The sequence below is a fragment of the Hemicordylus capensis genome, chromosome 1 (assembly GCF_027244095.1).
Source record: "Hemicordylus capensis ecotype Gifberg chromosome 1, rHemCap1.1.pri, whole genome shotgun sequence".
NCBI classification, from domain to species: Eukaryota; Metazoa; Chordata; class Lepidosauria; order Squamata; family Cordylidae; genus Hemicordylus; species Hemicordylus capensis.
The window spans coordinates 102,954,644-103,098,822 of NC_069657.1; positions in this window are offsets into that span (position 1 = coordinate 102,954,644).

The window sequence follows — 144,179 nt, forward strand, 5'->3', positions numbered from 1 at the left end:
GTCCCCACCCCACCCCCACCCCCAATTCTTTACAATGGGTGCAATAGCCTGCTGTTTGCAAGTATACAACATGATCCATTCAAAACTCTCTGGTAAATCTAGACATCTTTCTCCTTCCTTTACAGAATGTATGTAGGCTGCTAATCTGCCTGATCTGGTATCAGGTGAGAGTGGCAGATTCATCACCAAAAGTGCTATATGTATGGAAACCCAGTGCCTGAAAGAAATCACTGAAAGTATCAAAACTGCATTGGCAAAGGTTACGCAGGAAAAAAAACAAGATAGCTAGACTGAGCTTTACAAATGTGTAGATTTAGGAACTGCCAGTAAAATATTAGGGAAGTTCCCACAAGTGTAAATGAAAGGTGGATTTGAGGGGGGAACTTAATAAATGAGTTCCAAGTAGATATAGAGATATATCAAGGTTTTGTTTGGGCCAAACTCTGACATTTTTTTTACTCAGTCGAACTCTCAATGCAAGCGACAGCTCATCTGTCTATCAAGATGCTCTTGACAGTCCTTGACTTAACAGGGTTTGCTAAATTCCACTGGCTTTCTAACACTTTTTCCACAGGCAAGGAGAGGAATTGAATGATGAAAAAATAAATAAATAAGGTACTCCGGCTATCTCAGTTGTAGTATACTTGTCAGCCTTGTGAACAGTTATATTCCCCAAGGGTGGGAATAAACACGGGAAGAAAATATCTTAGCTGCCAGAATATGTTGCTGGAACAACAGAGAGAACCGCCAGAATTCTACTGCAGGTAAAATTTGGATTGGTGTCAACAATCTCCCTAGCTCACATGGGAGGTAGCAGTATAAGGAAAGGGATTAAGATGAAAGCATTCAATTCCCAGCAGCTTCTAGATGTGGCACTGAACTTAATTTGATTTCAAGGACAAATTGTAACAATTTTCATGAACTTCAGTAAAAATGGACAGGAAACAGTTGCCTCTGTTCAATGTTCTCTTCTTTGGACAAGAGAAAAACTCCTCCATCTTTATTGATCACCTGTCTTTATTGATTGTGACTTTTTTAAAATTTCTCCTCTCTTGATTAAACACACCCACACACCCCATTGTAACTGAAATTGTTCAATTTATCCAAAAGAATCTTTCTAAGCCAAGTGAATGGGAGACAAAATGGTAAATGCGGTTCAAGGTAAACAAGTGTAATGTGTTAATGAAACTGCTCTGGAGTGTTCGTTACACACTCCTGGCTAACTTTTTGGGTTTTTGTGGGGAATCAGCAAATCTAGAGGGAGCAGTTCATGAACTTCAGTTTCAAGAACTTCAGTGTTCAATTGTGCAAAGCTTTGATCTGGAAATAATGACAGAGATTGGGATATAATGCAATCAGATGTATTAAAGGTAATAAGGGTACAGGAATGCAGAACAATTGGTTAAGCAAGATAAGCATTACAACATTAACTAATAAGACTAATTTAAATTTCATGAAGAGGCGTTTTAGCTTGAATTTCAAATTAAAATCAACACAAGGCTGGCCAGAGAAAAAAGTCTTAGAGAGCACTTTTTAGACTTGAAAGAGAGTTTGGCACATAGGCTGGTTAGTATACTTGAATCCTTCCAGTGAGGTGTCTGTCACCATACATGGTCAGTGGGTGCTGGGGGAACTCCTCTCAAAGACCAGGCAGGAACACGAAATGCAGAGGCAAGCATGTCACTCACAAACCAGGAAGCTAGAAAATTTCTAAAGGTGGTCTGATCTCAAAATACCAGTTCCTTGAAGCAACCAAGCATGGTGCACAGGTTGGCGTATGCACAGAGGCCATTTGCATGACCTTCACACAAGCAGACCACATGATCATGCAAATGGCCTCCATGCATATGTGGAGACCAGAACTGGTAAGATGCCCTCTCACCACCACCTCAGCCCTTAGAACCCTTTTAGAGGCAGAGTCCCCCTTTGTTTATAAAGGGGAATCCTCACCAGAGTCTCCTTTACAAGCAGAGCCCCTCAAACTGGGTCAAACCGGGTTGAACTGATTTGACCTTGTTCGACCAAACGGACCGGACCAATGGCAGGTTTGACTGAACTAGCTGACAGTCTGGTGGTTCAGTTTAAATTCAGTTGGAATTTGAACTGAACCACTAAAACCAGTTCCTTGCACACCCCTACTATGGTGCGGCCACATTTGGAGTACTGCATACAGTTCTGGTAACCATATCATAAGAAGAACATTTTAGAACTGGGAAAGGTGCAGAAGAGGGCAACCAAGATGATTAGGGGCCTGGAGAACCTTCTTTATGAAGCAAGGCTACAGCATCTGCAGCTTTTTAGTTTTGAAAAGAGGTGCCTACAGGGAGACATGGTAGAGGTGTATAAAATTATGCATGGATTAGAGAGAATGGACAGAGATAAATTTTTATCCCTTTCTCACAACACTAGAACCAGGGGTCATCCCATGAAACAATGCCTTGAAATTTAGGACTGACAAAAGGAAGTACGTTTCCACACAGCACATAATTAATCTATGGAATTTTCTGCAACGGGATGTGGTGATGGCCCCTAGCTTGGATGGCTTTAAAAGGGGCTTAGACAAATTTATGGAAGACAGAGCTATCAATGGCTATAGGCCACTTCCAGCCTCACAGACAAGATCCCGCTGAATAACAGATGCAGGGAAGCAACAAGAGAGAGGGCATGCCTCACCTCTTGCCTCTGAGCTTATGAGAGGCATCTGGTGGGCCACTGTGTGAAACAGGATGCCAGCTAGGTCCTGGGCCTGATCCAGCAGGGCTGTTCTTATGTTCATATTCCTTTGCATTTTATATGGTATTACTGCCTGCTTGCATATTCTTCTCCACTTCACAGCACTGTGTCATTTGTTTTCCTGAGCAGTCCTTCATGCCCTCCTTTCCCATTCTCAGTATTTATTTATTTTATTTAGTACATTTAGTATCACACAAATTCAAAAAGGAGCATCATATACTGTATATACGAAGGAGAAAGAAGTGTAAAACAAGAGTACCAGTTATAAAAATAAGTGCTGTTCTTCAGTTGACACATGTGGGCTGTGATTGACAAATTTTATTTATTTATTTATTTATTTATTTACTTGCTTGCTTGCTTACTTACTTATTTAATTTTTACATTTATATACCGACTTTCATTAAAACAATCCCAAGGCAGTTTACAGCAAAATTTAAAAGCAAGATTGTAAAAAAGACAATTAAAATATTAAGCTTAAAACATAAAACAAATCTGATTAAAATTTTTAAAACACAAGCATAAAAACTGTACAAAATACAAAGAGCAACAGCAGAGACAATCATATAAAAGCCTGGGTAAAAAGCCAGGATTTAACATGCTTTCTAAAAGCTGTGATGGAAACCGAGGAGCGAATAACCACTGGGAGAGCATTCCAGTCTGGGAGCAGCAACAGAGAAGGCCCTGTCCCGCGTGCATGACAACCGAGCCTCCCTTATTGTCGGCACCCGGAGCAGAGCCCCCTCAGATGACCTTGTCAAGTGTAAAGCAGCCCTTGGGAGCAGGTGGTCCCTCAGGTAACCCGGGCCCAAACCGTTCAGGGCTTTAAAGGTCAAAACCAGCACCTTGAATCTTGGCTGAGTCATTGTTAAGGGTACTGCAGGGGAACATAGGAACCTAGGAAGCTGCCATATACTGAGTCAGACCATTGGTCTATCTAGCTCAGTATTGTCTTCACAGACTGGCAGCTGCTACTCCAAAGTTGCAGGCAGGAATCTCTCTCAGCCCTGTCTTGGAGATGCCAGGGATAGAATTTGAAGCCTTCTGCTCTTCCCAGAGCAGCTCCATCCCATGAGGGGAATATCTTGCAGTGCTCACACACTTCTAGTCTCTGTTTCAAATGCAACCAGGACAGACCCTGCTTAGCTAAGGGGACAAGTCATGCTTGCTACCACAAGACTAGTTCTCCTCTCCTAAAAAAGGAAAACAAGTTCAAAGTTTGGGTACTCAGACAAACTGCTCCTGCTGCTTTCTGCTCTACAATAAGTCATCACAGAAGTTGTGTCATCACAGAAAAACAAAACCTGCAGCTTCTGTCATGCTGTCAGCAATATTTGCCCAGTCACTGAATCTCTCTTCTGTCACAGGAATATATTCTAAAGTTGAGAGTGCTTTACGATGTTAAGCTTCAAACAGAAAATCAATGAGACTATACAAGGTTGCCACTCTGCATAGTTGCTGAGTATCTGACTTTTCATTTACTACCTTTAAAATAATTTTAATTTTTCCATAATTTTATATTAAGATAAATGTGTGACCTGAACATTTTGTACCCCGCTCCAGTTTATACCTGTAGAAGATTCCCATTCATAACAGCTTAGTTACACTATTCCTTCCTTTCCCTTTTCTTTCCCCCTTATTGATCTTTTAGATTGCAAACTGATTTGGGGGGGCACTATTTGTTTTATCTTTCATGAAGTACTTAGTCAGGTATTTTATATTTAGGAATTTAGAAATACACAGCAGTGCACATACAACATGCACATATGCATGCACTAGATTGGATTAATGGCAATGCTGATTATGATTGTTTTATTATTGTTTGTTTGTTTATTTAACATATTTTTATACTGCCTGAAACTTACATCTCTGGGTGGTTTACAACAAAATAAAAACAGAAAATAAAAACATTAGTTAAATGAAGAACAAAAAGTTTAAAACATTACAATTTAAAAATTTTAAAGCAATATTTTAAAACAGCATTAAAACCATTAAAACAATAATAATTAAAAGCCTGGGTGAATAGATGCGTCTTTAAAGACTTTTTTAAAGCTGTCAGAGATGGGGAGGCTCTTATTCTACACCAGCCAGCGTGGTGTAGTGGTTAGAGTGCTGGACTAGGACTGGGGAGATCCGAGTTCAAATCCCCATTCAGCCATGATACTTGCTGGGTGACTCTGGGCCAGTCACTTCTCTCTCAGCCTAGCCTACTTCACAGGGTTGTTGTGAGGAGAAACGTAAGTATGTAGTACACCGCTCTGGGCTCCTTGGAGGAAGAGCGGGATATAAAATGTAAATAATAATAATAATAATAATAAAATTGTTGGTGTTGCGCCCTACTTGCTGAGTCACGTTCCAGTACCTCAGTGGAAAAGTAAGAAGACTCCAACACATAGGCAAGGGTTCAAACTGAAGAATATATTGTAGAAAAGGCACTCACATGATGTTGCAGCTCAGTAAGTCCATTACATGTAAATAAGTATATACATCAGGCACATGGATACAGTGTTCACATAGTTCAGCCAGGTGGACCACAGTGTAGCAGCATCTGCCACTGTGGACACTTTGCTCTTCCCTGAGCCTCCTCTTAAACTGGCCTTGGCCAATCACTGCAGATCATTACTCAGCAGCTTGTAATCGGCCTCACATGTTGCCAGTCACTAATCACAGTCACTAATCACAGTGAATACAGTGACTTGCAGTTTTCACCTGAAGGCATGTTACTACAACACCTAACAGAGCTATATCCTGACACCCCTCCTATCTCTTTTAGGTGTTGTGCAGACCCAACTTTGCACATATTCCATTGTGCTTCACTGCACATAGGGGTTTGGTCATAATGTCTGCTAGATTATTCTCAGACATGCAATATTCCAATTTCACAAATGCATTATCAACAGCATGCTTCACGTTTTGAAACTTGATATCAATCAATATTTCACTAGGGAGTGGATTCCAAAGCTTTGGGGCAGCAACGGAGAAGGCCCATCCCTGAGTGGCCACCAGACGAGCCGGTGGCAAATGTAGACGGACCTCTCCGGATGATCTCCGTGGGCAGTGGGGTTCATTACGAAGAAGACATTCTCTTAAATACCCAGGGCCCAAGCTGTTTAGGGCCGTGTAGGTTATAACCAACGCCTTGTATTTTGCCCGGAGTTGCTGCTAGCATTAGCACAAAAGAAGAAGCGAACAATACTGTGAAGCCAAAGACCCCCACACAAAATACTATGCTTATTTTCAATGCAGAACCAGAGAAGATAAGTGGGGTTATTTTTCTCCTCGCAGTTACTTGTTACTTCTCTAGTGATGGGATATTTACTTTTGTTTATGAGAGAGTATTTGTGCTGTGCTGTCCTGAGCACTCCATGGGGAGGTGATGCTTTAATGCCAGCAAATGGAATTATGGATAGTAGTGTTCATTTAGGATTTGGCAGGTAGAAGATGTTGATCCAACTAATCTTACTTTAGGCTACTGAAATCCAGCATTACTTTGTGTCTCTCAATCTTTTCATCATCAGAAATAAATCTCAGAGATTGTGCACATGGCAACAAGCAACAGGATGTGGGCCTCTGAGCAAATCTAAGGAACTTATTTTGTGCAGTAAGGAGAGCATTAGGGATCATTTCAGCTGCTGTGTTATTTTCAGCACTGTAGGAAAGGCTGGAATGGAGAAACTGGCCTGGGAAGCAAGCTGTTACTCCCAATGTTTGTTAGCATCTGGCTGAAGAAGAAGATAATTCTATAGCTAATGGATATATATTGAAAAACTAGGCGGGAGAGATCAGATGAGACAGGGAGTTATGATAAATAAGAATAATGCCTGTGGTCTGTGGAATAAACCAGGAGAAAAAATGATGAGAGAAATTACAAAGAACAAACAACAACACACAAAAAAACCCCTGCTGACAACCATAATTATGCGGTGGATTTCTTCTATAATGAACTAAGCTGAACAAATAATTCATAGGAAATAATTTATTTGATTAATTGCTATTTGCTTTCCACTAGCTTGTAGTGGCTCCAGCCACTTAGCTGCTCGCACTGAAATAGGTTTCCCAATTTTCATCCCCCTATGAATCAATTTTCCATTGCTAGAATGTAAGAGTGGGATTTAAGCAGATGACCGATGTGAAGGCAATCTAGGACTTCACATGTAGCATATTAAAAGCAACCTGGGGCTTGACTAATAGAAGCCCCCTGCTAATAGAGCAAAGTGGCACCTTTTAAAAGTGATGATTCTCTTTATTTCGCAGGGGGAGAGCCACTGGCTCTATCCATCCCCCACAGTGGCTGTTGCTGGTTTCCACCTTATATTTCTTTTTTAGGTTTTGATCCCTTCGGGGAACAGGGAGCCATTTTATTTATTTATTTATATCTATGTAAACCGCTTTGGGAACTTTTGTTGAAAAGCAGAATATAAATAATCATTGTATTCGTAGTCACACATAGCATGTTAAAGGATTGTCCAAGTGGAGCTTCTCTCACTGTAAGAAGCTAAAAAGGCCTTTTCTTTTCTGAAGTGGATATAGTAGCAGTCAGAGAAGACCTCTTTGTCCTTTCTTAGGAGGAAGTGCCAGGGAGTTCTCTTTTGTTACTTGGCTCCCATACCACACAGTGAGCACAGCTTGCTCACTGCTTCTGACCCACTTTGTAGCCCGCTGGCACTACTTCCAATGGTGGGACTGCGCCATGGCTACTAAGGACTACATCATCACAGTGGAGATAGTACTCCCATTGGGAATGATGGGAGTACCCTCACAACCATCGTGACACACTTCTTAGTAGCCACCAAGCAGCTTCTCCATTGGAAGCAATGCCAGCTGTCTGCAGGGTGGCTCAGAAGCAGTGAGTGCATTGCTTGAATTTTGGGCTCACTGTGTCCAATGTGGACCAGTGTATCTTGGTTTCAGTAAAAAAATTGGCAAAGTCTCCCATTATATCCTTGTGGGCAATTTTGTAAAATGTGGGCTAGCTGATACTACTATTAGGTGGAGTCAAAGCTAGTTGCACTTCTGAACCCAACAGGTGCTCATTAATGACTCCACACCATCCTGTAGGGAGGTATTGAGTGGAATGCCACAGGGCTCTGTCCTGTGCCCTGTGTTGTTCAACTTTTTCATAAACGACTTGGATGAGGAAATAAAGGAGATACTTTTCACATTTGAAGATGAGATGAAGCTGGGGGTGGGGGTGGATAGCTAACATCTTAGAAGTCAGAATCAAGATTCAATCAAGAATCAAGGCAGGTTCAAATACTGTGCCCCCCCCAAAAGATGTTCAATGGAGACAATGAAAAGTCTTGCATTTGGGTGGTGGTGGGGAATCAAATATGCAACTGCAGGACAGGGAAGACCAGTCTTGGCAGCAGTACTTGTGAAAGAGACGTAGGTATCTATGTCAAAAAACAAGTTGAACATGAGCCAGCAGTGTGATGCAGCTGCTAAAAAAGCAAATGCAATCTTAGGCTTCATTAACACAGTCAGTGAGGTGAGTCTCATGATCAGTGAGATTTGCCGAAATGAGGTCTGCAGGTAGAGCGGGCTTAGCCCGCTCTCCCTGCAAACGATAGTCACGGAGTTGGTGGGGGCTGCAGGGACAGGGGGCCAGATGGCCCCCGGAAGTTTCAGGATGCTCCGTGCAAGTGCGCGGGGCATCCTGGACAGACCCCCGAGACTGGGAGGCTGCTTTCAGCCTCCCAGTTGGGGGTCTACTCATGTGTTGCCATGCCCCACGGCAACACATGATAAAAAAGACCAGGCTAACGGAGCGCTCACTCCGTTAACCTCAGCTAAGGGGAGAGGGACTTTGGGAGGTTTGCTTCCGGGAGCTGCGTGGCTCCCTTTGCAGCACACGATTGGCCAAACTCGGGCTAGGCTCCCTTAGCCTGATTTTGGCCAATCGTGAGAATAGCCTCACTGTGTACAGATCATGAGAAGTAATCATTCCACTCCGCTGGTCAGAACAAGTATTCCACAGTATTCCAGACCAGTACTCACTTGGAATACTGTGTCCCATTCTGGTGCCCATGTTTTAAGGATATTGATAAACTGGAACAAGTTCAAAGCAGAGCCACAAACTGATGAGAGGTCTGAAAAGCAAGTCCTAAAATAAACAGTTGAAGGAGGTGGGTATGTTTAGCCTAGAGAAGAGAAGACGAAGAAGGGCTATGATAGCCATCTTCCATTAGCTGAAGGGCTGTCACACAGAAGAAGGTGTGGACTTATTTTCTGTTGCTTCTGAAGGTAGGACTAGAACCAATGGGTTACAATGATAAGGAAGCAGATTTAGGCTAGACATTAGGGAGGAGGTCCTAGCTGTAACAGCTGTTTGATCTTGGAACAGTCTGCCTCATGCAGTAGTAAGTTATCTATCCCAGGGAGTTATTTGCTCATGGCTTCATGCTGTGGGGTAAATATTGAGCGAAGCCACTTCGAATCACACTTGCGACATTGAGGGAAGCAGCCCCTTCCTGCTGCTCTCGGGTTTTGTTTTGGTGCAAGTTCACATTGCATGCCTCCGTGTTTTCCTTCTAGCCAATTGGGAAGGGGAGAGATATATTTCTAAAGAGCTATATCTGCATTTCTAAAGAGAGTATCCCTCTTATCATGCTAATGATTCTCTGTCAGTGCCTCTCCCTATTTGCTCCGGTGTTTTCAGAAAAAAGCAACTTAAAACCAGCATTTAAAAAACCTGGAAATACATTGAGATAAGCTAGAATTCTGAAGAAAAAGCCTGATTTGTGTGTGGAGTGCTTCCAAGGATCCCGAAGGGACTTCGGGGTAAGTTTGGCTGGTGTGTAAATGCGCATACTCTCTTCCGAAGGAGATTCGGAGTAACAGCCCTGTCTGTAAAGCCTCCTGGAGATTTTCAGACTCTCTTTCTGAGAGTCTGGAAGGTCATCTGTTAGAGATGCTGTAGCAGTTTCTTGTCCTTAGCAAGGGATTGGGCTAGATGACCTCCAGGGTACCTTCTAGTTCCAAAATTTTATGATTCTTTGATTCATTTTTTCTAGGTTGTCTAGTCATATCATACACAGAAATCTGTATGCCATTTTCATTGAGAATGCCCTCTCTCCTGCTGTTCCTGCTGTTACTCCCCTGCAACTGGTACTCAGAGGCATCCTGCCTTTGAGGCTGGAGGTGGCCCACAGCCCTCTGACTAGTAGCCATTGATAGACCTCTCCTCCATGAAGTTGGGTTTAGATAACTTCATGGAGGAGAGGACATGCCCTCAACTCCTGTCTGTGGCTTCCAGCGGCATCTGGTGGGCCACTGTGCGAAACAGGATGCTGGACTAGATGGGCCTTGGGCCTGATCCAGCAGGGCTGTTCTTATGTCCTTATGAGAATAAGGGGTCAACATTAAAGCCTTCTGCCCATGAACCTACAAAGCAGCTGACATTGGATGCCTGGTAACTGACCATGATTGCACAGAATATTGCAAGCTAGAGAAGGAGTTATGGGGGAAATAGTGTTTGGTTAGTAATACAGCTGAGTGTTATAGGCTGGAGAAAGCTGTATATCAAACAAGGTAAGAATGGATTTCAGTGCCATTACTAATCAAAACCCATAAAGCTATAGTAAAATATATTTTTTCATTCTAGAGGACTTTGGAACCTTCTCTGAAGGCATCACAATTTCTTAAACATACAGATAGGAATGATGGAGCTGCGGCAGTGACACTAGCATTTTTCTTGTAGCACCTGTATGCACAGTATCGAGGAAGAGTATTTTATGTTTCTTAATGGTGACAAATCAGCCTGTCTTTAGCAGGTCTACTAGCTTTCTACCTGTCTAGCTATTATCAACTGGCAGAACATTGCAGACATTTAATCCATTTTTTATTCTTTGCATGAAATATTAGGAGAGATCCTTGGTTCTTCTAATGCCTCCAGACTTGCAACATTCTACGATGGTGTGTGTGTGTGTGTTTTTAAAGTGTGTGTGTGGGGGGGGGGGCTCTAGTAGAATTCCTATTTAGAACTGAGATTCCTTCCCTTCCTCTTCTGCAAGCAGACAACAGGAGACACATTGGTATAAGTGGTTATGAGTTAAGGGAATAAAGTATTACATCACATTTTAAACAGGAATGTTCTCCATATTTTATATGAGTGGACTCAGACCCCTTTACCAAAATATGCAGATAATTTGTGGTTTAATAATATCTATGGTAGCCTTGCAAATAAATCTGCAAAAGATCTTCCAAGAAGTCTCTACTTACCTACTGAAGCATTTGTTATTCATATGTGGCCCAGAAGATAATCAATTTTTGTCAAGCTTTCCTACATAGTCACTTAGAGGCAATTCATACAGTTTCTGATTTGGTATGACTACATTTACATCACATAGCCTGTTTCACCAATTAGGCCCTTCATGCATATTTGAGCCAATCTCCAGCTGCAGAAACAATTTCACTAATAAGAGTGCAGTAATTCTATTTTTCTTATTATTGTGAACCATCCTTGGGCTATTTATATTAAAGAATGACATAGAAATTGAATAACATAAAATAAAAGAGAGAAAGAAGCATTGAAATCTTACATTTTACCCAAAGACCCCAGCTCCTGGCTCGCTCCACTTACTTATCATCATGGAGAGCCTGCAGTCAGCTTTCAGGTCCAGGGTGGTGGGGGAAACATATTTCTTAGTCCTTATAAATGGCTTTATAAACCTTTGCTGTTGAAAAGTAGTATATACATATTCTTAAGAATAATATCCTAAGTACGAGAGCTAAACATTGTGCAGCTCAGCTTATGCATAAGTGGTCAAGAGTAAGTTCTAATAAGTAAGAGGGACTTGATTGATTGATTAAGTGCCATCAAGTCACTGTTGACTCCTAGCGACCACATAGATAGATTCTCTCCAGGATAATCTGTCTTCAGCTTGGCCTTTAAGGTCTCTCAGTGGTGCGTTCATTGCTGTCATGATCAAGTCCATCCACCTTGCTGCGGGTTGTCCCCTTCTTCTCTTTCCTTCAACTCTTCCCAGCATTATGGATTTCTCAAAGGAGCTGGGTTTTCTCATAATGTGTCTGAAGTATGATAGTTTGAGCCTGGTCATTTGTGCCTTGAGTGAAAATTCTGGATTGATTTGTTCTATGATCCATTTGTTTGTTTTCCTGGCTGTCCATGGTATCTTCAGAGGGACTTACTTCTAGATAAATGTGCAGAGCATTGGAGCCAGAAGGGAAAGACAGACATAAGATCTTTAGAGCAGGGGCACCGATCTGCAAGTGCCTTCACTATGTTTAATTCAAATGATCCTATTCCTCTCCTGGGTCTGGAAACAGTTCTGCAAGTTTGAAGCAGAAGCTGGCAGTGATCAGCTAAACCCTATGACATCACCAGGAAACTTTCCTCAGGTCTTTGGAGCAGTTCTGCCCTTAACTTCTTATACAGATGTTTCTTTTTTTGAACAAGGTGATGAATGAATGAAGTGGTGGTCCAAGATCATTTTGCACCTGAGACATGCCTCTCTCTCCCCACCCTCCTCCTTTCAAATGGCAATAGAGGCAATAGCTGCTACTGCTTGATTTAATGTACATTTCCTGCATGCACGCATGCGCCACACCCACCTCTGTTGCTTTCTCCTCCTCTGCAGCAGTAATGGCCAACAGCACACCTTCCTTCATCTCGTCCTTCATTCTGGCCTGTTGAGAAGGGGAGAAGAAGTGTAAGAGGAAATGAGAAAAGTGCATTGAGTATTGTAGACACTCTATAGTGCACAGAATTACTCTGAGGAAAAAGCATTGGAGTACTTTAGGCACTCTATGGAGTATCTACAGTACTTTATGCCCTTCCTTCATTTCCTTTTCTGCTTTCTCTCCTTTCTCATTATCAACCCAGAGGAAGCAAAAGGAGGAGATCAGGAGGAGAGAAATAGTTCTCCCACAGCCCTCAAATATCCCACAGGTGGTGGCTGCACCACCGGCTGGTGCTGCGCTGCACTGCCACCAGTGCCAGGCACCCCACAGCAGCCCACCCAACCAATAATTCAGTTGTGCAGCCAGCCAGCCCACCCATGCACACAGCCAGCCCACCTGCCTATCTCCCATTGTGGAGGTGGGGTGCTGAGAGCTGGGTGCAGCTGGGTCAGGTGCACCCGCCTGATCTCCTGTTGTGGGGGTGAGGGGGCCACTAAGGGCAGGGTGCAGCTGGGTCATGTGTGGCTGGATCAGGTCCACCTGCCTGGTGCCTGATCTTGTGACTGGGTTATGTCCGCCTGCCCACCCACCTGATCTCCTGTTACGGGGGGTGGGAGGAGCCAAGGACCTGGTGTGGCTGGGTCTACTCTACTTGCCTGTGCAGTGGCAGCTGGAGTGGGGGGAAGGCTTTTAGGTCCAGGCTCCAAAATTACCTAGGTGCACCTCTGGATGTGCTACGTTGAATGTGTCCATATGCATGGCTGTCCTTCCAGTTTTGGCTGAGAGGAAACTGGGCTGACACAGCTGAAATATTTGCTGTGAGTTATATTTTTATATTACACTTATCTTCACACTAAAATTATTTTGTAATCTAGCCATAAAGAGTAAAGAGGCTAGAAAAACTATAATTATAGGGTAGAGAGATTGTCCTTCTTTAGCAAAAGATACCCTTATGTAAATACATTACAATCCTAGTCTGAACCATGATTCACATGTAGCACAACATTAAAACAGAAACCAAAAGTGATCTCAAAAATAACTATATCAAGCAAGTGAGTTTGCTGGACTGCAAATTTGTTTATATACTTACCAAAGACCATTTAAGCATTGATCTTAAGTACCCTTAACAGGGGGTAATCTTCACTAAATACAGTGGGACTTACTTCTCAACATTAACAGGATTCAGCTGTAAGAAATTTAACCTCTTCTTCACTTGATCTCCTAGGCTAGCACAAAAAGTAATATGTGAAAATTTCAGCCTCCCTCCCACTCAACAAAGCCTCAACAAGATCATCCCAGAACAAGACTCCAGCCACTACTCTTTGCCACTACTCTCTTTGCTTCCTTCAGGAATTGGGTTATGTAGGCTAGGCTTGCCTAGCTTAGGTCCTTCCTGACATAAATGGCATTACCTTGCAGAAGTGACTTCATGTACAAACTGTTCAGTATAATGAAGGAAGTTTTGTTGGAGATGGAGTTCTAGTGCATCAAGCTTTTGCACCAACTATCCCAATGGCCACTAGGTGCCCGGGGAGCAAAGGCAGCTAGTGAGGGTCTCCTTACCTGTCCCTGCTTGCCTCTGCTCTATGACCCCTGTTTTTGACTCCTCAGGTACTTCCTGTAGTGAGTCAGTCCTCTTCCTTTCCTACAAGAGAGAAGATGGAAACATCTCTCCCCCTCCCTACCTATTCATTATGTAGCTGATAGATAGAATAGGTCTTTCCTATTTCAAATGTACTTCACCAATAAATCAATTTAGTTTAGACTCTACTGTGATCTCCATGCATGTTACTTAAATAGCTGCAATAACTAAACTCTGCACTCTGTAACAGGAGTGATAGCTTCCTTGGTGCTTTGCTAAACAATTACAAACCCCAACAAGTTTTCTGTGAGATTTTACACCAAGAAAGAAAGAAAGAAAGAAAGAAAGAAAGAAAGAAAGAAAGAAAGAAAGAAAATCTAGTCTGATATGTCTAAAAAAACCTGATATGGTTGCCACTGGGGAATAAGCAAGGCTTGAAGAACTTAGCATCAATGTCTATAGGTCATTGGAGCTGAGAAAATCATATGTGTGAGTGTCCTCAGTATAGCAAAGTAGTTTACTCATCTCAAACAACACAGAGGCAATACAGTGTGACAAGGAAGTCAAAAATCCACAACAGTAGACACAGGAAAGGACATTATCCAAAGTATTAACCAAAGAATTGTCCCCTGCTAACTGAGGAAGGAGGCACCTTTTTGAAGTGGTGGTTCTCTTTATTTAGGAGGGGTGGTTCTCTTTATTTAGGAGTTATTCTGTCTCTCACAGCTACAATAAACCTACCACTCCAATTATAGCCTGGTCATTTTATATATATATATAAACACACACACACACACACACACACACACACACACACACACACACACACACACTTATTTCCATATATATATATATGGAAATAAGTATTTGATCCCCTGCTGATTTTGTCCGTTTGCCCTCTGACACAGAAATGACCAGGCTATAATTGGAATGGTAGGTTTATTGTAGCTGTGAGAGACAGAATAACAACAAACAAACCCTCAAAAGCCCAGTGCCCAAAAGTCAGCGATGGATTTGCATTGTAGTGAGGGAAATAAGTATTCGATCCCCTATCAACCAGCAAGATTTCAGGCTCCCAGGTGTCTTTTCACTATATGCAGGTAACGAGCTGAGATGAGGAACACCCTCTGTAAGGGAGTGCTCCTAATCCCAGCTTGTTACAGTACCTGTATAAAAGACACCTGTCCATAGAAGCAAGCAATCACTCAGCTTCCAAACTCACCACCATGCCCAAGACCAAAGAGCTGTTGAAGGATGTCAGGGACAAGGTTGTAGACCTGCACAAGGCTCGACTGGGCAACAAGACTATCGCCAAGCAGCTTGGTGAGAAGGTGACTACAGTTGGCACGATAACTCGCAAATGGAAGAAACACAAAATAACTGTCAATCTCCCTCGGTCTGGGGCTCCATGCAAGATCTCACCTCGTGGAGTTGCAATGATCATGAGAATGGTGACAAAGCAGCCCAGAACTACACGGGGGGAACTTGTCAATGATCTCAGGGCAGCTGGAACCATAGTAACCAAGAAAACAATTGGTAACACACTACGCTGTGAAGGACTGAAATCTTGCAGTGCCCACAAGGTCCCCCTGCTCAAGGCAGCACATGTACAGGCCCGTCTGCAGCTTGCCAATGCACATCTGAATGATCCGGAGGAGAACTGGGCGAAAGTGTTGTGGTCAGATGAGACCAAAATCGAGCTCTTTGGCATCAACTCAATTCGCCGTGTGTGGAGGAGGAGGAATCCTGCCTATGAGCCCAAGAACACCATCCCCACCATCAAACATGGAGGTGGACACATTATGCTTTGGGGGTGTTTTTCTGCTAAGGGGACAGGACACCTTTACCGCATCGAAGGGACGATGGACGGGACCATGTACCATCAGATCTTGGGTGAGAACCTCCTTCCCTCAGCTAGGGCATTGAGAATGGGTCGTGGATGGGTATTCCAGCATGACAATGACCCAAAACACACAGCCAAGGCAACAAAGGAGTGGCTCAAGAAGAAGCACATGAAGGTCCTGGAGTGGCCCAGCCAGTCTCCAGACCTTAATCCCATAGAAAATCTGTGGAGGGAGCTGAAGGTTCGGGTTGCCAAACATCAGCCTTGAAACCTTTCTGACTTGGAGAGGATCTGCAATGAGGAGTGGGACAGCATCCCTCCTGGGTTGTGTGCAAACCTGGTGGCCAACTACAAGAAACGTCTGACCTCTGTGATTGCCAACAAGGGTTTTGCCACCAAGTACTAAGACATCTTTTGTGAAGGGATCGAATACTTAGTTCCCTCACTACAATGCAAATCCATCGCTGACTTTTGGGCACTGGGCTTTTGAGGGTTTGTTTGTTGTTATTCTGTCTCTCACAGCTACAATAAACCTACCATTCCAATTATAGCCTGGTCATTTCTGTGTCAGAGGGCAAACGGACAAAATCAGCAGGGGGTCAAATACTTATTTCCCTCACTGTATATATATATAGTGAGTATTTTTGGTCTATGACCGTAAATAAATTATCTAATCTAATCTTTGTAATTGCTATTTGACTTCTGAAAATATTAGTAATAGAAATGGGCTGAATTCATATGTAACGCCAAACTAGAGTTAAACAGGATAGAGGTTGGAACTCCATTATGTCTGAATTTGTGAAACCACCATTTCGTACCCAAAGCAACCTGCAGTCTGCCCTGCCAAACTCCACCTTGAACCATTGGTTTGTAGTAAGGTTAACTGCTGAGACCAGAGGTTTGGCTGCTGAAGCATTATGTCAGATTCTGGATGCTGCCATAACTGCAGTTCCATGCCTGTTTTAGAACCACAGTAATAGAGATGGTGGTGCAGATCTGCCTGGGATCCACTCCATGGCTGTGGTGGTCCTCACTGTCTACGTCTATGTGCACAAGCCTCTCCCTTCCTGTCACCTATCTAACTATGGGGTTGCCTGAAAACAGAGATGCCACCCATCCCAAGCTTGTCAGCCAGTCAAGCGGCACAGTAACACAGAGGCATTCCCTCTTCCCACTCTGACCCTTGCTCCCTGCACCTGGCAAGAAGATGGAAAGGGGATGGGATGACAGGATGAGCACTAAGTGCTTTGCTTTCCGAGATGAAGTGACAATGATGTATGACCACAGGCACGAACACTCCAGGTGGCAACAGAAGCAGGGCAACCCATCACAAAGCAAGGAGGGGAACAAATGGCTAGGGGAGGGGTACCTGTAGTTGGGTTTAAAAGGCGGCCCCAACCAAGGAGCCTATCCTTTATCTATTCAGGCAGAATAGATAATAATGTGTGATGATATAACAACGCCTTCTCCCATGGACTGCTCTCTCACTAGAGTGTCAGGCCACTGGGGCGCTATATTGAGCCAGGTTGCTCTATAGAGGAAGGCCACAGAGAGGCATACCCTGGTGACTGTCTTGGTGACTGCTGCCATATAGCTGTCAAAGTGTGTCCCCTGCCAGCCTGTCCACCCTTGTGGGCATGTGTGCCCTTGCTTGTAGGAGACCTTCTCATGGGGTCTCCCCATGCTGGCAGATTTGCATACAGTGCAACGCTGGACTGAACCTGGAAATTTTGAATGGGTTTAAAGATCTGTCCATGCAGCCAGTACGCAGCCAGGCTCTGACACATGGAGTGTCAAAATCTCCTTTGGGTACATGCAAGGCTTCATGGGGGTGGGGGCTTTGTAGCGCTTCTGTTCTATCTTTTACCATGGAGAGTTGGGGCCCTCCACACACAACAAATCCCTGGTTTGTTGGGTTAACTCATCACGTGAGTATGCTGTCTGACAGGAGACCTATGGCTTACAACCCCATGGTCCTCCCCAGTAGTCTGGCCCTCTCATGAGAACAATAGCCCACCGGCAGCAAGCTGACAGCAGAGCAGCAGTGTAGTTTGGTCTACATGAACTGCTTTGATGGGGTGATCCCTTGCAACTAGCATTCTAAGTCACAGAGGGGTAGATCTCCCAGCATCCTTTGCCTTCCCTCATATATGTATTCCCTCCTAGACAGTCTTCATGTTCCCTCCTCTTTCCTGAATAACAGGGAAGTAGTGCACACACACTCCCAACCACCCAGCCCAAAATTATCCTTATGCAGGACTATTTTGGTGCAGGGCTCTTGGGGTGGGTGAGAGGCAGTGTCATCACTGTCTGAAAATGTGCTGGCATGGCATAGCATTTAAAGGGATTAAAAATGCCCTTTCCATGCTGAGGGCGGGTGGACCACCCTAAAATGCACAATCATGCTCAGCACACCCCCTTCAAGACCATGTCCAATTGCAGTTGCTCCGCTGATATGCTGATGCTTTGCCCACAGCTTGGCTGTGGAGCTTGCTGGGATTGGCCTCAGAGGTTGAGGAGCAAGGAGGGGCTCCCCTCTCCTGGAACTGGAGGTTGACAGACCACAGTTGGACGAATGTTTGTGGTGCAATTTACAGTTTAAAATTGAAACGGTGGGTTCATCAACTTCTGGTTTTATGTTACATCTGAATTTGGCTATGGTCTCTTTTGAGTTATGGCACTAAAACATACATACATACATATTAATGCTGTTGTAAACTGTTGAATTGAAATCATACATAATGGCTGACATACTGCACAGCACCCAACAGACATTATGGACACCATGGGAAACTGTGTTCATGCTGTTGTGCAATATCACTCTTGTGCAGAGGCACAAAATTGCACAGAGTTGCACAATGGACAGCCATTATTTCCAGTGGCTGTCCACTGCACAACTACATTTGTGCAATTCTGTGCAACAAAATTTTTTGTCAACAAGAAGCAGCTTAAAAATTATTCATATGGCCTTCTCTAAGGATACCAAGTGAGTTCATGACAGATGTGAGATTTGAGCTGGGGACTTCCTGGTTCAAAGTGCAGCCTCTAAGCTGATGTAATACACTTTAATTCTGAGTTTAAAACATGTACAATCAAATAAGTAGGGGACAAACATTAGAAAGAAGCCTACCACTGTAATGTGCCCCCTGCCTGACAAACATGCATTCAACAGGTATCGGAAAGGGGCTTTTGTAATCACACAATCATTTAAGAAGTTTGCAGCCCAATCCTAAACCCAATCCTAAACTGAGAAAGTCACTTGCTTTAATGAAACATACTGAAATGTGTACAGAAGAGGGATGGGCATTATTTAAGCTTCTGGGAGCTAATTTGTTTGGGTTTTGCCAGAAACTTGGGTGCTAGCAGCATGAAATGGTTGCTTGAGGAGGAGGAGCCAGTCACCAAAAGGCAGCTTGGGAAGACAGAGTTTTTCTAGACCCAATATCTAGACCTATTTAAAATTGGCTTTTGGGCGGGATAGGGGGTTGAGACTGCCTTGGTTGGACTGTTGAATGATCTCCAATTAGGTAATGACAAAGGGAGTGTGACTTTGCTGATCCTTTTGGATCTCTTGGCAGCTTTCAACACCTTCAACCAATTATCATTTTAGGTCACCTGAGGAATGTGGGATTAGGTGGCACTGTTTTACAGTGGTTCCATTCCTACCTCTCAGGTAGATTCCAGATGGTGTCACTTGGAGACTGCTGCTCTGCAAAGTGAGAGTTACCGTAAGGAGTTCCACAAGGCTTCATACTGACTCCAATGCTCTTTAACACCTACATGAAACTTCTGGGAAAGATCATAAGGATATTTGATGCAGCGTGTTATCAATTTGCCTCTAAAACTGCCTGATCTTGCCTTGCCTCCAGCCTCTGACCTAGTCTCACTTCCAGCCTCTAGCCTTGCCTCATGCTTCTTGCCTCACCTCCAGCCTCCCACCTCACCTCACCATGCATCTCTCACCTAATCTTTGCTTTCCTCAAATGGAACCTTTTGTTTCACCTCGCCTGTAGCCTCCTGCCTCACCTCGATCCTCCTGCCTCATTTTGCTTCCAGTATACCACCTCCAGCCTAGCTTGCCTCACTTCCAACCTCACCTCACCTCTAGCCTCCCACTTCACCTCAGCTCCAGGCTCCTGCCTCACCTTCAGTCTCCCACCTCGCTGCGCCTTGCCTTGCATCCTACCTTGCATCACTTAAAGCTTCCCACCTTGCTTTGAGCTTCCCTCCTTGCCTCACCTTCACCCTCCTGGATCCCTCCTGGCTCCCACCCTGCCTCACCTGCAGCCTCTTGCTTCATCTCTTCTCTGGACTCACCCCCAGCCTCACCCCCAGCCTCCTGCTTCACCTCACTCCAGCCTTCTTTGCCATGCCTTGAGGCTTGTCTCACCTCACCTCCTGCCTCTATCCTTGCCCAGTTCCTCTTAAATTTGGGTGGTAGCTTCCACCTATTGGGCACTACCACTCCCACCCACTAGTTTTGCCCCAGGGTCATTTTTTTAAAATCTGAAACACCTCCATTTTTTTCTTTTTTTGAAATCAGCCAATCCGAAACACTCCAATTTTGTTCTTTGTTTGAAATTGCAAAATCTGAATCTGAAACATTTTAGATTTTTAAAAATGGCCCCGGGAGCAAAACTTGTAGGTGGGGATGGTAGTACCCAATGGGTGGAAGCTACCACCTAAATTTAAGAGGAATTGGGCAAAGGGCTGGTTTTTGGTGAATTTTTGAAGTTTGAGATTTTTCCCATAGGGAATAATGGAGGTTTCAGCAAAAGTATAGCTTCACGTCGGGGGGAAATGGGTGGCCCAGAGCAGAGTAGGGTGGGTGGTAGTGCCCAGTGGGGGCAAGGAAGCTGTCAGAATTATTTCAAAGGCAATTGGGCAGAGGGCTGATTTTTAAAGATTTAATGGAGTTTACACATCTTTAAAGTTTTCCCCCACAGGGAATGATGGAGGTTCCAGAAGCCCCATAACTGCACTTGGAGGGCATTGGGGTGGCCCAGAGAGAATGCTGCTGTAGAGCACATAGGGTGCCAACCACCCCCATGGGTTGCTAACCCATGGGGTACTGGGTTCTGTTGTTTCTGAGATGTTTTGAGTGCAGATCATATGAGAGCGGATTCATGTTGTTGGAAATCTCATATGCTACCAGAGAATCTACAGGCTGGCAACAAGGCAGGCATAAGCAATGGCATGGCATCTCTCAAGGGGGTGAAAAAAATTCTTCTGGAACAAAAAAGCAATGCAGCAGATAAATCCACTCCCAGGCTGGCATGCAGTAGCCATAGCCGGCTGGGCTCAGGCTGGCAACAAGGCAGGCAGACATAGGCAATGGCATGGCATCATCATGGCAACTTGAGGCATGCTATGCAATGCAAACTAGTTCTCTCTCTCTCTTTAATGAGGCAGAAAGGCAGAATGGCGAATGAGTAACTAATCTGTTGAATGAATTGAAAACCCCTCCTTGAATTCCCCCCACCCTTGCCCCTTCTTCGACCCTTCCCCTGGCCAATGTGGGGTCAGTAAAGAGTGGCAAGGCAAAAGAGCCAATGGGGAACAAGGAAGGAATCATCAGCAGGTCAGCCCATGCTTTAGGTCACCGATCTGAAGGCTGGAAGAGCGGGAAATTCAAAGAGATGTCAAACACAAAATGGAGACTGACTCAGAGATCACCACAAAATGGAGGTCCAAAACAACAAAACATTTTGTAGCTGAAACGGACATTTTGTTTTGTGTATAAAACTTTTGGATTTGAAAAATGGGTGTTTTGTTTTGTCTACAAAACACCTGATACGGCCCGTTTCAAGTACAAAATGTTTTGTATCCGAAACGTTTCGCACATCCCTAATCACCACTGCCCTAAATCTGGCAGTAAATCTGGCAGATGAGTCATTGCCCACCCATGCAGCAAGGACAGGCAATGACCTCTCTCACCACTGCTGAATGCTGGCTCCATCTCTCCATCTTCTGTCTCAGGAAGCTTTTGCCAGCCCAGTTGTTCCTCTCTGCTCCCTCACAGGGCTGTTACTGATCCCTCACGGTGGATCAGCATTGTGGACAAGTAAATGGTGGCGGTGGCAAGGATAAACAGCAATAATTGTTGCCCAGCAGCAATTTCAGGGATCCCAGTTGTGAGTCCCATTCCAGAGTGCAGGCCTCAGCCTATGGTGATGCTTATGCCAGGTGTGGTTGATATTCCCCAGCTCATGCTGATCCACTGGCTACCAGCCGCGAATGCTCAGCCTGTTGGCCTGGATCATAACACTAGCTAACATGAGATCTAAAAATATGTTTTCTTTCAAGATTTCATTCCATGCTGAATATTTATATCTGCCTGTGTTGGAGGCAGCCATATTGGTATTCTAATCCATAGTTATCGGTAATGCAATCAGGTGCCCTAACCTCTGAGTTCCACATCCAAATTTTGCAATTACCCTAGAATAAAAGTGGTTAGAAATTTATAATAGAGCTTTAAGAACTTAACATAAAGTTAAGAAAACAGGAAGGCTGATATTGCTAATTACAAATATTTGGGCTCTTGTTGTCAAAGAACATTAAGACAAGTTAAATGAACAAAGATAACTGTAGAATTTCTTCCTATTGAATTATATGGTCTCTGTGTATTAACTTATAATGAATATGAAAAGAGCCAGTATTCTCTTGTCTATGATCTCTAAATTAATAGTCTCTGTTCTCCCAGAGGAAAGGAGGCAGAATACAAAAGAGAAGAAAGAAATAGAATGTAGATGTAGACAATTTCAAATGTAGCTTATAGTGAATGAGGCTTTGACCATTGTCGGAATATGTGCTGATGCATGTGGTGTGCCTGACAACATGAGAGGGAAGAGATAATGCCGGGTGATGCCAAATAAAATCATGTATTAGGCAGAACATTGATAGATTCAGAGCACAGATTGGGTGGCTAAAAGTCCATGTGTGTCTGAGATGTGATTGAAAGGCCAAGAACAAGGTGTTTGAAACAGGATTAAGGAGCCTAAGTAGACAATTGATATGGCAGGCTTCCCTTCTTCCCTGGGAGCATGAATACTGTCTAATCGATTTCTAGTGATATTTCTAGCTTTCCAAGCTTTTTCTACCCATTTATTGTATGTGTGATATAAAAATCATAACTCTTTAAAATGTTGTGTGATATGTAAAATAAAATGTCAACACTTTTTGCCACAGATATGGTCTTGTATCCATAGCTACAGTTATACTTCAGAAGCTTTGCTGTGTTCCCTGGAACTTAGAAAATCTCTCTCTCTCTCTCTCTGTGCCGCATTAAGAGACACGGCTGTTGTGAGGAGAAAGTATGACCCTCTTTCATGGACAAGAATCCTACAGGATCCTCAATCTGTCTCCCCCCATACTGCGCAATTCACCCTACCAGCAATAGACCCATTATACAAGTCCTCTCTGTACACATGCTTATACACATATAGACACACAGAGAGACATAGACACACTACTGATTGTATTGACAAGCAATTTGCTCATGTCGTTTTCACATGCAAAGAGTATTGCTTATCTTTTACTCAGGGCCTGCAGACTATGGCTAGTTTGGTGTGACCAAACTAAATGTCCAAAGGTCCAAAGTGGATGGAAGGGTAGGGAACACTTTGCCCATCTCATTAGGAAACCAGTCACTGAGATTTTAGGCCATTGCCATTGAAATGGATCAAGAAAAGGATGGATTTCAGTTTCCGTGCTTTGTCAGTAGGGGGATAAGTAGGAAAGGACTTTTGCAACTATACAGCTCTTACACCTCCTATCACCATCACAGCTAGCCACACAATAAATCACATACAAGATAACCTCATGGGTTAATAGCTTTCTGTATTTCCCAAATGCTTTTATTACCTTTGCTAGCAAATGTAATATGGTTTATGATTCTAAAACATGTTGATCTTAGCAGCTATGGTGAAACGCTGCCACATGATACTTGTGGGTTTCCTTGGTCTAGTACTTTGTTTAGAATCCAGTCATAATGATCTATGTTCCTGCTGAAACTCAGGCCATATATATCACCCATGCATGCCAGTATTATGCCTTGGTTCCCAAATATCTTGCTTCATCTTATTTGGGGTGTAGCAGCAAACAGTGCAAGGCAACAGCTAGAGAATGGCTTCACTCTGATCAAACATCAGATATTGTGGTGAGGCTCTTCATCCTCTCTTAACCAGGCAGCACGTGGAGAGACTGGAATAAGGATGGTGCATGATGCACACACTGGCATTCAACATAAGTGATGTTATCACTCCATGACACCTGTAAGTAGCAGTGGGTGGTGATAGAGAGAAGAATGACAGTGATGCTGGATTTTCACAGGCTTTTCATTGCTCATGTTCACATGGAGATAGTAGCATTTGAATTGTAAGAATACACATCCCAGTTGAATTATTGTTTCTTATTTATTTTCTGTGCTTTTATTCCCCCATTCCTTCAAGAAGATACGGGTGGCAGACATGGGGGTTATCCCAATTTAGCCTCTCAACAACCCTGTACAATAACTTTAGTGAATTTTCTAATGATACCTACCAAGTTTCATCAGTCAGCTGACACTGACCTACAAGTGATTGCTGTGTTTGCCACTATCATAACTTTGCTCTTGGAGCTGCTATGATCTTGAAAATCATAGCACTCATGCATAACTAGATATACATGCTCATCAATGCATGTGCTATTTCATCTATCTGAATGTGGGCAGACATTTTTTTTAAAAATAGGACTGTTTTGAAATATATGCACACCAGCCCTTAAACTGGGGGTGTTAAACTGCTGCCCTCCAAATGTTGTTGCTCTCCAACTCCCAGCATATCTGGATTCTGTGACTGGGAATAGGTTGGGAGTTCACCCCTGCCTTAGACGGTTCCTCCCTACTTAGGCATCTCAGTATCTAGGCTCCTGAGGTCATTCACGCAATTAAAAACTGTGTTCTACCCAGGTTTGGGAGCTGTGTGTGCTCCCAATTTTCAGTTGATGGTAGCAAGGTAAGAGGAAAGTCTGGGTAGAAGTGATTATGTGGAAGCAAGGTGGGAGAAAAAGCTACCCAGGTTTTCCTCCTATCTTGCTTCCACACAACCGAAAACTGGGAGCATACATGTCTCCCAAAGCTGGGTCACAGTTTTTGATTGTGTGAATGCCCTCTGTTTGTGGGGACTGTGTGAATGACCTGTGTGTGTGTCCCTTGTATTCGTATTACTGCAGATAAAACATTTTGTGTAAAGAATGAGACAATCTAGATAGAATGTTCAAAAGTTAATTCTAATAAAGTTACAAATAATTTGTACTTTATTAGAGTTAACTTCCAAACTTTCCAACCATTAAGCCCCAGGACAACATTAACTTTGCAGCACTCATTTGGTATTGTTCTTCTTTTAATTAATATGCAGATTTCTTGCCCTGGTGGAGCAAACACATTTGTCTCACAGACAATTCCCAGGCTGGAATTCGGCACCCATCAATTCATTCATGTGTGAACTAAAACATCTTCCATACCTGGAAAAGTATAGGCAGGTTTTTCAATACAGGAGCACAGTGCCTTGGCTGCAAAAGGTATGCTGTTTCTAGGTACAAATGGCTGACACTCTTGTGAATATATTGTTTATTTAGACCTAGAGCCTTACATATGAAAGGAAAAAAATAATGTTTTCTAATCTAGTAAACATACATAATTTAAGAAGTAATTGACCAACAAGTGTTATGTGCAACCCTGCTTAACTCAATTACCCAAGTCATTTATAAAGCAAGAAGATAGCTACTGCCAGAAGAACTATAAATAGCAATTAAGAGGAGCTAAATGTTTGCATACTTTCATATCACCTCTGGCTCTTTGCTCATCAGTTCTAATAAGCTAAGCAATTTTAGGTCTGGTTAGCATTAAAGATTCTTGACACCAAAGTCATTTCAAAGGCAATGGGATCATACTTCTAAGGAGAGGCTATTTCAGAACATCACAGGTTATAGATGAGTAAAACTGTGGTGTTCTAGTCCCAGTCATTTTGCTAGTTTTTAGGAAGACTCAAAGAACACTCTTCTACGGAGTCAAACCAAAGAAAACTCAGACTTTCAGTAGGTCTTGAAATTAGTTCTCTAAGAATGTGGGCATTCATGCATTCATGCTCAGCATGGCTACCCAAGGCCTGTTGACTAGCCTTAGCGTGTGATTAAACTGCTACTCTTCATTGCCCAGACAACTACAGAGTTCATCTGCCTTTCCATTCCTCTGAAGCTCTGAACCAACAAAGCAGCTATCTGAAGCAAAAACAGTAGCAGTGATGGCAAGTGACTGACAGGGGTGGAGAAGGAGGCATGATACAAACAAGATATGGATGTCGTTCTCACAGCCAGCTCTACCCGTGCTACCACAGCCCTACCTGGATAGAACTTCTCGTGAGAACTGCTGGGATCAGTCCCAATCCTGGTGTTCCATGGCTAGGTAGGCCAGGTCTTTTAACCAGGCTAAAAGTGAGGTAGGAGGGCACACGTTCACCCTCTTCCCTTACTGCCCAGTTGTGTGGGTCTGTGGGCTTCTGGTAGCCATTAAAATGATATAGGTGGGAGAAAGGAGTGACCTGACCTCTAGAGTTTCCACAATTCACTGCGCTGCTCGCACGGTACATTGTGGGATTCTTGGAGGCCAGGCTTCTCTTCCTGAGCCTCCAGATTCGCCACACCACTCACCATAGCAGTGGTCATGTGGGCAGGAAGGTGTAGGTGGGCTGAGAAGAAGCAGGCAATCATGTGGGGGAAGGTGGGTGTGATCCAGCCTTCCTCCCACCCTCCCCATCCCCAGCCTCAGTGGTAGAGTGAACGACCCTATAGACTGGAATTAAGGGGGAGGGGAGTGAATGGAAGGAGGAAATTCAGACTAGCAGTAAAAGGGGCAGGATTGTAGTCCTCAAGGAAAGGGAATGCAGATTTGGATGGCCACGAACACAGCACCTTACCCTCCTACAAAAGGTACCTGTTTCATGACTGTCTTGTGCAATGACATTAGGAAAACCAATGCAATCTGAAAAACCATTTGGTGTGAACTTGGTTTATAGAAAAATGGTGTAGAAATATATTAAATACATAAATAAAATTGGGCCTTGGCATTCAGTTATTTATTCAGGAGCAATTTACAACACAGTATGCATGCATACAATTCAGTATCAGGGTTGCCAATTCCTGAAAAGGTTTCCTACAAGACATTAAAAGACTATGGACAACCACACTCCCTGGATGCCACACTCCATAGGATGCCAACCAGGGTTCTGTTGTTTCTGAGGTGTTCTGAGTGTAGATTCTCTGGTAGTGATACAAACCATGAATCCACTATCATTCACTACCAGAGAATCTACACTCAGAACACCACAGAAACCACAGAACCCTGTACCTCATGGCTTAGAAACCCATAGGGTTGGCACCCTATGTGCAAAACACCGCCACTTGCTCTGGGCCACCCCAGCACACCCCAAGTGCAATTATGGGGCTGTGGAAACCTCCATGATTCCCTATGGAGGAAAACCTTAAAGAGATGCGTAAACTTCAACAAATCACCAAAAATCAGCCCTCTGCCCAAATCCTTTGAAAAAATTCTGGTAGCTTCCTTGACCCCCTTGGGCACTACCATCAACCCCACACCACTCTAGGCCACCACCAACCCGATGTGAAGCGATACACCTCCATTATACCTTATGGGGGGAAACCTTAGACGTGTAAACTTCAACAATTCACCAAAAACAAGCCCTTTGCCCAATCCCTCTCCAATTTGGGTGGTAGCATCCACCCATTAGGCACTACCACCTTACTCAACTCTTCCACCCCAGATCCCACTTTATGCCCCCAATCTGCCCCAAAGACACTACAACAATTCACCAAAAATCGGCCCTTTGCCCAATTCCTCTACAATTTGGGTGGTAGCCTCCACCCATTAGGCACTACCACCCCACCCCACTCTTTTGGTCCTGGGACCCGAAATTCAAGTAGACATCAGATTGGACCTTTTTGCATTGAAGTCAATGGGAGGCAAAAAGGTGGGAAATTCTAGTAGACGTCAGAACTCAAAATGAAGGAGGAAGAAGAAGCACTTTATCAGCCACAAAATAGAGGGCCAAAATTACAAATTAATCGGAGCCAAAATGGGGGCAATTCGTTTTGGCTCCAAAACATTTCGGGAGGGCAAGAGGGTGATTTGTTTCGGCAATGAATCACCTGGAATGGGCAGTTTTAGGTACAGATCATTCTGTACCCAAAACGTTTCGCACATCCCTAATAAAAAACTGATGTAGGATAGCAGGGTTTTCTGTCCTACTTTGATTTAAGACTAGGGAAAAAAGCTTGGCTACCCAGTTAGGCAGGCGCTGGGTAGAAGACGTTTCCTATGGCTCCAGACAAGCCTCGGTTACTCAAGTTAACCCTCTCCTATCCGCAAAAGGCTGGTCATGAGAATGACCTCACTGACTGGTCCAAGGTTAGGGATGTGCTTGATGCAGCTCCGCTGCCCTGGCCCCTGCCACCCCAGAGTGACACTGTTTGTATGAACCAGCTGGGCTCTCTGTTTGCCAGCTGTATTTGCTTAGGAACAGGAAGTTCTGTGTTCCCAGCAGGAAATTGCATCTAAGCATGGTCAGCAACACTGAGCACTCAAGGTGGTGCCCGCACATACTCAGACACCATTTCCTGCTGGGAACAGAGAACTTCCTGTTCCTAAACAAATGCAGCCGGCAAACAAAGAGCCGGACTGGTTCATACAAAGAGAGCCTCTCTGGGGCAGCGGGGGGCGGCAGAGCTGCAGAGGAGGGAAAGGTAAGACCTGCCTTCCTCTTTTTAATGTGCTAGCTCTCTGCTGCCCTGTGCACATCCCTACCCAAGGTCACCTAGTGTATTTTGTGGCTAAGTGGGAAATTGAAGCCAAGTCTCCACTCCAGCATAGTCCAACACTACCTAATACACTGCACTGATGGTTGTCCTAAAATCTTCAGTTTTCAGAAACACACGTGCAAAATGTTTTAAAACCTCAGTCTGAAGACTTTTTAGAGGATTAGATTCCAGGCAAGTGCCTAAATCTTCAGCGGCAACTAGGAGGCACTTGAACCACACTTCAAGTTTTTCTGCACAGATATTATATCTGTGCAAGAGAAACAGAATTTATCATGCAGCACTTATTGGCTACTTTTCCTCTTGCTGTGACTTTGTTTTCCCCTCCTGTTTTGAATAATGGCTCCATTTGAGTAACAATTATATAGAAGCTTAACCTTGTTGTTTCAATTTATTTCAGTGTGTAGATGAGGCACAAGCTAGGTAAGTATCCGCTTGGTAGGTTTTGTTATATCTGCTTAATATTTTTGTTATAACCCCTGCTAACTTGGCAAAGAGGCACCTTTTAACGTGGTGATTTAGCAGGGGGAGAGTAACTGGCCTCATCCACCCCTAGCACAGTAGCTCCAGTGACTGTTGCTGGTGTCTATCTTATGTTGCTTTTTAGATTGTGAGCCCTTTGGGGACAGGCATCCATCGTATTTATTTATTATTTCTCTGTGTAAACCACCCTGAGCCATTGTTGGAAGGGCAGTATAGCAATCGAATAAATCACCATCATCATCAGGAGGACCTTAATTCAGAGTCATATTCTGTGAAGCAAGGACTACACACACACACACACACTTGTAGGCAGCCTGGGCAACCTATGCTCACGCATGCGGATTCATTACTTTCAGTACAACAGAGAGTCGGATGTCAGATTGATTTCTCCTTTCCCCCCCTCCCACTGAACCAAAACCAGCCCCCATTCCCTGGAACACATTTATAAATGTTGATCTATGAGAAACCTCTGCTCCTGCCATCTGCTCCTCCTTGCCTAACCCTCTCCTTTATTACAAAGGTGATTTATGCTGCCCTGAGAGAAAAATGGAGAGGACTTCAGATCAGGTGTAGAATTCTTCTGCCCCTGAGAATTCCTTCTTTTTTGCTCAGTGCCTCCTTCATATATGGGACTGGGGAGGGAAGGTTCACTTTCCCCCCACATGCCATTTTCCTGAGGAGCTATAAATGCCATTCAGGCAATGAGTAATGGGCAGCTGGAGTGGAGGATGTTCTTAGATCAATATGAAGACGTGGTCCACTGAGTGGGGGATGTGTGTGCTGCTGCCTCATTAGCTCACTGTGGCTATATTTGACACAAAAGAGAGAGGCACTTCTGATCGGAAGCTTGCTTCCATCGCAAATGTGTGTGTGTGTGTGTGTGTGTGTGTGTGTGTGTGTGTGCTCTTGGTTTCGCCCTTAAAGGCTGCTTCTAATCTCTGTTTGTAGATTCTCTGCTATTCAATATTTAATCAAACTGTGTCAATCCACAATGCTCTCTCACATGGTACATTTCATGGTATTAGTGCAGATATTCATTTGAATATTTCCTTTTAATCCAAGCAGCACTGCTCCCCTTTTAAACAAAGCATTAATGGATCAACAGCAATGCCCAAATGATAATATGATACAATCACATCTATTGATTGATTGATTTGATTTGATTTCTATACCAGCCTTCCAAAAATGGCTTAGGGTGATTTACATTAAAATAAAACTAAAATCAAGTAACTGTTAAAATCAGAAACTGTAAAAACAACATAACACCATTATTAAAACAATTAAAACAGTTTTTAAAACCCTGGAAAACCAGGCTAAACCTTCACAGTTTAAAAACAGTTTAAAAACCCTGGAAGGCCAGGTCAAACAGATAGGCCTTAAGGGCTCCCCTGAAGGCCAGTAATGAACTCAGATTATGGATTTCTGCAGGGAGTGCATTCCACAGCCCAGGAGCAGCTACAGAGAAGGCCCACCTCTGAGTCGCCACCAGACGTGTTGGTGGTAACTGGAGACGGACTTCCTCAAATGACCTTAACATGTGGTGGGGATCATGCACAAGAAGGAGCCAACCCGTTCAGGGCTTTAAAGTTAATAACCAGCACTTTGTATCTTGCCCAGAAACATATTGGCAGCTAGTGCAACTGTTTCAAAACAGGCATAATATGGTCTGTCTGTGTTACCCCAGAGATAAGTCTGGCTGCCATATTTTGAACTAACTGAAGTTTCTGAACTACGTACAAAGGCAGCCTCACACAGAGTGCATTGCAATAGTCAAGCTTGAAGGTTACCTGGTGATGCACCACAGTTTTGGGGTTCTCCTCTCCAAGGAATGGAGGATCCATTCAATGAAACAGCCAAAGCTGGTAGAAAGCACTCCTGGCCATAGCCTCCACCTGAGATACCAGGGTGAGGCCTGGGTCCAGGAGTAATCCCAAGTTGCGTACCTGCTCCTTCCAAGGGAGTGCAACCCTATGCAGCACAGCAGCCACGGAGCGAGGTTGGCGGCGGCCCATGTTGGGCTGCCATGGCCCCTGGCCCTGCATCTGGTGTCAGATGCGGGGGCCTGGCTAGCCCCACGTCTGACATCAGATGCGGGGTGTGGTCTCCCTCCCAAATGGGGCCATGTGGCTCCGTTTGGAAGGCAAACCGACCCGTGTTACATTGGGCAGCACGGGCTGGAGCCACTCTACCTGACTTTATAGGCAGGGAGAGCCATTCCAGCCGTGTTGTCAACACAGCATGGGCTGATTTCATTAGCTAGTTACACTCCTGCGTCTGACATCAGATGTGAGGGACATGGTCTCCCTTCCAAATGGGGCCATGCGGCCCCGTTTGGGAGGGAGATCGATTGACTCCACTGCATTGGCAATGAGACCAGGAGCGGTCCTCCCTGCCTTTAAGGCAGGGAGAGTTACTCCAGCCGCGCTGCGCAACACAAACTGATTTCAGCGCCAAACGGGGCCATGTGGCCCCATTTGGGACTGAAATAATGCTCCCCACGTCTGATGTCAGATGCAACGGGTGTGTCTGGGGCCACGCTCACAGCCCCTCATTGGTGGCAGCCCAGGTTCTTTGAACCCGTTCTCCCAATGGTGGCTCTGCCCCGGTTGCCCAACCAAGGAAGTTTGGAGACTGGCCTATAACTATCCATCGCTAAGGAGTCCAGAGAAGGCTTCTTAAGAAGTGTTCAAACCATTAGGGATGTGCATAAAACCGGTTCTCCCGGTTCGGTTCGGGTCCGAACCGGGTCCGGACCGGACCGGGGTGGTTCGGTTTTGGTTTTGCCAGACCACCCCCCCGGTCCGGTTCGGTTTCGAACCGGTTCGGATCCGAACCGAACCGGTTCGGATCACAAAAAGTGGCTGGTTTTGAAGGGGACATTGTGTTCTACCTGCCACCCAAATTTCAAGTCGATTGGACCTTCCTCTGATTTTTTACAAATTTTTTTCAAAAAATAATTTTTTGCCCATAACTCACAATGTGGAGCCCTTAGGGGCAAAAAAGCTGGGGTGGGTGGTAGCCACCCATGGGTGTCCTCCACCCCAAAAATCCCAAGGCAATTGGTGGCTCCTAGTATTATTGGTGAATTTCTGAAGAAAATTTTTTTTCCCATTGGCTAGAATGGGGGTTCGGGGCTGCCCCAGACCCACCTCTGTGGGGTGGCAGCACCCCCAAAGTGGGTCCGGGGCCATGGCAAAAATGCCCTCAGTCCCTCCCAGCAATCCCCGTAGAGATAGGAGTGATGGTTCTGTTGTTTTTCTGAGGTATTCTGAGTGTAGATTCTATGATAGCTTATGAGATTTCCAATGAGACACCATGAATCCACTCTCATTTGCTATCACAGAATCCACACTCACTCAGAACACCTCAGAAAAACAACAGAACCATCACTCCTATCTCTACGGGGATTGCTGGGAGGGACTGAGGGCATTTTTGCCATGGCCCCGGACCCACTTTGGCGGTGCTGCCACCCCACAGAGGCGGGTCTGGGGCAGCCCCGAACCCCCATTCTAGCCAATGGAAAAAAAATTTTCTTCAGAAATTCACCAATAATACTAGGAGCAACCCAACAATTGCCACCCCATCTTTTTGGCCCCTCTCTCTGGGCGCCCTAACACGTAACACCTAGTCAGTCCATCTTAATGCCTACCTACTACCACCACTCCTATCCAAGCAAGTAAGAGGAGGACACTCAGAGAGACAACACCCACTCTCTGATCTAACAAAAAGGCCACTGCTGTGCTGCCTGCCAGCACAGCAGCAGCAGCGGAGCAGCACACTAAGCACAAGAGCAGCACACACAGAGAAGAAGCAGGAGGCGGAGCAGCAGAGCAGCAGACCTGCCGCTCTGCATGATGGGTGACGTGATGCCCAAAGGAACCACCGCCTCACTCAGTGCCTGCCACTGACTAGGCCCGACAGACAGAAGCCAGCCAACCTGCTCTGCTCTGCTCTGATGCTCCCCATGGATGATGCACACACACCCTACATCTGCATCCCAATGACCAGACCAGACCAGACCAAGTGCGCAGAGTCAGCACAGGCCAGCAGCCACCAGCCCAGCAACAACAACAGCTACTACTGCTACCACCACAACCAGTGTTGCCGCTACAATAACATTCCCAGTCCAGTCACGCGCGCCACAGCCTGAGCCTAGCACACAGCCAACAGCTGCTGCCAGCCAGTGCCTGGCAAGCCCAGCCAACATGAGGAGGAGAGAGCTAACAAGTAGACGGCGCACGCACATCACCAACCCATCACGACGGCGCAACTGCAAGGGGAGAGGGCACAATTACAGGCAGGAGGAGGAGGAGGAGGAGGAGGAGGAGGAGGCGGGCGAGGCAATCCTAGCACAGATTTGAAAGTTTAAAATCCACCAGGACATCTTCTAGAATCTAGACTTCTGTTTTTTCTACCACCAGCTGTAGTGTCTAGTTAGTCAGTGTGCTGTGCAGCTGAGCTGAGCTGAGCTGAGCTGCATGTGAGGAAGGGTGATTGTAGCTAGTTCTTTAGTTTCAGCAGACTGAGCATTGAGCATGGGCAGTGGCCTTGGGAAGCAACACAATTACACGACACTCACCTGCTGCTGCTGGTTCTAGAAGTTGCCTCTTCTCGTCTTCACCTCTTCGTGTGTGTGTGTGTGTGTGTGTGTGTGTGCAGTGAGTGCATGCCTTTTGCCTTGCTGGAAAGAAATGCTTCTCTGGTCCACCACCACATATCTGCTCAAGGACACAGAGGCCCAAGGCAGAGGTGGTGGCACCAGTGTGAGTGCATGTGTGCTGGTGGTGTTTGCCACCACAGGTGTTTTGTGTGTGTATGTGTGCGCTGCTAGCTAGGAGGGGGGAGGGAGGCAGGGAGGGAGGCTGGGAGGCAGGGGGGAGGAAAGGGGAGGGGGAGAGGGATGTAGAGGGGATTGAAGGGGGGAGGGTCCGGCTCAGAGTTGGTCAGCCACATATTTGTGCACACACGTGCTCACGTGTGTGCTTCGGTGGGAGAGACCAGACTCTCATCATCTGCCAGACCGGGGTTGGGGGCAGGTGAGGCGGTGGTGGGCTGGAAGGGAGGGAGGATGGAAGGTGGTGAAGAGGAAGGGGAGAGGATGAGAGGGGAAGGATGGAGGGAGGCATGGGGGGGAGGAAAAAAAACATGTAGACAGACACACACCACACTACACACAGAAAGCATCCACACACAGAGACAGTGCTAGGCATCCATTCACACAGACAGACAGACAGACAGACACACAACAGGAAGAGACAGACTGAGCCTGCACCACACACACACACACAGACCCAATTCCCCCCCTGCACAGTTATCAATCAATATGTTGTGTTGGCAGCCAGTTCATTGCTATTCTGATGGTTTTGGGTTTTTTGCCATCAGCCAACATCAACAGTGACCACAATCAAGATGAACATAAGATGATAATAATTCATTCGTTTCATTTCAAAAAATCACCCAATCATCTTCTCCATGTAAACCAAGCCCCCCACACATGATTTCTGGTGACATTTTCAATAAAATCAATTCATTTGGCATTCATCATTTTGTTCTCCCTTTGTCACCTTTTTTTCTTTCTTTTGCATAATTTTGAGGCTTGATTGTGACATGGGGTTTTTAAAGAAAAAATTATTTACATGTTTATTTACATACAGTATTTACATATCTACACTGCATTTTTGAACGTATACCCGCCGCTGCTGCTAAGTCTAGTACTCCGTGGGCTGTGCTACTTTGGGGGGGTGTGCCGTGCCCACGCCAGGTCCCCAAATGCTGACAGGTGGATAGATAAAGGGCCTGTGCTGGTCAGCATTGGGTTTCTTTTTAGGTGGGCGTGGGCATTGTAAACATCTGGCCAGTCGCAGCACTACAACTACTACTACAACTGCATCTCTGTGTGGGCACACTACACGCTGCGACTGGCTGGCACGGCTCAGCATCTGTCACGTCAGCTCAGCTAGAGGTGGAAGGGGGGAGGGTAGGGATAAGCACAGAGTTCGAGCCAGGCAGGTGACCAACCATGGGGCAACCCACGGTAATCACTCGCCCGTCTCAAACTGCAGCTTGGGGTAGCCCAACAGGGGGAGGTTCACCTTAAGGAAGACCAGCTGCTCCACCAGACCAGGGTCCAAGCGGGAGCGAGAGGGTGTCACCACGTCCCCGGCACGTGAAAACACCCGCTCGCTCTGGACACTGGTTGGGGGGCAGGAGAGGAGGCGCACAGCCACCACCGCCAGGTCCGGCCAGACTTGGCGGCGGCTCGCCCAGAACTGTGCGCAGTCCACGCCGTCTCCCTCCACAGGCTCCTCCAAGTACTGCGCAACGCATTGCTCAGCACTGGAGGGGGGCCTGGCAGGTCGAGCCTCCCGCATACCAGGCATGGCGCCATAGCAGAACTGCTGAAACCACTGGGCGGATCTCGAGTCGGTAGCAAATGGCTGCTGCGATGGCGCCGCCTGGGATGCCGCGCTGCTGGACTGGGAAGAGGGAGGGGAAGGGGAAGCTGACGCCGGCTGGCCGCCCATGCTGCTGCTGGGTGCGGGTTGGGCCGCGAGGGCTACCCCCGCACCACTACCAACACCCTGGTCTCTGCGGGCCCTAGCGGCCTCCTCCTCCCTAACCTTCTCGACCAGGATGCCCTTCCACCTGGGCAAGTCGTCGGCACTCACGGCATTGCCCTTGAGGGCTGGGTGACAGAGACAAGCGAGGACATACTCCTCCCTGTCTCCCAGCACATCAACGAGCCGCTTGTCAACCCCAGACCTCAGCCTCCCAGCCAGAGCACGACCCTCTGGCGTGGTCAGAGAGATATGGAGTCCACCCATCAGCTTCTCGAGACCAACAGCTGTGGGCAGCGCCTGGCTCAAGGGAGTGGTGTCGCCACACAAGCCCTTCGTGGCAAGCTGGAAGGGCTCGAGTGCCGACACCGCCTCGGACATCTGCTTCCACTCTGCGTTCGAGAAGTCGCAGACATCCAAGGACTCGTCCCTCGCCAGGGCGACAAGGGCTCTCTCCTGCTCCAACAGGCGCTGGAACAGGAGGAAGGTGGAGTTCCACCGCGTCTCCACATCCGTAGGGATGAGATGGCGAGGAAGGCCAAGGTCATCCTGCTTCTGGCGAAGCAGTCTCCTGGACTTCTCGCTGCGGTGGAAGTGGGCGGCCAGCTTGCGGGACTTATCCACAAGCGTAGCCGTGGCAGCAACAGCACCTGCGATGGGGCGGGCCCCCTTCTCCTGGGACGCCCTCAGCTCCTTAAGGCCAAGGGCGTCCCTGACGGTCAGATGGAGCGTGTGTGCCATACACCGTATGTTCACACAGTCCATGACTGTCTCGACAGCGGCGGTAACGTTGGCTCCATTGTCGGTGACAATGAAGCCGCGGGAGAGGTGTGGACACCCGCCAATCCACTCCTCTATCTGGCGGTCGAGTACGGCCGCCACCTCCTCCGCGGTGTGCCTCGTGTTCATCGTCTCCACGTGCAGGACGGCCCACCTGTGCCGTAGTGCATCGGGAGCCGCGCCGGACCCGGAAGCATCGCCCGCGGAGGTCCCCTCACTCTCCGGTCCCCACCAGTGGGCAGTGAGGGCCAGGAAAGAAGCGTGCATCCCACTGACACTGGTCCAGAGGTCAGTCGTGAAATGCACGCTTGTCCCGGCCGGAGCTGCACGCAGCTCGGCCGACACGAGCTCCCTGCACCGGCGGTACAGGGAGGGGACCACGTTCCGGCTGAACGTCGTCCTTGAGGGGATGACGTATTCGGGAGCCAGGTATTGGAGAATACGGCGGAAGCCGTTGTTCTCGACCACCTGAAACGGCTGGTCATCGGTGGAAATCATCTCCCCTATGAGGCGGGTGAGGTGATGATGGTCCACGCGAACAATACGCTGGCTGCCCGAGGACTGCGTCCACCGCTGGCTGGCACACTGCCTGCTGGCTGGCACACTGCCGCTGCCCGCCCTAGTGGCAGATGCACAAGGCGCACTAGCGCTGCCAGCCTGTCCCCTGAGACCTCGGTGGTGACGCTCTAGGTGTCTCCACATAGGCGTCGTACCCAGGTGCGCAGGGTCCCTTCCACGGCTGACAAGCATCCTGCAGTGGACACAGCGGGCGTGGAATGGGGCATCTTGAGGGACCTCAAAATGCACCCATGCACCACTGCCCTTGGCCTCCTGCGCCCTGGGCGCCGTCCTAGGCCGTTTCTCGCAGGGTGGCTGCAGTCCTAGGGGGGGGGCGGCCGCCGCTGCCTGACCACTGCTGCCACCCAACCCGCCCCTTCCGCCCTCCACAGCGGAGGAAGGGCCCGGCTCAACTGGCATCGGAGAGGCAGGCCTCTCCTCCACCACCTCGCCAGACCGCTCCCCACCAGAGTGTCGGGCTTCACGAGGGGGGGCCCTACTGAGCGGCGAAAGGATAGGGGGAAGGGGCCCCAGAGGGAGGGAGAACCTGGCTGCATCGCTGCCAGCCGCACGGTCCTCACCGCCCTCTACCTGCTCTTCCAACTCCACAGTCTCCTCCACCTCAACAACTGGCGGTAGCTCAGCAGCACCTGGTGCCGCCGGCGAGGAGGGACCCGCCACAGCCCTAACAGTGCCTCTGCCTCTGCCGCGATTGGCGGCAGCAGGCGTGGGGAACTGAATCCTGCGCACCAAAGATGGGGCCGGAGCAAAGAATTCTCCAATGGGGAGAACTGGGGTGTCCTCAGGCTCCCCGCGTCCTCTCCCTCCCCGTGCCGCAGGCGCACCCCGCACCTGGCCTCTCCCACCTCTGCCTGCCAGCCTTGAGCGAGCCCTGCCCGCCACACGGCGCTCAGACATGCTGCTAGGTCAGAAGGAGGGAGACTTTAGGAGGAAGGCCAGACAGGGTCAAAAAAATAATTTGGAGGGGCTTAGGGGCCAAAAAAAAGGCAGCTGATTTGGAGGCGGCGGGGGGGAAGTTTGTTTTCAAAAAAGGAAGCCAATTGGGGGGAAAGGAAGACTTTTTGATATGGGGGGGGAAGCCAATCGAAGTGAGGGGGAGGGTGTCCTTTTTGAATTTGGGAGTCAACCACCAAGCCAATTGGGGAGATGGGTCTGGGAGGGGTTTTTTTTAGAAAAATAGGGGGTTAAAGGGTGGAACCCCGGTGTGGGAGGGTGGCACGGGCAGTTGGGTGGAGTAGTTGTGGTGTGGGTGGCAAGTTTTTAGCTTTTTGGGGGGGGGAGAGTGGATGGGGGGAGGGCACAGCACCTACCGGGGGTGGGGGAGGGATGCAGTCAACGCTTGGGAACCTGCAGATCAAAGGAGGAAACCCTTATTTAGTGAACTGGAACACAAAGTGTGGGTTCTGGGGGGTGGTTCTCAAGTAATGCTCCTGTGGGGGGAGCATCAAACTCAATGCAGCCTATTTAGTGACTCTAAATTGCACACAACCAAAACCAGAACCCAGTCACACCAACACAGAGGTTGAACCCACCCACTCTGTGACTCTGCCTGCCCAATGCCATGGCAAGCAAGCAGCAGCAAACACTTGATGGCAGCCTCATGGATTGAACATCATGATCATCATCATACGTGTGTATTGGCCCAGCATGTAGTGGCAGCATCAGAGCCCAGCCAGGACCCCACTCAGACTGCCCCAGAGGCAAGGAAGCACTCTGGCATGGCATGGGCCCAGCATGTAGTGGCAGCATCAGAGCCCAGCCAGGACCCCACTCAGACTGCCCCAGAGGCAAGGAAGCACTCTGGCATGGCATGGGCCCAGCATGTAGTGGCAGCATCGCATCAGAACCCTGGACCCCACTCAGACTGCCCCAGAGGCAAGGAAGCACTCTGGAAGGCACCTGTTCAAAAACCACCTGCAAGACGCATGCAATGCAACGCAACACACAGCAGCAATTTCTTTACTGGGCATGGGCATGAAGACACAAGTTTTACAACAGTACATCTCCTCTCCAAGGTTCCCTCCCTCCTCCCCACACCCAAATGCATTTCAGAATAGGGGTGTCCCTATTTAAAACCGCCAGCTAGGGAGAGAAAGGGGCAACAAAAGGTGCACAATCGCACACGCACTAACCCCTCTTCTTCCGGTCCTTCTCCTGCCACTCACTGCTGGTCACGGATTCGCCGCCGCCAGCCAGCCACCCTGGGCTGAGACACAGCAGGGCGGCCACACGAGGCACACAGGCAACCGGGGTAGTTCAACAACGATGGAGGGGCAGAAGTGAGGAGACAACACTATTTGTGTCGCTCAACTCACCCCCAAGCAGAGACAAAATCAACCAAAAACTATAAAAAGAAAAAAAAAAACCGATGGCAGCCGCCAGGTGGGTAGGCTACTGTGTGCGGCTGCAGCTGTGGGAGAGGAGGTGGAAAGTGAAGGGGAGCAGAGAGAGAAAAGACTAAGAGAGAGAGAAAAGAGAGGGGGGGCAGGGACAAAGAGAAAGAGAGGAGAGAGAGAGAAAAGAAAGAGAGAGAGAGGAGAAAGAGAGATGATAGAGAGAAAGAGGAGAGAGGAGAAGCGCAGCGCAGCAGGGAGGGGGGATTCAGGTGTGGGGGGAGGACACAGCAGTAGCAGCGGTCCAAAGAGGTGGGGGGAGCAGAGAGGGTGTGTGTGGTTGGGGGCTAGTGTGTGGCAGGGGGCCTGGGGTAAGTGGAGAGAGTCGGGGGCAAGGAGGAAAAGAGGTGGGGTGGGGGGAGCAGAGAGGGTGTGTGTGGTTGGGGGCTAGTGTGTGGCAGGGGGCCTGGGGTAAGTGGAGAGAGTCGGGGGCAAGGAGAAAAAGAGGTGGGGTGGGGGGAGCAGAGAGGGTGTGTGTGGTTGGGGGCTAGTGTGTGGCAGGGGGCCTGGGGTAAGTGGAGAGAGTCGGGGGCAAGGAGAAAAAGAGGTGGGGTGGGGGGAGCAGAGAGGGTGTGTGTGGTTGGGGCTAGTGTGTGGCAGGGGGCCTGGGGTAAGTGGAGAGAGTCGGGGGCAAGGAGGAAAAGAGGTGGGGTGGGGGGAGCAGAGAGGCTGTGTGTGGTTGGGGGCTAGTGTGTGGCAGGGGGCCTGGGGTAAGTGGAGAGAGTCGGGGGCAAGGAGAAAAAGAGGTGGGGTGGGGGGAGCAGAGAGGGTGTGTGTGGTTGGGGGCTAGTGTGTGGCAGGGGGCCTGGGGTAAGTGGAGAGAGTCGGGGGCAAGGAGAAAAAGAGGTGGGGTGGGGGGAGCAGAGAGGCTGTGTGTGGTTGGGGGCTAGTGTGTGGCAGGGGGCCTGGGGTAAGTGGAGAGAGTCGGGGGCAAGGAGAAAAAGAGGTGGGGTGGGGGGAGCAGAGAGGGTGTGTGTGGTTGGGGGCTAGTGTGTGGCAGGGGGGCTGGGGTAAGTGGAGAGAGTCGGGGGCAAGGAGAAAAAGAGGTGGGGTGGGGGGAGCAGAGAGGGTGTGTGTGGTTGGGGCTAGTGTGTGGCAGGGGGCCTGGGGTAAGTGGAGAGAGTCAGGGGCAAGGAGGAAAAGAGGTGGGGTGGGGGGAGCAGAGAGGCTGTGTGTGGTTGGGGGCTAGTGTGTGGCAGGGGGCCTGGGGTAAGTGGAGAGAGTCGGGGGCAAGGAGAAAAAGAGGTGGGGTGGGGGGAGCAGAGAGGGTGTGTGTGGTTGGGGCTAGTGTGTGGCAGGGGGCCTGGGGTAAGTGGAGAGAGTCAGGGGCAAGGAGGAAAAGAGGTGGGGTGGGGGGAGCAGAGAGGGTGTGTGTGGTTGGGGGCTAGTGTGTGGCAGAGGGGTGTTGGGGGGAAGGGGAGGGGGCAACAACAAACAGCAAAGGAGAAACTGGAACAACTCGGGCAGCAGCAGCGATTAGGCTGGATGGGGTGGTTGGGGGAGGAGCTGGGCCTGGGCTATGGTAGGGTCTGGGAGGAGGGAGGGTGGGGGGGGGCAGGCAGGGGGGGGAGGAGGAGGAGGAGGGTAGCAAAATATATAAAGCAATATATATCAAGAGAACACAAGCCAGAAGTTTAAAAAAAAAAATTAAAAGAAAGACTATAACCAGCAGAAAAAACTTGGGGGTGGGGGTGTGGGGAGGGGGAACCAAACACAGACTCTGAGGGGGGCCACTAAGTGAACAGAGACAATGAAACCACAATTGCTGCAAATTAATAATAGCAAATGAATAAGTGGAACCAAGCAAAGAAAACTGGACTCGGTTTGGCAGCAGCAAACTTGGGAGAAGGCTGGATGGGGTGGGGTTGGGGTGGGGTGTGGTTGGACTTGGAGGGGCAAGTTTGGAGCAGGGAACCAAAACTGATTATATGGGACAACAAGAAACAACAACAGAATCCTCTGGGGGTGGGGGGGAGGGATTCAGGGAACCAACTCGCAGGGCAGCAGCAGTCAGCAGAAACAAACAAAATGGTACAATTTAAGCAAAACCAGCAAGCAATATATAACTGAAACCAATGGAATGCAATGTGAAAATCAAAAAGTTGGACAACAACAAGGCAGGACAAAGAGCAATAATTAATGGAAGAAGATTTAAAGCAATGAGGATGCAGTGGGTGGGAGTGGGGGAGGGGGAGGGTAGGCCCAAAGGATGAGAAGGGAAAGGGGGGGGAGGGGGGGGAGAAAAGCAGACAGACAAGGAACAGGGAAAATTGGGGGAAATTAAGAAGAAAGTAAAGTGAAGTAACACACAGTATACAGACAAGAGACAGACAGAGAGAGGAGACACACAGAGAGTCACAAAGGGCAGGTGGACAAAGGATTAGACAGAGCACACACAGAGAGACACAGGACACAGTCAGGACTCACAGAGACACCAGAGCAGCCAGCAAAGGGCAAGCAGGTCTCAGAGATGATCCCACAACTGCAGCCAAGAGAAGTTTCCAGAGAAGAGGCTTGGGTTTATATAGGTTTGAAATTCCCTCCTTTGGGAGCCCCCACCTTTGCACTCCCCCCACGGCCAACAGGGTGCCAGCTCTCAACAGTGCAACAGCCAAGCAGCCTACCAGACCAAAGGACTCATTCTGGCCAATCAAGGATCAATAGCGCAGCCAATACAATGCCTGGAAATAGCATCACAAAATGGATGCAAGGAGGAGCAAAAGTTTCGGGAAGGAGACACAAAATGGAGGACACACTTTAAAGAGACACTGAGTGAGACTCAATTTCATTCCCGAACCGGTTCGGGAAACCCGAGCCGGTTCGGTACCGAACCGGCTCGAATTCGGTCCGGCTCGGTCCCCGGGAGGGCCCGATTCGGTCCGGGATCGAGCCGCCGGATCCGGACCGGTTCGGACGAACCGGTCCGGATCCGAACCGAACCGCACATCCCTACAAACCATTGCCTCCTTCGAATGAGGAGGCACCCTACCCCCCCTCAGTGAATATACCATTACTGTAGGATAGGATCAATGGGAGATTACACTGGCAAGCTAAAGGATGGACAGAATGCACCACCTCAAATCCTGTTATTCTCCAGGACATTCTTATTCTTATTTTGGTCTACATATCTACAAGGGGTGGAACCACTAGGTGCATCCGAATGGAGGCTTTCTGCCTAGTGACAGCATTGCAGTTGACAAGCACAGTGTCATCTGTAAATCGAACCCAGACATAATAGAACAGGGAAAGAATCTTTTAATTTGATTTATATTTATGAATAGTCTTACTATTTGCAGAAAATCCAAGCTATAGGGCATAGACAGGGAAAAATATCTGAGATGTCACAACACCGTCACTACCTAGCTAGCAGTTATTTTATTTTATTTTTTAAATGATAGGATTATTTAAAAAAAAAAACTGCTAGAAAGTAGCACTCATGGGCTAGACTAGAGGAATACACATCTTCCACCCCAACCCTTCAAAGTCACACTCAAAGATGAAACATTTCTTTTTGAAAATGGTAGCTAGGTAATGATGGTGTTGTGACATATCTGTCATTGATATCCTGAATAATTACAAAATAGAAGTTCATAAAATGTCTGGGCATGGTCAGTGGGTGGGTCAGTGCATGGCAGTGGGTGGTGGATCTGGTGTTACTCATTGCCACTGGTAGTGTCACCCAAATACCTGTGACGTACAAGCATATACCACAGCACTAGCAAAAGCAATAGATGCTCTAGCTGGTAGGGAAAGGCATTTTCCCAGTGCCAAAACATTAGTTTGCACAATAGGGAAATACAGTGGGCTCACAATCACAGTATTATCTTGAGACTTCATCTGGATCCTATGTAATGGATAAATAACTGTTTATTTTTTAAATCTCCAGGTACAAAATGAACTCTAAAGTGCATAGCTTTGTGACAGCTTGCAGTGTTTAGATGAAAATATGATCTCAGATCTGCAATTTTGAGTGGCATTTGTGAAGGTAAGCTATGTCATGTTTGATGTGACTGCTTTCCTGTAGCAGCAAATGTGATAGCTTTCCTGCAGCAGAGAAACTTTGTTCGTTTGAGCCTCGTGTGGTCCTTTATTAGCAGACTCTGTCAGTGGACTGAACACTCCTTAGGGGGCCATGGTGATTTACTTACTTTCACACAGAAAGAAAGCATTTGAATACCAAACCTGCAGTGCCAATTCATCTTTCTGTCCTTTCAACTACTATTATAAGAAATTTCTCCGGAACACGGATGCAATTATAACTTGGCCCATATCTAGAGTCTGTGTTGATTTAGGACCACATGCTATGAGCAAACCATGCCTTCAAAACCTTCAAAACCATGCCTTCAAAACAACGTACAGCATTCACACACACACACACACACACACACACACACACACACCTCTCTTAATGTAATTCTTTCTGACCTTTCTAGTGAAATATGTCAGTTCTTCTTATGCAGATGCTGGTTTCACAGAAACTGAGCTTCTGCTGTACATGTAAAAAACAAAGAGGGATTTTTTCAACTCTGTTTTGACTTATCACCTGTTCCAAAGGGAAGGTAGAAGTCAAGGCACTTGCCTGTGTTGATTCACAATTCTTTATCATATAAAGCATTTAATAATACCATACTAGAATCCCAAATGGCAATGCAGTAACAGACTCTGAACCATTAAATAATATCTTTTTTTTTTTAAGGATATCAACAGCAATTTCTTGGATCAGTCTTCACTTAAAATGATGGAGGTAAAAAAAAAGCACTCTTTTTTTTTGTAATCCACACTATCAATGTGATACATTTTTCTGATTTTACTTGTTTTTTCTGGTTCATTGTTCAGTATAGTGGTTGACATCCAGAACAAGGAATCCGCATGCGGGAGGAGATTGTGCTAGTGCAAAGTTGTTACACTAACTAGTTTTGTCTGGAGTTTGCATTCCACACTAGTGCTGCACAACCACAAAGCTGCCAGTTGCACAACTGTGGCATGTCTCATTTGTTTCAATTGGCACTTTTGTACAATAGTGCTATTGCACAAATCCCCAGTTTTCAGCACAACCATGCTCTTGCGCTAGTGGAACAATGCTCATTCTGCATGAGCTTCCTTGCTGTGAACTCGGCCACTGTTTGAGCTACATGCTTTCATTCCCTTCCTCATTTCAGTGCATTTTTGACAAGCACACCATGCTCCTATATCTTCAGCTACAGTTTGATCTGTGCACATTAGTACTTGATAACTCTGAACAGCATACCGTAGAAAAACATCAACTTGTCAATTTTTGCAGCACTGGCTAATCAAGGGAAATAAACAGGTCAGGCTTCTTTCTGGTCTGGATTGCTATCTTGAATTACTAGATTAATCTACTTAATGGCTAGTAGAGACTAATTTTAATCAGTAGGGCTGGAGGATGAGGACATATTTCTTTGGGGCCATTTTAGTTCTGGTGTGGCCCTATCACGTGTATGCCATATTCAGGCACTGTGCAGTGTCTCCTTAAGTACAACCCAGCCTATAGACTGCTCCCACTCTATTTCTTCCCTTGCACAAGGGGAAGCCTAGCTGCAGGCCTGGGTTTAGCCCTGCTAAGCTGTATAGAACCCTGTTAACAAAGCAATTAAATGTGGAGCTTAAATCCAGTAATCAATGTTCAACAGACCACACCATGGGGAAGGAAAAATGAAACATTAAAGACAGCTTTTTCTTCTAATAATGAGCGATAACTTCCAGAGGTTTTGTTTGTTTGTTTTACACTTTCTTCAGTAGTTCAAAAAGGGTACCAGTATTGAGGCTTTGGTAATATGCGGCATTATTTCAATATGGTATATAAATTTATTTAATTTAGTCAGCTAGTTGATTGATTGATGCAAATGCACCAATTACCAGTCGGCGAGGACCCTTGGTTTTGTTATGTATTTTAAAAGCCCAACCTCCTGTTTAAACTGGGCAGAATTATGAACAGAGGCCCAACCCTATGAAGTTATTCACTTGAGCAGCCCTACCTGGGTCTTCACAGCCCTACCCGGGTTGGGCTGCTCGTGTGGAGTGGCAGGATTGGCCCCAATCCCAGCAATCTTCACTGGGGTAACCCAGATCTTTTACTTGGGCTTATACTGTGGTGGGAGGGTGTGAATGTGCCCTTCTATCCCGGTCCGCAGTCATATGAATGTTTGGGCTGCCTGCAGCCCAAACATTCATAAAGCCAGGCAGCTAGGGTGTCCGGCAGTGGGCAAATCCCCCAATGTACCGTGGTCCTCAAAGTATGCTTTGTGGGATTTCTGGAGGCCAGGCTACGTTTCCCTGGCCTATGTTTACCTGGCCAGGCTATGTTTCCCTGGCCGTGTTGCTTGATGCAGTTTGGCTCATGTGGGAGCACAAGCAGTGCGGCCAAAAAGGACAGCCAGATTGTCTGGGGGTGGGAAGGTCTTTCCCCCTGCCCTCCCCAGTCCCACATAATTAGGTCTTGTGAATGACCTTTATATTTAACTAGAGGGAGGGTTTATGACAAGGGAGTCAACATTCCGTTTAGGATGGGAGTGGGACTGAATTATAATGAAAGGTAAAGAATGCCTTACTGACATTTTCCATCAAGGATAATACTCTTCAGTAGCAGTCTGCATATTCTGCACTTGTGTAATTAGTCATAGCACCATAGAATTATAAGGCTGCTTTGCATGAGAGTCTCCAGAACAAGGAGATGCCTCTCCAGAGGCATCTGGTGGGCCACTGTGTGAAGCAGGATGCTGGACTAGATAGGCCTTGGGTTGTTCTTACATTCTTATGTGATTATGAAGGGGATACACCATAAACACACATTTTGGGTCATCCTCTGCGGACATCCCTACACCCTCTCAGCATGTTCCTTATATCACGTGGAGGAGGGAATATTCATCTGAATGACCTCTTCATTTAAACAAGTTCTTGGAGTGTGTGTATAGGGCAGAGGTTTGTATAGGGACCATTTGGATAAATAGCGCCCCCAGGCAATAAAGGGAAGCACCAGGAGAGCAGAGGACATTCCAGTGGGCTGGCTGTCAGTGTGTCTCCTTTCTGATTGCATGGGGGATAAATTATCCAAACTGGACCATAGCTTCTGGGAGCCTTGAAAATCTTCTATTCCAACCTCGGGCTCAATGCAGAAAACTAGGGACATGTACAAAACCAGAAAAGCCGGTTCAGCTCAAATCCAAACCAGATTCGAGTCAACACAGCCTAGTCTAGTTCTGTACATCATCGAACCGAACCTGGTTTGGTTCAAGTGAGTTGGTTCAAAAAGGCTCAGAGGTGTAAAGGGGAACCCAATGAGGATTCCCCTTTACCAGTAAAGGGCAAGGGGGGGTGGGGGGCAGGAGGGTACACACTTAAATCCCACAATTTAAGGTTAAAAAGTACCTTAAAAGTGCTCCTGTTGGTGGCTGCAGAAGCAGTTATGGGGAGTGGGTGCGGGGTGGATCCCCTCCAGATTTGCCGGCCTCCCTGTCAGTATCTGGCCACCTGGCAGGGAAGTTCACAATACTAAACGGAGCTGCAAAAACAAGATACAGCTCGGAACAGTTCTTCTTTATCGGGCTTGGCTGCAAGCTGTTGACACGAAAGTTGACAAATGTTGCTTTCCAGCAGTGAATAGAAAGCTGGTGATGTAATTTATAGTACAAGCTGAGAGCTCCCAGCTGGCAGGAATTCAAGGCTTATCAGCCCTCTGCAAGAGGCATTTACTCCTCCTGATAGTTTCTAGCTGTGTTCTTCGTCTTGTAACACACCTCTGTTGTGGAGTCAGTGGCGGTTGCTTGCATAGTTCCTCTTCTGATTGGTCCGTCATGGTTTCTGCTGTCTCAGGATTGTTGTGGCTGCTCTGAATCATCAGCCGGATCTGCCTCAGCTGTTTCTTGGAAGCTGACAGCCGGGCGCTGCCCCTCAGACACCCCTGCATCGGCTGAAAAGTTGACAGCTTCCCCTTCCTCCTCGCTGTCTGAGATCGAGGGCGTGACACTCCCCCTGAGTAACCCAGGCCAGTTTGGGCCTGGTTCAAGCCTGTTTCAGCATCCCTGACAGATGGTTGTTCAGCCTTTGTTTGAAAACCTCCAGCAAAGGAAAATATATATAAGGCAGTCTATTCCACAGTCAAAGAGCTCTTACAATTCGGAAATTATTTAGCTTAAATCTGCTTCCTTGTAATTTCATTTCATTGGTTTAGTCCTGCTCCCAGAAGATAAAACATCTCCTGTTTCTTTATGGGTCAGCCCTTCAGATATTTGAAGATGGCTATAGTACCTCCCCTTCATTTTCTCTTCTCCAGGCTACATATATCCACCTCCTTAAAGTGTAGCTCATAGAACTCGGTTTCCAGACCCCTTGCTATCTTTGTTGCCCTTCTCTAAACCTGTTCCAGTTTATCAATATCCTTCTTAAAATATGGGACCCAGAACTCAACACAATATTCCAAGTGATGTCTGAGCAGCAGAGAATAAAATGGAATGATTGCTTCTTGTGAAGTGAATGTGGTTGCTTGCATATGTGCAACTAAAGAAGGCACATGGGCAGTACTAGCATCCCTAATTTGGAAGCACGGGGACTTGCACATTGGAAGCCCTCTGTATAACTTGGAAATAGGTACCTGAGGGGTACACAGTTCTCAGGGACCTCTTTCTGGATTGCACACAGTGCTTCCGAGTATGAGAATCAGCAAATGCCCCACCCCTCATGTGAGCCCCCATGCTTCAGGAGTGGGGATGTTAGCACTTCATGCATGGGTTTTTTGGTTGCATATGCACAGGTTTAATCAGGATGCCAACCCGTACCTCTGTTATTGCAGCCTAGTATTTGACCCTTCAAAAACACAAAGAGGCTCAGTGGCAAAAATTATTGTGATTCTATTGTTATGATTATTGAGAATATTTGCCTACTACTTTTCAACAAAAAGTTCACAAAGCAGTATATATAACAAAATGAATGACGAAATGCTTCCTTGTCCCAAAGGCACTCACAGTAAAATGAATAAATAAATAAATATAATAATAATAATAATAATAATAATAATAATAATAGGTATTATTATTATTGTTAATATTAATATTGTTGATAATATTGTTGATCTCCCATCAACAATATGGTGAGACGTAACTTTAATAAATCTATACCGGATCGGTCGTCGCCCGGGTCAACAAGGACAGCGCCAGGTGCTGGAGTCCCTGGACATCTGGTGGCAAGTGGGCAACAGGACTCAGGATCTTCAGTTGAGCAACCAGGGCTGAAGACAGCAAAGTTACTGGAAGAAACGTCGTTTAACTGAAAAAAATATACAAAAAATACCAACAAGGAAATAATGATCTGCTATTACAAGTCTAGTCCAACTAGAAGAGGTTATTTAAAAAGAATGTACCAAATTTGGAAAGAGAAGCATCCAGATACAGAAATCACAGAACAAAGGCTAGCAGACCAGAGAAGATTCATAATAAGAAATAAAGTATTCACAGGAGTTGAGCTGGAATAACTGCAAAGAGCAACACAGGCTCAAGATATGGAAGAAGAATTACCACCAACTGAAGCAGTTGCTCCGGCGCAGGTGGAGGAGGTGTTGGAAATAGAGGATACCACTGTTGCTGAACTGTTTCAAAATCAAAACCAGGCAACCTCCCCTTTGCCTTCACCTCAAAAACCCGAATGCCATTTAACAGAAAAACAACAAGAACTAAAGCAAAAAATAACTGAGCACATGAACCAAACAACTACCAGGGTTCGACTTCCAGCTCTAAAAACAGTTGCCAAAAAACAACTTGCTCAGACATTAAAAGATGTCAATGCTGCACTTGCAGAAATAACAACCAATAATTTACAAGAAACAAACCAACGAATGTACAGTGCAGCAACAATAACAACACAAGAGCTCGGATATAAGATCAGTGGACCTGTAAAAAAAAGAAAGCAGTACATCACCTAAATGGAAGATTAGATTAGAAAATAAAATCTCCAGGCTTAGATCAGATGCTAGTAAATTGAAAGATATGAAAGACAAGAAGCTGAAGAATGAAAACACCAAACAGTATCTGATCCAAAAATGCCACCTAGATTCAAGGAAAATTAGAGAAGTCCTGGAAATAATAAAGCAGCAAATAACAGCAATGTCAAAGAAGATTAGCAGATATGAAGACAGAACTACACAACACAGGCAGAATCTCCAATTCCAGTCGAATCAGAGACGTTTCTACCAAAGCATAGAAGGAGAAACTGCAAGAAACCTAGAAACGCCAAATAAAGAAGAAACAGTGCAATTCTGGGGGAAATTATGGGACAATCCAATAGATTATAATAAAAAAGCAGGCTGGATGAAAGAGGTCGAAAAATGTAACCAACAAATGCAAGATCTAATAATAACACCAGAATTAATAAGTGAAAGAGCAAAGAAAATTAAAAATTGGACTGCTCCAGGCGACGATGAACTGCATGGCTTTTGGCTTAAACACCTAACAAGCCTTCATAAACAACTATCAAAACAGTTCAATCACATTTTGCAAGGAGGTGATATTGAACAATGGCTAACAACTGGGAAAACTCATCTCATCATGAAAGACCCAGCAAAAGGTGCAGTTCCAAGTAATTATAGACCGATCACCTGCCTGCCAACCATGTTCAAATTATTAACTGGAATAATAGCAGATGAAGTGATGCAACACTTATTAACTAATAAGCAGCTTCCAGTTGAACAGAAAGGAAACTGCCCGAACACCAGAGGCACAAAAGACCAGCTGCTGATTGACAACATGATTTTAGAAAATTGCAAGAGAAGAAAAACCAATCTAAGTGTTGCATGGATTGACTACAAGAAAGCCTTCGACTCATTGCCTCACACATGGATACTAAAATGTTTAGAAACAACTGGTGTCAGCAAAAACATTCAGATATTTATTTTAAAAAGCAATGAGCATGTGGAGTACACAGTTAACAATCAATGGTGAGACACTTGGACAGGTTAGCATTAGAAGAGGTATTTTCCAAGGTGACTCACTATCCCCTCTGTTGTTTGTAATTGCCATGACCCCACTTTCACAAATACTAAACAAAACAGGCCTCGGATACCAAACATCTAAAACATCATGTAAAATCAATCATCTGCTGTACATAGACGATCTGAAGTTGTATGGAAAGTCCCAGTCAGAAATCTGTATATTCAGTAGCGATATAGCAATGGAGTTATCTATAACAACAGCAACAACATTGACAATAAAATTCTGGCATCCCAGGTCCTTGGGAAGGACTCGATGTCTGGATAAAACAAACCAGTCAATAACACCTGTCTGACTGTGTAAAATAATAATAATAATAATAATAATAATAATAATAATAATAATAATAATAATAATATCATCAGCCAATTACAAAAAGCAGCTTTACTGGGAACAGCCTATATTCTGCAACGATATCTATAACAATTGACAATAAAATTCTGGCATCCCAGGTCCTTGGGAAGGACTTGATGTTTGGATAAAACAAACCAGTCAATAACACCTGTCTGACTGTGTAAACAAGATATAATAATAATAATATTAGCGATACAGTAGCAATATAGCAATGGGGTTTGGTCAGTAGCGATATAGCAATGGAGTTTGGACTTGACAAGTGTGCTGCATGAATATTCAGTAGCGATATAGCAATGGAGTTATCTATAACAACAGCAACAACATTGACAATAAAATTCTGGCATCCCAGGTCCTTGGGAAGGACTCGATGTCTGGATAAAACAAACCAGTCAATAACACCTGTCTGACTGTGTAAAATAATAATAATAATAATAATAATAATAATAATAATAATAATAATAATATCATCAGCCAATTACAAAAAGCAGCTTTACTGGGAACAGCCTATATTCTGCAACGATATCTATAACAATTGACAATAAAATTCTGGCATCCCAGGTCCTTGGGAAGGACTTGATGTTTGGATAAAACAAACCAGTCAATAACACCTGTCTGACTGTGTAAACAAGATATAATAATAATAATATTAGCGATACAGTAGCAATATAGCAATGGGGTTTGGTCAGTAGCGATATAGCAATGGAGTTTGGACTTGACAAGTGTGCTGCATGAATAATGAACAGAGAAAAAATAAGAAAAACAGAAGGAATAGAACTGCCCAATGGAAGCAAGATCAAGAACCTGGAAGAGAAAGAACATCTGCTCTTTTTAACATTGCACACACTGAAGTTAAAAGAAAAATTGGAAGTGAATATATCAGAAAAATCCTCAAGTCCAAACTCAATGGCGGGAACACTATACAAGCCATAAACACCTGGGCTATACCTGTTATCAGATACACCGCAGGGATAATAGACTGGACCCAGGCAGAGCTAGGGACGCTGGATCGTAAGACCAGGAAAATCATGACCATCAATCATGCTCTGCACCCCCACAGTGATGTCGATAGGCTATACCTCCCTCTCAGCTCAGGTGGAAGAGGAATGCTGCAAGTCCATCAAACAGTAGAGGAGGAGAAAAGAGGCCTTGAAGAATATATAAAGGACAGTGAAGAAGATGCACTTCAAATGGTCAATAATGCGAAACTATTCAACACCAATGAAAGAAAGCAGGCCTACAAGAAAGAACAAGTCAAGAACAGAGCAGAAAAATGGAAAAATAAGCCCCTGCATGGTCAATATTTGCACAATATAAGTGGAAAATCAGACATCACCAAGACCTGCCAATGGCTTAAGAATGGCAACTTGAAGAAAGAAACAGAGGGTTTAATACTGGCTGCACAAGAACAGACACTAAGAACAAATGCAATAAGAGCAAAAGTTGAAAAATCAACCACAAACAGCAAGTGCCGCCTTTGTAAAGAAGCAGATGAAACCGTGGACCACCTAATCAGCTGTTGTAAAAAGATCGCACATACTGACTACAAACAAAGGCATGACAAGTTAGCAGGGATGATACACTGGAACATCTGCAAAAAATACAAGCTACCTGTAGCCAAACATTGGTGGGACCATCAAATTGAAAAAGTGGTAGAAAATGAAGATGTAAACATATTATGGGACTTCCAACTACAAACAGACAAACATCTGCCACACAATACACCAGATATAACTGTAGTCGAGAAGAAAGAAAAACAAGTGAAAATAATCGACATAGCAATACCAGGGGATAGCAGAATAGAAGAAAAAGAAATAGAAAACATCACCAAATACAAAGATCTACAAGAAATCACCATCAGCCACTTACAAAAAGCAGCTTTACTGGGAACAGTCTATATTCTGTGACAATATCTATAACAACAGCAACAACATTGACAATAAAATTCAGCCATCCCAGGTCCCTGAGAAGGACTTGATGTCTGGATAAAACAAACCAGTCAGTAATACCTGTCTGACTATGTAAACAACAACAATAATAAAATAATCCAATTGATCACATATTTGAAATTTTAGGATAAGATGGAAAAGCAATCTTCAGCAAGATTTTGTGTTTGCTAGCTTCTTCGGCATTTAAATAGTCTGAACTTATTTCTTTTATACTGCATTTTGCTGCTTTTTCCTTTGCTACAGAATATGATCCATATGGTGATCTCCCCTCCTTCTCCTGTGAGCTTTCAAATCAATTATTAGCCCCGATGAACTGGGCCTGAACCAGACACAGCCTGAATACAAGGCCAGGCACCTAAGATAAACGAACAGTTTGCTTCTATCGTACAAGGTTAGGCAAAGTAATTCCATTTGAAGAATTACTTTGTACTCAGCATGGTAGCGTGTGCTAACTTGATTCTGAAAACGTTATTTATCTTTCCTTTGTCCAAGAGACGTGAACAGTGCTCAGGCATTGCTGTTGTTTGCCAATGCATATCCCTCAGAGGGCAATATATTTTGCACAAGTCTTTGCTGAGATGGGAACAACAATTCAACTGCGAGGGGAAAAAAGTTTAAGTTGTCCTTTGAATAACTATGGTAACATTTAAAATGCAATTGGTTTTGCAAACTGACAACTCATTATTGAAAAGCAAAAAGGATGTTAGGCATTTAGATAATGAAGTGTCAATCAGCATAACAGATGTGTCACTTTGCTTAATGTATTTTAGCCTCTGAAATTGTTTTACCTTTCTTACTTATAGTTCTACGTAATATATATGTGCAGATAGCCAAGATCTGGCAAATCTAAGAGATGTTTAGGAATACTGATGACTTTCATAAGTATGAGTAACTGTGAGTCAAATTTATGGATGCTGCTTTGCATGTGCATTTTTACATTCTGTTGTTTCCAGTTCATGCCTTTGATTCAGGGCCTGTTGTTTTAACCACTCTGATGTAGCATTGTATATAAAATGGGATGGACTGACTGTGCTTTATATCAATTGTTCATTCTCCTGTCCTCCTCCTCCAATCAAGCAGGAGGACTATAGTTCAATTAAAACAGGTCAGAAGCAATGCTGCTGCATCCTATACAGGAGCCTAGAACCATGCAAAGTATGCTTATCATAAACATACAGTCACAGATTTGTGTATTAAGCAAAATGTGTGCATGTACTCAAGAAACCCTGCATATAAATGATCCGAGTCACCTGTTGATGTGAATTCAATGGATGTGCATCATGTAACACTGGGTCAATTTAATCCAAGTAGCTCTTTCCTTAGTTTTCCTATGCCAATACAACTGTATTTGGATGGGATGTATGGATAGCTATAATAGGCTCAGTATTATATGGTTTAATAGGTAAAGTGTTGGGTCAAATGACTGGAGTTCTGTGTTCATAAGCTACTCTGGGCTGATCTGTACATTCAGCACATAGCAAAATAATATAGCATATAGCAAAATAATGTATCCAGAAGAGGACTAGGCTTGAATGTTTCGGATGGTCAAGGTGTCTATAGAAAGACTGATAAGCATGAGGGACTAATGCATTCATTACTTCAGTCTGAAATGGTAGAGTCCATGAATGAGTGTACCATGAAAACCTGTTGAACATATAGGTGAAGAATGTTCCTTAATATTCTTAATAACTATCTAATAAATGGACAATAAGCTCCCTAAATACTGTAAACAGCCAACTAAAACAGTATGAAGATAGAAGGTCAGCAGGGGAAGGGGCACTTCCCAGTGTATTGCACTGAGTGCCACATGTATGACTATTTGCCCCATGGGCAGAAGTCATGGGTGTGTGCTTGGTGCAAGGAGCTCCTGGCTCTCAGGGAACAAATCTGTTCCCTTGAGACCAAGGTGGCGGATCTGGAGAAGCTCAGAGAGTAGGGATGTGCGGTTCGGTTCGGATCCGGACCGGTTCGTCCGAACCGGTCCGGATCCGGCGGCTCGATCCCGGACCGAATCGGGCCCTCCCGGGGACCGAGCCGGACCGAATTCGAGCCGGTTCGGTACCGAACCGGCTCGGGTTTCCCGAACCGGTTCGGGAATGAAATTGAGTCTCACTCAGTGTCTCTTTAAAGTGTGTCCTCCATTTTGTGTCTCCTTCCCGAAACTTTTGCTCCTCCTTGCATCCATTTTGTGATGCTATTTCCAGGCATTGTATTGGCTGCGCTATTGATCCTTGATTGGCCAGAATGAGTCCTTTGGTCTGGTAGGCTGCTTGGCTGTTGCACTGTTGAGAGCTGGCACCCTGTTGGCCGTGGGGGGAGTGCAAAGGTGGGGGCTCCCAAAGGAGGGAATTTCAAACCTATATAAACCCAAGCCTCTTCTCTGGAAACTTCTCTTGGCTGCAGTTGTGGGATCATCTCTGAGACCTGCTTGCCCTTTGCTGGCTGCTCTGGTGTCTCTGTGAGTCCTGACTGTGTCCTGTGTCTCTCTGTGTGTGCTCTGTCTAATCCTTTGTCCACCTGCCCTTTGTGACTCTCTGTGTGTCTCCTCTCTCTGTCTGTCTCTTGTCTGTATACTGTGTGTTACTTCACTTTACTTTCTTCTTAATTTCCCCCAATTTTCCCTGTTCCTTGTCTGTCTGCTTTTCTCCCCCCCTCCCCCCCTTTCCCTTCTCATCCTTTGGGCCTACCCTCCCCCTCCCCCACTCCCACCCACTTCATCCTCATTGCTTTAAATCTTCTTCCATTAATTATTGCTCTTTGTCCTGCCTTGTTGTTGTCCAACTTTTTGATTTTCACATTGCATTCCATTGGTTTCAGTTATATATTGCTTGCTGGTTTTGCTTAAATTGTACCATTTTGTTTGTTTCTGCTGACTGCTGCTGCCCTGCGAGTTGGTTCCCTGAATCCCTCCCCCCCACCCCCAGAGGATTCTGTTGTTGTTTCTTGTTGTCCCATATAATCAGTTTTGGTTCCCTGCTCCAAACTTGCCCCTCCAAGTCCAACCACACCCCACCCCAACCCCACCCCATCCAGCCTTCTCCCAAGTTTGCTGCTGCCAAACCGAGTCCAGTTTTCTTTGCTTGGTTCCACTTATTCATTTGCTATTATTAATTTGCAGCAATTGTGGTTTCATTGTCTCTGTTCACTTAGTGGCCCCCCTCAGAGTCTGTGTTTGGTTCCCCCTCCCCACACCCCCACCCCCAAGTTTTTTCTGCTGGTTATAGTCTTTCTTTTAATTTTTTTTTTAAACTTCTGGCTTGTGTTCTCTTGATATATATTGCTTTATATATTTTGCTACCCTCCTCCTCCTTCTCCCCCCCCCCTGCCTGCCCCCCCCACCCTCCCTCCTCCCAGACCCTACCCTAGCCCAGGCCCAGCTCCTCCCCCAACCACCCCATCCAGCCTAATCGCTGCTGCTGCCCGAGTTGTTCCAGTTTCTCCTTTGCTGTTTGTTGTTGCCCCCTCCCCTTCCCCCCAACACCCCTCTGCCACACACTAGCCCCCAACCACACACACCCTCTCTGCTCCCCCCACCCCACCTCTTTTTCTCCTTGCCCCTGACTCTCTCCACTCACCCCAGGCCCCCTGCCACACACTAGCCCCCAACCACACACACCCTCTCTGCTCCCCCCACCCCACCTCTTTTCCTCCTTGCCCCTGACTCTCTCCACTTACCCCAGGCCCCCTGCCACACACTAGCCCCAACCACACACACCCTCTCTGCTCCCCCCACCCCACCTCTTTTTCTCCTTGCCCCCGACTCTCTCCACTTACCCCAGGCCCCCTGCCACACACTAGCCCCCAACCACACACACCCTCTCTGCTCCCCCCACCCCACCTCTTTTCCTCCTTGCCCCCGACTCTCTCCACTTACCCCAGGCCCCCTGCCACACACTAGCCCCCAACCACACACAGCCTCTCTGCTCCCCCCACCCCACCTCTTTTCCTCCTTGCCCCCGACTCTCTCCACTTACCCCAGGCCCCCTGCCACACACTAGCCCCAACCACACACACCCTCTCTGCTCCCCCCACCCCACCTCTTTTTCTCCTTGCCCCCGACTCTCTCCACTTACCCCAGGCCCCCTGCCACACACTAGCCCCCAACCACACACACCCTCTCTGCTCCCCCCACCCCACCTCTTTTTCTCCTTGCCCCCGACTCTCTCCACTTACCCCAGGCCCCCTGCCACACACTAGCCCCCAACCACACACACCCTCTCTGCTCCCCCCACCCCACCTCTTTTCCTCCTTGCCCCCGACTCTCTCCACTTACCCCAGGCCCCCTGCCACACACTAGCCCCCAACCACACACACCCTCTCTGCTCCCCCCACCTCTTTGGACCGCTGCTACTGCTGTGTCCTCCCCCCACACCTGAATCCCCCCTCCCTGCTGCGCTGCGCTTCTCCTCTCTCCTCTTTCTCTCTATCATCTCTCTTTCTCCTCTCTCTCTCTTTCTTTTCTCTCTCTCTCCTCTCTTTCTCTTTGTCCCTGCCCCCCCCTCTTTTCTCTCTCTCTTAGTCTTTTCTCTCTCTGCTCCCCTTCACTTTCCACCTCCTCTCCCACAGCTGCAGCCGCACACAGTAGCCTACCCACCTGGCGGCTGCCATCGGTTTTTTTTTTCTTTTTATAGTTTTTGGTTGATTTTGTCTCTGCTTGGGGGTGAGTTGAGCGACACAAATAGTGTTGTCTCCTCACTTCTGCCCCTCCATCGTTGTTGAACTACCCCGGTTGCCTGTGTGCCTCGTGCGGCCGCCCTGCTGTGTCTCAGCCCAGGGTGGCTGGCTGGCGGCGGCGAATCCGTGACCAGCAGTGAGTGGCAGGAGAAGGACCGGAAGAAGAGGGGTTAGTGCGTGTGCGATTGTGCACCTTTTGTTGCCCCTTTCTCTCCCTAGCTGGCGGTTTTAAATAGGGACACCCCTATTCTGAAATGCATTTGGGTGTGGGGAGGAGGGAGGGAACCTTGGAGAGGAGATGTACTGTTGTAAAACTTGTGTCTTCATGCCCATGCCCAGTAAAGAAATTGCTGCTGTGTGTTGCGTTGCATTGCATGCGTCTTGCAGGTGGTTTTTGAACAGGTGCCTTCCAGAGTGCTTCCTTGCCTCTGGGGCAGTCTGAGTGGGGTCCAGGGTTCTGATGCGATGCTGCCACTACATGCTGGGCCCATGCCATGCCAGAGTGCTTCCTTGCCTCTGGGGCAGTCTGAGTGGGGTCCTGGCTGGGCTCTGATGCTGCCACTACATGCTGGGCCCATGCCATGCCAGAGTGCTTCCTTGCCTCTGGGGCAGTCTGAGTGGGGTCCTGGCTGGGCTCTGATGCTGCCACTACATGCTGGGCCAATACACACGTATGATGATGATCATGATGTTCAATCCATGAGGCTGCCATCAAGTGTTTGCTGCTGCTTGCTTGCCATGGCATTGGGCAGGCAGAGTCACAGAGTGGGTGGGTTCAACCTCTGTGTTGGTGTGACTGGGTTCTGGTTTTGGTTGTGTGCAATTTAGAGTCACTAAATAGGCTGCATTGAGTTTGATGCTCCCCCCACAGGAGCATTACTTGAGAACCACCCCCCAGAACCCACACTTTGTGTTCCAGTTCACTAAATAAGGGTTTCCTCCTTTGATCTGCAGGTTCCCAAGCGTTGACTGCATCCCTCCCCCACCCCCGGTAGGTGCTGTGCCCTCCCCCCATCCACTCTCCCCCCCCCAAAAAGCTAAAAACTTGCCACCCACACCACAACTACTCCACCCAACTGCCCGTGCCACCCTCCCACACCGGGGTTCCACCCTTTAACCCCCTATTTTTCTAAAAAAAACCCCTCCCAGACCCATCTCCCCAATTGGCTTGGTGGTTGACTCCCAAATTCAAAAAGGACACCCTCCCCCTCACTTCGATTGGCTTCCCCCCCCATATCAAAAAGTCTTCCTTTCCCCCCAATTGGCTTCCTTTTTTGAAAACAAACTTCCCCCCCGCCGCCTCCAAATCAGCTGCCTTTTTTTTGGCCCCTAAGCCCCTCCAAATTATTTTTTTGACCCTGTCTGGCCTTCCTCCTAAAGTCTCCCTCCTTCTGACCTAGCAGCATGTCTGAGCGCCGTGTGGCGGGCAGGGCTCGCTCAAGGCTGGCAGGCAGAGGTGGGAGAGGCCAGGTGCGGGGTGCGCCTGCGGCACGGGGAGGGAGAGGACGCGGGGAGCCGGAGGACACCCCAGTTCTCCCCATTGGAGAATTCTTTGCTCCGGCCCCATCTTTGGTGCGCAGGATTCAGTTCCCCACGCCTGCTGCCGCCAATCGCGGCAGAGGCAGAGGCACTGTTAGGGCTGTGGCGGGTCCCTCCTCGCCGGCGGCACCAGGTGCTGCTGAGCTACCGCCAGTTGTTGAGGTGGAGGAGACTGTGGAGTTGGAAGAGCAGGTAGAGGGCGGTGAGGACCGTGCGGCTGGCAGCGATGCAGCCAGGTTCTCCCTCCCTCTGGGGCCCCTTCCCCCTATCCTTTCGCCGCTCAGTGGGGCCCCCCCTCGTGAAGCCCGACACTCTGGTGGGGAGCGGTCTGGCGAGGTGGTGGAGGAGAGGCCTGCCTCTCCGATGCCAGTTGAGCCGGGCCCTTCCTCCACTGTGGAGGGCGGAAGGGGCGGGTTGGGTGGCAGCAGTGGTCAGGCAGCGGCGGCCGCCCCCCCCCAGGACTGCAGCCACCCTGCGAGAAACGGCCTAGGACGGCGCCCAGGGCGCAGGAGGCCAAGGGCAGTGGTGCATGGGTGCATTTTGAGGTCCCTCAAGATGCCCCATTCCACGCCCGCTGTGTCCACTGCAGGATGCTTGTCAGCCGTGGAAGGGACCCTGCGCACCTGGGTACGACGCCTATGTGGAGACACCTAGAGCGTCACCACCGAGGTCTCAGGGGACAGGCTGGCAGCGCTAGTGCGCCTTGTGCATCTGCCACTAGGGCGGGCAGCGGCAGTGTGCCAGCCAGCAGGCAGTGTGCCAGCCAGCGGTGGACGCAGTCCTCGGGCAGCCAGCGTATTGTTCGCGTGGACCATCATCACCTCACCCGCCTCATAGGGGAGATGATTTCCACCGATGACCAGCCGTTTCAGGTGGTCGAGAACAACGGCTTCCGCCGTATTCTCCAATACCTGGCTCCCGAATACGTCATCCCCTCAAGGACGACGTTCAGCCGGAACGTGGTCCCCTCCCTGTACCGCCGGTGCAGGGAGCTCGTGTCGGCCGAGCTGCGTGCAGCTCCGGCCGGGACAAGCGTGCATTTCACGACTGACCTCTGGACCAGTGTCAGTGGGATGCACGCTTCTTTCCTGGCCCTCACTGCCCACTGGTGGGGACCGGAGAGTGAGGGGACCTCCGCGGGCGATGCTTCCGGGTCCGGCGCGGCTCCCGATGCACTACGGCACAGGTGGGCCGTCCTGCACGTGGAGACGATGGACACGAGGCACACCGCGGAGGAGGTGGCGGCCGTACTCGACCGCCAGATAGAGGAGTGGATTGGCGGGTGTCCACACCTCTCCCGCGGCTTCATTGTCACCGACAATGGAGCCAACGTTACCGCCGCTGTCGAGACAGTCATGGACTGTGTGAACATACGGTGTATGGCACACACGCTCCATCTGACCGTCAGGGACGCCCTTGGCCTTAAGGAGCTGAGGGCGTCCCAGGAGAAGGGGGCCCGCCCCATCGCAGGTGCTGTTGCTGCCACGGCTACGCTTGTGGATAAGTCCCGCAAGCTGGCCGCCCACTTCCACCGCAGCGAGAAGTCCAGGAGACTGCTTCGCCAGAAGCAGGATGACCTTGGCCTTCCTCGCCATCTCATCCCTACGGATGTGGAGACGCGGTGGAACTCCACCTTCCTCCTGTTCCAGCGCCTGTTGGAGCAGGAGAGAGCCCTTGTCGCCCTGGCGAGGGACGAGTCCTTGGATGTCTGCGACTTCTCGAACGCAGAGTGGAAGCAGATGTCCGAGGCGGTGTCGGCACTCGAGCCCTTCCAGCTTGCCACGAAGGGCTTGTGTGGCGACACCACTCCCTTGAGCCAGGCGCTGCCCACAGCTGTTGGTCTCGAGAAGCTGATGGGTGGACTCCATATCTCTCTGACCACGCCAGAGGGTCGTGCTCTGGCTGGGAGGCTGAGGTCTGGGGTTGACAAGCGGCTCGTTGATGTGCTGGGAGACAGGGAGGAGTATGTCCTCGCTTGTCTCTGTCACCCAGCCCTCAAGGGCAATGCCGTGAGTGCCGACGACTTGCCCAGGTGGAAGGGCATCCTGGTCGAGAAGGTTAGGGAGGAGGAGGCCGCTAGGGCCCGCAGAGACCAGGGTGTTGGTAGTGGTGCGGGGGTAGCCCTCGCGGCCCAACCCGCACCCAGCAGCAGCATGGGCGGCCAGCCGGCGTCAGCTTCCCCTTCCCCTCCCTCTTCCCAGTCCAGCAGCGCGGCATCCCAGGCGGCGCCATCGCAGCAGCCATTTGCTACCGACTCGAGATCCGCCCAGTGGTTTCAGCAGTTCTGCTATGGCGCCATGCCTGGTATGCGGGAGGCTCGACCTGCCAGGCCCCCCTCCAGTGCTGAGCAATGCGTTGCGCAGTACTTGGAGGAGCCTGTGGAGGGAGACGGCGTGGACTGCGCACAGTTCTGGGCGAGCCGCCGCCAAGTCTGGCCGGACCTGGCGGTGGTGGCTGTGCGCCTCCTCTCCTGCCCCCCAACCAGTGTCCAGAGCGAGCGGGTGTTTTCACGTGCCGGGGACGTGGTGACACCCTCTCGCTCCCGCTTGGACCCTGGTCTGGTGGAGCAGCTGGTCTTCCTTAAGGTGAACCTCCCCCTGTTGGGCTACCCCAAGCTGCAGTTTGAGACGGGCGAGTGATTACCGTGGGTTGCCCCATGGTTGGTCACCTGCCTGGCTCAAACTCTGTGCTTATCCCTACCCTCCCCCCTTCCACCTCTAGCTGAGCTGACGTGACAGATGCTGAGCCGTGCCAGCCAGTCGCAGCGTGTAGTGTGCCCACACAGAGATGCAGTTGTAGTAGTAGTTGTAGTGCTGCGACTGGCCAGATGTTTACAATGCCCACGCCCACCTAAAAAGAAACCCAATGCTGACCAGCACAGGCCCTTTATCTATCCACCTGTCAGCATTTGGGGACCTGGCGTGGGCACGGCACACCCCCCCAAAGTAGCACAGCCCACGGAGTACTAGACTTAGCGGCAGCGGCGGGTATACGTTCAAAAATGCAGTGTAGATATGTAAATACTGTATGTAAATAAACATGTAAATAATTTTTTCTTTAAAAACCCCATGTCACAATCAAGCCTCAAAATTATGCAAAAGAAAGAAAAAAAGGTGACAAAGGGAGAACAAAATGATGAATGCCAAATGAATTGATTTTATTGAAAATGTCACCAGAAATCATGTGTGGGGGGCTTGGTTTACATGGAGAAGATGATTGGGTGATTTTTTGAAATGAAACGAATGAATTATTATCATCTTATGTTCATCTTGATTGTGGTCACTGTTGATGTTGGCTGATGGCAAAAAACCCAAAACCATCAGAATAGCAATGAACTGGCTGCCAACACAACATATTGATTGATAACTGTGCAGGGGGGGAATTGGGTCTGTGTGTGTGTGTGTGGTGCAGGCTCAGTCTGTCTCTTCCTGTTGTGTGTCTGTCTGTCTGTCTGTCTGTCTGTGTGAATGGATGCCTAGCACTGTCTCTGTGTGTGGATGCTTTCTGTGTGTAGTGTGGTGTGTGTCTGTCTACATGTTTTTTTTCCTCCCCCCCATGCCTCCCTCCATCCTTCCCCTCTCATCCTCTCCCCTTCCTCTTCACCACCTTCCATCCTCCCTCCCTTCCAGCCCACCACCGCCTCACCTGCCCCCAACCCCGGTCTGGCAGATGATGAGAGTCTGGTCTCTCCCACCGAAGCACACACGTGAGCACGTGTGTGCACAAATATGTGGCTGACCAACTCTGAGCCGGACCCTCCCCCCTTCAATCCCCTCTACATCCCTCTCCCCCTCCCCTTTCCTCCCCCCTGCCTCCCAGCCTCCCTCCCTGCCTCCCTCCCCCCTCCTAGCTAGCAGCGCACACATACACACACAAAACACCTGTGGTGGCAAACACCACCAGCACACATGCACTCACACTGGTGCCACTACCTCTGCCTTGGGCCTCTGTGTCCTTGAGCAGATATGTGGTGGTGGACCAGAGAAGCATTTCTTTCCAGCAAGGCAAAAGGCATGCACTCACTGCACACACACACACACACACACACACACACACACACACACACACAAAGAGGTGAAGACGAGAAGAGGCAACTTCTAGAACCAGCAGCAGCAGGTGAGTGTCGTGTAATTGTGTTGCTTCCCAAGGCCACTGCCCATGCTCAATGCTCAGTCTGCTGAAACTAAAGAACTAGCTACAATCACCCTTCCTCACATGCAGCTCAGCTCAGCTCAGCTCAGCTGCACAGCACACTGACTAACTAGACACTACAGCTGGTGGTAGAAAAAACAGAAGTCTAGATTCTAGAAGATGTCCTGGTGGATTTTAAACTTTCAAATCTGTGCTAGGATTGCCTCGCCCGCCTCCTCCTCCTCCTCCTCCTCCTCCTGCCTGTAATTGTGCCCTCTCCCCTTGCAGTTGCGCCGTCGTGATGGGTTGGTGATGTGCGTGCGCCGTCTACTTGTTAGCTCTCTCCTCCTCATGTTGGCTGGGCTTGCCAGGCACTGGCTGGCAGCAGCTGTTGGCTGTGTGCTAGGCTCAGGCTGTGGCGCGCGTGACTGGACTGGGAATGTTATTGTAGCGGCAACACTGGTTGTGGTGGTAGCAGTAGTAGCTGTTGTTGTTGCTGGGCTGGTGGCTGCTGGCCTGTGCTGACTCTGCGCACTTGGTCTGGTCTGGTCTGGTCATTGGGATGCAGATGTAGGGTGTGTGTGCATCATCCATGGGGAGCATCAGAGCAGAGCAGAGCAGGTTGGCTGGCTTCTGTCTGTCGGGCCTAGTCAGTGGCAGGCACTGAGTGAGGCGGTGGTTCCTTTGGGCATCACGTCACCCATCATGCAGAGCGGCAGGTCTGCTGCTCTGCTGCTCCACCTCCTGCTTCTTCTCTGTGTGTGCTGCTCTTGTGCTTAGTGTGCTGCTCCGCTGCTGCTGCTGTGCTGGCAGGCAGCACAGCAGTGGCCTTTTTGTTAGATCAGAGAGTGGGTGTTGTCTCTCTGAGTGTCCTCCTCTTACTTGCTTGGATAGGAGTGGTGGTAGTAGGTAGGCATTAAGATGGACTGACTAGGTGTTACGTGTTAGGGCGCCCAGAGAGAGGGGCCAAAAAGATGGGGTGGCAATTGTTGGGTTGCTCCTAGTATTATTGGTGAATTTCTGAAGAAAAATTTTTTTTCCATTGGCTAGAATGGGGGTTCGGGGCTGCCCCAGACCCGCCTCTGTGGGGTGGCAGCACCGCCAAAGTGGGTCCGGGGCCATGGCAAAAATGCCCTCAGTCCCTCCCAGCAATCCCCGTAGAGATAGGAGTGATGGTTCTGTTGTTTTTCTGAGGTGTTCTGAGTGAGTGTGGATTCTGTGATAGCAAATGAGAGTGGATTCATGGTGTCTCATTGGAAATCTCATAAGCTATCATAGAATCTACACTCAGAATACCTCAGAAAAACAACAGAACCATCACTCCTATCTCTACGGGGATTGCTGGGAGGGACTGAGGGCATTTTTGCCATGGCCCCGGACCCACTTTGGGGGTGCTGCCACCCCACAGAGGTGGGTCTGGGGCAGCCCCAAACCCCCATTCTAGCCAATGGGAAAAAAAATTTTCTTCAGAAATTCACCAATAATACTAGGAGCCACCAATTGCCTTGGGATTTTTGGGGTGGAGGACACCCATGGGTGGCTACCACCCACCCCAGCTTTTTTGCCCCTAAGGGCTCCACATTGTGAGTTATGGGCAAAAATTTATTTTTTGAAAAAAATTTGTAAAAAATCAGAGGAAGGTCCAATCGACTTGAAATTTGGGTGGCAGGTAGAACACAATGTCCCCTTCAAAACCAGCCACTTTTTGTGATCCGAACCGGTTCGGTTCGGATCCGAACCGGTTCGAAACCGAACTGGACCGGGGGGGTGGTCTGGCAAAACCAAAACCGAACAACCCCGGTCCGGTCCGGACCCGGTTCGGACCCGAACCGAACCGGGAGAACCGGTTTTATGCACATCCCTATCAGAGAGACAGAGAGGCATGTGGACAAGACCTTCAGGGATGTGATAGAGGCATCCCACTCCAGGGCTGGTAGCTCCTCTGCTGTCAGGGAGAATGAAGGTCTTGGGCAAGGAGGACATTGGTCTGAGGAAGAGGGAAATGCTCCATTAGAAGGGACCCCTTCCATGGATGATGAGCCCATATCCTCTCGCACAGGGGATACTCCTCTGGGAGGTGGGGGCCTACTTGTAGTGGGTGATTCGCTCATTAGAGGTATAGAGACGGGTTTGTGACCTGCGTGTTGACCGCACGGTGACTTGCCTGCCTGGTGTGAAGGTTGCGGACATTACGCAGTATCTAGACAGGCTCATAGGCAGTGCTGGGGAGAAGACAGCTGTCGTGGTGCACGTTGGCACCAACAATGTGGGGAAATGAAGTCGGGAGGTCCTGGAAGCCAAATTTAGGCTGATAGGTAGCATTTTGAAGTCCAGGACCCCCAAGGTAGCATTCTCAGAAATGCTACCTGTTCCACGCGCAAGTACAGTGAGACAGGCAGAGCTGAGGGGTTTCAATGTGTGGATGAGACGTTGGTGCCGGGAGGAGGGGTTTAGATTTGTTAGGCACTGGGACACATTTTGGGGCAAGCAAGGCCTGTACAAAAGGAACGGGCCGCACTTGAACCAAGATGGAACCAGACTGCTGGCGCTTAAAATAAAAAAAGTTGCAGAGCAGCTTTTAAAATGACACCTGGGGAACAGCCGATGGGAGCTGGGCAGTATCCCGTTTGGCAAAAGCCATCCTTTAAAGTGTGAGGCTGCAAAGAATTCAGATAAAACAGAAGGGGACAGAGCAGAACCACATAAAGAGCAGATGGGAGCCTGTGCCAGCAGGACAAAGAGTCAAAAGAATAGCATACATCAGGGGAGAGATTCAGTGTATAGGTGCTTATATGCCAGTGCCAGAAGCCTCCGAGCCAAGATGGGTGAGCTGGAGTGCTTGGCTGCTAACGCAGAAATAGATATAGTGGGCATAACAGAAACATGGTGGAACAGTGCCGGTGGGGCACTGTTATCCCTGGGTATAAACTCTATAGAAAGGACAGGGAGGGTCGCCTTGGAGGAGCGGTAGCACTGTATGTTAAAGAAGGGATAGAATCTAACAAGCTAGAAAAGCTAGGTGGACTGGAGACCTCCACAGAAACCCTGTGGGTGACTATACGAGGCCGGAAAGGGAACGTGCTACTGGGGACGTGCTATCGCCCTCCGAATCAAAATGCCGACAGGGAGTTGCAGGAGGAAATCAGGGAGGCATCAAGGAGAGGCAGGGCTGTAATTATGGGTGATTTCAACTACCCACTGGGTAAATTCACTAGAATTTAAATAGACTGGGTAAATTCACATTCAAGTCAGGACAAAGAGGTCAAATTTCTAGGTACACTAAATGACTGTGCACTGGAACAGTTGGTCATGGAACCGACCAGAGAGAAGGTGACCTTGGATCTAATTCTGAGTGACACCCAGGACCTGGTGCGTGATGTCAGTGTCATCGACCCTTTAGGGAACAGTGACCACAGTGCCATCAAATTCAGCATACATGCGGGGAGAGAATCACCAAGGATGTCTAACACAGACATTTTGAATTTCAGAAGAGGAAACTTCTCCAAAATGAGGAGTATGGTGAAAAGAAAGCTGAGGGGGGAAATCAGGAGAGTCACTTCGCTCCAGAGTGCATGGAGTTTACTCAAAACCACAATACTAGAAGCCCAGTTAGATTGTATACCCAAAAGGAGGAAAGGTACCACTAAGTCCAGGAGGATGCCAGCATGGCTAACGGGTACCGTCAAGGAAGCCATAAAAGGGAAGAAGACTTCCTTTCAAAATTGGAAGGCCTGTCCAGACGAAGAGAACAGAAAGGAAGACAAACTCTGGCAAAAGAAATGCAAGGTGACAATAAGGGAGGCAAAAAGAGAGTTTGAGGAACATTTAGCCAAAAGTAGCAAGGGGAATAACAAAAACTTCTTTAAGTACATCAGAAGCAGGAAACCTGCCAGGGAGGCAGTTGGACCATTAGACAATGAGGGAGTGAAAGGGATTACTAAGGAGGATACGGAGGTTGCAGAGAAGCTGAATGAGTTCTTTGCATCTGTCTTCACGGCAGAGGATACTGACCATACTGTATACCTGCTCCTGAACTAGGCTTTTTAGGGATAGAGGCTAGAGAGCTGAGTCAGATAGATGTGACAAGGGATGATGCTCTACACTGTCTGGAAAAACTGAAAGCTAACAAATCACCAGGCCGGATGGCATCCATCCAAGAGTCCTCAAAGAACTCAAATGTGAAATTGCCAACCTTCTTGCTAAAATATTTAACTTATCCCTGAAATCGGGCTCTGAAAGACAGGAAACAGAGGGTAGGTATAAATGGAGAGTTTTCACAATGAAGGGAAGTAAGAAGTGCTGTCTGCCAGGGATCTGTACTGGGACCGGTGCTTTTTAATTAATTCATAAATGATCTAGAAGCAGGGGTAAGCAGCGATGTGGCCAGATTTGCAGATGATACCAAACTCTTCTGGGTAGTGAAATCCAAAACGGATTGTGAGCAGCTCCAAAAGGATCTCTCCAAACTGGGGGAGTGGGCGACAAAATGGCAAATGCGGTTCAATGTTAGCAAGTGTAAAGTGATGCACATTGGGACGAAAAATCCCAACTTCAAGTATATGCTGATGGGATCCGAGCTGTCGGTGACGGACCAGGAGAGGGATCTTGGGGTTGTGGTGGACAGCTCGTTGAAAGTGTCGATTCAATGTGCAGCAGCAGCTGTGAAAAAGGCCAATTCCATGCTAGGGATCATTAGGAAGGGGATTGAAAATAAAACGGGTAACATTATAATGCCCTTATACAAAACTATGGTGCGACCACACTTGGAGTACTGCGTACAGTTCTGGTCACCACATCTTAAAAAGGACATTGTTGAACTGCAGAAGGTACAGAAGAGGGCAACCAAGATGTTCAGGGGCCTAGAGCACCTTTCTAATGAGTGAAGACTTCGACACCTGGGGCTTTTTAGTTTAGAAAAAAGATGACTGCGGGGAGACATGATAGAGGTCTATAAAATCATGCATGGTGTGGAGAAAGTGGAGAGAGAGAAATTATTTTCCCTCTCACACAACACTAGAACCAGGGGTCACTCCATGAAATTGATTGCCAGGAGGTCTAGGACCAACAAACAGAAGTACTTTTTCACACAATGCGTGATCCACTTGTGGAACTCTCTGCCACAGGATGTGGTGACAGCCAACAACCTGGACGGCTTTAAGAGGGCTTTGGATGACTTCATGGAGGAGAGGTCTATCAATGGCTACTAGTCGGAGGGCTGTGGGCCACCTCCAGCCTCAAAGGCAGGATGCCTCTGAGTACCAGTTACAGGGGAGTAATGGCAGGAGAGAGGGCGCGCCCTCAACTCCTGCCTGTGGCTTCCAGCGGCATCTGGTGGGCCACTGTGCGAAACAGGATGCTGGACTAGATGGGCCTTTGGCCTGATCCAGCAGGGCTGTTCTTATGTTCTTATTGTGATTCCCACTGAAATAGCCCATCCTTCGCTTGGCTTGTCTGGTCATCTAAGGCCAATAATACTGTAATTTTTGGTAGAAATGCTACATTGGTGTAAACGCCTCAGTAAGGGGAAAAGGCTCAAAAATTGTAGAAAGTCAGCAGAAATGCCGCATCGGCATAAACTGGTGTGGTTTACCCCTGCAGTTAGAGGGGGACACCATGCATTATTTTTTTGGTTGTGTTGAATGCTTAAAATTTTACTACTGTAAATTTTTACTACAGCTAAGTATTGTAACCCATATCCTCATCATTCTTAATGCAATGAAAGGAAATGAATGCAGTGAAAGGAAATTAAGACATAAATGCTGAACATTTTTTAAAAAAAAAATTTAACACATCACATTGCCGAAATAATTTCCCATTACACTTCATAGGAAACCTTCTTTTATTTATTCTTAAGCAAATCACATTATAAATTTCAAATTGCACTTCAGAGGAACCTTCGAAGTCCGAATTATCACTCTCCAAAATAAAAAGGTTTAACAAGGTCTCATCTAATTTTTCAGGATAGTCTGCATCCTCTTCATTTTCATCCTCTTGTCAAATGTCAGTTGCATAGCTTTCAACATTTTCAGATTGTATAATTCCAGCTTTGGTGAAACCAGAAATCACTGAAGAAGTTTTAACAGCTTTCCATGCTTCCGAAACCCATTTTGTGACATCGCTGTAGGTTGCTTTGTGCATTTCCCCGCCCTTTGTGAATGTATGCAGGCCTGTCCTCATCCAGTTTTCTCAATGCTTTCGCATCTCACATTTAAATGCCTTGTTCACACAGGATTTTGGTCAAACCACCAGGAATCATAGCTAGTGTAGCTGATACCGTTTTGCATTCATTTTTAACTGAATCCAGTAAGTGTGCATGCATGGAGTCCATTATTAAAATGCCACATGGTTGGAGAAAAGCTCATTTTCTTTTCTGCCAAATTTCATTAAGCCATTCTAACATTATGCCTTTCCACATCCACCCTTTCTCATTAGCACAAATAACAATATCTGAAGGAAATCCGCCTTTTGGGATAGATTTCAGTTAAAAATTAGCATTGGTTTTGTTTTTGGGTTTTGTCACCATTAGTTTTTGTCGCCATTTGCAGTGCAGGCTGCACGTGAAAAATGTCTTCTCATTTCCGGTTGTCACTATGGAAACTGTTTTTTCTCCTTTTTCATTCACAGTCCTATTCAGGGGACAGTCAAACATCAGTAGAACTTCATCCATATTTATTATTTGTGATTGCACAAATTTTTCCTGCTCAATAGCATTAGCAACACACGCTAAAAACACTAATTTTTGTTCCCACCAGACATTCAGCAGGTACTGACCCATTGTTGTTTTAGTGAGCACAGAAAAATTCTTTTGCCTCATAAATCTATAGCACGAAGACAGGCTACCTTTAAAGTCAGTTATTCTCACTTGTTCTGCCATTAATTTTGCTTGTAGGCAGATTTTCACAGAAGAGACTGGCAGTCCTTTTTCTCCTTGCTCTTTAATCCACTCCTTAAAGTTATTCTCTAGATTAGGCCAGGCTGCAACACCACTTCTCCTTGCACGTTTTGATTTTGGCATACTTGCCAGATCATCTTTTTCTGATTTCCACCTTCGAATGCAGCATTCATCCACTTCAAATTCATGGGCTGCAGCTCTATTTACGATCCGTCCTGCTCTTAGCACAACTGTCAGCTTGAAACTAGCAGTATAGCGCTTATGCTGTTTGGGCGCCATTTCCCCCCACGAAAATAGTGTGGAGAGCTGGTCTTGTGGAAGCAAGCATGACTTGTCCCCTTAGCTAAGTAGGGTCCACCCTGGCTGCATATGAATGGGAGACTTGACATGTGAGCACTGTAAGATATCCCCTTAGGGGATGGAGCTCCTCTGGGAAGAGCAGATGGTTCCATATTCCTTCCCAGGCATCTCCAAGACAGGGCTGAGAGAGATTCCTGCCTCTAACCTTGAATAAGCTGCTGCCAGTCTGTGTAAACAATACTGAGCTAGATGGACCTAAGGTCTGACTCATTATATGGCAGCTTCCTATGTTCCTACATTCCTAACTCTGCCAGAAATCCCACCCAGAAATCTCATCTAAACGCCGCATCAGCAGAAGTACATTTTGGGCTTGCCTCTGAATTCCAACATAAATGCTGCATCAACATAAATGCTGCAGTCGACGAAATACAACTTTTCAAAATATACATGCCAGAGCATTTCTACTGAAAATTACAGTGCATCTTGTAAGGCAGGTAACTTGCTTAAACTGGAAATGAATTGGTTCTCTTCTTGATCCCAACATGTCACTGTGCCTTATACAGGCAGATTGTTTTTTTTAAAAAATGGACTATTTGGGGAGACTATTTGCATAAAATTTTGTACTATATAGGTGGATTACTTAAAACAACTGTGGATATGCATGAAAGTTGTGGCCCACATCCAAACTAAACAGAGTGCTTGTGCAGGGATGCTATACTGCTGCTACACGGAGGGAAGGGTGTTTTCTGTCAACTTTCCCTTCCCTCTGAAGCCAACTGACTTCCAAATATATGTCCATGAGGGTTGCACAATCCTCAGGGATATATTTACGGAGTCATAGTGGGCTTTAGGAGGAAGGGGAGATGGGGAAATCACTCCTCCCCAGTGGCACTAACACAACATTACCATTTGTGACAGTGCAGGAAACTTGGAAGTTCTGCTTGTGCTACTACAGTGCTGGAGCTGCCTTAGGAGTCTGCAGCTGCCCTGAGACAGCTCTGTAATGTTGCATATCTTGCCAGCTAGTAATTTTTAAGAAACTGTTTGTTTTTTAAAGCTTTTTACAAGCAAAATACATACGAGAGAATAAAACAAAGAAAATATAACAATAATGCAGCTGGTTATCATTTTTTGTTTTTAGGTTCCAGACTGGTTCCAGACAGTCAAGAGATGTTACGTTCTATTTCTATGAAAAATCTCTCTGAATCAATTCTTGGGTTCAGATTCAGGTTTGTTTTGACTTCTGAGTATTCATACTATTATATACAAATGTAAATCCTATTCAGACATTGTGTTGAACACTCATATGAGTGTACTATGTACGCAGGTACAGGTTTGAATGCATGTTAAGTTCAAAAAAGGTACAGCAGTAGCCTGGGTTGTTCAGGGCCCAACGATGAGATTCAATTTTTAAAAAAATGTTTTGAATCCCGGACCAGCTTGAATTCGAGCTGGGACGGTTCAGGAGTGTGCAAGACCAAGCATGCCCAGTCTGATCAGACTTGAACCGAACCAGGCAAACCACTTTTGTGCACACCCCTAGCCCTGTATACAGGTTCACTTTTAAAATGAATGCCAGTTCACACAAAAACATGTACAAGTGTATAGATGTCTAAATAGGGCTCTATGCAGTACCAGAACTGCATTTTTTTTATTTATTTTTGCAAAATGATGAGACAACAGCTACTTTTCCTAAGCTATCAATAAGCTTTGCTCAAAGAAAGCTGCATTGCCCTTGATACTGAACAGTGCTAGAAACAGAGCTCTAAACCATCCAGCAAGGAATTAGTGTGTGCAAATAAAAGAGCTTTTCCTATGAATATTTATGTAAAACCATGTTCAATTTGAGCAAAAATGATAAGTATGCACCATTGCTAATATGGTTTGAATAGTATTCCTGCTGAGCATTTTGAAAATACTCCTGAACAACTAGAAAATGACCCAATTCAGGGTGAAAGCCACTAGTTTCTATAGCTTGGATCTGGATAGGGGGAGGGGCATATTTCCACTTATTTTATGTGTCCTTCTTAAAGAAAAATCAAAACTATTATGACCTCTTAGATTTGTGAACACCTTTATTCTGTCTGCAGCATGTTTAGATGCACAAGAGGTGTTTTCAGAGACTGACACACAGTTGTAGAACTATTAAAATGATTTTTGGATTGCACCCAGACCCCAAAGAAGACATGACACACAAGTATGGAATTAACTAGGGCTGTAGTTTATTAACGAAATACAAAACTTGCAACAGAGTAATACATAAACTTCCTAACATGAATACAGGGACTCCCCCTACAGTGGGGTGTAACCTCCTAAAAAGGTTTTCATTCCATGGCTAGGTGATTGACCAGATGTGGAGGGGAGGGGAAGAATGGCAGTTCAGTCCCCAAATAGCAAAGCAAAACCAATTTGGTAGAAAACAGAAAAGCAAGAGGTCTTGAGACAGTTCTTTAGTATTGAAGAACTACAAGGATTTATTTAAAGAAAGGGTTACAAAAAATGTGAAAAAGCCTGCAGCTTAATTTTAGCTGTAGCTCATGGCTGAAGAGAGGGACCAAAAGCAAACAGCCATCCCTGGAGAGACAAAACAGAGACTAACACGGGAAGAACAAAGAGGGGAGGAGTCCATCACTTTTATCCATGACCTTAACCACCCTCCGCCAGTGGTCTCTATGAGACATTGCAGCTGAGAGCTGATGCTGCCAGGGTCCTATCTCCAACATGGAGTTGGCCAGTAATCTGTTTCCTGGCGTCTACTACACCACACAGAGTCCTCTGTGGAGGAAGCCACAAAGCTCTGAGTGGGTGACTTGAGCAATTTTACAAAAGGGTCCCTTTACAAAAGGGTTCCTTCCCCAACATGCCCCCCTCCCCCACCGGGCCACTTCTAATGAAAAGCTCAGTGGGATGTAGGCACCCCCCAAAAAAAACCCCCACAAACCCAGCCAATCAATCAGATCAAGGGGGGGGAAACCTACTTGCCCCCCTCATGGCAACTGGCTATCCCCCACTGTGAGAAGAAGGCATGCGGGTGGGTACCATTCTGCAGGGCAAGTGAGGATTGGGAGGTGGGATTGGTCTATAAGCAACTGGCTTGCGCAACTCTCATTGGGAGAGTGTGATCATGTGCTCACTCAGCAAATGTGGTGGCAGGCAGTGTCTGTTTCACCTTCCCTACAGTGTGTGTCTCACCTTCCCTACAGACACACAACCTTGCCTGCCCCCCGCTCACAAACCATGCAGGCACAGAGGAGGGAAACAGCATTAAAGAGAAATTCAAAGCCTATCATATCTTTTAGAGCTTTGCAAAGACTTCTCTTCTGCTAAAACAATGAAGACTCTTGTGTCAACATGAAGGCACATTAAAATGTAATGGCATAAGCTTTTATGTGCCATAGCCCATTTAATCAGATGCAGTCAGATAACTGGGAATAGTATATGAGGAGGAAAACAATTATATGTAAAGGTCTTTTTTTCAAAGTGAGGCCCAAAGGTCAAGTAATGCAAGAGACAGATGTCGGAACTGTGTGTTGTATGCAGATTACATCCAAAATGAATGCAAGATCTCAGCATGAGTATGGCCCCCCTCAGATATTTCCACCACAGGGTACAGTTCATTACTCACTGGTGATGAATGGGCCTAGCAACATCATCAGGGTAAATCAGTTTACCCCTACTAACCAGGGAAGAGGCAACTTTTATATTGGTGATTCTTTTATTTTACAAGGGGAGAGCAATTTGATTACATATTTTGAAGAATTTATTTGTGTGAAATAAAGTCATACTTCCCAATGACCTTGAGATACCAAATTTTACATAAACAATCCTGCCACTGAAATTAGCTAAATGCACTACTTTTTTTTTTTTTTTTTGCATTGGAATATGTTGGGGAAAAGTTTTAAATATTTTTCCCTATTTTAAAAAATAAATTCTGAATCTAATAATCATATTTTAACTGTTATTGTTCTCAACATATTTTAACACGCAATAATCAGATCAATTTTTTAAAAAAATAAAAGAACATGCCCAAGAAAAGCAGAAAATCTTTCTCAGATCGTTTACTCAGATCGTTTGCTCAAGGTTGACTCAGCCTTCCATCCTTCCGAGGTCGGTAAAATGAGTACCCAGAATGTTGGGGGCAATATGCTAAATCATTGTAAACCGCTTAGAGAGCTCCGGCTATAAAGCGGTATATAAATGTAAGTGCTATGTAAGTGCTATTGCTACTATGAGTTTGCTCACAGAACCAAAAATGTCAGGGCTGTGGAGGGCTGCCGGTTGGTGGTGGGGAGGGCAGGATTATACCTACCTTCCCCCACATGAGCACAGCTCATCTCTATTTCACTGTGCTGCTCGCCCACACGATCACCACCGCAGTGAGTGGTGTAGTGATCTGGAGCTGGTGAGAACGAGGCAAGGCCTCCAGGAAGCCTACAATGTACTGCGCTGCTCGTGTGGTGCATTGGGGGTATGCCAACCAGGAAGCTCCTTCATCCTGGCTCTGTGGTTGAGATGGCTGATGGTGTCTGCCGGAAGCCCACTCAGCCACACGACTGGACCGTAGAGTGAGAGGCACACTTCCATCCTCTTATCTCACTTTTAGCCTGGGTTAAGAACCCAAGCTACTCAGTCAGGCAGCACTGATATGGGGACCAATCCCAGCTCTCCACACAATCAGCCCTACCTGGGTAGTGTTGTGAAAGCTTGGGTAGGGCTGGTTGTGCGAACAGCCTCATTGATTAACTTTTACCATATATGGTCATTATTCCATAAAATGAATAATGTTTGAAGTTGAAATCCTACACATTTCAAACTGTTATTTTACTCTTATAGCAAGAAAATTGTTTTCTTAATTAATAAAAAATTACATGTATTTAATTTCTTGAATTTTCACATCATTATAATCTACACAAAATGACTTTGTCTGGTCAACAACAGGCCTCACTTACCAGTTATTCCTATTTGCTTGCAGCAAAGTATTTCTTCAGTGGCTTTTGCTGGTGTTTTACCCTGTGTTTCATTTTATCTGGTGGTGGCAGTGGCACAGGACAGGTTTTAGCTAAACTTTAGCAGCTAAAGTTTACCTTTTCTTTGCGCTGCTCTTTACAAAGTGGTGCCTGGATACCAATGACAAACTGTTTCTTGATCAGATGCTATACTCTAGAAGGTATCTCGAAACAGATATGAGTAGCCATCTCTTAGTGACTGGCATGAGGTGGTGTTAGTGTGCTCCTCAGGTAGTTGAACCGTAATGTACAAAACATAGACCTGTTCCGTGTTTAAGTTAATGGTGGAAATAGCAGATGTTCTGCTATTAGTATTTCACATGAGCCTCTTCCCCATGTGTTAAATATACCATTGAACAGTTCAGAAAGAAATATTTTGCTTTCACTTTCCTGATGATCACTATACTAGTTGTAACTTCTACATAAAATCCTTCTGTTTTATACTAGAGCTGAGTTTGTAAGAAAGCAGCACTTGTTGTTTTAGAATCATGCAGGCTATAACTTGGTCCAGATGAGATGGATCTCTCAAGAAAACCAAGCAAGTAGTTTTTCGATGTAAGGTCCCGCATGGGACAAGAGCAAATCAGAAATGTATGTGAGGATGGGCCATTGGAAAGAATGCAAGCAATCCCTGCATATTTTGATGTCAATAATGTTCTGCTTCCCCCCACCCCCCTGTGATTCTTGTTTCATGATTGTAATGGAGGGTGCTCTGCTCAATAAGGTTTTCAGTCAGACCTATTTGGAGTTCACCACAACTGCCTTAATTTTAACTTGTCACTATTGTGTTATAAGCTGTCTGTTTTATTATGCTGAGTTTCCTTTTTTGTATGTAAGTATGTATGTTTTAACTATGCACTGGTCTATGACCACAATAAAGGACTGACTGACTGATTTGATGTCAAAAAGGTGAAACTAGAATCGTTTTCCTTGGTGACCAGTATTGTGAAGTGTGATAGTTTGTGGTGGAGGCACCTTACGAAGAGTCATCCCACCTATGGGTTTTTGTAAGTGGTGTAGGGGTGTGCATGGAACCAGCTGGCCTAGTTCAGTTCAAGTCAGTTCGGTCTGGCACACACACACACCCCAAACTTCCTCCCCCCAGTTTGGTTCGGTCTTGCGGAGAGTTTGCAATTTTTAAAAAACCATTTACTCCCTCTGGGGGACTTCCTCTAGGTGGCATGGGGTGGGGTCCATGGCGGCTCCCCCTCCTTCTGCTGGCCTCCTTGCCACCCTAACTGGCCATTTGGCCAGATCATCCCCTTCTGGCGCAGCAGCCATTTTGTATGCTGCCACACTTGCACAATGGGCCTCTGTGTGGCCTAAGCCTCCCAAATGGCCACTGCACCAGAGGGGGAAGGCCCAACTGAGTGAAGAGGATGGCAAGGAGGCTGGCAGGGGAGGGGACCCCCCACGGACCCCCCGCCACCTAGAGGAAGTCCCCTGGAGGGGATAAGTGATTAAAAAAAATTGTGAATCCCCAGTGGGTCTGAAGTCGGACCAAACAGGGGGTGGTTCGGTTCAACGCCAAATGGTAGAAGCAAAGTAGTTTGATGTTGAACACGTTCAATGTTGAACCTGTTTGCATAACACTACAGTCATGTGCATGAAAAACAATGTTTCTGTGTGAAAGAAGGGGCAACTCTGAGAAGGGGGACAAGGAGAGATGGAAGCCCCTATCCTCTGAAAGGTTTACTTAAAGGTAAGGGTCTAGGCTTGCTTCTCCCATCACTGGCATCAACAGAAATAAAACTCATACGCTATGACTTCAATTTGCTCTCTCTATAGTGCCCCAAAACCACCTAATGGTGCAGCGGGGAAATGACTTGACTAGCAAGCCAGAGGTTGCTGGTTCGAATCCCCACTGGTTTGTTTCTCAGACAATGGGAAACACCTATATCGGGCCACAGCAATATAGGAAGATACTGAACGGCATAATCTCATACTGCATGAGAGATGGTAATGGTAAACCACTCCTGCATTCCAACAAAGACAACCACAGGGCTCTGTGGTCACTAGGAGTCAACATTGACTCAACAACACACTTTGCCTATAGTCCCCAAAGAGGCTTTAGTATCCCAGTCAGTTAGCCAGTTCCTGACATAGTGCCTGTTTTAATAATCATCTACAGTTTGAAGCAATTTCCTCTGCTGGAATGATCAGATTGGGTTTTAAAGGACTTTTTTCCTTAGTCCCCAACAGTGTTGACTGGGAGTGGGGAAAGCAAGGAGAAAAGGAAAAGGTGCTTCATCCTCCTCCAGAGGTGAGAAACCAGATGTCTTGGCAATGTCTTTCTTTCCAGCTGCCAAAGTTCCTTCTCTATCCATTCCTCATCTGTTCTCCCCCTGCCTGGATTTTAAAGCTTCTGGGTCTGGGAGTGGATTTTTTATGTCCCATGCAGAGGTGCAAATCTCCTCACTGTGTATCTAATTGCAAGTGAGAAGCAAAGCTGGTAGAGTTTGCAGGCTTGTGGGATCCAACAGGCTTCCTGTAGGTTTGTGCTGATCCACTCTTAAACACTGTAAGTCCTTTCTGTCTGTCCTGGGCTAACAAGAAACAGGAGATGAGGCTGTAAAATATGCTTTATACTTTTGCTTAGTCTCATTTTTATTTGGATGGTTTATGTGATTAAAAAAAATAATTGTGACATAATTTGAGACATAATTTGAGAATCAATAACCAAGTCAATCAGTATTAAAGTTATGGGTATGCTTAAGCAGTTATAGTTAGGGTGACTTTATGGAAGCTATTGGTTATAAAACTTGCCATCATAAATATTTCACATTGTCATACCACTCCAAAGATAGATATGCCTTTTGGTCTGATGTTCCCTGTGATGCCCAAAGGTGTTCTTTAAAATTCATTTATTTATGGGAATGCAAATAGAACCAGAACATCAGAATTTGAGTATGTGAAAGTTGGTTGTTGTTGTTTTTTAAAAAAACCCCTCTATTATTTAAAAGTGATTGTTATTTTTGACAACAGCACTTTAATCAAAGTAAGAGGAACAGAAAACTGAAACTTATTAGGAAGACAGGACAAAAATCCCTATGCTGGAGCAGTTCATTTTTAGTTGAATAAACAATATTTGAAAATGGTTTATGTAGTTTGACTGAGCTGGTACTTTGTATTTGCTTCCTGTGGCTGCTGTCTCCATGATGCAAGTCAAGTCAAGGATAAAATGACTATTCTGTACAGGAAACATGCATATATAATATACTAACCATTTTCTGCATGGAGCAATGTAAAGAGAGCAACTGATAACTTCAAATATATATATATTTTTATTTTTTAAAAAATATACAACATAATGTCACAAATCATTATAAACATACAGCAAGTCAATCACAATAATATCAATTAGAATCAAAGTACAGAAGAGCAAAAACAGTTCAGCCATCCCCAAATACATAGCAAAACAGATGTACATAAGAACAGCCCTGCTGGATCAGGCCCAAGGCCAATCTAATCCAGCATCCCGTATCGCACAGTGGCCCACTAGATGCCGCTGGAAGCCACAGGCAGGAGTTGAGGGCATGCCCTCTCTCTTGCTGTTACTCCCCCGCAACTGGTACCCAGAGGCACCCCTCCCCTGAGGCTGGAGGTGGCCTACAGCCCTCTGACTAGTAGCCATCAATAGACCTCTCCTGCATGAAGTTATCCAAACCCCTCGTAAAGCCATCCAGCTTGTTGGCTGTCACCACATCTCGTGGCAGAGAATTCCACAAGTTGATTATGCGTTGTGTGAAAAAGTACTTCCGTTTGCTGGTCCTAGATTTTTTACAGCTGCTGCACATTGAGTCGACACTTTAAACGAACTGTCCACCAGGACCCCAAGATCCCTCTCTTGGTCAGTTACTGACAGCTCAGATCCCATCAGCATATACTCGAAGTTGGGGTTCTTCATCCCAATATGCATCACTTTACACTTGCCAACATTGGACAGCATTTGCCACTTTGTCGCCCACTCACCCAGTTTGGAGACATCCTTTTGGAGCTCTTCACAATCAGTTATGGATTTCACTACCCAAAAGAGTTTGGTATCATCTGCAGATTTGGCTACCTCACTGCTTACCCCTGCTTCTAGATCATTTATGAATAAATTAAAAAGCACTGGTCCCAGTATAGATCCCTGGGGGACACCACTTCTTACTTCCCTCCATTGCGAAAACTCTCCATTTATACCTACCCTCTGTTTCATGTCTTTCAACTAGTTAGCAATTCACACATGTACTTGTCCCCTTATCCGATGACTAAGTTTCCTCAGGAGTCGTTGATGAGGAACTTTGTCAAAAGCTTTTTGGAAGTCCAGGTATACTATGTCAACTGGATCACCTTGATCCACACACTTGTTGACACTCTCAAAGAACTCCAAAAGGTTGATCAGGCAAGATTTACCTTTGCGGAAGCCATGCTGGCTTACTCCCAGCAAGGCCTGTTCTTCTATGTGCTTTACAATTTTATCCTTGAGGATGCTTTCCATCAATTTGCCTGGAACAGACGTTAGGCTAACCGGCCTGTAATTTCCCAGATCACACCTGGATCCCTTTTTGAAAATTGGTGTTACATTTGCTACTCTCCAGTCCTCTGGTACAGAACCTGATTTCAGGGATAAATTATATATTTTAGCAAGGAGGTCAACAATTTCACATTTGAGTTCTTTGAGGACTCGTGGATGGATGCCATCCATCCCTGGTGATTTGTTAGTTTTCAGTTTTTCCAGACAGTTTAGAACATAATCTCTCGTCACTTCTCTCTGGCTCAGTTCTTTAGCCGCCATCCCCGAAAAGCCTGGTTCAGGAACAGGTATATGCTCAGTATCCTCTGTCATGAAGACGGATGCAAAGAACTCATTTAGCTTCTCTGCAACCTCCATATCCTCCTTAATAATCCCTTTCACTCCCTCATTGTCTAATGGTCCAACTGCCTCCCTGGCAGGTTTCCTGCTTCTCATGTATTTAAAGAAGTTTTTGTTATTCCCCTTGATGCTTTTAGCTAAATGTTCCTCAAACTCTCTTTTCGCCTCCCTTATTGTTGCCTTGCATTTATTTTGCCAGAGTTTTTGTTCGTTTCTGTTCTCTTCATTTGGACAGGCCTTCCAAAAACTGCCGCCCTGTAACCAGAAGGTTACAAGTTCGATCCTGACCAGGGGCTCAAGGTTGACTCAGCCTTCAATCCTTCCGAGGTCGGTAAAATGAGTACCCAGAATGTTGGGGGCAATATGCTAAATCATTGTAAACCGCTTAGAGAGCTTCGGCTATACAGCGGTATATAAATGTAAGTGCTATTGCTATTGCTAATTACGTTCACAATACAGTTTCCATGGTGTCCTGAGGGAGGGAATATGGTGTCATGAGGGAGGGAATTGCAGATTCTTGGCCCAGGAACTGGAAAGGCCCTGCCCACTGACACAGTCATGTTTGGTTTGAAGGCCTTTATTTTGTCTCTTTTTGGTTATCATCTCAGCCACAGCTGATAGCTTGAGCCAAAGAGGCTGACATTAGGAAGCTGCACACTCTAGCCCTATTCAGACATTAATAAAAAGAGATTCTGTGCTCATGTGCAAGATCTCAAATGGGGCCATAAATCCTCTCTCATCACTGTAGCCTGCCGCTCACTATTACAGTGGCATTCATCTGAAAAGGGAACATCACTTCCGTGATGACAGGCACTTCCATGATCAGGAATGAATGCATGGGAGAACATCCATGCATAAGCTTCTCCTCATGATTGGGTGGCCAGTACAGTCCAAATCGATCCAAAGCAAGAGATGAAATTATTTGGATTGTAGTTCTATTTTATATCCAAGCAACTTCTATAATGGAGAAAATATCTGAAAATAGGTTTGTGAATCTTGATTTGCTGAAGATTCTCAGGGGCAGGAAACAAGTTAACATTATTTGTATGCCAGTTTATTTTTCTGTGAGGGACTGGATGCGGTTTTTCAACATCCAAACCCCTTCACTGCTTTGTTATTGGCTTTTGTTATCCTGACCACTTGTGAAGCCTTGCTGCCTGTGTTCTCATTTATTATTTCATCCAATAGGAAAGGAAAGATCATTTCACAGGTCTGATGGAGGTATGGTAGTGCAACATCTCTAGATCATGTAACTGACATAAATCTCCAGCTTTTGCTTCCATCTGTGCATAATTTTCTTTTTCACTCCATTTTGCTTAGAATATCCTAGGTTTGAAGCTTTGCTTTTGCTTTTGCTCCATTACTCTAAAAACCCCTGCATTCTCCTGTGTGTAAAGGAAACAACCTTGAGGCTATTCCCACGATCAGCCCAAATTGGGCTGGGGGAGCCTAGCCCGCTTTCGGATGATTGTGAGAGCCACTGGGCTCACAGCCAAGCCCGGTTGCATCCCAGTGGTTAACCCGCCTAAGTACCCCTCCCCTTAAACCAGGTTTGCGGCGTGCCCTGCGTGCTTGCCTTGCGTGCTTGCACAGGGCATACTGGAGCTTTTGGGCGCCGCACGACCCCCAAACTCCCTAGCCCCCACCAGCAATCATGTTGGCGGCCGATCCGGCTGCCCAGGGCTCCCGTCCTGCTCGTTTATGGGGAGAGCGGGCTTAGCCCACTCTCCCTGCTTATCTCCCCAAACCGGGTCTCACTGATTGTGAGACTCGGCTCCTTGTCTTTTTCCTTCCCACCCCATTTTAGCAATAAATGAAGTGAAAATATCTGATCAAGTGAAACAGTAAGGAAAAAACCTAGCTTTAGATTTTTGTTGTCATTGTTTTGAAAAGTACAAGACAAACTCCATTGTACCATTGGGCAAGCCAAGTGAAACCTAGCAACATTATGGAGCTGCTGCACCCAAACTGCAAATGGCCTTGTTGCAACATGCTGGATGCTTCTGTTAATGTGTAGCAAGGCTTAGGTTGCCATTGTAATGCATACACATGCACTGTGTGCATACACATACATGCATACACATACAGTGGAACCCAACAGGATTGCTGAACATACATCCTTAGGACCATGATACACATTAATCTTCTCAGCTTGTTTGCTTGGATATGCTGGAAGCCTTCACATCACACTTGTGGACAAGGAACTTGCAAGAACGTGCATGTCGTTTCTGTTAAGTCCAAAGTCCTATTCACATATCAGGGCAGTTCACACAATCTGCTGAGTGGGAGAAGCCTCCTACCTTAATTCGGGAGCTGTGTGCACTCCCATTGGCCAATCTTGTGTCAGTTAGAAACAGGATTGGAGGGACTTGGAGTTTGCTATTGAGCTAAGCCCCAGTTGGATGGGATTGGCACACTCTATCCAGATTCCACTCCCAGCTTCAGAATGAGGAAAGAAGAAAAATCATCCTACCCAGCTGGGGCATTGCTCATGATCAAGCTCCCATACTTGATCAAGCTCCCAACTGATACATGACCAGCAGTGTGCGCAGCTCCCAAATTAGGGTAGGATGCTTCTCCTACCCCAATGTTGATCATGTGAACTGCCCTATTATGCTCAACACGCATACCATCTGTGTACAGTGTGTGCATGTACAGATCTGTAGGCATGCACAGTTATTCACATGCTGGCCAGCATACAAACATTGCACTTGTGCAATGAACAAAGGTGCGCTAGCACAAGAAGATGGTGTAGCTGTACTACATCATGGGGTCTTTTCTGTCTTAGAGTCAGGTGGAAAGAGAGGCCAAACAGAGCAGAACTACTGTAAAACTGAGGTCTGCCTCTCTGCTGTTTCTGAAATGCATTGTGATATAGATGGAGGAGACCAAGGTCCCGATTTTAGTTCTGGAGATCGTTGCAGTACCATTCGTGTGGGCATGCAAGCAGCAGAGCCCGGAGCAGACTCTGGTCATCTGAGGAGACAGGTAGCATCCTGCCTTCCTGCAAACTCCCCCCACCTCCCACCCCCATGAGAACAAGCTCAATGTCTGAATATGGCTTAAGGTTTACATACTATGCACATGTATTCCAAATACAACTTGGTCTGTAGACTGTCAGCAAGCAATAGTAAAACACACACAAAAATTAGAATTCTATAGGAACAAATCTAGTGGTTCAAACATTCATTTTTAATAGCTGCATTTTAATGCTAATAAACAAGAGGAAATAGGGAAAATAACCTGGTCTGCTTAAATATTCTACTCACACATAGTAAAACTGCTGAATTTTTTTTGGCACAGATAGCAAATTGCATCCTCAAAAGTCTGTGAACAAGAACATAAAGATCCCCTGGTGAGCATCTTCTTAAGCTAACCACCGCAAAGAAGTCATTGCTAGGTTTCATGAAAAAAATGCAACCATTGAACTTTCCTAATAGTTGAACTATCCACAGATCTCAGTGAATATAGTGCCCATGTAGTTCAGCTGATGAACTCTTAGGGTGTACAACAAAGAAAGTTAGAAAGAAAGAAGGAAAAAGCACATTGCTGGTTCACCACTGGAAATCTAGCAAAATGTTTGTGGTGAGTAACTCTAACCTTCCTTAAATTGGCCAGTTGCTGGGCTGACACAATTTGTTTCATGGCTGAGTTCCATTTCAATGTGGATTAAAAGCTGCCTTTGCTGCAGTTACCATTGACCTGAAAAAGTAGGAACTGGTCACTGTTCGTATTGTGGGTAAACGCTTCGAAGGCAGTCAGTCATTGTGTGATTCTCTTGTACTAAAAAAATATGCTTTGGGGGTGGAGGGGTGTTGCGAATGGAAGAGGTATAATAACCTTACCCATGGAAAGCTTCACTGATCTCTTCTTACTTATCCCCTTAAGGACTTGGAGCCTCAGGGCCTGAGAATCCAGCCTACCTAATGAGCCACTATAGGACTCAAGCCTCTGAGCCCTCCTCCAAGCCAGATGGGAATGAATGTGCAGCATTAGCCACTGCAGGCTGTATGAAGCCTATGGACTGGCCAGGCGTGTAAATAATAGGAGCCTGACAAATCTCTAGTCTAGTCACCTAAGCAGTATGTTCTCCTACCAATTTCCTAGCTTTGTGTTCAAACCAGAGACTCCCAAGGTAAAGAAGACAAATTCTTGGTCTAGATTGGGTACATCATCCCCATTCCAGGCTGGGCCACCTAGCCTTAACAAGCAAACAAATGTGTAAACATGAATAGAAATGTCATTCATTCAATGTATATACCACCCTTCCTAAAGTGACTCAGGTGGTTTACATAAAAATAAAACACACACAATAAAACGATTTTTAAAAAACTTTAAAAAAAATAACACAGGTCAGGTAGAGCAGAGCTGCTGTAAAACTGAGGGCTGCCTCTCTACTGCTTCTGCAATACATTGTGATATAGCTGGAGGAGACCTAGCTCCTGATTTTAGTATTAATGCACTTCTTCAACTCCTATTCTTGCCATTGTGATTAAATGTATTGCTTTTTTGCATGAACAACATGCCAGCCATTCTGCAGAATGTTAATAGTGGCATGGTCACTGCTTAAATGTTTCATAATCACAGTTAACCAGATGTGATTATCACGGGTTAAGAAAAAGTCATAGTGGCTATGGGGGAGAGGAGAATAAGGTGGCTGTGAAGATGTAGCTAAGGCTAGGAGGAATAGTAAAGAAGCACCGAAAGCCACTTTTCCAGATGGTATGTTTGTATGGCAGAAATTTTGTAGCTGTGATGGTAACAAAATTACCCCAGTGATGTAGCCACCAGGAAGTACTTCTGTCATCGGGTATCAGCATTCATAGTTATAATCCAAACTGCTTATTAATAATTTGTGATGCCCCCTGGAAGTAAAGTGTCCAGGCCTTTGTTGCAAAGAAGGTAGTTGTATTAGAATCATCAGCACCTAGGGATGCATGGAATTGTTGTGAACAGGCTGCAATACCCTCCCTGCAAGGGGGAGAAGGAACATACAGCGCCTCCTGACTTAGCCAACTGATGCTGTTCCTGGTTCGGCTCTGAGATCATGGAACAATCAGGAGGGAAAGAGACATCACACACAACTGTAGTTTTATACATTTTATTAAGGCAAATGATTATATCTAAGCAATTAAGCACACAAGCAAATCAATCAATTGTTTTTCTTCCCCAATGTAGTGTAGCAGTTAAAATCATTTTCTCTCTCACTAGCAATGAATAGCAATTAAAATCATTTTGTGTCACTAGCAATGAACTCTGTGTGTGTGATATCTCGCAGCTGTTCTTTAGCTAAGACACAACATTTACAGTTTCAGTTTTAAGCAGAGAGAAGGAGAAAAGAGACAAAGATCCAGGCATGGGAAAAAGGAGGGGGGAATGGGTGAAAAGAAAAGAGCAGAGAAGGGAGGAGGTGCCCATTCCAGCCTCAGGCCAACAATCCAGAGTGAATGAGATGAGAACAGAGAAAGGGGAGGAGGGACAGAGGAGAGCGGGCTGAAGTGAGTAAGCTGACTCACTGAAAGCTGACAGGCACAGGCTAAATAAGAGACGGATTTTTCTGGGAAGCAGAAGGGGGAGAGAAAGAGATCCATAGGATGGGTGGGGGAGGTTGGACAGGGATGTTAGTTTAGAAGATGCTGGGCTGAAGGCAATGTCTGCAAATATATTTACCAGATCCTGCAGGCCAATGTTGGCTGTGAGACTCAGGAACTGAGATCTTGAGTGCGCAGAGAGGCATCCACCTGTCCAGGTGGTTTGGCAGAGTAATTGAATATGCAGAAATGGAAGTCTCTCCAATCTTAGAGACAGGAGCAACTTCAGCAATCTGTTAAGCACAAGTTGCCTTCACAGGATTGGAGCTACATGCTACTACTCCCAAGGAGTGAGAGCATGCCTTCCCTTGTTCTCCCTTACTGGGTGCTGGCGGGCAGGCTGAGTGGAGAGACCCCCCTACTTCATCTCTTCTTTCCTGCCCAACTGTGTGTGTGGCCTTTTTATACCTTTCCCCAGGCCCATTATCCATATCTCATATCAGAACAGTCATATCATTTCTCTCCGTTTCTCTAGTCTAATATCAGCAACTCTGGTTCCTCCCTGGAACTCTCTTACCATATTTGGTCAAGGAGTCTGCCATTTTTTTGAGGGGGGGGGGTTGTATCTGGCACTTGCTTACTGAATCAGATGGAGCTGTATCCCTTTTTGATGTTCTCAAAACATTCCTCTCTCTGCCTAGATTGACAGGTTTGTGGTCAGCCTGATGCAGACTTGGTGCCTTTTGGTCCCAAGAATAGTGTTAAAAGAAAACATGCACAGAGTTTCAGCAATTTATTGTGTGTATACATAATATACCCCTAAAATATGTAGGTACTGATATCTATGTGTTGCTTCCTAAGATCTAAATATTATTACTCTCAACATTTGCAAATTTCAATCTGGGTCCCATGATTACCCTTGGCACAGCACAAGCACAAAAAAGTTCCAGAGCAGGGAGAGGTGAGTCTTTCCCCCTCTTTTCAGGCCTTGAATATAGAATAAACAGTTCCCTTCAGTTACTTTGGCTCAGCAGAGCCAAAGTTCACACTCCTGTTTCTTGCAAAATGACAATCCCAGATACAGGCCGAAGCTAAGCCCCTTTGGGCCCTCAATGCTGGTCCCAATTCAACCAGGGTGTTCACCACAGAATCCCACTGCATCCCCAGTGAAAGTGCTTGATTCTTTGGATACATTCTAGGGATGTGCAAACCAGCTTGACCCCAAGCTGGTTCGATGTCAAATTTGGCTGGCTTGACGGCTTGCCCTCAATCCAAAGCTCTCCAGCTGGTCTAGGAGTTCTAACATTAGAAGATTTTTTTTAAAAGAGCTCGCCGCTTCCAAGGGGCACTGCTGCAACTGTGGGGAGGTCTCTGGTGGTTCCCCCTCCTCCATCAACCTCCCTCTAGTCTCAAAACAGTTCAAGCCATTGCAAGAGTGGAGGCCCAGAATGGCCCAAAACTGCCCAAACCAGGCGATTTTGAGACTGGGAGGAGGCTGGCAGGGGGAGGGGGAACCTCCGGAGATCCTCCCATGGCCATAGCAGTGCCCCCCCACAGGCAGTGAATTCTTTAAAGAAATATTTTCTTTTAATGTTACAAACCCTGGCCTGGCTCAAATTCAAGCCAAGCCAGCAGTTCTGGGAGTGGGGGGCAAAACCAAACATGCCTGGTTCAATCTGAGTCCAGTTTGGACTGAAACTGAACTGGGTACTGGTTTTGTGTACACCCATAATACATTCCAGTCATTGAGACATTGGGGGCATTCAATGCAGTCATGTGCAAAGCACTTACAAAATGCCCATCTAGGATGCCTCAGAACTTGGGATTGAATGAGGCAGCAACAGCAGGAACAAAGATAAATATAGCTTCATACTCCATGCTGGCTCTGTTATGGCTGCTACCCCTTTAACCTACTCTCAGAAGGCCCTTCAGAAGCTTGCTTAGGACAGGCAAATGCACTGGTGGCAACAGTGGATGCCGTAGTGGTGTTCCAGGCCCCAGTGGGGCATCGTTCCCTTCTGGACACTGGAATGGCATTTCAAGTCTCAGCATTTCTTGTGGAAAAATGGTACTTTGTGTGCCAGAAGACAGCCCTCAGGCTAAGGAGCACTGCACATGCACTCCGTCTTGCTTGCAGGCTCAATAAATCAAACTCATTTTTGTCAGGACTTCTACTCAAATGCTCATGTCGTCTCTAGTAGCAGAGTTGATTGGGGTTCCTACCTATGCAATATTCAGAGCTCACTAGTTTTGTGCCTGTACAAACAATAGTGTTAGAGTCTCTTCATTTGCAGAAGGTCATCCAGGGTAAGGCTGGCCTCATTGTCTCCATTTTTTGGTGACAAAAAATATGTCCTGAGCTACTACAGCAGTAGAGAGAGTTGCAGTTAACCTTGCAAGAGAGGGCTTTGGTCTGGATTTTTAGCCTACTTTCCAGTAGGCTTATGAGATCACCTTGTGTGTGTGTCCCCCCCCCCTTCTGTCAACTTCTCAATGCCTGGACCAATATGAACCAAATCAGGTACAGTTGTAGTGTCACATAGGGACACCTCAATGATGTCTTTTGTGATGATGTCATCCACCCTGATTCAAGATGGCAGATGCATAAACCTTTGAGGCACAAGTGGGCTAACTTGTGAACTTCCTAATCAGTTTGACCCGAATTAGCTAGAGCTGTAGTGGCACGTGGGGAAACCTCAATGCCAGTTTGTGAGGATGTCATCTACCTCAGTCGAAGACGCTGATTGCATGAATATTTGAGGCACAAGTGGGCTAACGTGGACTGTCTAACCGATTTGGACCAGATTAGGTATAGTTGTAGTGAGTGGCACACAGGGACAACTCAATAGCATAGTTTGTGATGATGTCATTCACCCTGATGCAAGATGGCAGATGTGTAAACTTTTGAGGCGCAAGTGGGCTAACTTGTGAACCACTTAACTGATTTGAACCAAATTTGCTACAGCTGTAGGGATACATAGGGATGCCCCAATGGCATAGTTTGTGATGATGTCATTTACCCTGATTCAAGATGGTGGACACATGAACATTTGAGATGCAAGTGGGCTAACTTGTGGACTTTCTAAGTGATTTGAACCAAATGAGGTGCAGCTGTAGTGAATGACACACAGAAACACTTCAATGGCATAGTCTGTGATGATGTCATCCACCCCATTTCAAGATGGCAGATGCGTAAACTTTTGAGGAGCAACTGGGCTAACTTGTGAACTGCCTAACTGATTTGAACAAATTTGCTACAGCTGTAGGGGCACATGGGGAAACCTCAGTGCTATAGTTTGTGATGATGTCATCCACCTCGATCCAAGATGGCAGATGTGTGAATTTTTGAGGTGCAAATGAACTAACTTGAGGACTGTCTAACCAATTTGGACAAAATTTGGTACAATTGTAGTAAGTGATACACAAAGATGTAGTTGGTGGTGTAATTTGTAATGATGTTATCCACTCCCATCCAAGACAGTGGATGCGTGAACATTTGAGGTGCAGGAGATCTTACTTGTGGACCTCAATTTGAACCAAATATAGTTGTAGAGATAGTGAAAGGAAAGTAGGCAGATTAGTTCTTACTAGAACAACTAGTAAGTAACAACTAGTACTAGAACAAGCAAACTTCCAAAAACTCTTTCTTAAAGATGTAGCATGAACATATGAAAAGGACCTTCTCCTACAGGGATTTGATAAAGCAGTATTCTTATACTTTCATTGCTGGACAATATTATATATAAAAAAACATTTTCCAATCAGAAAACCATTCCAGCAGGCTCAGCTCTTGTAATAACAGAACATGCAGGGCAAGGAGATTTATACTCTATGAAAGAATTCACTGTTCATTGATTTATTGGACTTGCTGAAGGGAGTTAGCCTACATAGATCCACATTTGTGCCTTACTTACATCTGCCTGGGAAAGCAAACTCAATAGGCCAAATTGTGCTTTCCATAATATTGACAACAATTTGAAATAACGCTATTCAGTGTTACAAAATTCCATCACTGTAAAGTCACTGCAAGATGCAAACCATCAATATTTTTCAGGGGTGAACTAAAGGAAGAATTCGATCCACACAGGCTTCTTTTAAAAAGTGGCATCTCCTGGGAAAGACAGTTCTGTGGGCCCTGCCATTAAGCGAAGCCACAGGGGCTCAGGTATAATTTGTGTGGGTAGTTATAGAACCCATAAGGAAGAGGAAAAACAACACCACACCAGGTAGGAAAATAAAATAAAATCATAAGTACCATGCTAACTTTTAAAGATGGTTTATCCTGTTTCTTTCATTGCCCCTGGTTTTAGTGGAGTTTTGGCTGACATTCATTTGCTCTCAGTGTTTTCAGGGCCCACATTACATGTTTCTTAAGCTTTTCAGCAGGATGCATGGTTATCTTAATTGTGAGAGATTATTTGTATGAGCCATGAAGGTCCTAATCAGAGCTGGCTTGGTACATACAAGGCAAATTGCAGCAAGTGAAGTACTGTAATTGCTAATTAGTTTCTGGACCTGATTTCATGATGCTGATGCTTATATTTGAAGTCCAGCATGAACTTGTACTGTACTCACATATCTTGAGAACATCATTCTTGATATGAGACCTTACTTAAATCTGATAGAGTGGCCAATCTGCATCATTTCTATTGAAGATCAATGGTGACTATCAACATGGCCTACTCAGTGCTGTCCCCAGATTATAGAACACCTCCCTTTTACAGATACAGAATAGATATGAAACACATATTTTTAATCTGTTTGCGTGCATATTGTATAATACTAGTTTTTCATTATAAAGAGCTTTGCTTGCTAGGTGTACAGTTGTCTTATTCTGCTTTTTGGACTGATGAATACAAGTTTAAATTGCTATGGTTTTTCCTTTATTTGTGATGAGTTTTTGTCACCACAAGTGGAGAACTGCAGTGGTGAAAGCATTATCTGAATATTCTACAGCTGTCCTAGATCCACATGTTTCCAGTTTATTTTAAAAGATTGTTTGTGCTACCATACTAAAATGGAAGGTATTGACTTCACAACCTCAACTTTTCTTCTGGCCAAAAATGGTCATTATTTTATTTAAAAATAATAATAAAAGAATTATAGATGGAAAACAGCCCCAAAATGAGTTGTGTGAATCTATTCTTCATTCATGACATTGCACTGTAGCAACTGAGTTAAACTCAGAGCCAACACAGTCATTTGCATGTTGAACCAGTGTGCTTATGGGGCAGGAAGCTAGGCAACGGCTGTGTCCACATCAGTGTTACTCCAGTTCTTGACAGTGTTACTCCAGTTCTCCCATGTGAACCCACCCAGACTCTTGATGCTACTGAGTTGTGTGAGAAGCAGCCATGCTCCCATGTTGCTAAGATAATGAGGGAGGCTGCCTGCAGATTTCAACAAGCCAGGCTCTCTCTTTGAAGCCGCAGGGAAGCAAGATCTGGGGAGACATCAATAGGTGTTTGTTCAAATCAATCCAGTATTCTCAACACACACACACACCTCAAACATTTCTTAAGATGAAGTATTTATTTATAAAATTGTGGGACTGGTTTGTGAGTAGATGTGCATCTTGGAATCTTATACATTCACCTCTGTCTTTTCATTGAGAGCTTTGTAAATGTTGCTCAAAAATACTCATAGTTTAAAGACTATGAATACAGGAAAAGTATTCTATAAATTATACCCTCTTGAATATTTGTCAAAAATGCGACCCTCTGCAGCACTGATAGCATAGCCCTAAGCATCCATCTATTGTGATACAGCTGACCTTGATTTTCACATAACCCTTAGCTGTCAACAGGGGCCTATTTCCGGATTGTTAATGAAAATGGACACCTTAGAGTAAAATATACTCTTGTGCTGTGGAGAGGGGATTAGTGCAGATGTCATGCCCAGCACTTCATTCTCACTTCCTATTTGAGATATCACCTGCTGGAAACTTAGGCAATATCTGTGTAAACATTTAAGAAATTTCCATTTTTGTAGTGTCCACCTCAAATCAAGGATGCTGAACTGGCTGGATTCGATTGTGCGAGAGAGATAGAAAGATAGAGCGGGGTCCTAATTTGTCTTTGGGATGGAGAGAGAAGCGCCTTCCCAGTCTTACTTTCCAAAGGGCCAAGTGTACTTTCCATCACCCCGGCCAAGTGTCGTGTGGCTGGAGAGTGCTCAATAATCCTCAGAAGAATCATAGCCCAAAGTTCTGCCTAAAGTTCTCCATCCCTCTCTCTAAAGAGGGAGGGATAACTTGGCAAAGAGGCACCTTTTAACGTGGTGAGTCTTTTTATTTAGCAGGGGGAGAGTAACTGGCCCTATCCACCCCCAGCACAGTACCCCCAGTTACTGTTGCTGGTGTCTATCTTATCTTTCTTTTAGACTGTGAGCCCTTTGGGGACAGGGATCCAGCTTACTTATTTATTATTTTTCTGTGTAAACCGTCCTGAGCCATTTTTGGGAGGGTGGTATAGAAATTGAGATGATGATGATGATGATGATGATGATGATGATGATAAAGCTGGCAGTGGTGGCAGAGGCTGCTCGGCTGTTGGCTCCACCTTTGGTGCCTGCTTTCCGCAGCTGGATGGGATGGGACCTGGGCACCGGCGCCAGTCGCCAGGCTCCCTGGCAGAGAGCCCCACTCTTTAAGTGACACAAAACCCACAGAGAGATGCGGAGGAGGGACCACTGGTCAAGGAGGCAGCCCACCCACCCGCCCTGTGTCTCCTCTTCCTCCTTCTCCAAAGTGGACCCCTCCTTTGCCACCGCAGATGCAGTGGTAGGGGAGTGGAAGGAGCCCTGTCGCTCTCCCAGTGGCCGCTACAGCTACCCCAGCCTAGCAGGGGCTCTTTTAAGAGGTAAAGCCTTAAATGAAACACTTTCCCCTCCCCCTTCCCCCCCCCCACAGCCCATCCCACCACTCAGTGGCTAAAGGCAAAAAGGGGAAACCTTTCCCTCCACCCTCACCCACAGCCTTTTACTTGTAAAGGGGAATCCTGGATTGCCCTTTACATGTATAGCCAGCCGGCTCGACGGCTGAACCAGACAGGGCCAGGCTCAATAGAGCCCAAGCCTGAGCTGCCTGGGGTGGCTCAAATCCAGCCCAGATTTGAGCTGAACTGGGCTGGCGAGTTCTGTGCACATCCCTACCTCAGACCTGCATCTTATGACATTAGACTGGATTGTTAATGAAATCCATTAACAACCATTTGGAATGCTTACCTGAAGAACAGGTGATGCCTCATGCCCCAATGCAGATATAACTGTCACACCTCCCACCTGAGGCTTACTTTTTCTTCAAATGAGATAAGCTTCCCCAAGAAAAGCAGATAGCAAATGCAAAGAATCCTTCTTTCAAAGAATCCATTTGAAAGAAAAGTTTAGTGCAAGCTTTTAAAGCATTCTGATCATATCCTCTCTAATAAAAGCCTTGTTGTCCGTCCGTGGATGGACACCAAGGTGTGTGTTCGTGCCTCCCTGGGCTGTTCTGGGCATGCGCAAAGCGCATGCCCAGAACAGAGCAAGGGAGACACGACTGCCAGCACCCGGTGGCCATCTTGGGCGGCCAGAAGCGGCCGTCCTGAAAAAGCCAGGTATGCGTCAGCGGGGGGAACTGGCCGAGGTGGCGGCGATGCCACCGCCTTGGCCAGAGGACGTGGCCGAGGCCTGGCGGCGCGGCCGAAGCCAGGCGGGGGGACGAAGCTTCGGGGGAAGCCGGCCGAGGTGGTGGCAGAGCCGCTGCCGAGGCCTAGCGGCGCCGCTGGAGACGGGCGGGAGGGAGAAAAAAATGCTGCCGCGGCCGACGCCGCTGACCTACCACCCTCCCTCCCAACTGCCGAGTCCACCTTACCCCGACCCGTGTCAGTCGGGCAAAGATAGTCCTTAATTTCAGAGGCAGAGAGGAGCTCGCAAGCAGAGCTCCTCTCTCTGCAAAGCCTCTTCCCGAAATGGCATTTTGGGCTCAAAGGACGCCTACTGCGTCCTTTACGTCCATACTGCCAGTTCCGGCAGAGCCTTTGCACAGAGAGGAGCTCTATTTGCAAGCTCCTCTCTGCCTCTGAAATTAAGGACTATCTTTGCCCGACTGACACGGGCTGGGGTAAGGTGGACTCGGCAGTTGGGAGGGAGGGTGGTAGGTCAGTGGCCTCGGCCGCGGCAGCATTTTTAAAAATGATTTCTACGGCCTCCGCTCCACCCCCGGCCCCGGCCTCAGAAAGGTTAAAAAAAACAAAAACCACACACACACTTAAAGGCGTGAGAGAAAGCTAGCTCCCGTTATCATAACGGGCTTAAAAATACTAGTTTAACTAATAATATAGTAGAGTTTTACTGCCCCCCCCAAAAAAGCACCAGTACTTTCTGTCATATTTCCTGTGCTTGGTTGCCCCCGGTCCAGGCCCAGGTATAGGCTTAGCACCCTTCTTTGCCAGTGACAAATGACTAGATGCTGCACCAAAGAGGAGAGGTGTAGTTAACAGAGACTGCGCTCAGGTTGTTCAGGCAGGACTACTGGCACTACTGGCACCTCCCACATGCTTAAGACAATGGGGCAGTTTAGGCAGAAGACCTTAGAAATAATTCAGAAAATAGGTTCTTGACTGGAGGATAGGCAGGGTTTCCACCTTCAAAGGGCCAACATGTCCCTTCGGCTCATCTCTCTAGATGAAGTGGCAGTTTTTCCATAACAGTGATGTTAGGAGCCCATTGGAAGGGTGACTATCCATTGTTGTACATTATACTATCCAACAAACGGATGTCGGATGTCGAAATGGATAATGTAATGATAATTCAAGACTATTTAGGTTCTGGCCTGACCATATAGGCAAACTAGGCGGTCACCTAGGGCACCAATCTTTAAGGCATAGCAAATTTGATGCAAGTGAACTCCACCCACCCACCCACCCCCTCTTTATTTAATGTTCTGGGTAAATAAGAATTGCTGATGGGACATTTTGTAGCTCAATGTACATATCCTTTCAGTTGTCAGGCATACTTTTGTCAAGCTTGATTGCTCGGAGTCACTCTCACATATACAGACTGACACGAGTCATCATTGCATATGCAGGAAAGGTTTCAACAGGTAGATAGCAACATGCTCAACTATCCTGAACAGCAGGATTGGTTCTCTTGCTGTTTGCCTGGGAGAAAGCCCTCCAGTCAGCCAGAGGCTACACAGCAAAAAAAAACCCCACTGATTCTGGATGCCCATTGGATGCATGTGCATGAGAGAGCCTGCCAGTCATCTAACCATGGCACAACAGGGCATGTTGCTCTCTAACTATAGAAACTTTTCCTGGAGGGTTTCCACACAGGGCTGTTACCACGAATCTCCTCTGTGTGCATTCACACACTGGCCAGACATTCCCCGAAGCCCATTCAAGATCTTTGGAAACACCCCATACACAAATCAGGCTTTGCCTTCCGAATTCTAGCTTATCCCAATGTATTTATGGTGTTTTTTTGTTTTTTTTTTTTTTAAACCTCCTGGTTTTAAGTGAGTTTTTCTGAACCCCGCTCAGCAAATGCCAGGGAAAGGCACTGAGTAGTCTTTACATAATCATTAATATGATAAAGGAAAGCAGCCTTTAGGAATGCACATAGAACTGCCTTGCCTAGATGGGAAGAGTAGAAACCCAGTTTTCAGGAAGCAAACTCTTTGAAAGTTTTAGTTACAAGATCTCTGTGTATGCTCAAGTTGACCTTTTTAAACAATATTAGTCTGCTTGCCTACGGTTTTTGCTGGTTTAAAAAGAGGTTTTACCAACAAACTGATGTAAAGCATGCTACGCTTGTGTTGGAAAAAGGCAACTTTGTGTTCCTCCTCATGGAGCTCCCAAACACACTCTTTCTCTCCCCTCTCCCTCTCCCTCCCCATTGGCTAGAAGGAAAACATGGAGGCATGCAGTGTGAACCTGCACAAACAGCAGAGGCGTAACTAGGGAAAACGGCGCCAGGGGCAAGCACTGAAATGTCGCCCCCCGCCCCCCCCCACCGCCCCCCCAACATACTACATTATACTTAGGTTTTTCCTCACAAGCGCCTGCCACTGCCGCCAAGCCAGGCCACTGACTGGCCGCCAGGCGCCAGCAAAGCAATGGGGGGGCCACAGGCGGCGCGGAAGGGACCGCTCGTGGGGAAGGGGGCACCGACGCGCTCCCTTGACTGCTGCAGCGCTGCTGCACTGAGCAGGAAACATTTGTATTAACAAAAAATTAAAAAAAAATTAAAAAATTTGGTCATGGTGGCACCCCCCACGTGACCAGAAAAGATGGCGCCCGGGGCACGTGCCCCCCTGCCCCCCCTATAGTTACGCCTCTGACAAACAGAAAACCTGAGAACAGAGGGGTGGGGCTGCTTCCCTCATGCCACAAGTGTAATTCACCCTGAGAGCTGGAAGCTATGTGTGGGAAAGCTCCTGGTGTGTTACTGTGCATGCCATGAAATAATCTCTGTATAATTAGCTGATGTACGGTACTGAATATTCTAGCTGATTGTGACATGAGCAAACAAGGCTGCTGTGACATAAGCAACAAGAGCACCCCAGGAGAGTTATTAACAATTATAAGTAATTTTTCCCAGAGAATTTCTTAAAGTGTCAGCTACTGAGCATTTATCATATATAGTATAACTGTGCTAGGATTAATGATAAAAATAAAACAATGTCTACTTATTTTTATATTTTTCATTTCAAATGTCAAATAAATACATGTAAAAGTTCATTCTAAATGTCTAAATTTTCTCTATATTGAATATGGAGAGGTGGTGGTGGTGACAAAGTCTGTCTTCATCTAGGATGCCAAAAACTGTTTGGCCAGTCCTGCAGATAATTTGGTTATCAGACCAATTAGTTAGTCTCTAGTGTATACTGGAATAGTGTTGTTGGATTCTTTTTCTTACTGAGCTAGCAAAAATGTATATTGGCTGACATCTAGACTAACCTGGTGCTAACACGCCAGGGTTTTCTGTCACATGAAAGACTCATGATTTTTTGTGATCCCCCCCTTCACTCAGCAGCCACTTGTGCCTCCCAAAACTATGTCCCTGAGGGCTGTAAGATCCTCAGGACATAGTTTTGGGAGTGAGCATGTGCCACCTTCCCACAAGGTGGCAAATAGGAGCTTTAAGAAAGAGAACAGCAGGTCCTTGCCTGCTCTCTGCTGCCCCATTCAGCTTTCTGCTGGTACGGTGCACTTCCAAAGTACTCGCACATGGTACCAGCACACACACTGCCTCTATGCATGCATGGGAGCCATGTGCGTACTGGTGCCATGTGCTGCCCCAGCAGGAAGCTGCACAGGGTGGTGGAGATGAGGTAAGGACCTGCTCTTCCCTTTCTTAAAGGCCCCACTCACCACTCTCCCTCCCTGCTGAACTGGTTTAGACTTTGTCCAAACTGGTTCAGTGCTGAACCTGTGCTCGAACCTCGGTTTGTACACATCCTTATTTGGGAGGAACAAGTAGCTGCAAACAAAGGTGGGATCATTGAAAACCATGCCCCCCCCGCCCCCCGTGGCAGAGGAGGAAACCCTGGTACATCAATGCAGTGTTAGTCTGGATTGGTTAGTCTGGTTAGTCAGTTAGTATTAGAAGTTTAATACATGCAGCCTTGTAATAAATGCAGCCTTTTGATATGTGAAAAATGTTCACTACAATCCTATGCATGTTTGAAATTGTTCCATTGAATTCAGTTGAACTAATTTCCAAATAAAAATTCTCTCTCTCTCTCTCTCTCTCTCTCTCTCTCTCTCTCTCTCTCTCTCTCTCTCTCCAGTCATGTCCGACTCTCTATGGTGATGAATAAAATTCATCAATCATCTATTTAAATGCAGAAAATTTATATTGCTGAATTTGTGCTATGTGCGATGGAGCTCTATTGTTATTTGAACCCAGTGCCCCAATAAGGTTAATTTGCTCCTGAAAGCCAATCACATCTCATGCTTGGGATTTGGGAACAGTGCTTACGTATGCATGGCTTGTGGTCAGTATTTCATTCATTTGCTGATGGAGGCTTCCTGCTCATGGAGCACAGGGCACCTACAACAGCTCTTTCATTTTATATGCTGCTGTAAACCTCCTTGATGTGGGTCCAGCAGCTGATATAGGCAGAACAACAAGCAGAAAAACAGCCTCCTTGTGCAAGTTGACTGGTTTTCAGTTTGTTAGTTGATCTTGGGGTGCCAACATCCCATTTGAATAACCACAAAGGTTATTCCAATATCTTTGAGCTCCATATCAAGGTTAAAAATTCAGCTCCAGTGACATTCTCCTCTGGCTTAAGAGCAATTAGGCAGTGTCAGGAAAAAGAGAACCCTGCAAATTACAAATGTTCTAGAAATCAATACTGCTAACTACAGGCACTGTGAAGTCTCTCAGTTGCACATATATGGAAATCAGTAGAGAAAGAGAGAACAATTTATCCACTTAGTTCAGGTTCATCCTGCTTTCACTGGTGGTTATACACAGTTGCTTATTCATCTTTCAGGTGTGTATCTATGCTACAAGGAGAAAAGAAGAGCAAAAACCTCTCCTTTTGAAAAGAAGAAGGAACTCGTGGCATGCTTACACCTTATCCTACAGAAACTAAAGAGTGGAACTGTAGCAATTGTATATCAAAAGAGTGACTCCCCTGAATGGTGGTACAGTATTCGGTTGGCTAAGCATTAACTGAAGAAATCTGGAGCCAACATGTACCAGGGTATCCCCACAGCTTTCAGCGCTAAGCAGATTTATTTGTTATGCAAATATTGGTAACTCATCTGGCTAGTCATTGTGGAGGCGGAACAATTTAAAATAATACATCAAAGAAAATTTGGCCACCCCACGGCCTCATGCTGGGGAGTGGCGCTTTGCCCTACCACCAAACAGGTGGTACTGCGGGCGCCTTTGATTGGCTCTTCTGGGAGAGGGGCAGAACTTCAGGGCCGTTCTGGCCAGCATGCTCCCTCCCAGACTCAGTCTTGTTCAGAATAATACTACTAGTAACATTTAAGAATGTGTGTGTGTGTGTGTGTGTGTGTGTGTGTGTGTGTGTGTGTGTACACACACACACACACACACATTTTAAAAAACAAACAACAAACCATTAAATACACTCCTGGTTGGGGGAGTTCGAGGTGAATATGTGGACCTCTTTAACTTATTTTTTCGGGAGCTGAAGTTGAAGTCTAAGAAGAAGGATTGCAGTCATCGCAGCAGGGAACATGAGGTAGCAAGGAGAAAACCAGTGGAGCTCACATGCAACAACTGGCTCACTTGATTTATATATATATATATATATATAGAGAGAGAGAGAGAGAGAGAGAGAGAGAGAGAGAGGAGTTGTACTTCAGGGTACTACCATCTAAGGGACCCTCTCTGATAATGTCCCCACAGTCAGCAGCTGATAGTGGATACCTGCTCTCCAAGCCTGCAGCTTCTGTGGGGACTGCCATTGCAGGCCAGCAGAGGTTCAACCCCACCTGGTCTGCTGGAGGGTTAACAGCAGGGGGTCACTGCTCCCGCAACCCATGCTGTTTCTGTCATGCCTGCTGCTTGTGTGGAGGGAAGCCCCCCAGTTCTTCCTGCAACCAGGGTAAGCCATGAGGCACTAGCCAGCGGACCTTGCCCCCGGTTCTGAACAAGGATGGAGGGGCAGGTCCACCTGTAACTGGAAAAGGGACCTAGTCCCATTAATGTGATGGTCCTTTCTGGCCTTTTGGCCTTCTACCCATCACATCAGAATGCAGAAAATTGGGGAAGGGTTTTTGGGGGGCTTTTTTGGTTTTTTTTTAAAAAGGGGTTTCAGATTCCTTGCCATCTTAAGAGGGTGGCCTCTAATATGTGCTTGGTACTTGGGATGGAAGCCATGGTACAGAGAAATATAGACAAGGAGGTGTTGGCTGTCAGGGTTCTTGGACCCTTCCCGTATCCGCCTATTCCTTACCTGTGCCTGTGCACTTCACCTTTGGGACTGGTACTCAAGAAGCCCTTGACAATATGCCCTTACTATGGTGCTGTAGCAGCTAAGGGTCTGAACTGTGAGCCTGGAAATGTAGAGTTTCAGTCTCAGACATGGACTCACTAAGTGGCACTAGGTAGGGTATGAAGACATCCTGCTTAAATTCAGAGGCCACCTACTCAGATTTGGAGCTTCAGGGGCATTCCCATTTCACTTTGGCCCAATTTGAAGTGATTGCTTTGATTGGCGGATGAATCTTTGGCACCCACATTTCTCCCAAAGGTAGAGTGAACAGGGAGCAGGAAGACAAGCTTGAGGTAGATTATCTTGCTCTCTGTAGCGATAGAGCTGCAGCGGTGGCAATGAACTGAGATTTTAAATGATTTATGTCATGGTTTCTTCTGCAGTCCTGGCAATGACACACACGAATACTGGGAACTGTAATCTTTTCCAGGGCTGTGGCATGGCTATACCCGCAGAAAAGTCTACAACTTCAAGAAACACCAATGCCATTCCTCGGACTGCCTGGGAAACCCTGACAGAAGTCTTTTAACTCTCAAGCCACAGCTGCTGAGAGTTATTGTCATGACTGGGAGCAACTAGCTCCAGCTTGTCTCTTGCCTCTGCCTGGTCTGATTAGTACTTCAGGGGACAGGGGAGTGGTGGGGAGGGTGGAGGGACTGAAGCAAAGCTTTGGTGGTGTACCCAGAGGCGTAACTATAGGGGGGGCAGGGGGGGCACGTGCCCCAGGAGCCATCTTTTCTGGTCATGTGGGGGGTGCCACCATGACCAATTTTTTTAATTTTTTTTAAAAATTTTTGTTAATACAAATGTTTCCTGCTCAGTGCAGCAGCGCTGCAGCAGTCAAGGGAGCGCGTCGGTGCCCCCTTCCCCACGAGCGGTCCCTTCCGCGCGGCCTGTGGCCCCCCCCCATTGCTTTGCTGGCGCCTGGCGGCCAGTCAGTGGCCTGGCTTGGCGGCGGCGGCGGGCGCTTGTGAGGAAAAACCTAAGTATAATGTAGTATGTTGGGGGGGCGGTGGGGGGGGGGCGCGGGGGGGCGCCATTTCAGTGCTTGCCCCTGGCGCCGTTTTCCCTAGTTACGCCTCTGGGTGTACCCAAATCAACCTGACCCATTTTGATTTGGCCCCAATTAGATCAATCCATATGGTCAAATCAGACAAATTTGAATATGCCTCCAAAGCTTCACAGACCGAGCCTTAAGCAAATCACGGTTGCTAAGCCCCTGAACAGCATATATGGGGATAATGTTATTGACCTACAGTTGTAAGTGATGTAGCCACCACTGGATTGGGGGGGGGGGGTAAATGTCTTTGGGCCATGGGGGTCTCGAGCTGCCAGGGTTCTCCCTTACCTTCCAGTGCTCCCCTCTCATTGTCCTTTGCCTCCCTCTACCACCAAGGCTGCTGGGTGCCACCACCAGGCATGCTACCCTGTGTCAGTCATGTCTCTTCCATCCTAGTCTGTATGCTGACGCTGGGGGCATTGCCAGAACCAGCACAGATGCATGGCTCCTTGCCCACTCCCAGCTGGCAAGAGCGAGTGCTTTCCTTGCCATTTGAGTGCTTCCGTTCTCTTCCTCATGAGCAAGGGAGGGGAAAGAAGTAACCAGTCAGAAAAGGAGGTGCTTGCCATCACTGGCTGGGATAGTGCAATGGGCCACACATCTGTGCCTGGAGCTGGCAATGCTCTCTGCATCAGCATGGTGCAGGGTAGCCTGGCAGCACCTGGTGCTGAGGGGGCACAGTGCCCACTATCACATCTTGACCCAGTGCCACCGCCAGTCTCCCTACACTACCTATTAAAGGTAAAGTTGCGCTGCCAAGTCAGTGCCAACTCCTGGCGCCCACAGAGCCCTGTGGTTGTCTTTGGTAGAATACAGGAGGGGTTTCTCATTGCCATCTCCCGTGCAGTATAAGATGATGCCTTTCAGCATCTTCATTTTACCTGCCAGCAAATCCAAGTTTGCCACTGGATGTAAACGGAGGTACAGGTCCTATATGTATTTCCAACACACGTTTCTTTCATTCAGATATTATATTTTTGGTGGAAACTTGAAAACATGTAAAACATGAAAAAATTAAATGTGAAATGGTCCTGAGAGGTGCTTCAAGCTCTCTAAAATGAATACATGGAGCTGCCTTATAATAAGTCAGACCACTGGTCATCTACCCAATATTGTCTATACCAGGGGTTCGCAACAGGTGCAGTTTAACATGTAGTTTAATGTTACAACTCTCAGCATCTCCAGCTCCAATTTATTGTGGGTGGAGATGACAAGAGTTGTAGTTTAGCAACATCTGGACTGCCACTGATTGGGAACCCCTGGTCTACACTGACTAAGAACACCCCTTCAGTGTTCAGGCAGATATCTTTTCTATCGCCAGCTACCAAATCCTTAAAACAAAACAAAACAAACACTTGGAGATGCTCTGATTGAACTTTGGACCTTTTACATGTGATCTATATAGCCACTTTGCCAAACTCATTTATGAATGAGTTGATCTACCTGTGCAAGCAAGCTTCCATGCATGCAAAACTTGTTGGATCAAGAACAAAAGGTGCAAATCAGAAGCATTCCAGGTGCACATTAAAAAAAAATGCAGATATTCATCTCCCTGCATAACTTTCTGCTAGAAGCACATTTAGATGTGCATCTTCATCCATATTCTAACATAAGTAGTTACATGTAAACACATGAACAGAGTGGATTGGGGTGGTTATCTAGTCCTTGCCACATTTTTTTTATTAACAGCCTGTACCTCTACCTCTTTAGCGGCATTTCTGAACAATCCTACAGGCTCTGTTGGAATGTTACAGAATTCTCATTGATAAACTGAAATAATAACAACTGGAATTTAATGTGTTAACCACGGGAGCAAATCAGATCTATCTATCTATCTATCTATCTATCTATCTATCTATCTATCTATCTATCTATCTATCTATCTTTTACCTACTGCAATTTTTAGAAATAATTGCTGAACTCTAAAGACCACTGTAAAACTCAGGAGCTCCAAATGCAAACAGTAATTGCATAGGTGATATATCCATTGAAATAGCAATGATAGACTGTATTGTCTCTTTTGACATAAAACACACAGCAGAAGTGCTTGTGAAATGGCCTGCAATATGTAAGTTCATGAGCAGGAGGAAATGAAGCATAACTGCAGACATGAAAAAGGAGATCAAAAATATCTATAGCAAAAAACAGCAACAAACAGTAATTGCATATATTACTTATATCTAAAAGTCAGGAGCGTGATAAATACTATTTGTTCAGCATTTACTCTAGGGTGCTATTTTAAATGAATGTCTGAACTTAGTATATTGCTTTTAAGGGAGGCAGGAAAAGATAATATTGATGCAGTGTACCTGCCTTGAAGGACAAACATGCAAAGTCAGCACAGCAGCTATGCTAACAATGGCCTATGCCAGTTCTGTCCTAACAAAAATGATGATTCTGAAGTTGCTAGACTTGGCTCCCATGGCCACTTGTCATGGCAATCTTTTACAAATAATTCTATGGTGAGAAGCATGTGCGATTTAACCTTGCTGCGGCCATCTACCTCTTCTGTTACTAGGGTCACCCAGCAAAAAGATCTTGGCCCCTTAAAGCTGAGTTTTCACCATGTGTGTACCACTTCATCCTTTGACTGGTGACAGATGCATGTACCCATCAACACAGAGTGACTATACAGGGACTCATTCACAAAGTCTGCAGTCCACATATGCTGTGTTTTCCAAACTACCCATGTGTGAGTATTTGAATATCCTTTCTTGGTGATTTTTCTTATTGATTCTCTTATAAATAAAAACACAGGGAATCCTTTCAAGAAATATTATTAGCCTTATCATAGCTCTCTGCTTTTCCCTTGAAATTTGTCTGAGTCTGTATCTGCCTTGAAGATAACTTCAGACATTTCAGTGATAACTCAGCCGGTAAAATATCCCAGTTGAAAAACTCAAACACAGGCAAAGAAAGAAGAAATCTCTTCCAGTCAAATAATAATAATAATAATGAGGTGGTGGAGTCTCCCACATTGTCAATGGAAAGTAGGAAACCTAAGAATTTTCAAGGGCCAGAAAAAGGAGACTGAATTGGTCACAATTGGTAACTGCAGGGGAGAAATTGTTTTATTTTATTATTTTATTTACATATTAAAAGTGTATTCCACCAACTGACTAATGCCCTTGGGGTGATTTACAATCAGAAGAAAAAGAACCATTAAATCAAATCAAGAATAATACCAATTAAAAATAAATAGCTTAAAAACAATCAAGCCGATAAAATGAGTTAAGAGTCAGCAGGAACCAATACAAACAATAGCGTTATAGTCTAATGATTAATGGAATAAGAAGGCTTTAGCCTGATACCTTAACATATATAAAGAGGTCACCACAGGCAAGTCTCCCTAGGAAGGGCACTCCACAGGCAGGGGACCAGTACCAAAAAGACTCTCTCCCTGGTTGACACCTATCAAACCATTGCAGGTGGTGGCACCCAGAGAAGATCCTCCAAAGAAGACCTTAGAGAATGGGCAGGCACATATTGGAGAAGACACTCCTTCAGGTAGACTGGTCCTGAACTGTTTAGGGATTTAAAGGTCAACAGATTAAGAGTCAGCAGGAACAAATACTCCAGGCTGGTAGGATGTTCAAAGGCAAAGGAGGTCAGAGTTCTTATACTTTTTAGTGGTTGTGTAGTACAGAAAATTTTGGCAGGTTCAACTTATCATACACATTCATGAGAAGAAAAGCTGCATTTGTTTGACTTCCCTCTTATGAACCTATGAAGCTGCCTTATATTGAATCAAACCATTGGTCCAGCTGATCTAAGACTGACCTTGGGCAAGATCCTTCCCAACCATCCTATCTTAATTTTTTTTTAATGCTAGTATTAGTAGACATGGCTCATGTTCCAGACTAAAATATTTTTATTTACTCTTGGCAAAAGCAAAACATGTTTTATTATATTGGAAAAGTGCTATTGATTTGAGTTTTACTGAAAAGCAAATCACTGCTCCATTTGTCCAAATTTTATGTAATATTGTGAAGTCTTTCAGGCATCTCCTTGTGCTCCAAGCAACTGTTAACACTTCAAGTATAGTGTACTTTCTCTTGCCAACATATGATGTCTTTGGAAGCCCACCCATGCAATCACATGGTAATTTTTCATTCCAAAGAATCACAGGTAACAGCTTTAATTATGGAATAATGAAAGTAACAATTAACCCATTGCAGCTATAATTGCTTTTGTATTATGTTAAACAGCCACCTGTGCACTGGGAATTTGACTGAGAGAGATACTCATGTTCAAAATATTACAGTCAACAGATGGCACCAGTGTTCATTCCCTATCATGCTAGGTTGGATTTTGAACTGCTGGCTTTGAGGTGAAGGATGATTGTGTCCCATTGCCAACGCAATAAGCCAACATATTACCCAGGAGAGCTTTTTGCTAATATCTCTATGTTAACTTTGATTATGACAGGGAAATGTTTGTATTCAGCACTGCTTTCCAAGTGTCGCTTGTTCAAGATCTGGAGTAAATCCATCAAAAGTTTAAGGCAGCCAATAACACTGGCTGAGAAGATAATTTGCAGCTGAGAAGCTAATTTGGCCCAAATGTATGGTATATATATAGAAAACCCAGATTCACTTACACAGTGCAGTATTCCCAGCTGTCAGACTTAACCAAGTGAGAGCAGAATAATGATTGCACATAATGATGCCTAAAGGTTGACAAGCAAACAATATCTTTATTCTTCTCCTATCAGGGGCCTTTAAAGGAATCTTCTTCCTGTTGTAAATATCTTCAGTGAAGCTGGATTAAAGTGTCACACATTGAAATTAATTGCCTGATCCACAAGCCAATTGAGTTCTTGCATTTCAGGCAATTTACTCTCATTTGTTCCAATCTAGTGATCTGCCACTACAGGCTTCAGAGCTCCATGTGAGCCCTTGCACCTAGAAAGACTGCTAGATCAGAGTGGTCTATTTCAGTGGGACTGAAGTGGTGTACATCTAATGACTGCTTCATGCAAGCAATCCATCACTTGTTTACTCCACTCTTTGTGACTCTGAGCTGAATAAATACATTTCCTCCAGTGGGGGGAAAATGATACTTGAACTGACACTGGTTGGTGGCAGTTCAGTTGTGGTGTCGGGTTGGTGGGCCTGCAACAAAGCCTAGCCTTTCATTCCCATGGTACATTGTCCCTGTGCCACCCAGCTTATCAGAGCATAGAGAAGGGAGTGACCCGGGTCATGTGAATGGCCAGTGCGCATGCACGGTGGCCAAAAAATTACCGTGTGAATGCAAAGCGCCGAAACAGCACTGAAATGGGCTGAATTGGCCCAGGGAGACTGAGGGGAGGACAGCAGGGGGGAAAGGAGCTGCTGGAGACACCCTTGGGGCCACAGCAGCATCCCGCAAGGCTGCTGCAGTCCTCAGCGGTAAGTCATTACTTTTAAAACTCAATTTTAACTGGGTTCTAACTGGCTTAAATTCAAACTGAATATGCCTAGCCCTAACCTGGTTTGGATTTGAATAAACCGGGCAAAGTGGTTTTGTGCACATTCCTAGTGGGCTGATGCACCAAGACCAAAATGGAGGGTTGGACTACTTGCTCATCCCAATTGGTAGACCAGCAGTCCCCAGAAAAGCAGAAGAGCTGGTCTACCAATTAGGATTTGTGGGTAGACCAGCCTTCCTCTCTGGACTTCGCGTGTCAGCACTTGCCAATCCCAATTGGTAGAGCAGCTCTCTTGGTTTTCTGGGGAGAGCTGGTCTCCCAATTGGTAACAGTGGATAGACCAACCCTCCACTCCAGACCATGCGTTAGCCCACCTTGAGAAGCTGGTCTACCTGCCTTTTGGTAAGTAGACCAGCTCTTCCGAGGAAGAAGCACCATTTTGAAGCCTTTTTTCCCAGCAAAACAGGCCTCAAAATGGTGCCCAAATCACCTTAATCAATTTACGTCAATCAGGGGTGATTCTATTCTACCCCAAAGTCCTCAGCCTTTTGTTTTCAGGGTGATCTGGCCTTTTGTTTTCAGGGTGATTTGATTCTGGGTAGATAATCAAATCACACATAATTCAACCCAAATTGATTTGTGGGTGAATCGATTTGCATATCCCTAACAGTTCCCAGAACAACAACTACAATTAATTTGCATGACATCCACTCCTAGGCTACAGGAGCAGCTGCATGAAAATGACACAGCATCACTTCTTCTGGTGAACCATCCCTTCTCAACTCACCCGTCCAATGACCCATTTCCCTCCCTCCCCAATTTTGATGTTGCTGTTCAGCGTCCCTCCCGCAAGACCCCATTACAACCTGGAAGTGTCACTTGCCATCCTGGGGTGTCAGCAATTGTTCTTGTGCAGGAGTCTGAGAGTTCTTGCAATGTCAGTGGTGCAGGTGGCGTGATGAGACAGTTAAAATGTCTTTGTCCTGCCAAAGATGAGTGACGAATGCTGAAAAGGCACAATCGCACTGAGTACATCCCCTCAAACATTGCAGCCAATGATTGCCACTTTACTGACATACTGACACCTTGCCCACAGTCTGGTGACATGAGCAGAACAGAGCTTGCTGGGATGCAGCCTGGGTGACTAGGAAGAGCAGCGGTTCCTCTGTCCAGGAGCCAGAGGGAACAAGCCACAGTTGATCAATCACCTTCAACGTGATTCCCGGCTTCACGGATTAACCTTAGCCTCATCTACCTGAGGTTTGATGCTATGTCTGAACGGGGCCTCTGTATTACTAAGGCTTGTGATGTAATGTACTCTGCTTATTCACTGTACAATAAATAACTTCCCTGCAATGCCCAGCTGTGTTAGAAGTTATTTGCTGTACAGAGAATAGTCACAGGACTTTACAAGTCCCAGTAGATTTAAAGATGAATTTGAGACTGGATGATAGGCCTTAATTCTGTTTGAAAGCTAGGCTGAGATGGCCTTTCTACAAGCTTCCCTGTACTTCAGCCAGGGTAGGCTGGTGCATTTATTTTGTTCAGTACTCTTGTCTGATCGGACTGGCATCAGACAAAACCCAAGGCAGAATTGCTTCCCAGGCTTTCTGTAGGAGATTCTTTAGCTGGAAATGCCCGAGATTGAACCTGGAAACTTTAGGCATGCAAAGAATGTGTTCTATCACTGTGCTGTGCACACTTTTGCACTACTGATCTTAAAATGACAGTTGAGTGTAGACAACATATGGGTCAGTTCATACTTGAGCAATAACTGGACTTGCATGATGGAGGTTGGATGGGCACTCCTCCACTCTATGTAAAGCAGGAACTCTGTGCAGAAACACAAATGCATAATGGCTCCGTTGGTATGTTCTCTCCTCTCCAGACATGAATTGCCTCCACAATGAGCACCCACCTGATACAGTACTTGAGCTGTGTGAAGGGGCCACATATCTACCCCATGAGTTCCATCCCATGGTCAAGATAAGTGTCTGTACTGGACCTTAGTTATCTTCACTGGGGATTTAAAACCAGAAGTGGGTCTATCAGAAAGAATGGTGAGCAGTGGCGTAACTAGGGAAAACGGCGCCCAGGGCAAGCACTGAAATTGCGCCCCCCCGCCGCACCCCCCCCCCAACATACATCTGACTGACACACATGTTTCAGAAAACTTTTATTTTAAAAATTACAAAAATTACAAAAATTACCAATATCATACATGTGGTCAAGCTCCTATCTAACACTTCAGATTTATTTTTTTAAACTATCCAAATTGTAGGACTATCATTAATTTGTTTGGATAGCTCAGGTTAAAATGCTGGAAAACGACAAATTTCAGTATGCTGGGGCTCATGAAATACCCAAATATTATGCGGAGTTGTACTTGGAAAAACTAAAAGAAGTGCCTGTCTAATTCTCTGCTATGCATTGTAGCATCACGATTACATAAGTTTTAAAAATAAATGGAGAATTTGACTTTTCCCAGATACTCTGAAAATAATTAAATGATATGCAGAGTAAACTGTGTCACTGCTTGGAATATATTCTAGTATTTCAGAAAGACAGTAAAAATGAGAGAAAGAGCAAGAAACTCCCAGTGGGCCTTAATACTAAGGATTTCACATTGATTCAAAGACAAACTGACCATTAATAGCCATATTATTAAGACATCACATTTAACTCACTTATCACAAGAAGCAAAGTAAGAGCAAATGGATACAATCTTAGCTCATAAACTTCAGCTCAGTATTCACAAGCCCTTATTCTCTGTACATAGTGCCAATCTGAATATGTGTACAGTGACATATTATATTAATTTTTTTTTTAAAAAAATTACCTGTAGCCCCTTTGGGGGACATCTTAAAGGCTGTGGGGGGTCTGCAAAGTTTCCCTCTCCTCCCACTGGCCTCTAGGGCCTCACAGGCACCATTTGAGCATGTGCGGTGGTCATTTTTTAGAATATATTTTTTTAAATGGCCACCAAAAACAAAATGGCCACTGCGCATGCTCAAATGGCCTCTGCGAGGCGTGGCATGCCCTAGGGCCTCACAGAGGCCATTTGAGCATGCCCAGTGGCCATTTTGTTTTTGGTGGCCATTTTTTCTAATTATTTAATTTTAAGAAATTGCGCCCCCCCTTCAAGTGGCGCCCGGGGCACATGCCCCCCCTGCCCCCCCATAGATACGCCCCTGATGGTGAGTGAGGGTAATATCTTCTGCCATGCTCAGCTTGTTGCACATTTGTCAGCAGCCTAGTTCACATTGCGAAAGGCACCATTTTCCTGCATTAAAAAAAAAACCCTTATCAAATAAAAATGCACTTGATTCTCTCTGGGCCATTGTGTTGTTATTCTGCTAGTGTAAATGGGTAATAACTTCAACAGAAGCGGCAAGTTTTGCATTGTAAAAAAGTGTGTACAGTATGAATGCTCTTTGGGTATTTAAATGCATAGATAATTATTTACAGCCATTTCCCATTATTCATCTTAATGCTGTATTTTTTCCTATGGTCACCGTGGACTTTCATATAATCTACCCAATGAATGAAATATATTGTCTAACCTATATATTATGTTTAATTATGATATATATTTTGGGGACATTGAGTTATTGAGTATATGCATTTTTTACGATGTATGAGCAATGGCTTGTTGTTAAAGAATATACAGCGCTACCCAATGAATAAATTATTCAGCTAATATTGTTCAGCTATAAAGCTGGTCAAATACAAGGGATGTTATTCATAGAATAATATTATTTTGCTTTAAAACTCAGTAAATGAAATTCATGGAATGATTGTACACAATGAAGTCATTCTCACTGTGCTTTATTTAGGTTCAGGCAAGAAAGAAGAAAGATTGGAGATTTTGAAAGTAGTGAACCATGTTTGTATTACTGGTAGCCTGACCAAAGAGGTTTATATTCTGACAGAATGTGAAGCCCTGTCCTTGAATTGTCATTTTATTTTGTCTTGACTTTGTTCCTGGTAAACTACAAGATATCACTTGACCTGATCAGGTTATAGAACAACCAGTAAGAATTTGTATCAGCAGAATTAATCTGTGGAGTCACATCTAAACTAAATACTGGAGGGTTTCTTCTCAGACTTTCATATGAATGCTGCTAATGCAAATTAGAGAGCAGAAGAGAACAATTTTATAACAGAAATTACAACTGACTTGACACCCTTCCTCATCCAAGCCTTCTGTGGATACTAGTGTGTGCACTGGCCTCCAGTGTCACAAACATTCCTGATATCCTAAAGGGTGCGGCTGTGGCTCAGTAAAATAACATCTGCTTTGCATACAAAAGGTCCTAAGTTAGCGATGGGGTCAATGTTAAACCGGGTTTTGTAGCATGTGTAGAGGAGCAAAACAGATTAATGCCCCTCGATGTGATTAATGGATGTTGGGACATCATCCTGTGTTCTCAGGGTGGGTTTGCTGTTGGTGTGACCTCATCCGGATAATGTGTTGCAGCCAGCGTACATCTAAACCAGCCCACTGTTTTGTTTTCATTTTTAGCAAGAACAGAAAAAACATTCCTCTCTACCTTGATCTAAACTACCAATCTGCATTTGCGGTAGATGTACTGAGATGACATAATATAAACATCTAATCCAGCACCTCAATTCAAGGTGCTGGCTTTAGCCTTTAAAGTCCTGAATAGTTTGGAACCAGCCTACCTCAAGGACCACCTACTTCCACATGAATTACATAGAGCTGTAATGTGAGTACCAGAGACCCTGCTCTCTGGCCTGCATCCGATCAACGTGCAGTTAGTGGTATTGCAGCTCTCTCCAAAGGTCACCTCCCTGCCCACTTTTAGGTAGACACCAGGTACATGGTAAACTGGTGGTGGTGTGGGTGCAACCTGCCTGTGGTGGCCCCAGGTGCCCTAGCCACACTGCCTACCTCTGATGTTAGATGCAGGGGGTGTGCCCATTTACAGAAACAGGGCTGCGTGGCCCCATTCGCAATGCTCTTCAGCCAGTACTGGGTTCCCAGCCTGGCTGAATGTGTCTCTCTGCATTTTGAGGCAGGGAAATGCAGTCCCAGCCAGGCTGGAAACCCAGCACTAGCTGAAGCGCCTTGCTAACAGGGCTATGTGGTCCCATTTTTGGCATGTGGCCACACCCCCTGCATCAGATGTCAGATGCAGGGGGCATGGCTAGGTTGGACGGGGCGGCTCCACAGGGAGTGGCAGCCGGGTTCTTTGGTCCGGCTCACACAATGGTGGCTGCACCGCTGGTAGACACACAATCATTTATTCTGGAATGGTTTATAGAGATTTAGTCCCAAGCTAAGTGGGACTAAATTGTTTTTTGTTTTTGCTGCTTATTTGATTATCATATTGTTTTTGCTGCTTAACTGATTATCATATTTTAATCTTTTACTGTTAGTGGCTGACATCCCAACTAAATTACTTGATAAAAACCCTAATGGCTGCATGATGAGCAAAATTACCCAAAATAGTCCCATGGAAAAAAGAGTTACTGCAGGGTAACTCCTTAGTAGTATGGTGTAACTTGGTCAGGATGTAAGCCAGTGCTTTCATCCTCCGCTGCTCCCATGATTAGTTTTAAAAATAAAATTAAACTGGTTCTATTTTAATGATATTTTTATTTTATTTTTTCTGTAGTATTATGTTAATTGTATTATTGCGTTTATATTGTTAGCCACTTTGCAGGTTGAACCATTCTTGGCAGATAAAATTCTGATAAATAAAAGGAATGCTTATGGAAGGGTAAATACATTGTGATGTCTTATACCATCTCTGAAAGATGATTTGTCTTTGGCTTCCTGACTCCTGCTCTGCAAATGTCCATTGACATATGAGAGCATTGCTAAGAGATGGATTTCCTGTGGAAATGATATGATATCAGAAAGGAAGTAGTAGCTCAAAGCTTAGTGGACAAAAGACAATAGATAACATTGTTCTTTTACATTGTGTATAACTTCTGTTTTAATTGTTACTGATTTTAATGATTTTGTTTTAATTGTAAACCACCATGAGCCACTTTGGAAGGGCGGTATAAAAATCAAACAAACAAATATGCCTACAAAAGTTTGTTAGATTTTTCTAGATTGTTTAACTCTGAACTGTGCACACCACAGGATTAGATATGATGCAGATTTTTTTTGCATATAACTGATTTATTTTTTTGGGGGGGGGTAAAAAATCCTGTAGTTTTAGAAGAGAAGAATATTCTATGTGAACATTGGCAGCAAGAGGGGAAAAGGCCTTTTCTGTGGCAGCACCTAGACTGTGGAACTCTTTCGTGGAACTCCATTAACCATTTAGTCCCATCTATTTTGGTGTTCTGCCATTCAGTTTTGTTTAAGTAGGCATTTGGCCTGCCTGTTGCGTTATTGTTTTACAGTCTCAAGTATTCCACCTCCACTACCACCACCACCACCACTACCCTACCCCAGATAGGCTTTAGTTTTACACTTTTGTTATATGTTTACTGAAATTGTATTGTATCACATCTTACTTTGTTCTTATTGGTTGACATTCTGATTAATGCTGTGCTTGCATAGTGAACACAGTTCTGCTGGTACAGAGAGATCACGTAGTGGCGTGAAATCATGGGGAAGCTTGAAACTGAGCTCTAGCACAAACATTCCCTGTAAAACCTAGGAGGCATGCTGTGGGTTGTACACGGCTTAGCACAACTAGCTAGCATGATTTTGTGCAAGCACAACCAGGAGCGGATGAATTTCTTTGCTGCCCATAGGCAAACAGGCTGTTGCCACTGCAGGAGGGGGGGGCGCTAGGGGAAATCTCCTCTTTTTGATGGGGCATAGTGTTGACGGCTGGCTGCAGGGAGGGTGGGGGGTGAGGAGGGAAGAGTGTCCCCTGTTTAACCATTTAAAAAGCACCAGGAGCAGCAATGGCCTGTCTCCGGCCCTGCTGGCAGCCTCTCCAGTAACATCCCGAGTATGGGGGCGTGACTCACTACTCGGGATCTGAAGCCAAGTGAGCTCCCCCCTGCCTTTTCAAGCAACTTTTGCTGCCTGACAGCATTTGTTTCTCTTTCTCTCCTTCGTTGGAGGGAGAGAAAGGCAAATAAATGCTGCCAGGCAGCAAATGCTGCCTGAAATGAGGGGGAAAGAGTTCAATTGGGCTCTCTGGAGCCTGGGTGTGGCCCAGGCTCCATCCACCAGTGCCTCAGAAATGGACCTTCTCTGAAGGCTATGGGGTGCCTACATATAGTGCTTGGGCTGTGGAATGTGTTCCCTATAGATGTTCGTAGTTTAGCATCTTTACTAGCCTTTAAAAGAACCCTGAAGACATATTGTTTTAGCCAGGCTTTTAGTAATCTTTGAATGTTTTTAATTGTTTTAGCAGTTTGTCTTTCTTTGTTTTTGTTGTGTTTATTTTTGTGAATCGCCTAGAGCCTTTGGAGTCAGGCGGTATATAAATAAAATAAATTTAAAAACGTTCTTTTAAAGATTTTTTAATAGTTTTAACACTGTTTTAAAATATTGTTTAAAATTTTTTAAATTGTTCTGATGTTTTAACTTTTCTGTTGTCATTTATTTTGTTTTAACTAATGTTTTAACCTTCTCTGTTGTCATTTAGTTTGTTTTGTTGTAAACCGCCCAGAGACGTATGTTTTGGGTGGTATAAAAATATGTTGAATGAAAAATGAAAAATAAATAAATAAAGCTGTAAGGCTTTGGTAGCTATTCTGGAACACTTGCATCATTCTTCTACAACACTGACTGCAGGAGGCTGTGAGCTGCAACCTTCAAAACACAAATTGTTCCATTGCAGAGGGCCTTTCGATAACAACCATGTCAAGCTGTTTTCCATGGATCTGAACTGAAGAGATGAAGTGCCCAAATGCTGGCAGGGGAAATGCCACCTTTTCTTTTTGTTTGCCTGTTTCGCCTGGGTTGAGCTGAAGCCTGAAGAATCACTTAAGTGAAATCAAGACTTGACGCAGCAGGGTCAGAATCAGTTTTAAGGAAAAGCGTTTCATTATTTGGGTTTTAGCAAATTCCTATGTGGTTAGTGTCAAGAGGAGGACATGGGAAGAATAGTAATGGCAAACTGTTCCACTTGTGAATTTCCACAGCTCTGGATAAGCCAGCAGCATGTTCAAATAACCAGAATATTTGACTGATACTCATTTTTATGCGCTCTAGTTGACATTAAATTTTAGGGACACCTAATAATGTAAGGAGCAATCATAACACATACCTAGGCTGCAATTCAAAGTCATCCCAAGAAAATTCACACAACCACAAGGTGGTGGGGTGAGGGTAAGTCAGGAGCCTACTTGCCTTCCCCCAGATGACCAGAGCCTACATCAACTGTGCCGTGAGGAGACGTGGCAATTGGGAGGGGGAGAGAAGGAAGCTGGGCCACCAGGTATCCCACAATGCTCTGTGTGAGCAGTGCAGTGTATTGGGAAAGCTCTTTGCCGCCTTGCCGCTCCTTCCCCCGGGCTCTCTGATCATGATGACTGCTGGCAGCCCAGGAGCCACTGCCAGTAGTGCAATGGCCCACATGACCTGGGAGTGAGATAGGAGACATGTGCTCATCCTCCTACTTCACTTTTAGCCTGGGTTTAAATTCACAGCTACCGGGGGCAGGAGCAGCAGGATCGGGAACAACCCCAGTGCCTCACCAGCCCTACTCAGTTAGGACTGCTTATGTAAATGACCTAATTGTGTTGGGGGATTTATCCCATGTAAATGAGCATAGGGTTATAACCTTAACTAATGATATGAGGAAACCAAGCATTAAATATGAGGAAACCATATATGATATGAGGAAACCAAGCATTATATGCAAAACAAAGATTATATTTTTGGTGTGTCTCCCCTTTTTTGAGCTGCCCCACCAAGTCCTCTGGAACTTGTGGTGGCTCAGGACACTTCTTGGTGTTTCTCTGGAATATGTTGCTGGTCCTCTGTTGTTCTATGGAAAAAAGTAATGATTAGAATCTGAAAAGATAAATACCACTAGTATTTTGTAGGAATGAGCAAAATATTTCAATGTCAAAATGTTTCAACTTGATCTGGGAGTTTTTGAGCTCTAAACAAAACACCCTTTAAATAAAGAGCCACCTTTCTGGTGGTGGCAGAACTAGAATTAGTGGAGAGGTCCTCCCCTGTCAGGGAAGAAGGACATGACTGTTCTGTCCTCCTGTCTCTCTATGGCAGGAAGGAAGGTTTGTTTTTGTAGTTTTCTCATCACTGAGTATAATATGCTGTACTATTGCTGCTATAACTATCTGGTTTTGTTGGATCTCAAAGGCAGAACTTTGGTGCCTTCCTTCCTTGAGTTGTAGATTATTTTGTTTGTGAGATAGTATTGTGGTGAGAAATGGACAGTGGCAGCTCTCTCTCTCTCTCTCTCTCTCTCTCTCTCTCTCTCTCTCTCTCTCTCTCTCTCTCTCCCAGTGCTAGAGAGGTTCCTCTAAGGCAGGGCTGATCAACTTTGGCCCTCCTGCAGATGTTGGCCTACAACTCCCATAATCCCTGGCTATTGGTCACTGTGGGTGGGAATTATGCGAGTTGTCTTCCGAAAACAGCTGGGGGACCTAAGTTGAGTAGGCCTGCTTTACAGGAAACAGAATTCTCTTGGAAGTTAGTGTAGGCTTTCCCAGTGCTGTCCCCACAGAGCTCTATGGGGAAAGTGCTGGGGAAAATCACACTTAACAGTGCTCTTTGCACACCTTCCAAGAAGGCACTGGGGCTCAGCAAGGGTTTGTTTCTCTTAAAGGAAACAGTGCAGCACTGCATGGATGTCAGTATGGGGAGAAATAGCTCTCAACTTGAAGAGTTTTTGTTAGAAAAATAGTGAAGATCACTGATATACACACTTGCCTGGGGTTAGTTTCATTGAACTCAAGTGAGAAAATTATTTTTGAAAAGACATGCATAAGATTCCACTGTTAGTGGCCTCAAGGTAAGACTATGATCTAAGGCAAAAATCATGGAATGTGAGGACTGCAATCTATTTCAGTCTGTTTTCAGACTAGAAAGTAGGAATATTGACCTATTTACTTTGTATGGAATGCTGGGGCGGGGGAATAGCATGGTTCATAAGAATGTGACTATGAGCTATTAGGAAAAATATCACAACCAGCCATACTTGTCTTATCTCCAGTTCCATCAGATATCCTCATGTAGCTATAATGTTTGCATAGGCTTTACATTTGAGAAGTCCAACATGCAACCTAAAAAAAAGGAGAAACACATTTTCAGAACTTCATTTTAACCCAAACAAATATTCCAAACAGCATATTTAAAATATGTGGGCTCATTAGGATGCCTTGTGGGCTCATTAGGACAGACACACCTGCTTGCTGGGGGGGGGGGGGGCGCTGATCCTTCTTTATTGTTGCACATGCCTCTACACACACATCCTCTACACTACACATTTTACTGTTTGAAAAATCAAAATTCACTGTGATGAACATGCAGAAGAATCATATATTGAGAGAAGTTATTAGTTATCTTCAGTCACGCTTAACAAAATGTTACCAGCGAGGTAAAATTTGAGGGCTTCATTTTGCTTCCTGGCTTTCACACAGTGCTGCAAAATAGTGTGACTGATTCTGAACTGTCTGACTCAAGATGAAATGCCATTGATCTTCGTGCAGTTGCTGTTCATCTACTTTGGTGACAGCAAGATGTGAGCTGAAGCTCTCCGTGAATGCAGAATTTTGCTTATCTAGTCCTTTAACACTTCCTCATATTTCTTGACTTGCCATGTTATTCTGACCTTCAGTTTTGCCTTCTATTCTCCTGCTAATTCACATCATTGTGCTCTGCTGTTCAGACACACTTTGCAGCCTAGTGCTACTTTAATTGGTCTTTTTCATAAACCTCTATACATATATCTGACAATTTTCTTCAACATCAGGCATACTGTGTTATAAATATCCTACTGAGAAACACAAATATGTTTATAGGATGTCAGATAGCATCTCACCTAAGCCATAAATATGAAATGTGAGCAGACATTTCTGAGCAAACATTTTGTCTCTGGCAAGAAATTTGCAGTCAAAATTTACTTCCCATGGGCCATCACCAAAGGCAAAAAAGTTTTCAATCAAGCCTGCCGTACATTCATGCCATGTGTAAAGGAGAAGCAGAACATAAGGTACCTTTAGGGAGTTATTAGGTAGCATGCTTTGAGTTGCTAGGCAGGCTTTCACACTGTTTTTATAACATATTATTATATTGGAGTTTCAGACCATATGATTACACAGAGTTTCAGACACTGTCATCTTCTAGATGAACATTATCCTTATCTGTACCTATTTCTTTCTAGTACTCACTATTTATTCCTTTCAGAACAAATGGAACATGGACTACATTCTTTGCACATGCTTTGAAGGAGTGTACATGAAACTAAAATCGCAGTTAAATTCAATTTTGGACCCAATTCAAACTGAACCAGCTGTCCCCGAACTGGTTCAGTCAAACAGACCAGCTGTTCTGGTCCATTTGACTGAACCAGTTTGGAGGTTCAAGGGCTATACTTGTAAAGAAGAATATGGTGACAATTCCCCTTTACAAGCAAAGTGATGGGGGGTCCCTCTCCGTAACTGAGCTTCTCTAGAACTTCTGAGCTTTTCCGGTACTATACCCTCTTTGGAACAGAGCTTGTCAGCTTTAGAGGCTGAAAAACTGGGCAAATTTGAGGTGACAAGGGAAGATGTTCTAAACTGTCTTGATAAACTAAAAATTAACAGATCTCCAGGGCTAGATGGAATCCACCTAAGAGTTCTGAAGGAACTCAAATGTGAAATTGCTGGTCTCCTAGCAAACATATGTAACTTGTCCCTGAAATCAGGCTATGTACCAGAGGGCTGGAAAGAAGCTAATGTAACTCTGATTTTCAAAAAGTGATCTGGGGTGGGTGGGGTCCAAGAAATTACAGGGCAGTTAACTTAAATTTTGTGCCAGGTAAACTGATGGAAAGCATACTTAAGGACAAAATTGTTAACAATATAGAAGAACAGGCCCTGCTGAAGGAGAATTCTTCTGCAAGGGAAAGTCTTGACTCATGAACATTTTGTTCCTTTAGAGTGTCAACAGGCATGTGGATGAAGGTGATCCTATTGTCATTACATACTTGGACTTCCAAAAACATTTGACAGAGTTTCCCACCAAAGGCTCTTGAGTAAACTTAGCAGTCCTGGGATAAGGAGGCAGGTTCATGTGTGGATGGGTAACTGGTTGAAGGACAGTAAACAGCAGATAGGAATAAATGGACAGTTGACACAATGAAAGGAAGTAAGATGTGGGGTCCCTCAGGGATCTGTACTGGGACCAGTGCTCTTCAACTTGTTCATACATTATCAAGTATGAACAAGTATATACAAGTATGTATCAAGTATGATACTGTTGTGAACCAAGCCTGATGTGTATACTAGATATGCTCAGGAGCTAGCATATGAAATTAGGCTGGCTTCACCAGTGTCACAAAGTGACCAGTTCTTTTATAAGGTGACCATGTATAGTCTGGGTTCAAGGGTAGAAAGAAGTCCAAAACACTCCTAAACAATTCAATAGGCTTTATTATAGAAAGTTGCTCATCAGGATAAAATTCAAACAGGTCATCTAAATTAAACATGTCTGATTTATGGTGTAATGCAGTGTGCCTAGCTATCATATGTGTGTGTGCAATCAATAGTTACAGCTGTCTAAAAAATCCTAATAAAGCATATAGAGAGAAACTGAGAGAAAAGGAGGAAGGGAAAGCTTAGGAAGGGGGTGGCAGTGATTACTAGGGAGGAGGGAAATGGGGAGCAGGCTAGGTTGTGTGTTGAATAGGCATCTCACCAGGTTCACGAAGAAGGCTTCAAAGGAATTGTTCATTGCTGGAACTTGAGAGCGATGCAGGCTTCAGATGGAGGGGAAACACGGGTGCTGGAGAACAGGAGCCTGGGGTGCAAGCTTCAAGCCGTCAAGCAGGCTGGGGGCAGCTGCTCAGAGCAAAGCAGAGATAGAGAGCACCATGGCTGGGTATTCTTGACTGCTTACTGTGCAGCAGAAGTCAAGACAGTTCCTGTCCATGGCAAGAGTTCCTGCTTTTAGCCCCACGGCTTTAGCAGCAAACTCTGGGATGGCTCTTGAGCACAGATCTGCTGGTTAGGCAAGGCTTGCTGGGAGTATCATGGCTGGGAGTCTTGACTTCTCACTGTGCAGCAGAAGTCACAAACAATCCCTTCTCCCTGGAAAGAGTTCCTGCTTTGAGCAGCAAACTCTGGGATTGCTCATGAGCAAGTATTGCTTGTAGGAAAAGATTGCTAGTGGCCATGTGCAGAGACTCCCTTCTTATAGTGGTTCCTTCCTTTGATGTCCATTTGAGTTTCCAGATCACAAAAGGTGTTCATTCCTGTTATCCTCTGGATATTGTCTTTTTATTATCAAGATATTGGCTCAGTCCAGGGAGATTTCAATCCCATCTTCTGTTAGCTGCTATTCTGGGGAGAAGACTGTCCTGTTTTGTCCAAAGCAAATCTGCATCTTTGAGCTGAAAATGGGCATCTTTTCTTGTCCCCAGATTTCTGGCGCCTGGTCCCAGAAGGTGTTAAAAGGTGTTAATAAAAGAAGAATTAAATCTATAGGTGTTTTCTTTGTGTGCATCTACCTAAAGTGGAATTTCTATAGACAGCAATTGGGTATCCCCTTTGGGCATAGCAGAGCAGTCATTAACAAGGACTAACATAGACTTTTTGCAGGAGGAAATGTGAGGAGCTCAGCTCCTCATCACAGACATTATCTGATAGTAAGTTAAATTTTAGCATTTGGATAGCCCAGCCTGACCTTTGTGTTTCTTTTGAGTACTATCTATTTCACAAACACTGAGAATACAATGCTGGATTGCCTCTTCCTTCACAGAGCAGTTAGCAGAGGCAGTCATAAGACCTGGGTGTCAGTTCACCTTGCGTTCAGGCATTAATTGATTCCTTTAAAAAAGGGAATCAGACACAGGCATGGGTTCCATATAATTCTGGGTTGGTAGCTCTGGGTCGAATGTTGGGGTCAGGGTGTCCCCAACATATTATGTAAGTTGGGGTAACCAGTGAAGTGGCCAAATTTGCAAATGACACTATTTAGGAAAGTGAAATCTAGGGGTATGCAAACAGGTTCAAATCTGAACCAGTTTGATATTGAACCAGTTCAGTTCTAAAGTTTGGGGTTGAGCCAGACTACCCCTGATTCAGCTTGACCCCAGACCGAACACCCCCCCTCTCAATTCAGGAGTTCATCGAACATTTTTTGAACCCCCCCCCCTTCTTTTTTAACTTAACACCTCTGGTTGGCTTCTCCATTGTGGCAGGGAAGTCCACAGAAGTTCCCCTTTCCCCCGCTGGCCTTCCTTTTTCTAAAAATCACCAGGTTTGGACATGTCAAAATAGCTTTCATTCAAAACTGTGTATTTGGTGTGGCTGCCAAATTGGCTTAATTGACATGAGATCCCTGATTCAAATCTTACTCTTGTGAACCTGCTAACTAGGTGGTCTTTCAAGCTAAATAGTTTGTATTTAGATTTTATATTGTATATAATAGGTGGTTTTACACAAGTCTGTTTTTGTAAAATGGGGATAATGAAAATACCCATCCACCTATCAGGACTGTTTTAAGGTTTGCAGAGGAAAGAAATATACAAAGGTAATGTGGCTGCTACCAAAAATAATACCACATTTTCCTGAATCCAAGATGAGTTCCCCCTCCCCCTGTTCTTTTTCCTGTTAAATAGATGGATTCTTAAATCCAGAATCCTCTTTCTTTGGGGTAAATACAGCAGTAACCTATATTTAACCTCTATCTTTTACAATGGTTTTTCCTGTGACAGTCTATGGATGCGAAAACTGGACTTTGGAGAAGCAAGATAGAAAAGGAATTGACGCTTTTTAACTTTGGTGCTGGAGAAGACTTTTGAGAATACCATGGACAGACAGGAAAACAAACAAATGCATCATAGAACAAATCAATCCAGAATTTTCATTTGAGGCATAAATGACCAGGCTCAAACTCTCATAATTTGGACACATTATGCGAAAACCCAGCTCCCTTGAGAAGTCCATAATGCTGCAAAAAGTTGAAGGAAAGAGAAGAAGAGGACAACCAGCAGTAAGGTTGATGGACTCAATTATAACAGCAATGAATGCACCACTGTGAGACCTTAAAGGCCAAGTTGAAGATAGAACATCCTGGAGAGAATCTATCTATGTGGTCGCTAAGAGTCGACACCGACTTGATGGCAACCAACCAACCAACCAACCAACCAACCTCTATCTTTTAAGGCAATAAGGTTGTTCACATGACCATAACACCAGAATTGGGGAGGGCTATGCAGAAGGTAGGATTGACCTCTGGTTGCCTGCAGGTGCCACCACTTGTGCACCCACAGAATCTGTGCTGTAGTGAACAGTGCACTAATTCTAGGGTAGGGGAAGGATGGCCAAGATATCCCACAATGCACCTCATGAGCAGCATGATACATTAGGGATATGCTACAGGCTGGGATGCTCCTTCCCCCAGCCTCTATGGTAGGATGGTGCCAGCCACCTGAATGGGACTGCAGGCCGTCCGTGCTGCCACACTCCTGGGAACTGAGGTAAGAGGATGCACATGTGCCCTCTTAGTTAAATCTCATGCAAATCTCAGTTAAAGCTCGGGGGGAACCCAGGCTACCTGGGGGCCAGTGCAGGGATTGGGTTCAACCCTGGCACTCCACACAAGCAGCCCTACCCAGGTTGGACTGTGCAAGCTTGGGTAGGGCTGCTTGTGTGAACAGCCCCATTGTCTTAAATTCATAGTCTTCTATTCGGGTAAATATGGTAGTTCCATGTCAAGTCCCTGCTCTCTCTGTATATAATTTACTTCAAGTCCTGACATCATCATAAAGTAAATTTCCTCAACCACTCCATATGATTGGCTAATGCTGGTGGCAGTAGGAAAATAGTCTAATGACATCAGGATATGGGGGTAAACTGTACCGCACCAGAAGCATTCAACCTAAATTGGTTGGAGAAACAAACTCCCCAAATCACTAGTTCTGGGGAGATAGGGAGTAGAAAGATGAGTGCTTACATTCTGAAAATACTCCCCACCAACATGCCACTGAGGCACTACCTTTCCACATCTTATCTATCAAAAGCACTTCCAGCTCATCACTATTGAATCCTTTCTTTGTCTACATGCTTCTGCTTGCTCTCCAAACCTCCCCAGTAGTGCCAGCTTAAAAAGCCTTCCATGCAAATCTCCATTTATGCTAGACAAGGTTCAGCATCCACTGAAAACTTTCTTCCTTGTCTGCAGATGATAGCAAATACTACATTTTCCACACATCTGCACAACCAATTCAAATGAAATGAGGAAGAGGCTGATGTTGATGTTACATGGAGTAGCAGTCATTGGTAAGTTAGTGCCCCCTTTCCTTCTGGAGCCATTCATGCCATTGGATGTGAAGACTGTTCAGTCATTTCCATGAAGTGTGGTAGAAGTTCCTGAGGCCACTCTTGGGACCCCAAAGGGCCTGCTAAGGTCCCTGGGTCTTACACTGGACAGTCCTGAACTATATGGAGGAGAAGAGAATACACAATTGGGTTGCATTTTCACCAGCAGCCCAGCTTTCTTTGTAATGTGCAGTTTCCACCCTGAAACCATGTTTGTGAAGTGTTTTGGGAATTTTAAATGTGCTGCAAGAATTCCAACTATAAAAAGAAGTAGATTTATTCCTGTTTTGAGAAGCAAATCATTGCCTAGTTCATAATAACCAGCTTGAACCACTGGATCATCATACAGACTCTCTCAGTTTTTCTATTACTTATTACTTCTCATACTTCTTTATACATATTTTCTTAATATTACTTATCACCACCCCAAAACAATGAAAATGATCTTTTACATCTTAGTGACAGCTCTGCCATGTGATTTCAGAGGTCCAGAATATTAATGAGGTGGGATGGGGCAAAAGATTGCTGGTGATAGAAAAGATGTTTGCATTTTGCAAACAAACATGTTGTTGTGCATGGCTGTAAAAGCTTTTCTTCCAGGGATTAGTACTCTCTGCCTTTCTGACATGTGGAGCCATTGTATCCCTTGTATTTTTAGTTAAAATTCATGTGGCAAGTGAATTAAATAAATAGCTCTTGTTCTCTTGCCATTAAACAGTATTGAGAACTACAGACACTTTCTAGAGGAAGTAAGGAGATGAAACTACAGCTGCATTGTCTCATTCCCACCATCATTTATTACTTCAGAGAAACGCAGAAAGGGGGATGTCAAATTGTGTCAGAGATTGTAGTTTTATCTAACCTAAACTTATTAAATGAGACATATTCTTTATTAACAAGTCAGAAGGCAAATGATTAAACAGTTTTCACCCTCTTAGAAGACCAAACAGAAATCAATGTACATTATACAGCATTGGCAGCTGATATTGCAAAATACCCAAGGACAGAATAAAGGCTGTGCATTTCTTCTGCGTATACACCCTAGGATAAAGTGCAGTATAGTCACAGAATGCATCATGTTTCTGGCATGTTTCATAGTTACTTAAAAACAACAACAACTGATAAACTAAATAAAGCATAGACACAATCCTCTTCTCCTATGCACACAGCTCAGAGAATGAGAAGGGATCCCATAGCTCATAATGGATTCCTTTCTTCCTTGACTTACTTCCCTACCAGTCATAAGGGAGGCCTTTGGGAGTTATGTGGGTGCCAAAGATTCATCCACCAATCAAAGCAATCACTTCCAATTGGGCCAAAGTGAAATGGGAATGCCCCTGAAGCTCCAAATCTAAGTAAGTGGCCTCTGAATCTAAGCAGGATGTCTTCATACCCTACCTAGTGCCACTTAGTGAGTCCTTGAGGATATTCTCACAGTCACACAAAATCGAGCTAAGGGAGCCTAACCCTATTTTGTATGCCCGTGAGAACCATTGGGCTCTCAGTTGAGCCCAGTCTCACGAAAGCGGGTCACCCGCTAACATAACCCTCCCCTAAGCCCAGGTTAGCGGAGCGAGTGCTCCGCTAACCTGGCTTTTTGATCGTGAGTTGCCACAGTGCGGATCCGTGCCGTGGCAACTCACGAGTACATCCCTGACTGGGAGGCTGAAAAGCAGCCTCCCGGCTCAGGGGTCTCTCCAGCATGTCCTGCACGCTTGCGCAGGGCATGCTGGAGCTTCCAGGAGCTGCGCAGCCCCCTATCCTCCCAGCCTCCTCCAGCTCCGTAACGGAGCCGGCAGTAACCCTCCCGGAGCAGAATGACTGCTTGTCTGTGGGGAGAACGGGCTTAGCCCGCTCTCCCTGCTAACCCTCCCCAGGCTCTTCTCACCAGTCATGAGAAGAGCCTCCATGTCTGAGACTGAAACTCTACATTTCCAGGCTCACAGTTCAGACCCTTAGCTGCTACAGCACCACAGTAAGGGCATATTGTCAAGGGCTTCTTGGGTACCACTCCCAAAGGTGATATGCACAGGCAAGGAATAGGCAGATACAGGAAGGTTACAAGAAGATTCCAAGACAGCCAACACCTCCTTGTCTATATTTCTCCATACCATGTCTTCCATCCCAAGTACCGAGCAATCTGAAACCCCTTCCAAAACAAACAAAAAAACACCCTTCCCCAAATTTTCTGCATTCTGATGTGATGGCTAAGAGCATAAGAACATAAGAACAGCCCTGCTGGATCAGGCCCGAGTCCCAGCATCCTGTTTTGCACAGTGGCCCACCAGATGCTGCTGGAAGCCACAGGCAGGAGTTGAGGGAATGCCCTCTCTCCTGCTGTCACTCCCCTGCAACTGGTACTCAGAGGCATCCTGCCTCTGAGGCTGGAGGTGGCCTTTAGCCCTCCAGCTAGTAGCCGATGATAGACCTCTCCTCCATGAAGTTATCCAAACCCCTCTTAAAGCCATCCAGGTTGTTGGCTGTCACCACATCTTGTGGCAGAGAATTCCACGAGTTGATTATGCGTTTTGTGAAAAAGTACCTCTGTTTGTTGGTCCTAAATTTCCTGGCAATCAATATCATGGGATGACCCCTGGTTCTAGTGTTGTGAGAGGGAGAAGAATTTATCTCTATCCACTTTCTGCACATCATGCATGATTTTATAGGCCAGTCCTTGACTGGTACAAGTAGGGCCAAGAATAGAGATGTGCAGAACGGGTTTGATTGTGAACTGGACCGCTGAAAACTGGATCAGTTTGAGCGGTCTGATTGCAAACAGCTTTTAATCGGTTCAAGCTGGTCCATCAAACCAAGTGGCCCAGCTGATCGGTCTGAGCAAACTGGTTTGCATACCCATGGTTCAGTTTGAATTTGGACCGAACCATGCCAAATGGCCCGTGCATAACCTAGCCAAGAGCAAATGGCATTGTTGAGCCATTACTTCAGTCAACTGAGGAGTAGGTTGACAGAATCTACATATGTCCCTCCTATTGAAGGTAATGGTTAGCTGTGTCATGATGTGCTTAGTGCTTTCAAGCCAAGCTACCAGGCAAAGATTCCATAACAGCTTTTGAAAGTCTCTTCCTGTGTGTGCACAGAAATAGGCTGACTGTACAAATAGTATTCTTTTGGAAAATACATAATTGCACCCAGACCAATGAAGATGTAAAGCATACGTGAAGGAAAGGGACCACAAGCTTTTTTAAAAAAACCATTATCAGCCAATTAACAATAAAGGGACTAGCTCTACACCTCCTACAGTGTGGAAACTAAAGACTCGCCACAACAGTTGTGAGTCCAAACATGCATAGCATTGGGTGACGCATCCAGGTTCAGAACAGCATCATTGCCCTTTGGCAGATTCTGCTACTCTCAGCCAACAAATAGTCAAAGCATCTGCAGGAGGCATCACCACCTCCACAAGCTATGCTGCCTTTGAGACTTGCGGTGTCCCTGCATATTAGAGAGAGCCCCCAGCCAGTTTTTTACATCCGTGGGATGTAAAAAATCTAGGAACTGATCAAGAACTCCTTATCATGCTAAATGTGTGCCTTAAGGTACTCACCAAGCACTATCCTATCTCCTGTTCCACACTGTACCTGCAATTGTGACCAGGGAAGGAACTAACTACAGAGCATAATGAGACAAAGGCAAAAACAAACAAACAAACAAACAAACAAACAAACAAACAAACAAAAGCCCCCACACACAAACCAGCCAATCTGATAAAGGCCAAAACATTAGATCAAAGACCAAAGCAGCTGAAACTCACTCTATGATCAGGAATGGGAGGGAGGGCATTGTTTCTTACATGTTGAATGGGGATCTGGGCAGATCCTTGTCAAATCACAGATCCCAATGCCTTATGCTTCATTAGAAGTGAGGCTTGGGGCAAGAAAGCCATGCCTAAGAGACACGCTTAGACAGTTGGCCAGATTCCATCAAAAATAAAAAGCTTTAACAACTTCCTGAAAAGCAGCTGTACTTCTAGCCAATGTGGTTTGTTTGTTTGTTTGTTTGTTTACTGAAAAAGGAAGAAACTTATGGAAAATCATATTCACTACAGTAGACAACATTGAGCATTTTGCTATTGTATTATTATCGCAGCTATTGAGAATTTAACTGCAGAGCAATATGTTTCCTATCATCTGCTTCAAATGCTTGAGTCATTGACTCAGAATATTTGAAGATGCTCAGCAAGATTTCATGTTGGTGCAAGCAATGAACAGTTGGAGCTTTAAAAGCAATTCAGACAAGGATGAAACTGATATTCCTACTTCAGAAACATGGGGCTTAATGTCCTATGCTGAAGCAGGATTTCAGCATGGTATTGTAAACAAAGACCCTGAGGTTCACAGGAACAAAAAAATCATTGATTTTTAGGGAGTGTTTTGGTGGCGGGGGTGGTGTGGTGGTGGTACCTGATTTCCCCAGGAAGCTTCCATTTGTTGACTAGGCTAACAAGAAGCATAAGAAGCAGATGCTTAAACAAGACTGGCTAATAAGCAGAGTACCTCCCATGCACATTTAGTTCACTGTAAGCGCTACTGTTTCATTCTAATGACAGTTGTGAAAGCTCTATCACATGGTCATCATTTCCCAAGGCAGTGTGGTTGCACCACTCCCTTATGCAATTTCAGTGTCTTTGTGCTTTCACAACTGCCATCAGGAAGGCGCAGCAGAACCCTCAGTGCACCAAATGCATGCAGGAGGCTACGCACTATGTCAGCCACTTTATTTCACCTTTAGTTACACCAATACTCAGAATGTTTTTCAGTATAATAGACGGGTCCAACTCACCTTCCCCCCCAGATGATCAATGAAATGTTGCTGGGAGCATGAACCATGCTCCCAGATGATTCACACTGCATGGTGCAGCATGGAGCTCCAGAAGCTGGGACGACGCATCCCAGCCTCCAGATATCCCACAATTTGTCACTCGACATGTGCGGTGCATTGAGGCATTCCCACAGGAGACGGATTCTCCCAGGAGATGCTCTAGGCACCCATTTCTGTGTCCGCTGGGGCTGGGCACAGCCCCAGCAATCACATAATCTCAGAGCCCAGGTTAAGGGCCCACTCAAGCCTTTAACTCTGGCTAAAAGCTAGGTTAGAAGGCTGGACCAGGTGGTGCTGCCTGCTGGGATTGGGCTTGTAACCCAGGTTGGGCTTCCCAGCTTCCATCAGTTTCTCTTTTGACAAGTTTGCCCTTTGCTCCTCACTTTTGCTTTCTTTTCTCCTGCCTCTGTCTTCTCTGCTTGCCCAACCTTTTCTGATGCCATTGCCTGTTCTGCTATCTTGTACTAGGTGGGGTGTCATTGGCTTAACTCAGGCATCCCCAAACTGCGGCCCTCCAGATGTTGCTGAACTACAACTCCCAGCATCCCTAGACACAATTTTTTGTGGCTGGATATGCTGGAAGTTGTAGTTCAGCAACATCTGGAGGGCCGCAGTTTGGGGATGCCTGGCTTAACTATTATGTTTTAAATACTAATGATTCTGGCAGCTGAGTGCTTGGGGAGTCATGCTAAGTCTCAGAAACATAATGCTCAGATTTATTAAAATCCTATGTGAAATTAAATCCCCTCATCAATGGTAGCTCACCATTTTGCCGGAGCAAACTGATTTCACTGGAAATTGACAGGCAACATTTACTCATCTTTATAAGAGCTGGATTTTGTCTATAATCAAAAAAATATCACCACTTTATTCTAGATTACTCCAAACATTTTCAAAGTGGTCCAGAAATCATTATTGTTATTACTTATGCATGAGTCATATAACCAAGCTTTTGAGCAGGATGTACTTCCCAGTAGTGTAACTATAATAGGGCAAGGGGAGACAGTTGTCTCAGGGCCCACTGCCTCAAGGGCCCCCCCGAGATATGTCACATGACTCCCCATTGCCCAGCCCCAAGGCCCCAAGGCCCCTCAGCCAGTCCCCCTTGCCCTGTTCACTCTCTCTCCTACTTGCCCTCCTGCAATCTAAGCAGCCTGCAAGCTGCCAGAGCTCCTTCTCTGTCCACCTCTCAGCTGATCAGCAGGTGGGCAGGGCTTCCAGAGAGGCCTCTGTGCAGGCCTCCCTGAAGCCTGAAGCTCTCTAGGCAGCAAGAAAGTAGGGGTGTGCACGGATCGGTCCGGGGCCATACAAGAGGCCTCCGGACCGGTCTGGAATTTGGCTGGTACGGCGGTTCAGCGGTGGAGGGCAGTGTGGCTTTAAGGGCGGGGGGTAGTATTCCCCCCCCCCCCGCTGCTCTTCCCCCTCCGGTGCTGGACTTTGCCGCAAAGTTTTTGGGATGGCAGAGTTCCTCCCTGCCGCCCCTGCCCCCGTCGTTGTCTCCACGAGTTTAGAAACAGTAAAAGCTGGTGCCACGCATGCGCCTGTCACGGCGCGCGTGTGCCTGTTGCCGTCGCTGGTGCGTGCGCCACATACGTCACAATGGTGCGTGCATGGCACCAGCTTTTACTGCTTCTAAACTTGGGGAGACAATGACAGAGGCAGGGGCGGCAGGGAGGAACTCTGCCACCCCAAAAACCTTGCAGCAAAGTCCAGCACCAGAGGAGGAAGAGCGTGGGGGGAGGAGTACTACCCCCACCCTTAAAGCTACACTCCCCCCAGTGCTGGACCATGCCTCCATGGTTCTGTGCACATCCCTACAAGCAAGCAAAGAAAGCAGGCAGGCAGGCAGGCAGGCAGAGAGGCCTGCGCTGGCTGCCCTTACCCACCACAGTTCTCTGCAGACCCTCTGCCCAGCCCAGCCAGCCCAGCCTTTGCCAGTAATGGAGGTAGAATGTGAATCCCTTTTTGTGGTCCCCCCCAGATATATAGGGATCTGCTTGCCATAGGGCTTTGATACAGGGGGTGGGGGAGACTGAGAGGTCTCTGAATATTTAATTTGAAACAGATTGGAAAATTTGCTGGCTTAAAAAAAAACAACTATCTAAAAAGTCTCATAAGTGGCTTGTTTCATGGTAGAAAATTACAAAAACTTCTGGAACAAACAATATTGTATTTATAGTTATTTATTTATTCATTCATTCATTCATTCATAAATGCACTTACGTTCAAGTTGTTTTGCAACCCAGAAGGTCTGAGTGAGAACTGTGAAGCATGTGTTGTGCTTTTATTTTATTTTATTTTATTTTATTTTATTTTATTTTATTTTATTTTAGAAATGCCAAGCTGGTTGGACATGTCCAAAAACCTCACTCACACTATTTACATTGTATGTCATCAGTCAGTATGATTCTGTAATGATATGAAATGTTCAGGAGGCCCTGCACATGTTGATTTGCCCCACAGCCCTGCATCCCACTAGGGACGACCCTTCTTCTGAGCACCTGCAGAGAGTGGTTTTTATCTCAGTACAGTGAGAGACCACAACCAGCCCTACTTCCACATTGGGGGGCAGAGAGAATGACTTTTAGGACAGACTAGGTTGTAACTTCAGGAGCTCCTTGAGCCCCGGCATGTCTCATCTATCTTAAAATTTTACCAAGAAGAGGCAGATTCCTCACCCCCCCTTTTTTTTTCTCCTGAGGAATGGTACTAATTCTTGCTCTTTTCTTGATTTCTTCCCACCTATCTTCCTTGTTTTAGTGGGACTTACTGGTCTCCTATAGGGAGCAAAATATGCTGGGAGCACAAAGTAGTTTGGTTTGGTTTACATTCCTGATCATGTGCAATCCTATATGCACTTACCAGGGAAGGATCTCAGACAGTTGAATGCAATGGAGTTAGTAGACATGCTTTCCTTGCTAGTAAGTCCTTTAGATTTCAATGAAGTGTACTTCCAGCTAAATGTGGTTAAATTTGCTGTCTGAGGCTGCAATTCTCCACACACTTATCTGGGACTTTTACACACAGCAAGCTTTACTGCAAGTTTACTGGGAGGCTTTACTGTGAAACTGAAGTCATCCCAAAGAACCAATGCAAAATAGTGGATTTTTGAAAAACAGTGAAAAACTTGAATTGCATGTGAACTGCTCCCCAATAACTCTCAGCTACTTCAGGGTAAATCTGGCCAACATGTGAATGCAGCACCTCCATTCCAGAGGAGATGTGTGTTAAAGGGCTTTAAAAGCCCAGTGTGAAAAACCTCCTGGAATTTGTTCAGAATTCTGAGAAAACATACACAGGCTCAAACTGCATGGTTGAAAGTCTCCTTTGATAATCTGCAGCGAGGGGCCCATTTTAATAATTAGTGTTTCTAGTGTGTTCTAGGCATTAAAAGTAGCACAAATATATATTATTCAATGTATATCACTATATATTGCGAAGAGTGCATGTGTGTATTCAATGAAATGTATTTCCAGGCAGCATACTTATTTTGAAATATCAGACTTAAATCCTGGTACTTCCCATTGGATAGTGCCACTTGAAAGGATCACACTCTGGTGGTAGGTGAAATTAACTATCAATTACATAGCATCTATGGAAGGATATCAAGCTAACATAAATATTATTTAATATAAAACAGAAGTCATGCAGTTAATGCAGTTCAATCAATCCAGTTTTAAGAGAGAGAGAAAGTTGATTATATATTTTAATTCTTAGGATTAAAAAATCTGTGCCACATGGTTAGATGGCATTAGAGCAAAATTAGTACTTTGCTTGGAGGAAGAAATAAAGGCAAACCAGAATTAACATTTTGGATCAAATCCATAATCTATCTAACTCAGAGCCCTGTGGTCAGCAGCACCCAGGAGTTTATAGATAAGCAAAAATACTCTCTGCAGATGTTATATTGTTCTTGGTAATATTTGATTGCTACAGCTAACCTTAACTATGTAGTATAATCCTATGGCAAAAAAATTAGAACATAATTAGTCTTAACCTTAGCCATGCTCTTGTACAATGAGATCAATAGGCTAATTACAACACACATGAAACAGATTGTAATTGACAGTTTCTGAATGCATTATCTTTCATCTTCTTTGCTAGAATATTGTATTTAGAAGGGGAGCTGTCATATATTCCTCATGACTGTTTCCTCCCCCTCCCCCCAACAGCAAGCTTTATTGAACCCTCTGGAAGGTTAGAATTATGGCATACAACATACAGTAATGTCTTAACACCTTGAATTTGAATTCCTGAGTCTGCTTACTGAACAGATTTGGCAATTCAGATTCCTCTTTCCGCCACCAACAAACACCAAGGGTTATTCATGGTTGCCACCTGATCTTGCCACCTGATCTTGCCACCTACTAGGATGGTTCACACAACCATTAAAATCAGGGTAGGAGCTGCTTTGCATGATCGTGAGAACCCATGCAAATCTCTCCAGGCCAGGTTGCTTAAATCAGAGTAACCCAGCTTTTGTACCCTACTCTTAACCAAGATAGGAGGAAAGTAGAGCTCTCCTACTCTGCTTTTCTGGTTGTGTGGATCAACTCAGCCATCAAATGCATGGACACAATAGAGAGCTGTGACTACAGGGGCTGCTGGCCATGGACATTCCACTCTGCAAAGCACACTCTATAATCCTGTAGCTACAGCTGTTTCAGCAGTGCTGGGTCTGTGTCCTGCTCCTTCATGGCCAATTAAAAAGCAGCTGTTGGTATAATGAGGCTTTCCAGTCTGCCGGCAGTGCAAAGCATTCCAGGAAGGCATGGAGGTCTCAGAGGACGGGTTCGTTGACCCAAACAGAGGTTCTGTTTGTGTGCTGCGAATGGGGTAGGAGCCCTCCAACCTTCCAACCCACCCCCCAAATGGTCTTGTGAACAGATCTACTGTCTCAATAGCTTGAAGCTTTGCTATGGTTGGTGCCTCTGTATATTTTATTCCATGTAGTGGCACCAAAATGGTATTATTGAAGTGGCAGAGCAGCCGCAAAATATGTGTCCATATGTCCAAAGGGCGGTGTGTAAGGGTGGTGGTAGGTAGGGACCATTGATGTCACCTCTGAACCAAACCTACAAGTTCTCCAGACCATATACCCTTCAGTTATGAGCTTTAGATGCAGCTCCTTAGTCTTGGTATAGACAGAGTGCACTAGGTGTAGTCAAATTTGGAATGCTCTCCCAGTGGTCATTCGCTTCTCGGACTCCATCACAGTTTTTAGAAAGCTTGTGCCCCTGGTGGCACAGTGGTAAAACTGCTACCCTGTAACCAGAAGGTTACAAGTTCGATCCTGACCAGGGGCTCAAGGTTGACTCAGCCTTCAATCCTTCCGAGGTCGGTAAAATGAGTACCCAGAATGTTGGGGGCAATATGCTAAATCATTGTAAACCGCTTAGAGAGCTCTGGCTATAGAGCAGTATATAAATGTAAGTGCCATTGCTATTGCTATTGCTATTGTTAAACCTTGGCTTTTTATCCAGGCCTTTACATGATTGGTTTATTGCTGCTTCTGGGTGTTTTTATCTGTGTATAGTTTTTATGTTTGTATTTTATATAATTTAAATCAGATTTGTAGTCATATTTTTAGCTTAATACTTTTAACTGTCATTTTTATTATATATATTTTTAACTTTTGTAAACTGCCTTGGGATTGTTTTTAATGAAAGGTGGTGTGTGTGTGTGTGTGTGTGTGTGTGTGTGTGTGTGTGTGTATAATGCATCATGTGACAGCAGAACAATTCCTAAATTGCCATGATACCATGTCAATTTGGTCTTATTTAGAATGATTATAATTGAAATTTGGAAATGAAGATGAAAGGCCAAAACAATAAATACAAAGTGAAGATCTGCACTGGTTTAAAATCTGGTGTCAATATTAATATATATCAATGACATATACAGGTTGTTCACATGACCTTGGTTTACCTGGCCCAGGGAGGGCTGGGGGGAAGGCAGGAGCTATCCTGCCTCCCCCCACACAATCCATGCCACTCTCAGGCTTACCGGCACCACACACTCCCACGATCAGCACACAGTGACTCCGAGAGTGGCAAGGGAGCAGGAGGAAAGCAGGCTGCAGCCTTCTGCATCCCACAATGCACTGCATGATGAGTGTGGTGCATTGGGGGATTCCCCTGCAAGCTGGGCGCTCTAATTAACCACCCTTCTACCTAGGTAATAGCCCAAAGAAAAACCTTGGGCTACCTGATGGGGCAGGTGCTTCACATAGCAGCCCTAGCTGGGTACAAGCCCAGGTACAAGCCCAGGTATGTCTGCTCATGTGAACAGCCTCATTGTGTGTAGAGATGAAGGCTTGTCACAGAGCTGTCTAATAATCAATATCTTTGGGGTAGGGAAGGAGTAAGGGATCTCAAAGTCTATAAAGAAATACAAGGGAAATACTAGCAACAGCCACTGAGAAGGATACTGTGCTGGGGTTGAATAGTTGCTCCCCCCCCACACACACTTAATATAAAGAAAACCACTAATTTGAAAGGTGCCTCTTTGCCCACAATAAATTGCGGCTGGGGATTATGTGGGTTGTAATTCAACAACAGCTGGAGTGCCAAAGGTTGTCAACCTCTGCTCTACCCCATTTCCAGGAATGGCTTTTGGTGTTTATGTGGGTGGGTGGGCTTCAGGGCTGTGGCAGAGAGAGGGGAAGGGAGAAATGGCCTGCACTAGTGCAGTTGTGCCAGTGTGGCTGTTGTTGCTACCCACCGTTTTTAGGGTTTGATTTGCAAATCACCTTGACAAAACCATATCATTTTCACTAGAGGTAGAGAGAATTGCAAGATATCTCCTGCTTGTCAAACTGCATTCAGGCTTTGCATGACAGTTTTGCAGCACCTGTAGGTCAAAAGAAGCAATATGAATTGTGGGTTATGGAGTGAACTTTGCAATCCAATTTAGAACAATCAGATGCACTTGTGAAGAAGTAGGAAAAGAGTGGGTTAAACCACAATTATATAAATGTGCAGTTTTGAGCGGTTTACTAAATATGTCTCATAACTCACCGTCTTTTCTCACTAATGCAATTATTCATCATTTAAAGTTAATTGCTGATTCTGACTACTGCAGTCTCAGGGCATTATGAGTCGGTAGAGAAAGGTCATGAAGTGATTGACTGTTATGAGCAGGATAAAAAGTTAATTTGCCTTCAGACAAAAAGAATGTTCTAGGTAGATTTTACATCTTTGCCTTCTTGACTGGAACTTTGGTTAAGTGTTTATCCTGAGAATGCAATGCTGTTTTCTCCATTATTGCCATTTATAACTGTCTTACCAGAAAGGTTCAAGACTATCCGATATAGCCCCTGCCATAATTATAACATTGATGCTATGAAGCATTAGCCATCTGCCCATATTGTATTTAATTTCAACACTGTCCCAAATGATTTGCACAAAGGATTAAAGCATGAGTTGAAATGAAATCAAGTGGATTCATAGTTCTATTGTTTGACGTATATATGCCATGCTTGCTCTGCCAACTTCGTTAAATGAGGTGGCACTGAACCTGAATACTTTGTTACCTAAGCAGTGTCAGTGCATGACAAATTCATGCTTGACTATGTGTGAATATTGTTGATGAAAGACAACTGAAAAAGCAAATTTTCTGCACTGTTTTTTGAAATTCCATTCACAGTGGGCTGGTTCGGACAAAACTTTATCAGCCCATGCTATTAGAAAGGAGACATGCTGAGAGTATGCTCATCAAGATAGCTTCTGTGACATCCCAGAACCCTCCTGGGTACCTCTATTTATCATGTGGGAGTGGGCTGTTAATCTGATGGCAAATGTCTCCACAGAAGATGTCGCAGTGGAGACAGAAGATGTCCCAGTGAATGTGCTCTTGCCACATTCCCTTTCTAATCATGTGGACCAGTGAGATATCTTTTGAGCAGGCTAAATGAAAACTCCATACTTCTCATTCACATTTTTATATTAGTGGGCAGCTCCTAAGCACCTTTTCACCAGGTTAGTTTCCTGAAACATGAAAGAGTGCTGGAGATATGGGGCCTGTTTCAATTTATCTACAAAGGTTGGACATAGGGTAAGTTGCCAGACATACATATAGTTAGCTTACTTCCAGATATAACCACCCAGTAAAGATGCATGAATATATCCAAGGGAAGAATGATTAATCTGGACATATCAAAGGATATGAGGTCATGATGGAATGCTATATATGTGCTATCTCGAGGACCTATATGAAGGATAAGGCTCTATCATAGAATCGATCAAGTTGATGATGTCCAGGCTGCTTGAAGGATGCAGACTCCAGCGATGAACTGCTCCCCAGCTTCTGAGACCCATATTGCAGCAGAAGGACCTAGCTACTCCCTTTCCGATATCCAGATTTATTTATTTTTTACAGTTGCTTTCAACATTAATAACATATTAATACAAACAGGGACACTTCCTCCATACTGGATAGCTTTGCTTAGAAAACTGCAGGTTATTTCCCAATCATTCTACTATTTGCCCCCAGGAAAGTTTAAAGTTTTGACTCATAGGAACATAGGAAGCTAACTTATACCACGACCATTGGTCCATTGCTCAGTATTTATTTTTTTTACAGTGGTTAACTGCAGCTGTCCCAGGTTTAAGACAGGAATCTTTTCCAGCCCTACCTGGAGATGCAAGGATCGAACCTTGTCATGATCCCAGAGCCTGACTCCTGCTCATCTAAGATGGATCCTGAACCTGACCATCCCTCATCTGACACAAACCCCAAGCCTGATCCCACTTTGACAGGTCCCAAGACTGAGATTAAAGACCTGGCTGAAGAACTGGGACATGAAAGCCCCCCCCCTCCAGAACTTGGGGGACTCTGTGCCTCTGGAACCTCCCCTTCATCCCAAAGAGGCACTCTAGCCCTCTTCCTGCTCCTCCAGCTCAGAGGAAGAAGCTGCAGCCATGCCTCAGCTACATCACAGCCAGTGGCTGAGGAATAAGGCACAACCACTTTAAGACTGCCACAGTCCAGACTGGAGGGCATGGTCAGGATTCACCTCCCTTGAAAAGGGCTCCACCTTCTGATGATCCTTGCTGTAGCAACATTGTTGCCTAAGCGTGTAGCCTGTTCCTTGTTATTGTGTAGACCTGATCGCCTGACTTTGACCATGGCTTTGACTGGCCTGACTTTCCTGCTCCTGCATAGACCTGATCTCCTGGCTCCTGACCTGGGCTTGACTAGACCTGATTGCCCATTCCTCCTGTATGGACATGACAAACCTGAGACTTTGGCATGCAGAGCAGGTGCTCTAGCACTGAACCATGGCCCCATCCTCTTCTACAAGTTCTTCTGTTAGGCCTACTTTTCCAAACTCTGTCCATACCGGAAAGAAGAACACACGTGGTTTCTACATGATTCTCAGCTCTTTTTAACCCCACTCTGGACAAAATTTGGACAACATTTTCTAAGCTGCACAAATCATGTGAGTCATTTTCTAGTGTTTTCACATTTCCCTGAGCTCTCATTCTTATTTACAGTTGTGTCCATTTCATCTTCCCTTAGGTTGCACCTAAGTTCATAGGGGTGATACCGCCAGCACCTGGAAGATGCGGGGAGCAGCGGTGCCCCACCTGGCATCCCACCTGGTGGAGGCTCTGCCTATGGCACTCACCTTGCCTCCTTGCATGTGCAGCAGCCATTTGCGCAGCCAGCAACACCATGCTGGCTACGCAAATGGCTGCTGCTGATGCGCAGAAGTTAGGTGACTGCTGTAGGCAGGGCCTGCACCATATGGGATGCTGGGCGGGGTGCCGCTGCTTCCTGCATCTTCTGGGTGCTGGCAGTATAAATGGTGATGACTTTTAAAGGTAGCTCCCCCCGTGCACTGCCCTCAATGGCCACTGCTGCTATAAAACGTGTAGTGGGGACAGCAGAGAAGGGGAGGGAGGGAGGGAGGGAGGGAGGGAGAGAGATAGATATCTCCATTATATGAGCAGTGCCATTCACAAACTACTTAAGCTTGAGTATTTGGAATCAAGATCAGTTCAAGACAATGGCACAGGGAATCACTTAATAGCTTAACCAGTTTATGGATCAGGCTGTGTGTACTGTATAAAATTTGGAAGGTATATCAAGGTCAAACTGTGCCCAGCATGAGTTCATTCACAGCCTTAGTGAGTTCAATTTCCTCTTACCAAGGTTCTCTCACTCAAATCCCATACAAAAATTAGGGTGTTAAGGACACAGTTGGAGTCAGAGGAGCTGTCTCTTTCCCTATCTCTCTGTGCATTTGCCAGCAAATTGCTCAGTGTGCAGACTGCACAGCACACAATAATGCTCCATGCCTCATATATTTCATGACATAAATGCTATTAGAAACTGTTCGATCCTGTTCTGTTCGATATATATGTTGTAGGTTGCTAAAGAATGGTGTTTACAAAAAACGCTGCTGCAATAAAGTCTGAAAAAGTTATATATCTACACACACACACACACACACACACACGGTGTGAACAAAAAGCAATTAATTTAAAATATCATCTCAAGCAGTACATTTTAACTTGTTGGAACTTCATGTTCTATATGCTTCCCGAGTCTTTGTAGGAAACAACCAAAACTCCTATAGGTGGGTTTGTGCAGCATATTGGCAAGTGGCAGATCAAAAAGGCAGAGGTTGTCCTTCTTGCCATCCCCTAAAATTGGATTGTCAGTTTAGTTAACATCCTCCCTTATTTGAAATGGCAACTTGAAAGCAACAAGGATAATACAAGTATGATCTCTCTGCGGCTATTTTTTCACTATATGGGAAAAACTATTCTGAAGCCACCAAGCAGAGCAATATTACTGCAGTGGTAAGAAATGACATTCAGGCTGAACTTGAGAACTGGTGGCATGCTTGAAAAGGAAGAGCGCATGCTGTAATATTGCTTTGTCAATGTGTCGGGGAAGATTTCATAACCTACTCTCATGCAGCACAGACGCCCAGCAGATCATTGGAGGGAGGGAGACGGTGTATACTCTTATTAATAAAGCTATAGTTCTTTTCCCTGTGGCTTCAGTATGCTACCTACCGGTATATCTGGAAACAATGCATCTGGCATATTAAGACTACATTAACAGTCTCTTTGATGTGTTAGGAGGAAGTAACAAGAATTTGAGAAGGAGAAAAGGGAACAAGCTGTGAACTAAATAAAAATAATTTTGTAGGACACTATCAGTTTTAGCTGAATCCTCAATGCTGCATTCAAGATGATGTCACCAGTTACCATTTTTTCCGTATAGATTAGTATTATTTTTATAGCTATCTTATAGGTCAAGGGTTCCCAACCAGTGGCACTCCAGATCTTGCTGAACTACAACTCCCATCATCCCCAGATACAATTTATAGTGGCTGGAGATGATAAAAGTTGTAGTTCAGCAACATCTGGACCTACCACTGGTTGAGAATCCCTGTTACAGGTGAACCAGACACCTGAATATGTCTGGGGTGGGCCCAGGTAGATATAGCAGCACCGTTGTCTTTGGAAACAGAGGCTGACATCCAGATTAAGAAAGCATGCATGCAGCAAACCAGGTGTTTGTCGAGTATGCTGCATTCCAGGCTAACCATAAAAGAAGAGGAGGTCCTCAAAAGACCAAAGGTTAACAATAATCTGGAACTACAGTCAAAAACCACAATACAAACATGTGAGAATGGATCATATGTTTATGTTTATTAATGATACAAGTGATTGTGAGTACAAACAACAACCCATATAAACATAAAAACATATATAATTTCTGTCTAATAACTCATTCTGATACTTTTTTCAGTTTTTTAAATTTGAATGCATAGATGAGTTCAGAAACATGTTTCTAGGGTTTAGTTAGGCATTTCCTATTAGAAACATGGTTCTATAACTTAATTACCTACAGTATTTCTTATTGTCCCTTTAGATGGACTTTTATTATTAAGTTGAAGAATCCAGCTACATATATTTTCTGTTTTGGAATTGTAGACCATTGTGAGTTATTTTTCACTTTAGCAAACCTATATGTCTGAATTTTTAATTTTTGTCCTATGTTTTAGTCTTCACATCAAGCAAATTCATATGTTTGATAAATTATCAGAATGATAAATTATCTGGAAAACTCACCACATGTATGTTTATTAAATGTATGTTTTATATGTATATATTGGTAATTATTTGTACTCACAATCATATGCAGCATTAACACAGATCTCATTTGTTTGTATCTTGGTTTTTGATTGAGGTTCCAGTTTGTTTGCATTCGAGGTTAAAGAAGTACAGATACTTGTGCAGCAGGGGTGACTTCTGCTGATCTCCCCTTCCCTCTGAAGTACACTGTGCCTTGTGAAAATATGTCCCTGAAGGCTGCATGACCATTAGGGCCATGTTTTCAGGTGGCATAGTGTGCATCAGAGGGAAGTGGAGATCGGGGGAAATCGTTTCACCTGTGTGGACATCTGTGCTGCTTTCGTCTGGAACACAGCGAGCCGGGTCTCACGATCCATGAGACCTGGTTTCTTCGGGTGAGTGGGGAGAGTGGGCTAAGCCCGCTCTCCCCGCTCACAAGTGGAGAGGGAGCCCTGGGCAGCTGAATCAGCCGCCCACAAGATTGCCAGCTCCAAGATGGAGCCGGCGGAGGCTGGGGAGCTTGGGGGCCATGCGGCCCCCGCAAGCCCCAGTATGCCCTGTGCAAGCACCCAGGGCATACTGGGGAGACCCCCGAGCCGGGAGGCGGCTTTTCGCCTCCCGGCCAGGGGTCTATTCATGAGTAGGTGCGGTGTGAAGGCATGGCGCGGCTACTCACGATTGTAAAAAGCAGGTTTGCGGAGCGCTCGCTCTGCAAACCTGCTTTTTACCAGGGGTTCCAGAGCGGGTTACCCACTCTAGAATCACCGGGCTCGCAGCCGAGTCTGGTGGTTCTGACGATTAACAAAAATTGGGCTAGGCTCTCCTAGCCTGATTTTTTAAATCATGAGAATAGCCCCAGCATGTGTGCATGTGTGGTTCATTAGTTTGGATGTCAGCCAGAGTGAGGATTCTTACAGGTGACATGGGTGGCATGGTTGCTGTCCATGGGTGAGGCTATAATGTTTTTAATCACTTACCATGGCAATAAAACAATTGTATGTATGGAGGACTTCCACAGTGGTACTAGGAAGTGTCCCCATACTGATCAATTTACAAATGTTAAGGGCCTGCATGAAGCTCTTAACATGCGGAACTGGTTTGGCATAATGAAGGAAGAGTGGGATATATATGTAAAAGTACTTAATTAAATTAAATTAAATAATGCAAGTTATGAAGAAGTGCTAAAAGAGGGTCAATTTGTGTGATCGCCTCAGTTCATGGAAGCTTTAGTTTTCTAATAACATTGCAGTAGCCTGGGCCATAATGTGTCTGACTGGGGAGCAGGTGATATTTGTTTAAATCCTGAATAAGTCCAAATAGCCATTTTTTTCATCCATATCCATCCTTCTACTTAGAATGCATAAAATTTTGATCTGCAGAGCTTGATCTGTGAGAAAATCTTGATCTGAGAGAACCAAAATTGATCTGAGAATCATGGAACCAACCAGAGAGAAGGTGACCTAGAACTTAATCCTGACTGGTGCCCAGGACCTGGTGTGAAATTTCAGAGCTGTAGAACCATTGGGGAATAGTGACCATAGTGTGTTCAGTTCAGCTTGTATACAAGTGGTACACTGCCAAAGAAGTCCATAACAGATATGTTGGACTTCAGAAGATGAAACTTCTAAAAAATGAGGGGACTGGTAAAAAGGAAGATGAAAAGGAAAGTCAGGAGGGTCAAATTACTCCAGAAAGCATGGAACTTATTCAAAACCAAGTAGAGTCAGAGAAGCTATAAAAGGGAAGAACCCATGCTAACTTGGCAAAGAGGCACCTTTTAACGTGGTGATTCTCTTTATTTAGCAGGGGGAAAGTAACTGGCCCTATCCATCCCCAGCACAGTACTTCCAGTGACTGTTGCTGGTGTCTATCTTATGTTTCTTTTTAGATTGTGAGCCCTTTGGGGACAGGGATCCATCTGATTGATTTATTATTTCTCTGTGTAAACTGCCCTCAGCCATTTTTGGAAGGGCGGTATAGAAATCGAATGAATGAATGAATGAATGAATGAATGAATAAGACTTCATTGAGAAAATGGAAGTACTGTCCAAATGAAAAGAACAGAAAGGAACAAACTCTGTCAAAAGAAATGCAAGGAAAAAATAAGGGATGTAAAAAGAGAATTTGAGGACATTTAGCTAGAAGTGTCCAGCAGAATATCAAAAACTTCTTGAAGTATATCATACACAAAAAACCTGCCAGTTGGACCCTTAGATGATGAGGGCATGAAAGAGATTATTAAGGAGCATAAGGAGATAGCAGAAAAGCTAAATTAGTTCTTTGCCTGTCTCTTCATAGTGGAGGATACTGACCATATATGCACTCTGGAACTGAGCTTCTCAGGCTTGGAAGTTGAAGAACTTGGTCAATTTAGGGTGATGAGAGAAGAAGTTTTAAATGGTCTTGAAAAACTAAAAATTAACAAATCGCCACGGTCAGATGGCATCCACCCAACAGAGTACTGAAGGAAGGTTGCCAGTTCAAATCCCTACTGGTACATTTCCCAGACTATGGGAAACACCTATATCAGGCAGCAGCGATATAGGAAGATGCTGAAAGACATCATCTTATACTGCACAGGAGGAAGCAATGGTAAACCCATCCTGTATTCTACCATAGACAACCACAGGGTTCTGTGGTCACCAGGAGTCAACACCTACTCAACGGCACACTTTACCCTTATAAATCTAAGGTGCAACCACCTTTGGAGTACCGGGTGAAGTTCAGATCACCGTATCTTAAGAAGGACATTGTAGAACTATAAAAGGTGCAGAAGAGGGAAACCAAGATGATCAGGGCCTGGAGCACCTTCCTTATGAGGCCAGGCTACAGAATCTGGGTTTCTTAGTTTGGAAAAGAGGCAGCTATGGGGAGAGATGATAGAGGTGTATAAAATTATGCATGGAGTAGAGAGAGTGGACAGAGGGAGATTTTTCTCCCTCTTACAACACTAGAACCAGGGATCATCCCATGAAATTAAGGCTGAGGAATTTAGGGCTGACAAAAGGAAGTACTTTTTCACACAGCACATAATTAATCTATAGAGTTCTCTGCCACAGGATGTAGTGGCCACTAGCTAGGATGGGGCTTAGACAAATTCACAGAGGAAGTTTTATCAATGGCTACTAGTCAGGTGGCTATAAGCCATCTCCAGCCTCATAGGCAAGAGTATTAAATTCTCTCCCTCTAGACTTAGGACAGCCCCTTGCCTATGTACGGATAAAGGGGAATCCTCACCAGTTCCCCCTTTACCAGTATAGCTCTGAGCCAGTAGCTCTGAGCTGGTTGAACCGTCTCGGTTCCAGACTGTACAAACTCTTTACTACTTATATGCTGCAGAAGTTAAGAAGGGCACCTTAACTTGCAATTTCCATTCTTTTTAGAACATGGGTGAAAATGTAAAGCATCTTAACTCTCATTGAAAACCAAAGGTTTTTGGATTACTGAATACCAAATGCAAGGGGCTGTGCCACTGTGTGAAACAGGGTGCTCGTCTAGGTGGGCCTTGGGCCTGATCTAGCAGGGCCGTTATGTTCTTATGTTCTAAAATAAAAATAAACTCAAACTAGCAGAGATTAAAATGTAATGGAGTATTATACTGGAACCTTTCACCTTATAGTAGCTCATGCCTTCTGTGGCAGAAATGGAACATTAAATCATTAGAAAGGCAGATGAGGATAAATATTTTGTTCGGTTACTTATTGAATAGTTCCAACAAATGTGGACCTATATAAGATACCTTGGGAGAATAAAGTTGCCTCCATTAATCTGCCCAAACTCTCTGCAGATTTTACTTAAACAACATTTTGGTGACAGTTAAGCAAGGGTATTTTGTGTCCTGCTATGCTTCCAAATGCTTTAAGTGGGAATGAAGTAGATAAGAAGAAATGGCTTGGAAAAGCTCTGTTTGCAGATTCTCAGAACCTGGCAGTTAACTCTCAAGGCAGCATAATTAACAATTAACATTCACATTTCAGCAACATGTACACATTTTGGCTAATGATTACCTTGGAAAAGACAGAAATCAGATAGCAACCTGCCCTAGGAAGATTTTGTCTCACCAAAAATTTCTACTTCATGACCAAATTGTGGATAATTTCAGCTACTTGAGCACTCCACTATCTCATGGATGAAACACTGATAATGAATTCACAAGCTAAGTCATTATTATTGTTAGCTGCCCTTTGGGGACAAGTCCTAAAGATCGGGATATAATTAGTTAATTAATTAGCCAAACTACTGTCACTGTTTGCAAGTTTTACAAGCAGCTGGGTGAGCAGAGGGATATAAGAATTAGATCAAGGGGAAGTATACAAAGTATATTCATTTCCCTTCCAAGTTTGGGAAACTTGGAATGGGCATTTAAAGACTATTTTCATCTGGACTGCTTGAAGAAACAATAATGTCAGCTCAACAACAGAACAATGTTTATGCCAAGTCCCAGTCGCCAAGCACAGAAGCCATGTGAATGCTGAATCATGCTAGTCATCATTTATCTGTTCTCCACAATGATACCTCTTAAAGAAACAATGAAGCAGTGCTGTGCTGCATTTCAGAAGTAGGAATAAAAGGCACAAATGGGAAATTATCTTATACTGAGACAGAGAACTATGAAGCAAAGGACACTGATCCCAACGCAAAGATGTACTGTTTGCAAGTGCCAGCAATGGAAATGTAATCAG